This window comes from Pteronotus mesoamericanus, unplaced genomic scaffold (genome assembly GCF_021234165.1).
Source record: "Pteronotus mesoamericanus isolate MK-2021 breed Mesoamerican mustached bat unplaced genomic scaffold, CSHL_Meso_final contig_2, whole genome shotgun sequence".
Taxonomy (NCBI): domain Eukaryota; kingdom Metazoa; phylum Chordata; class Mammalia; order Chiroptera; family Mormoopidae; genus Pteronotus; species Pteronotus mesoamericanus.
Window position 1 is genome coordinate 23,296,191 of NW_026555084.1, and position 115,625 is coordinate 23,411,815.

The 115,625-nt window shown below is 45.6% G+C and overlaps 9 protein-coding genes across 15 annotated transcripts; 7 read left to right on the forward strand and 2 right to left on the reverse strand.

The window, feature by feature from the left end:
- The first annotated feature begins 201 nt into the window (after window positions 1-201).
- STING1 (stimulator of interferon response cGAMP interactor 1) lies at window positions 202-5,463 on the forward strand. Of its 2 annotated transcripts, none has more exons than XM_054567964.1 (7): window positions 202-362; window positions 834-1,060; window positions 1,186-1,369; window positions 1,624-1,732; window positions 2,603-2,841; window positions 3,584-3,770; window positions 4,339-5,463. In XM_054567964.1, the coding sequence occupies exons 2-7, from the start codon at window positions 834-836 to the stop codon at window positions 4,530-4,532; spliced, it is 1,140 nt and encodes a 379-aa protein (XP_054423939.1). In that variant the 5' UTR covers window positions 202-362; the 3' UTR covers window positions 4,533-5,463. The 2 variants fall into 2 exon arrangements, with proteins under 2 accessions (XP_054423939.1, XP_054423940.1); XM_054567965.1 differs by having other exon boundaries at window positions 202-355.
- Window positions 5,464-6,450: 987 nt separating this feature from the next.
- On the reverse strand, window positions 6,451-9,487 carry SMIM33 (small integral membrane protein 33). The gene is made up of 2 exons (XM_054567852.1): window positions 9,443-9,487; window positions 6,451-7,289 (listed from the first exon to the last, which is right to left on the reverse strand). The coding sequence occupies exons 1-2, from the start codon at window positions 9,485-9,487 to the stop codon at window positions 6,810-6,812; spliced, it is 525 nt and encodes a 174-aa protein (XP_054423827.1). The 3' UTR covers window positions 6,451-6,809.
- A 6,301-nt stretch (window positions 9,488-15,788) lies between these two features.
- On the forward strand, window positions 15,789-24,708 carry ECSCR (endothelial cell surface expressed chemotaxis and apoptosis regulator). 3 transcript variants are annotated; one of them, XM_054567966.1, is made up of 9 exons: window positions 15,789-15,905; window positions 19,443-19,487; window positions 19,814-19,858; window positions 20,566-20,703; window positions 21,790-21,903; window positions 22,312-22,410; window positions 22,630-22,666; window positions 23,377-23,473; window positions 23,627-24,708. In XM_054567966.1, exons 1-9 carry the CDS (start codon window positions 15,845-15,847, stop codon window positions 23,633-23,635), a joined length of 645 nt encoding a protein of 214 aa, XP_054423941.1. In that variant the 5' UTR covers window positions 15,789-15,844; the 3' UTR covers window positions 23,636-24,708. The 3 variants fall into 3 exon arrangements, with proteins under 3 accessions (XP_054423941.1, XP_054423942.1, XP_054423943.1); XM_054567967.1 differs by lacking the exon at window positions 19,443-19,487 and having other exon boundaries at window positions 15,791-15,905; XM_054567968.1 differs by lacking the exons at window positions 19,443-19,487; window positions 19,814-19,858 and having other exon boundaries at window positions 15,791-15,905.
- A 4,266-nt stretch (window positions 24,709-28,974) lies between these two features.
- Window positions 28,975-52,759, forward strand: DNAJC18 (DnaJ heat shock protein family (Hsp40) member C18). Its single transcript, XM_054568365.1, has 8 exons — window positions 28,975-29,078; window positions 30,753-30,939; window positions 36,543-36,688; window positions 39,611-39,796; window positions 40,730-40,839; window positions 42,293-42,402; window positions 44,304-44,476; window positions 49,320-52,759. The coding sequence occupies exons 1-8, from the start codon at window positions 29,039-29,041 to the stop codon at window positions 49,442-49,444; spliced, it is 1,077 nt and encodes a 358-aa protein (XP_054424340.1). The 5' UTR covers window positions 28,975-29,038; the 3' UTR covers window positions 49,445-52,759.
- A 4,676-nt stretch (window positions 52,760-57,435) lies between these two features.
- Window positions 57,436-62,500, forward strand: SPATA24 (spermatogenesis associated 24). The gene is made up of 6 exons (XM_054567969.1): window positions 57,436-57,587; window positions 58,736-58,801; window positions 59,037-59,167; window positions 59,250-59,320; window positions 62,146-62,248; window positions 62,354-62,500. Exons 1-6 carry the CDS (start codon window positions 57,471-57,473, stop codon window positions 62,481-62,483), a joined length of 618 nt encoding a protein of 205 aa, XP_054423944.1. The 5' UTR covers window positions 57,436-57,470; the 3' UTR covers window positions 62,484-62,500.
- Window positions 62,501-64,180: 1,680 nt separating this feature from the next.
- Window positions 64,181-67,340, forward strand: PROB1 (proline rich basic protein 1). Its single transcript, XM_054568366.1, has one exon. The coding sequence runs from the start codon at window positions 64,230-64,232 to the stop codon at window positions 67,323-67,325; it is 3,096 nt and encodes a 1,031-aa protein (XP_054424341.1). The 5' UTR covers window positions 64,181-64,229; the 3' UTR covers window positions 67,326-67,340.
- A 1,337-nt stretch (window positions 67,341-68,677) lies between these two features.
- MZB1 (marginal zone B and B1 cell specific protein) lies at window positions 68,678-71,343 on the forward strand. Its single transcript, XM_054568367.1, has 5 exons — window positions 68,678-68,752; window positions 69,464-69,670; window positions 70,521-70,639; window positions 70,980-71,090; window positions 71,187-71,343. Exons 1-5 carry the CDS (start codon window positions 68,705-68,707, stop codon window positions 71,341-71,343), a joined length of 642 nt encoding a protein of 213 aa, XP_054424342.1. The 5' UTR covers window positions 68,678-68,704.
- Window positions 71,344-73,869: 2,526 nt separating this feature from the next.
- Window positions 73,870-89,323, forward strand: SLC23A1 (solute carrier family 23 member 1). Of its 4 annotated transcripts, none has more exons than XM_054568368.1 (15): window positions 73,870-74,000; window positions 74,622-74,756; window positions 75,163-75,320; window positions 76,078-76,166; window positions 76,332-76,399; window positions 76,593-76,774; window positions 76,907-77,027; window positions 77,303-77,459; window positions 77,770-77,917; window positions 78,449-78,554; window positions 78,809-78,938; window positions 79,051-79,194; window positions 79,700-79,795; window positions 82,554-82,812; window positions 89,294-89,323. In XM_054568368.1, exons 1-14 carry the CDS (start codon window positions 73,965-73,967, stop codon window positions 82,796-82,798), a joined length of 1,815 nt encoding a protein of 604 aa, XP_054424343.1. In that variant the 5' UTR covers window positions 73,870-73,964; the 3' UTR covers window positions 82,799-82,812; window positions 89,294-89,323. The 4 variants fall into 4 exon arrangements, with proteins under 4 accessions (XP_054424343.1, XP_054424345.1, XP_054424346.1 ...); XM_054568370.1 differs by lacking the exon at window positions 89,294-89,323 and adding an exon at window positions 86,741-86,802; XM_054568372.1 differs by lacking the exon at window positions 89,294-89,323 and adding an exon at window positions 83,006-83,916 and having other exon boundaries at window positions 73,898-74,000.
- Window positions 85,165-110,942, reverse strand: PAIP2 (poly(A) binding protein interacting protein 2). The gene is made up of 4 exons (XM_054568373.1): window positions 110,796-110,942; window positions 90,155-90,318; window positions 88,511-88,690; window positions 85,165-86,251 (listed from the first exon to the last, which is right to left on the reverse strand). The coding sequence occupies exons 2-4, from the start codon at window positions 90,290-90,292 to the stop codon at window positions 86,195-86,197; spliced, it is 375 nt and encodes a 124-aa protein (XP_054424348.1). The 5' UTR covers window positions 90,293-90,318; window positions 110,796-110,942; the 3' UTR covers window positions 85,165-86,194.
- Between the last annotated feature and the right edge of the window lie 4,683 nt (window positions 110,943-115,625).

The following is a 115,625-nucleotide window of genomic DNA, read 5'->3' on the forward strand; positions in this document are numbered from 1 at the left end:
GTTTGGGAGAGTGTGAGAAACTTCTGAACACTTTTGGCTTTGAGATAGCAAACTGCAATGGAATGGGGGCCTTCACAATCTTTGCCAACCACGCACTCCAGGACTGGGGTGTGACTCATCAGAGCCTTCTGGGAAGGCTCTTCCTTCCTCCCTGGAGACCAGGAAATACCCTCCTCCCTAGTGCACTGAGCTGTGGTCTGAGATGCCAGGGCTTGAGCGTTGCAGAGAAAGCTTCAAATTGTTTTTAACTTTCTGTTTTCAGGCTACGCCCAGACTGGCTGCCCTCAGTCGCTGAAAGCCATTGCACCGAGACTTCTCTCCCTGTTGACTGCCAGAAACAACCTTCTGTCTGGAGGTAGAAGGTAGGATCAGGAGCAGCCCAGCCAAACCTCCAAGGCTGGTGCCCCTGGGTATCCCTTCTGGCTGCCCTGCCCCCATTCCCTGAACTGTGGTTTTCAACTTTGCTAATAGCCTTCCTGGGGTAGATTCTGGGGAGAGGGAAGCCCAGGGCCCCAAGGGTCCCTAGGTGGGTGGCACCTCATAGATCTGGGTCTGGGAGGGTTGCTGCTTTCTTTCTTTGCTACCCTGTGGTCTTCCTGGGGTTGGGTAGGACATATATGTGTGGGCCCACTTCTTTACATGTTCTGTTTTCAATAAGTCTTTCCTGGACTGGAGCTCTGTCCCCAGCCTGTCCCATAGAGGGGTCTCCAAGGGCAACCCCTGGGTATGGTTGGGCATCAGGAGAGTTGGGGAGAGGTGTCGAGCCAGGTGCTCAGTCCTGGAATGAAAGGAAAGGGACAGGAGACTAGCCATGGATTTCTTGGTGCCCACAGATGTTGCACTCCAGCTTGCACCCATCCATTCCTCAGCCCAGGGGCCGCAGGGCCAAGAAGGCAGCCTTTGTTTTGCTGAGTGTCTGCCTGGTAGTCCTTTGGGACTTAGGGGAGCGGCCAGAACACATTCTCCAGTGGCTGATGCTCCACCTGGCCTCCCTGCAGCTGGGACTCTTATTCAAGGGAGTCTGCAGTCTGGTCGAAGAGCTACGTCACGTCCACTCCAGGTGACTCCCCACAGCGTCCATGGTAACTGGACACTCAGCATGTCTGACTCTCTTGACCCCCAGCCCCACCCCTCCTAGAGTGTCTCTAGCTGAGCTGGAGTCTGGGGTTTGGCTGTCACCTGCAGGTACCAGGGCAGCTACTGGAAGGCTGTGCGGGCCTGCCTGGGCTGCCCCATCCGCTGTGGGACCGTGCTGCTGCTATCCTGCTATTTCTACACCTCCTTCCCAAACACAACTCACCTGCCCTTCACTTGGACACTTGCGCTCCTGGGCCTCTCACAGGCACTGAGCATCCTCCTGGACCTCCAGGTATGACAAAGAGGGAAGCGGGGGGCATGACCAAGTGGAGGCTGTGGCAGGTGCGGCCTGTTCTGAGCTCAGTGCAGCCCGTGGGACTAGTTTAGAGGTTGGCCCTTGGAGTGAACCTATAATGTCCTGGAACCGTGGGGTCAGCAATGGCAGAGAAGGGAGAAAGTCAGCAGCATGAGGGGAAATCTTGGAGGAGGACGAGAGCTCTATGTGTCCTTCATGGAGATCCCCTGACCCCACCCTGCTGTCCACAGGACCTGGCCCCAGCTGAGGTCTCTGCAGTCTGTGAACGCAGGAACTTGAACGTGGCCCAGGGGATGGCATGGTCGTTTTACATTGGGTACCTGCGACTGATTCTGCCAGGTGGGCCATCCTCTGTGTCCTCATTTCTAGATTTACAAGACACACAGACAATAAAACACATAGTTTCTAGAACCTGGCATATTTATCAAAGTATTTTCATATCTAACAAATCATTTGGTTCCCAAAGCAATCCCGCAGGCATGAAGAATGTTGTTATTATGTCTGACTTATAGGAAGAAATAGTAAGTGATTTGTCCAAAGTCACCCATGAATTCTTTCAATAACTATTTGCTGCATGCTGTGTGCCCTTTATGTGCATTTTCTCTATTAATTCACACCTTATGACAAAGGGGATAATCATTATTCTTGCTTTAGAGATAAGAAAATTGTGGTTCCAAGAAATAAAATGACTTGTCCAAAGTCATACAGCTTAGTCAGAGGAGACAGGATTTGAAAGCAGGTCTGTCCAGAGCATGGACCCTTGGCCACTCTGCTGTGAGTCTGTGTTGTGTCTCATTCCTCTGACTGGCCGGCCAAGGCCGGGGTTCTCCCACCCCTTATTGCTGCCTTCCCTGAACACCAGGGCCTCTGCTGGGAAATGGCTCGTGCTGGAAGTCTGACTCAGTGCACCTGGGAGTGCTGGAAATGTCACCTTCCAGGGCTCTGCTTGCCTCTCAGAGCCCTGAAAGCTGTGATGGGAAGGAGTGGGACTGACAAAAACCTGGACAAAGGACAAGTAAGGGGGGAAGGCAGCGGTGGGAGTAGATGGAGGGGTGGGGAGGGTGCTTGGATGCATTGCCCCTCCTGGCCTCCTAGGCAGTATGAGGGGGCTGAACCCTCATCTCTCTTGAACCTACACTTTGAGGGGACCAATGACCCGGGTGGGAGACAGGGTTTGTGAGAATATCTTCTTGGGCCTTTCCCCCTCAGGGCTTCCGGCCCGGATCCACAGTTACAATCAGCACCACAACAATTTGCTACGGGGCGCAGGAAGCCATCGGCTGTACATCCTCTTCCCGTTGGACTGTGGGGTGCCTGACGACCTGAGTATGGTCGACCCCAATATTCGCTTCCTGCATGAGCTGCCCCTGCAGAAAGCTGACCGTGCTGGCATCAAGAGCCGGGTTTACACCAACAGCATCTATGAGCTCCTGGAGAACGGGAGACAGGTGAGTGTGCAGGAGGGCGGGTCCTGCTGGAAAGGCTCAGGCCCAGACCCCCAGAACTCTGGGCTCTGGCCGACCACTGATAAAAATTTACAGCCCTTCTCTGAGCCTCAGTTTACCCAATGAGTCCCAGGGCTGATCAAGATTCAGCACTGAATGAGGATAATAAATAATGTCTACGGAGCATTTATGCATGCCATATGTTATTCTACATGCTTCATCTAACCCCACCTCAATGAATCCTCACCATCACCCTGTTGGGGAGGGACTATTATGTCCTCTACTCTACAGATGATGAAACTGATACTCAGAGAACCAGGGAGAAAGTGGACAATTTCAACCTGAGTATACCGTGTATTTGACCATAAAGCTGCCCTAGATGAAGGCTGTGAGAACATCGGATGGGTTTCACATGGGTGGGTGGGGCGACCCAGAGCAGAGTTGAAGCCCAGAGCCTAGGCCCCAGACTGGATTTCAAGCTGGAGCAGCTGACAGCCTAGCTCAGAGGGCCTTGCCCTGGAATCTTAGGAAGAGGACCTGTGAAGGATAAGTTTAGCTCAGCCCTGTCCTGATTTTTGGAGTGGGTTAGCAGAGGCAAATCCAGCCGGACAGCAGAGCCCCCTCAGGGCAGCACCTCCCAGGATTCCATCTCTACAAGACTGAGGGAATGGGGTCCCTGCACTGGTACTGGGGCCCAGAGTCTGTCTGCCCTGGTTTAGTCTGGTCTTCCTCTTACCTCCTCCAGGTGGGCGCTTGTGTTCTGGAGTATGCCACCCCCTTGCAGACCCTGTTTGCCATGTCCCAGGATAGCCGAGCTGGCTTTAGCCGGGAGGATCGGCTTGAGCAGGCCAAACTCTTCTGCAAGACGCTTGAGGACATCCTGGCAGATGCCCCTGAATGTCAGAACAACTGTCGCCTCATTGTCTACCAGGGTAAGGGATTGATAGTCTGGAGGGCAGGAGTCAGGGGGCCCGCAGGGGTCAGAAGGAGACAATGACAGCATCGTGCCCTGGGACTTCCTAGGTAGTGAGGCAGCAAGCCCTGTCCCTTCCTGCCCTGGAGAGGTCCACTTCCCCAGGTTGGGGCACTCGGTTGCTCTAAGGCCTTTGACTATGTGTCTTGAATGGAGCACGCAAAGGGGAACCTGAGGGGCTCCTCTCTTCATCTAGGGAAGCAGAGGAAGCCAAAGAACCCAGGCCGGGAACTAAGAGACTGACAGGCACTGCAGCCTCAGCTCTGAAACTCCACTGCATGATCTTGGGCAGGTCTCTGCCCTTCTCTAAGCATTACCTCTAAAAGCAAGAGGGTAGCATTCCACTGTCTCTAAAACCACTACTAGCTCTAGGAATCAATGAAACTCTAACCTCAATGAGTTGGATGGGGAGGGAGAGTAGAAAGGAGGAGAGGAGGGAGGGTTGAAGGATCTGCCCAGCAAGCCCTCTGGGTGTGCTGGAGTGGGGATGCATGAGGTCCTCACTCCACTCCCCACACCCATTCCAGAGCCTGCAGAGGGAGGCAACTTCTCCCTGTCACAGGAGATCCTCAGGCACCTGAAGCAGGAGGAAAAGGAGGAAGTTACTGTGGATAGTGCAAGAACCTCAGTGATGCCTGACCCTTCCATGCTTCCCCAAGGGCCTGAGCTCCTCATCAGTAGCATGGACCAGCCTCTGCCGCTCCGCACGGATGTCTTCTGAGGCCCATGGTCAGCTTGTCTGAGTACCCAGCAGTCCCCAAGACTCTCTGGGTTGGGGGCTTTCTTTAGGGGCTAGGTGCTCAGGAAAGCCATTTCCTCCCACAGGGGGCCTCTCAAAGAAGGTACAGGGGCTTGACCTCTCAAGATGAGTCCTAGGACCTGGGGCAAGTTGTTTTGCCTGAGCCTCAGTGTCTTCGTCTATGAAATGGGGTCATACTCATTGCCCTACCTCACAGTTGCTGTGAGCACTATGACTGTATGGAGATTTCTCGTAAACTCTAATCTTCAGGTACACTTAAAGAATGTGCCAAGTGTCTTCCATTGGACCTTCCGGATCTTGTCTCTCCACCCCTGTCTACCCCCTCCCCCCTGGATGGAATCTCCCTTGCCCCCTGGCTTCTGGTTATGTTTGGCAGTGGGGAACCCCAGCGGGAGAATGGTGGAAAGGAAGAGAATGAAGTTAAAGCAAAATTGCCCACATCTGGGAAAGGAGGTGGCCCATTTCTACCAGTTCCATTCGTTCCATCCAGAACTTGTTCCTTCCTTCCCTCTCACCTTTGTTTTTGTCACAAATGTTCAATATGCATATCTGAGCACAGCATGCCATAGAGAAAGGCTCCACACACACATATTTTCCAGAAGGAACCAACTGCCCCTAAGGATGACAGAGCCAAGAGGGTGAAGGGGAACAGTCCCTTCCTCTCCCCAGCTGTCCCAGCCATTCTGTCCCCAAGGCCTGAGGATCCTCCAACATCACACCAGTCAGTCCTAGAGCTAGAAACCAGACCAGAATCAAGAGCCTCCCCAGCATGACTTTCCCCACCCATCTAGCCCTCAACATGGTTGTGGAGTCTGACAGCCTCAGGTTCAAATCCTTCTCTACTACTTAGTACATGTATGCACCTGGGTGTCTTAATATCCCCAAATGAAAAATGGGGATAACAGTGACTACTCTTCCCGAGGCTGTTATGAGGAGTGAACGGTATAATACATGCAGGCCCTTGGAGGAAGCCAGTGCCTGGCACGTAGCTGGCCTTCAAGAAGGGGCAGCTATTAACATTATTGCTGCCTTTCATCAGTTCCAAGGTGGCAAGCCAGTCCTCTGCACACATTACAATCCTCACCTCTGGTCCTCTTTACCTTTTGTTATTTCCCCACCTCCATGACTCTGCAGGGGTCTCCTTGAGGACAATCCCCAGGGTTGACTTGTTGCCCTCAGTTGTTCCCCAGGGTAAAGTGCCCAGAGGTCCCTCCATAAATGTCTGTCTGCATGTTCTTAACTGCACATAAATGATGCTCAGAGGTGTCAGGGAAAGAGGTACCTTTCCAGGAAGCCACTGGGAGGCTCAGCTCTGCCTTTCTGGCCTCCTGCCTCTTCCCAGCCTTCATGTTCCTCCTCCTGTAGGTCTTCTCCCCACCCCTTTCTTCCCCCAGACAAGTTCCATGAAGTTCTCTTTTTTTGTTATGTTTTCTCACCAGGTGGAAGGTTCTGGATTTGGGAGGTACCCTGGGGTAAATTCCAGGCTAGTTCCAACAGTTCCCAGCACACAGAAAGTGGAAGCTAATGAGAGCTCCCAAATTTCCCCCATTACATCATGGGGAGGCAAGGCAGAGTCTTGCCCCAAGAGAGTAGGAGCCATTCAAACATAATTTGGGGAGATATAATTTGGGGTTTTACAAGGGCCTTAGAAATTATTAACAAATCTGGGCCCTGACAGCCAAAGGGATGTCCCCCAGTCAGTGAAGGGCAACAGATTTTCCCTCCTCTCCTGAGTCCCAGAGAAGGCAGAGCCCTGTATCCCTTGCCGCGGCACTCCCTGGCTGACCCCCACGGGTGCCTGGGGGCTGGGGCACCGGGCCTCTGCAGGGAGCCTCTGACATCCCTGCACACAGGTAGGCTGGGTGGCGGAATCTTCCAAGATGGACTTACCTGAACACCCAAAGGAGAGGAGATTAGGGGCTGGAGGAGGGGTAGGGACTCAGAGAAGGAGGCTCAGGGGTCTGGTGGTCCCTGGAGAAGAGAGTAGCTTTGTAAGGGCAGCCTTGGACACTGGGAACAGTCATAGCAGCCTGTGCCTGGGCAGGGCCCTCAAGCTTCTTTTATTTCCTCCTATCCACAACAAGACTTCTCTGGGCTCTGCAGGGAGGGCAGCTCCAGCTTAGTCTATGTGTGCACTTCCAAAGCTCTCACGCCCAGGCCCCAGTTTGCCTTTGCCCTAGGTCTCTGTCCAGTTTCTTGCTCTCAGTCAAGTCACACCAACTTTCCAAAGTCTCCCTTTTACAGATACGTGACTTCATCAATGCTGAGCCTAGGTCCATCTTGCACAAGGCAGGAGCTAAAGACAGGAGGGCCCTGCCGGGTGTCTTCACGTCTATCCTCAGGGCCCAGCACTCGCCAGTGGGTGAGGGAGATGCCACCCTCTGGCTTTGGGGCCGGGAGTTCTGTGGAAAGGTCGGCACGGCCCTGGTGTAGACTTGGCCCACAGTGGACTGCCACCACGATACAGACTGCCAGCAGGACAAACAGAGCAATGATGACGGCAAGCAAAGGCAGTCCATCCTCTCGAGGTGGTTCCCAGGTCCCGCTCAGCACCTCTGGGAGCTGCCTCTGGGGCTCCTGCCCCACTGAGCCGTTCACAGCTGGAGAAAGCCAGGAATAGTGGTCAGCCTGGGAGGGGAGTGGCAGAGAGAAAAGGTGACGTGGGCAAGTCCACATAGAAGAAGACCAAAATACAGAGAGACATACCCCCAAAGGGAACTGAGAGGAAGAGACAGAGAGCCTTAGGGGGAGAATGAGAAGAACAGAGGCAAAGAGAAAGACAGAGTAAAGACAGGGAGAGAGAGACAGACTAGAGAGACAGAAACACAGAGGTCAATACATGCATAGCAACAAAAGAAAAAAAGAAAAAAAGACAGACTGGGGGATATGGGGAGGAAGATACAAAGAGAAAAAGAGAAAGAAAAATAGATACACAGAAACAATGAAGGTAGATACAGAGAGACAGAGAAAAAAGAAACAGAGGAAGGGAAATGAAGTTGTTCAGAAAGCGACAAAGGGAGGGGCTTCATTACAGAGTTTGGTCCTGCAGGTCCCCTCCCACTGCCCTCTCTTCCCAGGTCTCCATTAAAATTCCTAAATAGACCCTCTGTCCTGGGTCAGGAATCTCAGCACACTATGTGCTGCCATCCCATGTCCTGGGCAGGGGTAGTGAGCCATGCTTCTTAAAGTCCTGGGAAAAGGGAGTCATTGTGTCCCACTCTGCACATAGAAGGGGGGACAGGGAAGGAGTGACCTGGGGGAAAGGAAAGAGGAGGGGGAAACAGGAACTTTGGAGACTTGGCAAGGGGGATATCTCATTCCTCATATCCCCTCAGGTCTCAGGACCATATTCTAGGCTTAGCGGTCAAGGGGTGCCCAGGACAGATTGAAGAGATGCCATGCCAGCCTCTCTCTACCTCTTTCAGGGTCCCAGAGTTCTTCTGCCTAAAGCTGGAAGTTCTAATCCTTACCTCTGTCTGTCTCCACCTGCTAAGTGTGGGGTTATGGGGGCTGCCATGAAGATAGCAAACCTCCAAACTGTAAACCCCAGAGCCAGCAGGTCATCACAGTCTCAAGAAACTACCTAGCCTCATTGTCCCCGGCCGGGCCATCAGAAGTAGACACTGTGAGGTGGAGCCCCTCCCTTAACTCTGAGCCCTCAGCCTGGCTCTTCTGATGGGTGGGCATTTGGGGTCCAGAAAAGGCTGCCCAAAACAAACCCACTCCTTTTAGTCTCTCAGTCACACTGTCCACCCATCCCATCCCCTCCCCAACAGGTGTCTCTTTGGATGTAGAAAGCCCAATAACCCTCCACCCCCATTGAAAGTCTGAGGTTCTCTGGGGCCTAGGCCACAGCTCCCAGGCAGGGGGTGGGGAAGCAGCTCCCCCAGATGTGCAGGGGAAAAAGGAAGCACAGGCTGCTGAAAGGAAAGGGGCCCCTTCAGAGAGTCAGGCCAGCCTGGCAGGAGGAGGTGAGGGGAGAGTCTACCTGGTACATTGTTCCCCCGCGCCAGAGTCCCGCAAGACCAGTGGCCAGCTGGGCAAAGGAGAGCCTGCCGGCCCAGCTCGGCCCCTACCCGGAGCTGCCACGTCCTATAGGGCTCACGAGGCACACACCCTCTGCACACACACCCTCAATGCTCTCTCCCGTGCTTTCACTTCCTTGAACGTAGAGACAAAACAGGCGCCAGCCCTTAACTCTGACAGTATCTTGATCTTACTCCTTGGCACCTCCTTTCACGCCCCCTGCCAGCCTCAGGAGCCTGGGTCTCCTTGCTCATCCCTCTTCCACCCGACCTCAGACACTTGGCCATTCATTGTTCCTCCCCAGCCCCGCCACCCACCAGGACATACAGATTCCCCACCCCAACCGATTTCCTGAAGCACTATCCTTTGATTTTTTTTTTTTATAGCAATAACTCAAACACTGGTGAATCATAGACTATAATATACTAAGTCTCTCTGGCCAACTACCAGCTCTATCCATCTCAATAGTTTGCCACACTTATTTCAAAGCTTTTAGGGAGTAGAGGACTAGGTAGAGATGGAAGAGGGTATAAGGGGGACAAATGGTAATGGAAGAAATACAATAAAAAATAAAGAAAAAATTTAAATATTTTATTTATGTATTTTTAGAGAGAGGGGAAAAGAGGAAGAGAGGGAGAGAAACATCAGTTTGTTGCTTCTCATACGCCCCCAACTGGGGACCTAGGCATGTGGCCGACCATTTCCAAACCAGTGACCTTTTGGTCTGCAAGCGGGCACTCAATCTACTGAGCCACACCAGCGAGGGTGAGAAAAATTTTTTTCTTAAGAACCACAATGTTACAAATAAAAGAGAATCCCACTCCTTGATTCCACTTCCATCTCACCCCAGCGATAACCGTCTTGTTGAATTCGATGTTTATCATTCCCATGCGGGGCATTCTTTTCTCTTTGGGTTGTTTTCTTCTTTGGTTTTTACAAATATGAATTCTGTATGTCTCTGCATTTATCTGAATGCAGCAACTTCATTTGAGAATGTGTCTGCTTTAACGTGCCTAAGTCACAAAAGTGCTTACCGGGCTCTCCTCTCTCTGGAAGCAGTTTAGAAAGGATAATTTTTTGTCCCCGTTAACTCCATGGGGTCAGCCATCCCTCATTCTGTCCCTCCTTGTGCATTCATCACCCTCCATTCCAGTGTGGAGTCCAAGAGACCGCCAGCAGCTCCCCTTACCCAGTGCCTTGATCCTGATTCCCTGGCTCTCAGCCAATCTGCTCCACACCCTGATATTCAGGACCCCCACTCAGACCTCCAAGCTCACTTAAGCCTAGGTCACTGGGCACTGACTTCGCCTGCAAAGTGAGTGAGACCAGTAGTTGGCTGCTGGTCTTGAAACCAATTAGGAGGCTCCCCTCCCCTACTCCCAACGCCATCAAAAGCTGCAGCCATTCTCTACCTCCCACCTCGGATCCCTTAGACATCCTCAGCCAGAGAGAATCTGGGTCCCACCACAGTCCAGAGCTTCAGCCACTGCCCTTTGCCCCCTGCCCCCTCAACATACATGTCCCATGGCTCTCACAGGCACCAGCATGGACGCCCCAGCCCTCGAGTCCAAAAACCCAATTCCTAATCCTTCTGATGGCTGATTTTTCCTTCCTCTCCCTCATCAATACTGGATTTATCTCCTAAAGAGCTACAGAAATGATAGGGGGGTGGCACTTTGGGGACCAGATTCTTGTCCCAGCCTTCTCTCTTTCCCATCTCCATGCTCACCTTCCCCCATTCCCACCATCCAAACACTAACTACCTTCTATGTGTGGCGCAGTTCAAGGGTCACCTCCTCCAGATATGTATACTGAAGTAGATCTCTCTTTTCTTAAACCCTGTAGTGGTGTGTTTCTTAACTTGCTCCTGACATTTGTCTTATGGTACAGGTGTGTGGGGGCTCATTTTGCTTCCTAGCCTGTGAACCCCACCAGGGCACCCCTCTCTGTGTCCCAGACTCTATCACAGTAGCTGGTACTGAACACAGGTTCTGGACACTAGTTTGCTGAATAGGACCAGAACCTGGACTCCCTCCCACCTCCATCCTGTCCTTTGTACTAGAGGCCGGCAAGGAGCACCCTTCACCTGTGGGAGGGTACTCTTGAGCCACGACAAGTGTTCCCTGACTTGTTCCCTCTATTGCTCTGTTTTGGCTTTTTGCTCTCAAGGAGCCTCTTAGATGGTTTCAGAGGACTAAAATGATTAGGAATCTGCCCTTATTTTGCAGAAGAAGAGTCCTGACTTTCGAGGTGTGAGCCCTGGGACCAAAGATGAAATGACTCTGGGGTCCTCCCTGCTGTCACCCCTCCCGGTTGGAGTTCCCTGACTCAGTTCTATACGTTGCGGTCACGTCCATTTTCCAACTTCCCATGGGCGGTGAAAGTGGCCCTGTTGGCCTAAGTAAGGCAAAGAGCAGTCCGTCCCTCATGCTGTCTCCACTGAAGGCAGCCAGGGTTAGGGTCCCTGGGAACCTTCTGAGCAGGCCACTGGGAGGTTGCCATGATAGGGAAGTCAGCTGGCTGACTTCCAGGCGCCTCTTAAGCTCTGGGTCACTGGAGCAAGCCAAGGGCCGGGCTGTCCATTTCAGCCACACCTTACTTCAGCCTTCTTATTACAAGCTATGGATCTGCAAAGGGAGTGGGATTTCTTTCAAGGGTAATAAAAATGTTCTAAAATTGTTTGTGGGAATGGTTTTGCGAGTCTCTTAATATACTAAAAGCCACTGAATACAATTTTAATAGATAAATTGCATAGTATGTGTCTTAGTCTGTTCAGGCTGCTATACCAAAATACCATGCACTGGGTGGTTTATAAACAAGAGAAACTTTTCCTCATACTTCTGAAGGCTGGGAAATCCAAGAACACGCTGCCAACAGATCTGGTCTCTGATGAGAGCCTACTTCCTGGTTCACAGATTGTGGTTTCTTGCTGCGTCCTCACATGGCAGAACAGGCAGGTGAGCTCTCGGGGGCCTCTTTTATAAGGGCGCTCATCTCAACCATGAGGACTCTATCCTCATGACCTAATCACCTCTCAAAGGCCCCACGGCCTAATACCATCAGCATTGGGAGTTAGGATTTCAATATATGAATTTTAAGGAGACACAAACTTTCAGTCTATAGCAAGCAGTATGTGAATGATATCTCAATAAGGCTGTTAAAAACACACACGCACACACCATGACCCCTGACCAGTGTGGCTCAGTTATTTGGGTGTCATCCTGTAAAGCAAAAGGTTGCCTGTTCAGTTCCCTACCAGGGTTCATGCGTGGGTTGTGAGTTCAGTCCTGGTTGGGGCGTGTACGGGAGGTGACAAGTGGATGCTTCTCTTTCACATCGATGTTTCTCTCCCTCTCTTTCTTCCTCCCTTCCCCTCTCTCTAAAAATAAATAAATAAAATCTTAAAAGAAAAAACCACAATGAAAAATCATGCCTTCTAAGAATGGCTGAGACAATAATGTGATAGTACTATAGCTGTTCATGCCAGAATCAGTCATAAAAGAAAAAAATGGAAGCAGCGTAAATGTTCAAAAACAGAAAGATGATTAAGTTGATCACAGAATATTACATAAATTGCCATTAAAAATAATCACCATGAAGACTGTGAGCCAGCAGAAAATGCTTATGATTTGAAAATAAGGATAAGGTTTCTTCTTCCTCTTTCTTTCCCTTCTGGAATAATTCAGTCCTAAAGGTCAGGCAGAACAAGGTAAGCAATACGCCTGTGGGGGTGGGGTCGGGGAAGTCACAGTGGCCCCGAGCAGGGCGTCCGAGCCCACGGGGGGGGGGGGGTGCGAGAGGCAGCGGAATGGCCCAGGGTGGAGGGTCAGAGCCTGAGCGGAGTGTGGAAGGCATCCGTGAGGCAAGGACAGTGGCAGAGACGGGAGCTTGGTTACAAAGAAAGTGCTCAAATGAGGGATAATAGGAGCCAAATTTCAGAGAAGGGCCTCGGAGGAGCTACCCCCTCATAGCGACAGGCACACCTACCCCGTAGATCTCAGGTGTTTTATTTTTTTCCAATTACAGTTGACATTCAATATTATTTTATATTAGTTTCAGGTGTATAGCACAGTGGTTGACACTGATATAATTTACAAAGTGACCCCCTCCCAATAAGTCTAGTGCCGACTGGGAGCTATACATAGTTATTACAATATTAGTGACTATATTTTCTATGCTGTACTTGACATCCTCATAACTATTCTGTAACTGCCCATTTGTACTTCTTAATCTCTTCACCTTTTTAACCCAGCTCTCCCACCTCGCTCTTCCCATCTGTCAACCATCAGTTTGTTCTCTGTATCTATGGTGTCTCGGTTTCTTTTCTTTTTTTATAGAGTTTATTTATTTATTTTTGGAGAGAGGGGAAGGGAGGGAGAAAGAGAAGGAGAGAAACATCAATGTGTGGTTGCTTCTCATGCGTCGCCTACCGGGGACCAGGCCAGCAACCCAAGTACGTGCCCTGACTGGGAATGTCTTTGGTTTGCAAGCCAACATGATGTCTCAGTTTCTAAATATCATTTCCATTAAAAGGAAGTAGGGTTCCTTCGAGAAATAGCTGATTGCAGGGCTGGGGCTGGTAAAGCATGAGATGAACCTGGAACATCTTATTATGCCAGAAAGTAAGGAAGTGTTCAAAGAATGATGGAGACATATTGAAAGGACACAGAAGTCAGTAAGGGGGTTCCCAGTGACCAAAATGGGGGCAATTTGAGCATCAAAATAATAAATTATTGTAATATGTAATGTTCCCATATTTTCAAAATATCTCCCCACAAAATACTTATTAATTACAAAGGGAAAAGAGTAACTTTAAAGTGGAGAAAACTGACTATAGCGGCTGGATGGTGGTTTCCAAAAAGATGTCCATATCTTAATCCTGAGAACCTGTGAATGTTACCTTACTTGAAAAAAAAGCCTTTGCAAATGTAACAAAGTTAAGGATTTTGGGATGAGCAGGTCACCCTGGATTCTCTAGCGGGGCATTAGATTCAATTACAAGTGTCCTTGGAGAGAAAAACAGAGGAGAAGGCAATGTGAAGACAGACAGAAACAGAGACTGAAGTTATGTAGCTACAAACCAAAGAATGCCAAGGAATGACCAAACAGTCACCAGAAACTGGAAGAGGCAAGGAATGGATTCTTCCCTAGCATCTTCAAGAGAGTGTGGCTCTGCCAGTACCTTGATTTTGATTTCTGGCCTCCAGAACCATGAGAGAGTACATTTCTATTGTTTTAAGTCACCAGTTTATGGTAATTGGTATGCAGCCACAGGAAACTAAGATACTGGCAGACACCACCTTTAGCAATGATCAAGTTAACATTCACAGAGCAAATCAAAAACTGTGCACCAATTGATAGGATGCAAAGAGAGGAATACAGCATTGCTTCTGTGATGTTCCTGTCAGATGCATGACCTGACAAACCCAAATGAGGGAAACTACAAAATAGCTGGACTGTAACATTTAAAAATGTCAAGATCATGAAAATCATGGAAGGACTGAAGAATTGTTCCAGGTTGAAGGAGACAAGAGATATGTAATGAGTGATTCTGGATGGGACCTTTTAAAAAAAAATCATTCATTCATTCATTCATAGGGAAAGGGAGGGAGAAAAAGAGGTAGAGAAACATTGATGTGAGATAGAAGCATCGATCGCGCTCCAACTAGGGACCAAACCTACAACCTAGGCAAGTGCCTTGAATGGGAATCCAACCGCAACCTTTTGCTTTGTGGGAAGACACCCAACCAACTGGGCCATACCAATCAGGGCTAGACAAGACCGTTTTTGCTGTAAAGAACATACTTGGGACAACTCCCAAAATTTGAACGAGAACTGAGGATTAGTTGTATTAATATAATATTAATTTTCTAATTTTGATGGCTGCATAGATTGTATATGAGAGTGTCCTTGTTTGTAGGAAATACATACTACAACACTTTGGGGGTGATGGGACATTCTTACTGGCAATTTGCTCCCAAATGGTTCAAGGAACAAAAGTTCTGTGTAGTGTACTTTCTATACCTTTGTGATTGCTTCAAAACAAAATATTTATTAGCCCTGGCTAGTGTGGCTCAATGGATTGAGCGCCAGACTGAGAACCAAAGAGAGGCTGGTTCAATTCCCAGTCAGGGCACACGCCTTGCCCCCAGTAGGGGGAGCACAAGAGGCAACCCAGTAGGGGAAGCACAAGAGGCAACCACACATTGAATGTTTCTCTCCCTTTCTTTCTCCCTCCCTTCCCCTCTCTCTAAAAATAAATAAATATAATCTTTTTAAAAATAAATAAAATATTTATTAAAAAACAAAAGATAAGGGACAAAAGGACACCAATCATAAAATGATTACATATATGCATATTATATCACAGGCTGGAAGAAAATTCACAATGGTAATTATATTAAAGAGTATTGTGTGCTACATTGCTGTAAACCTTTTGAGTTTAGTTTAACAAATATGTGCTGAGGACCCACTATATGTCATGCATTGTGCCAGGTCCTAAGGACACTGAAAAAAGTGACAGTGTGTCCACAGGAGAGAGTACTGGGGAATGTATAGTGGCTGGATGCTAAGGGTAAAGATGCTGCTGGAGCAGAGGGAAGGCCTGACCCCAAGCGGGGTGGGGGGCTGAAGGGAGGGATGCTTGGAACGTGGTTCTCTTGTTTTTCTCTTAAGAACAACAATAATAGGAGAGATTGGGAGCCCCATCTGCATTGGTAGCCCTGAGGAGGGAGAGGAATGTGAAGAATTCAGAGTCTATGGAGCATGGGCGGCTGGTGGGCTGAGCTTTACGGCTCAATCACAGTCTGAAACAGCATGGGGAGGGATTGGAGTTACACTCCAGGAAAACTTCTAGGTGGTATGTGGAGGTACCTGATGGATCCCTGGGGGGAAAAGGGAGGGGGCAAGGGTGGGGTGGTGTGGGGTGGGGTGGAAGGGATAGGTTGCCATCACTGGTCTTTGAGCACAGGTCCTGGAGGAGAACACACTGGCACTAGCCCAAGGCCACGGGGAGTCCCAGAGCCCAGGGTGCAGTGGTTGATGTTTCAGCCTTACATCCTCGTCTGGGCTGTCAGGCTGAGCAGGGCCCCTGGAGTTAGTCCCAATCTGTTTCCTTCTATTCTTTGACAGGAAGCTCCTGGAGAGCCAGCCCCCAGCCCCTCCCCATCCCAGCACTCCCTCTCTCTTCTCCACTATGGACAGAGCCTCCACAGAGCAGCTGCCTGCCTACCACAGGCCCAGCTGACATGGGGACTGTCAGAGCAACGCAGCTGTGCTGGGTGATCCTTGGCTTCCTCCTACTCCAAGGTAAGAGGCACTTGCCACTCTCCTTCAGCGGTTCCCTCCCGGGGCTGGCGCTCCTGAGCGCCTGTCCCTCCTTCAGGACACACACCACACATCCAGCTCTTCATCCAGGGCTGTGTCCGAGGGAAATTCCAGAGCCTTTGGTGCAAGGGATCGTTTGGATTGGGAGATATTCATTACCAGGCAAGGATAAAATAGCATATGGTTAAGCCTCTTTGTGGGAAAATTTCCAGGATGAACCGGGGCCCCCATAAAAGTCTGGTCCTTCTGGAATGTGGGAAATGACTGCCTCGGTGTGAGATTGAGGCCTGAAAGCTCTTTCCAGCGTGTTCTACTAGCACAACAATGTCTGCACCTTGGGCTTTCCCAGTGATCTTTTCTCTTCTCTCGCATGGGGAGTAACAACCTGGGAATTCCAAATACTGACTTTAAGCTCACAGCAAGAAGGATTCAAGTTAGAAACAAAGAACTATTTCCCCAAGAGGATGTATTCAACATCCTCACGCAGGGGCCTACTTGAGATGATCTGCAGAAGAGATGACTTGAGAACACCTCTCAGACAGGGCCCTGCCAGGTGATGAATGGAGAAGCAGTTCCATAAGGGGTCCTCTAATTAGGGAGCAGTTGCTGGGAACCATGAGAAATCCAGGAGATTCTGACTCACAGGGCAGCGACTTCCCTTAGGTCACTTCTTCCCCACCCCCACCTCACCCTCCATGAGTTCTCTATGGAAGATTCATGAACCTGTGCCCAAAGCAGCAGAAGAGAGTGCAAGAAAGCTTGGATGGGAGGGAGGACGCCCTTTCTTGGTGGTGAGTGAGAAGGCCCGAGTACCAGAAGACTCTGCCTCCTGGAGAGGCCAGACATTTCTTTAAAAGTCCACCGGCTGGAAGTAAAACTCTGATCACCCACCCCCTTCCTCCCCGACCCCTCCCAGAGGATAGAGTCACACATTTGATCTGGGGCTGGGAGGCTAAGCTGTTGAGAAGATGGTGGAAATGACAGAGAAGGTTTGAAGATGAGACCCATGAGGTGGGATTTTCATAGGCTTGGGCTTCTCCCAGCTTCCCCACACACTGCCTCGTCCCAGATAAATGCCAGGGCTAGGAATGCCCTGTGTAAACTCTATGTAAGCCGTGCTCACTGCTTGCCTTTCCTAACCGCTTACCCAGTATCTCGGAGCGCTTATTGTCTCCTTCATTTTGGTGGAATGAGGAATCCTTTTAAGGATATTCAGGCCCACAGGGGGACTTGACTGTGGAAACACAAGTCACGGCAGAGTAGACTTGAGACTTGGAGGATTTGAGAGAACGGGGCAAAATTTTAAATGTCTAGCATTTATTGAGCATGGACTATCTGTTGGACACTGCATTAAATACTTTATATGTATTTTCTTATCCTCGCAATCACTTATAAGATACTAAAATCACTTGCATTTTATTATTATTATTATTTTTATATTCATCCGAGATCATGCTTATTGAGAGAAAAGGGAAGAGAGGGAAAGAAACATCAATCATTTGCCTCTTGTATGCATGTCAACCCCTCTTAATATGCACCCCAATTGACCATATGCACCCTGACCAAGGACCAAACCCAACTAGGGAACAAACCCACAACCTATGCATATGCCGTGACCAGAGAGAGAACCTGTGACCTTTTGGTTTATAAGACAACACTCCAACCAATTGAGCCACACTGGCCAGAGCTAAAATCACTTTTATTTTAATAAAGAGAAAACTAAAGCCCAGGTCTGTATGGACTTGAGTCAGGACTGGAACTCAAGCCTGTCAGACTCCACAATCCAGATTTTAAGTACTAGAGCATGCTGCTGAGGAAAACTGGACGGTGGATGTGGAAGGGGAGGAGAGAGGGGCTATGCGGAAATGAAGCAGGTAGCGATTAGGGAGAAGAGACAGGAAAATAAGAAATCCCAGTGGCCAGGGTGTTTCGGTTGTCTGAGTACCCAGTGACCAGAGGCAGCCTAGCCTGTAAAAAGATGTTCCCTATATCCCTCCTGTACTCACAGAGGAATCTCCTGGTGACAAAAAGTTCCAGTAAGGGGAAGGGGGCAGGAAAAAAAGAGCAGACTACTGGGACTTAGAACCTGTGATTTTGGAATTCTTTCCAAGACACTAGTTTTGTTTTTAGATAAATGTGGGAAGGCAGGCACTGCCTCCGCCCACTAAAAACTAAAGTTATAACCCTATACAGCTTAGACAGTACCTTAGATACCCTTCGTCAGCTGATAGGTGTCTTCAGGACATGCCTTGGATTAAAAGTGTCATTTTCCAGCTGGGAAAAGTTCTCTCTAGCCTGGCACACCTATGCATTTTAACTCCCCTCTTGACCTCTCACCCAGTGAGGGCATGAGGTATCAGAGATGCTGGCCTGGAAAAACGCTGCATGGCCTAGGCTTTGGGAAAGCGTGGGCTTGGAAACAATTAATTCCGCACTATCCAAGTGATAGCCCCACAGAGGAAAGCAGTGGCCAAGGAAAATAAACAGCCCAGCAGGCTGCGCCAGGCTGGGCGGGCCCTGGCCCCCAGCCGCGTCTGTTCACCCAGCCCCAGCTTAGTGTTTCCCTGATGATGAGGGGCCGAGGGAGCTGGAGGCCCAGGCCAGTCGCTGTAGGCCCAGCCTGAGTGGAAGGACGGGAACCCAGCTGGGCGGCTCCACTTCCCTACGTTTTCCTTTCACATTGTTCACAGGTTTCAAGAATGATTTCATTGTGGAAAATGAGCAAACACAACCTGACCTTTGAGGTCCCACAGACACAGGGGACACGTAGACGACATACAAGCACACACACACATCTGCATAGAGGCTGGCTGGCATACATATGTACTTACAAAACAATCTAACGAAGGCTTCTTACTGAGGCCTCCTAGCAACCTCCTCTCTGGTTTTGCCCAACAACAACCGTTTCTGAGAAGCCTTTGCCTGTGAGAGTAAATTGATCACTCATTCTAGAGCTTTCCGGCCTCCTGTATATCTCCCAGAACTTGCTTTCTGTGTAGGCCCCTACCTCCCATTGGAGGAGAGCAGAGAGATAACCCAGATGCCAACCCCAGGCCCTAACTCCAACTTATTCATCACATTTTCCCATCCCCCTCCTTTGCGGCAGGACTAGTATGACAAGATTCACAGGGGATAGTGGATGGCTCAGTGGTAGTGTAATGACAACATTAGCCTAGAGTCCTGGAATCTCTGTCTAAACTGGCAGGTCACTGGCCCTCTGTCCTTAGACATATCACTAATTTCAAACGACTTTCCCCTGACATTGTGTCAGGTTGGTATAAAACCCCTGTGGGACTGAAGAGACAGGAAAGGACCCGGGGACACTGAATCATAAGGTGGTGGTGATGGTGCTATTCAGTCATGGTCTCAGAGGAAGCCAGCCCCCTAAACTGGAACCACAGCCGTTAGCCCTCTGTCAGCGTGGGAGGCTTGGAAAGCAGAAAGGCCTAGGTTTTTCTGGGGGCTGTGCGTTGGGCAGGAGCCTCACATAGCTAGTCCATGTTTTGCTTTCTCTTGCAGGCCACAACTCTCAGCCCACAACAATGCAGCCCTCTAGCCCTCAGGGTAAGACCAAACATACATACAGGGCCTCCTCCAGCATTTAGGTCTGGGAGCGCGGTAAGGGTGAGAGGATCTCTAGGCCCCGTTTTACACAGCTCTCAGGTGATTAGGGGTGGGGCCAGTGCTCAAGACATTCAAGATTGAGCTCATCTAGGGACTTTTTCCAGCGTGGCCCAGTCTAACCTGCCTTGAAAGCGGAGAGAGACGAATGGTTGTAGGTAGGGAGTGGGGTAGGAAGAAAGACCAGAAAACACCAGCTATAGGGAAAAAGAGAGGGAGACGGAGCAACAGGAGGCAACAAATCCTCAGCCTCAGATGATCTGTTTCAGGAGCCTTCAATCTAAGTCTGTCCACAGAGTCAACTCCCAACACAGGTGAGTAAGTGTGGTTGTTGAGGGGCCAATCCCTGCTACCAACCCAGTCCCCTGCCCATCCCTTCAGACTTGCTTGCAGCCCAAGCGTTCTCATATGGGTTAGAGGTGTGCGGTCATCAAACCTGCCCCACCTCCAGTTCCCCCTCTGCCTCTGTCCTTGCAGAAGACAGCCCTTCCTCAGAGCCCAGCAGCCCGAGCCCTCCGTCCAATGCCAGTGCCCCAGATACTCTGCCACTCAGACTACAAATTCCATCCGGGGAGGGCCCGGTGAGGAAGCAGACACAGTTTCTGCTCTAAAGCAGAATATAGGCGAGCGGGGGAGCAGACAAGTAAACGAGACCCCATGTTGACAGTTACAGAGCAGGGTGAGAAGGGCTCTGACGGACATAGCAGAAAGTGCTGTTGGAGCCCAGACAAGGGTCAGCCACTTCTGCCTTGAGGGCCAGGGAAGATATTGCAGAGTGAGTGAGCTCTGAAACTGAGGCCAAAGAAGGAGTTAGCCAAATGAAGACCGTGGGGATGAAGGGTGAGAGGGTGTATTCCAGGCAGAGGGAACTGTACAGGTAAAGACCCAGAGGTGAAAGAGAGGATGGCTCCTTCTGGAATGAAAGCAGTAATGAAAAGAACGATCTTGGACTGAAGAGCCTTCCTTCTGTACTTGCTGGTTGAAGGCCTAAGCAGGCTCACACATGCTTCCTAATCCACAGCTGCTCCAGAGAAGGCCTCACAGGTCCCCACAGTAGCCAGTAAAACCGGGACGCCAAAGTTAAGCAACATGGATGGTCACTCCCAGATCTCGTCACACCTGACTCCTCCCCAGCCACAACAGCACATATCAGAATTTGGTAAGTATCTGGGGCTGGTGGTGAAATACAACGGGTCATGTCTGGCTGGGTTTCTTCCTCTCCTCTTCAGGGGACCCAGGTCCTACCCTACAATGAGGGGTCCAAGGCCAGGATCCACATCAGCGGCACCCTGGTCCAGAAAGCATGAGAGAGGTCTGGTGGGAAGTAGACACAGGGACTTGGGCCTGGTCACAATGAAGGTAGAAGGAGTCTGGACTTAGGATTGATAAAGGCATAGAGAGAGAAAGGAAGGGTTAGGGAAACCCAAAACAGTGGAAAGGAAGGCAGAAAATGTTAGGAAAGGGTTACATGCTTCTCAGGGCAGGTTGGTCTTCACCCAGCAACACAGGAAAAGAGCTGGGCAGGGGTGGATACCCTTGGCCTTGGCCCGCTGTTCATGCACAGGCACGGGTGTCCCACGCAGCAGCAGTGGCAGCAGAAGCAGAAGGATGCCCTGTCTGTGCTCACAACAAAGAGCACTCTGACACGTTCTCTCATTCTACGCCTTGGCTCTGGGATTTTTTTTACACCCCCAGACTTATTTAGGACAGGGATGAGGACCAGAAAATGGAACAGCAATCAGGCCTTGAATGAATGCAGGAAGGGATGCGATGGGTGACCATACCACTTTTTAAGAGAGCCAGAAACTCGGGCCTCTTAACTGGCAGGCTGGCGTGTTAGATCAGTGCCTGGGGACAAACACCCGGTGCCCTTCTTGCCTCCCTCTTCAACTCTTGGCAAAACATGATGGCTCTACTTTGCCCAGTCTCTCTCCCTGTATCTGCAGTATAAATTCCTACCCTCAAGACTCCAAGGGGGTGGTAGGAAGAGCATAATGAGGGAAGCATCCTGAACTTTCTGGAGTCCTTTGGAACACAAACAACCAGCTATCTAGTCTGTGATCCCACATCACGCAGTTCTGACCTCCATCCTCATGGGACCTGGTCAGAGGGGCAGGGAGGAAGTCTCTTCTGTAGGGCTTGAGTTCTCTCTGCAGCCCTTTACCTGGAGGAAGCAGGAGGGGAGCTAGCCCTCTCTGGTAGGCCGAGCTCCTTCACTGATGCACCCATCACCTCTCCATTTTAGCCACCTCTCAAAGTGTTACCACCAAATCAGCCACCATGAGCCTGAGGACAAGAGAAGACCCTGCCATCCTGCCCAGCCCTACGTCAGAGACGGTGCTCACTGTAGCTGCATTTGGTGAGAGGGAGGAGAAGGTGGGGTGTGGCAGGGCACCCACCCCTGAATCGACTTGGACTCTGAATCTAGAAACATAAGTTCAGATCTCACCCATTTGTGCAAGGAGGGTTTGGCTGACAAAGAAGGCTCTGGTGGGAAGGAGCCTCCACTGACTCTCTAGTCAGTTCTGCTGGGCTCTGCTGGGTTCCATGTTCTTGTGGGAGGACGGGGAAGGGCTGTGGAGCCCACTTTGGCCAGGGCAGCAGGCTGAGGCAGGCTTCACTTCCTGGTTGCCAGCAGAGAAGGGGAATTCCCTTTGCTCTGGAGCCTGTCTACACAGCACTTTGCAGGGAAAAGAATCTGAACTCCTGTTATCCCTTTTTGTCTCCTCCTCTGCTTCCCCTTCACCCCAACTTTTTCTCTGTTCAGGTGTTATCAGCTTCATTGTCATCCTGGTGGTCGTTGTGATCATCTTGGTCAGTGTGGTCAGTCTAAGGTTTAAGTGTCGGAAAAATAAGGAACCTGAAGGTATGTGCCTGACCCTCAGGGTCCCCTCTTGCCTCTCTCTGCTAAGGGACTCAGAGCTAGATTCTGGGACTGACATCCAGCCTGGCGTTGAGGGACAGACCGGCACATCAGCACCAGTAGATGAAATGGGAGGGTCCCCTTCAGTGATCTGTGAGGGGCAGGTTGGGTCTCCGAGTAACAGCGTGTGACCCCGCCATGTGTGCCTTTGGATTTTTACAGACCCGCAGAAACCTGGGAGTTCCGGGCTGTCTGAAAGGTAGGACTGTCAGAGGTATAAGCAGGAATCATCTATCTGACCAGAGTCTCCCCTCCAAGAGGGGAATGCATTCCCAACCAATGCTTCCTGTCTCTCTTTCTGTCTCTGTCTGTCTGTCTGTCTCTCTCTCTCTCTCTCTCTCTCTCACACACACACACACACACACAGGACCCTGATAGCCTGCACTGAAGCCGGAGCTGGGGTTAAGCAGGACGGGGGGGCCTGGACCTGAAAGGCAGCACCCAGGTGACGGGGATGGACTGGAACTCCTCAGCCCCGGGGTTAAGCCCTTATTACCCCTTCATGAAAAGAGTAGGAATTCAGATTCTAATATACCCCTTAAATAAGTAGATACTTATTTAAGGAACCACTTACTGAATACCTCGTATGTCCTAAGCCCTGTGGTAGATATTTGGTAATATTATCTCAAATTCTGAGAGTAATTCTTCAAGGCAGATATTACTGCATTTTATACATTAAAATATTGAGACTGGAGAGAGGTCTCATAACTTGGTCAACATCACACAAGCAGTGGGTAGTAATACAAAGATTTAAATACAAGTCTTTTGGGCTTCAAAACACTTTCATTTCATTGTGATCCACTGCTGAAACAAAGGTCTAAGTTTCAACAACCTCCGCACAGTTCCTTGACCCCCACATTGCCCTCCCACTCCTCCAATCCCTAACCCATGTTCCCTTCCTACTTCTAGCTCCTCCACAGCCATTGGAGAGAAAGATAGCATCACCCTCATCTCCATGAAGAATATCAACATGAATAACAGCAAAGGTTGCCGCTCAGCAGAGAAGGTGCATTTTTCCTGGTTCCCCCTCCTCCTTCTTCAGGCTCTTGTTCCTTAACCAGAAAGGAGATGGTTCCAAAGACCCAGGCTGTTCTCTCCTCTTGCCTATTTTACCACTCCCAAGAAGTTCACCCTTCCTCATTAAGTATTTATTTTGCAGGTTCTTTAAAAGCAACCTGGGGTCCCTACAAGTCCGAGAATGATGCAGCTTCCCCGTGACTGTAAGGAAGAAGGCGATGGGATCAGAAGAGGCAATAAACCACATAAATTATTTTTTTGTTTCACTTCTACTCCATACTACAATCCTCCAGATCTACAGGATATTTACATCCCTCTGGATCTAGGAGCAAATAACCACTACAAGAGCCTCTTTCCTACATGGACAGCCACTCTAGAAACATGACCAGCTCCTCCTACCTTCTCAACGTCATAGGAAGGAGAAGTCTGTAGAGCAAAAGTAAGGAAAAGGACAAAGTGGATTGCTCCGTTCTACTTGGCATTAAAATTATTTTCTGGCCTGCGGTCTCATTTCTTTTAAGGTCTGTGGTCCCATGCACATTTCTTAACAGGACGTTCTAGCAGCTCTGGGGCCACCTTTTCTAGGTGAGGCATGCATGCAAGTTTCTGCCCCTATGGGGAGCAACCTGCGAGACTGGGAGGTGGAGAGAACTTTTTGTCAGGTCTGCCTCCGTCCATCTAGTTTGTTAAGTAGGGATGAAATGACTGGCTAACTTAGCCACTCTAACAGAGGGGAGAGAAAAGGAGCTGTAACCAGTGACCAGTCGTCAACAATAAAGAAATATTAAATCTGGAGAGCGAGAACATGGGAGACACAACGCATTCTGACTAGGAAACCCCAGTGGTAAGAGCTGAATATTAGAAGGGCAAATGTCCCCTGCCTGCCCCAGAGTAGACAAGCCTCACTGTGGTTCTAGCTGTGGGCATAACACTGGGGAGGTCTGGAGCGAAGATGGGTCTGATTTTATAAAGCAAAACCCACCCATTTAACCCCATACAGCTTTACCTTTGTGTCCTAAAAATAAAGGATAGCAAATAATGTAAAATCATTTAAAGAGAAGGAGGAAAAGAAAGGAATTACCTGTCTTCTTAGCAATTTGTGTTTGAAAATAAATCTTGGGGAGAGTCTATGAAGAGTCATCTGTGTATGTTTGCAAGCAGTGTTTCTATAAGCATCTAAACCGCTAGTTGGCTGTTCAGAGCAGAGAACACAGATAACCCATTCTGAAGCCAAAATAGGATATTTTCTTCTGGATTTAGACTCTGCAAAATGAAATGAGAGAGAAAGCCTAGAACAAAAAGTTTCATTTTCTCTGTGTCACTGAAACAATTCAAATGCACTAAAGAATCTTAGTGGATTCTAAAATCCTCTTGGGCAGTGCCTGGAGCCTGCTCCTGTCTGTAGCTCTTACGTGGTACGTTGTGCCCAGCATATCAGAGGTCAGGAACACTGGCTCTTGAGTGCAGGAAAACTAGTCACAAGGTTGAGCTTTGCCACAGACTCACAGCTCAACATTGGCAAAATCAGCCCCCACCTCAAAGCCTGTTTTCTTTTCAAGTGAGGTGGTTGGACTACTTGCATTTGCTGACTTTTCTGATCCTTATGTTCTAAAGTCCTATCAACTCTAAAATTAGGGAAAAAATTAATCTTTTGAGTAGATATTGCTCTGAGTGGGAGCCAAAGACAAGTCCTACATGACTCTGGCAAGTCTTTTACATCCTCTGTACCTAGATTTCCCTGTGTATTCATGTGTATAAAGGAAAGAATGATCCTACTTGGCCCTGACTACCTCATAGGCAACTTAGTAGGTAAATGGAATGGTAAATAGGGAGCTACTTGGGAAGTACTAGGTGACAATTGCAGCAGGAAACATGGAGTATCACTTGTGCCTAGATCCCACACTTCAGGAGCATGGCACTTGTTGCCCCGCCGCTGGAAGTGTTGGCTGCTAAGGGCTCATAGCTGGCTGATGACTGGTTGATGGGGGTGGGTGAGGGGATGAAGACCTGGACCTCTTGCCTCAATTTCTGCCCTAATCTTGTTTCCCACACCTCAAAGATGCTCCCAGAAGCACTTACCAATAAACTGTCAGCATGCAAATCTTAGTGTCTCAGTCTATTTCCTGGCGTACACAACCTATGACAGCAATATTACAGCATTTCTAAAAAATAGTTCAGATATATTTTATTTGAGTCACACTGCAAAAGCACATGGCTTCCTAGCCAGTTCCAGTACAAAAATCCATCATTGGAATAGAACCCTCCAGGTGACATAACAATGTCTAAAAGTGCTGGGTTCTGTTTCAGTTGTTATTCTGACTACCATGGGCACTTAGTTCATCTGCTTATCATATTGGACTAATCAGGTCAAGGACATGGGTTTCACTCCAGGTAACTCAGTTGATGTCTCCATTGTAAGGCCACAAGCTTTCCCGTCTCTGGACAATGTCCTGCAAATATGAGCTGTTAGTCATAAGGTATTTATATGCGGGGGAGAGGGAGTGAACTGGTATTGATATGAGATTGAAAGCCTTTTACCCTAAAACTAGCAGTACGACATTAGCCATGTTCATTTTCCAGGTGTTAAATAACTATCCTTTTGGAAGGAGTAGTCACTTAATGCTGAATTCTACTCTCTAGCAAACCATATGAGAGGGGGTTCAGCTGGAGTATTCTACTATGTATGCAAAAACAAGACCCCACCTTTGACAGGAAATCCGAGTGCAGCCTTCTGCAGCTCCTGAAGCTTCCCGGAGACAATATCTCTTCCTTGATGTCTAGACAACAGGATGGCGGGCATTTACAAAACAGCTTCCTCCCTATTCTAACACAGAACTACATAATCCCAAAGCAGAACAGGTGGTGGGTGTAGGGTGGTTGCTGCAGAGTGTCCTTCTTTCACTTCTTCCCCCATCCTATGGGAGAGCAACAAGCAAACCAGCTCTGGTGCACAGTCCCCGTCAGACAGAGGGATCATCACTCAGTATCTCTCTTCAAGGCCTGGATGAGGCAGCACCTCAATCATATAGGACACATGGCCAACCTCAGTATCACCAGCAAAAATTCACTACAGTTCAATAAGCCTTTCTAAAAGTTAGAGAAAATTGATAGAAATCTGAGGCTGGCTCTAGGTAAAATAGTTTAGTGAACAAAAAATCATGGCAGGCCCCCTTGGCCTGGTTCCTGAACACAATTTCCCAAAGTCAGGCTAGTACTACTTAATTCTATCTGAATCTGCGGAAAACATTGTGTGTCTCTGCTCAGCAGTAGCCCCCTGGGTTTGTGCATGTCCTTTCTCACTGCTCTGAACTTCTTTCAACACCATCTTCTTATCTTTGTTAACTGCCTTCGATATCCCAATTTCCCTTCCCTTATTTCCTTCCCAGTTGTTCTCTCACTCTTCCTGCTGTTATCGCCACCATCCTGAACCCTTTAACCCACAGTTTCTTCTTTTACCAAACACAGAGATTGAATTTAACAGTGGGAATTATTTCGTTGAGCGTTTGGTGTGCTTAAACAAAAACTGGCACAGAAGTGTTCTAAATGTTGGGGTTTCGAGTTCTAAGTTAGTACTGGTAATAGAGTCACAGACAAATTCATCCAGAAGTGTTAGTTGAGGTGTAAATGAGCTGAAGGGTGTAGTTGCATGGCAATTATCTGAGAAGGCTGCAATGTGGAACCTCTTTTTTTTTCCTTTTTTTTTCTGATTTGGAGGAAATGAGTCATCTAGAAAAGAAGGGGGAAGTAAGGTTTCAGAGGATGATGAGAAAGGTTTTTGAGGTACCAAACATGTGTATGGTCCGCTTCCAAGAGGCCCTACTTTCCCAAGTCTTGCCCAGCATTCTTGAACCTGGACTCTACTCCTAAGTAGCCCTGTAATTCATAGCAAGGCTTTTCAAAACAATCACCCCCTGCGGTTGTCTAGCACTCCCGCTCTCAACCAGAAACCTCTGACTTCATGCTACTATGACTTCTCTGTGTGTCTCCAGGCCTTAGTACCCATGGACTCCAAGACACATCCCACCTTTCCATGTCCATCTTCTGGAGCAATCTGTCTAGTATCCCAAAACTACCTAATGGATGCCTCTGATCAGGTCCTTTGTCTACAGAGCACAGTGGCTTCTTCAGAACCCAGCCTTCTGTGAATACACTGATACAGACATATCCTATGGCCATGACTACAGGGAAGGGATGGAACTGTATACTATTGTAGGCTTGTTCCTTACAGTTTATGTCTAGGGTTGTACACCTCCCCACTGCAATTGCCTAAGTAGCTATTGATTGATACCACAATTGACATAACTGATTTGGTCTTCCTGGATAAGATGTCAACAAATTCCAGGTTAATTTTTGGTTTGGGGATGATCATGATCATTTTTCACTTTTGCAGACCTGATCTTTGGCCATCCCAACTCACAAGTCAGGCACAAGTCAGTAAGGACTCTGGACCCATCCACCTATGAAGAACTGGTTTTATTCTTTGCTAAAAGGCTCCATGCAAACCTGAGTGAGGGAGAGCAGGAATATTTCTTTTCTTTTTACTGATCTTCTAAGGTGGTGTCCTTCAGATTAAAGGGAATGGGCCAAGGAAACTACTAGGGTGAAAGTGAGGAGAAAAGTCCCAGAAGGGTCCTGGAGTAGGATGGGATGAAGGATAAGAAAAACAAAGATAAGGCCTTTAATGACGGCTCTAGTATGTACCTGCCCTATTCTTCTTTCTCTACCCCTGACCTCCAGTGGTCCCTCTGATGACGCTGTGCCTGAAGAGCTGGGGGAGGAGGGATATGCCCAGTCTGCCCTCTAACCACATACATTTACCTCACTTTTCTACTCTTCATGGCTCTTAACTTCCCAGGGTGGGTTCACCGTCCCCAAAACCTGTCTCTGAATCTTCAACAGGCGTTAGTGTATACTTGGTTTTTTAAATTTTCATTTATTTAAATCAGAGAAACGCGGAGGGGGAAAGAGAGAGAGAAGGCAGGAGAGACAGATCGTCTCCCATTTATGCGTTCATTGGTTGATTCTTGTACATGCCCCGACGGGGGATGGAACCCGAAACCTTAGCGTGTGGGGACCACCTCTAACCTTACTCTGCCAGAGTATTCTTGTATATTTTGAAACCACATCCCTGAGGAGAAAAATAGTCATATTGTCACATTCTAGCCCATAGTTTGCAACGCTTTTCCCAGGAAGGATCTCATCGGCCTCCTTGAATGTCCCCAGTGTTAGGCGGGGACGAAGCCACTATCCCTATTCTACGGAAGACGAACAGCGCTGCCCACAGTGGCCAGTTTCCTGCTGCGAGCCACTAGCCGCGCAGCAGTCAGCTAGCAACAACGCACCTCCACAGGCCTCGCTTCCAAGAGAACCCCTTGTTGCACTGCGTCTCCGACTGACCCCCTCACGGAGCCTGCCGGAAGTTGTAGTCCAGTGTCCCGCCGCTTCAATGGGTTGGACTACAATGACCAGCATGCCCCGCGCTTTTTTCGCCCCTCTTCGTTTTCAGCCTCAGGAGCCGGGGAGGCTCGGCTGACCTGCTGACTGGGAACCAGAAATGGCAGCTACGCTGGGCAGCGGGGAGCGCTGGACGGAAGGTACCAGGTCCCGGCTATAGGATGAGGCAGGGCGGGGTTCTTGAGCCATCAGGGATGGAGCCCCTAAAGGTGCCCGAGGGCTGAGATTCTGGGCTTAAGGTGAAGGATATAGGCCTACGAGAAGATGTTGAGCCTGAGTAGGGTTCCGGGTGAGGTGGTGGACTGTCCAGGGCAGGGGCCGGAATCCAGAAACCAAGAGTGCTGGCTCTAGAGAAAAAAGGCCAGGAGCCCAGAGTGGTCCGCGATGCCTTGTTGCCTCCGGCCCCCAGCCCCGCCCCGGCTCGGGCCCCGCCCAGGGCCCAGCGGCAATCAGACCCCGCCCGGGCCAGGGTGGCCAAAGGGTCAGCGGGGCAGGGCGATCTCCCGCAGTTTGCTTTCCCGGCCCCTTACGCCCGCTACCAAACTGGGCCACCAGATCCTTGGTCTCGGTTTGGTCTTGTCCCTGCAGTCCGCATCAGGACCGCCAGGCCGGCCTTTTCCATCCTACAGTCAGGCAAAGAGTATTGATCCAATACCTATTATGTATCCTGCATTACGCTGATCCTGCAGCAGGGATTAACAGACGTGGGCCCCTGAGATGACAGAACTCTTAGTTCACTGAGGGAGTTTGACAGGTAAATAGACAATTACAAAACAGGATCAGTAAGTCCTGGGCTATACCCAGTGAGATCTAGTTTTGGGAAGCACACCAGCAAGGCACCCAACCGACAGCCTGGGTGCCAGAGGAGGCCTTATGCAGACAGTGTTACATATGATGACATAAAGAATGCGTTGAGGTTAGGCTGATTTGCAGGAAGAATGTGGCAGGCAAAAGGAACAGAGAAAAGGGAAAGCACTGCTGATCATGAAGGAGTTTGGTGTAGCTAGAGAATAGACTGTAAAGGAGCATGTGGTGAGAGATGAGGCAAGAGATGCAGCCGGGCCCATGGTAAGAAATTTGGACAAGGAGCAATGTGTAGTCACTAAGGGATGTTAAGCAGAAGAATGTTTTAAAAATCTTTTCGATATCCTCCAGATGGTACACGAATACTCTGCCTTCTTTGACTGGATTGCTATGGCCCTGTTTACATTCTGCAGGTGTTAAGGTTAATTGAGTTCTCTCCCTTTAAACTGTAATGCCTTCGTGGTCAGGAATAGATCTTACCTGTACATCTCCTTGATCTATCTAACCAGTGTCTTGTACATATTAGTTCTAGTACTGTTAGTTTAAAAGAACTGAACTCGTCTCTACTTTAAATCTTAGCGATGGGAGGCATTGCAACCAAAAATATATTTTAGGAGCATTGTCACTTCTGACCATGGACCACAGAGAACTAGGCCTTCCCCCTGCATTGCCCTCAAGGTAGGGTATTAAGCAGACACCTCTTGAGCACCTTTTCTGTCTCTGAGTCAAAATTATTTGATGACTGACCACTGTAGGCATGGTGGGCATTATTATGCTTCATGTTTCTGGAATTATAAGTTTTTCATGGTTGCCTCCATATTTTCTATATTGTTTTCTCAAGGAAGATGTTTGTTCATTTTTTTAATAGATGCTCAAAAGTCAGCATATCAGTAGCCTGGCCCTCACACTCAGCTCTCATGCCTACAGGCAGCCTCCCAGATAGCTAAGCAGGTAGCAAAGTTGATTTGCAGGTCATACTGAAGACTAATGGAGAGACTATTGCTTTGCAGCTTACATTGATGCAGTTAGAAGAAACAAATACTCAGAAGACAGACCCCATGAAAGTCATGACCTCTGTGGCTGCTGTAACTGCATGAATGCGAAACAGGAAAAGAAGTCTGAGAATGAGTGGAATCAGACCTGGCAGGGTGAGGGGAGTGCCACTTATACTGAGGAGCAGCTGCTTGGGGTGCAAAGGTGAGCCTGTGCTGGGATTAGTCGAGTGATTCTATATAGAGTGCCTGGCACAAACAATTTGCTATATAAGTATTGACTGCTATTATTATTATTGTTATTATTATTGAAGCAAAATAGGTTCTTGGCCTCAGGGACAGGACTAGGTAGAAGTGGAGTAGTAGGGAGTAATCTGAGGTATCTGTCCTGCTTCTGCTATAAGAGAGGCAGGGAAAATCAACTAGATATAACAGACACCTATACAACATTCTATCCTAAAACAGCAGAATACACATTCTTCTTAAATATCCATGGAATATTATCCAGGAGAGACCATATGTTAGGTCATAAAACAAGCCTCAATAAATTTAAAAGAATTAAATCATACAGTGTATGTTCTCTGAAATCAACAACAGAAAGTTGTGGAATTCACAAATGTGAATATTAATGTATTCATAAATAACAAATAGGTCACAGGTCACAGAAGAAGTCACAAGGAAAGTTAGAAAATAGTTTTTGAGATGAATGAAAGTGAAAGTACAACATACTGAAATATATGGAATGCAGCTACAGCAACATTTAGAAGGAAATTTATAGCTATAAGTGTTTATATATGATATATATATATACACACACACTCTTATATACACTCAATAACTTAATCTACCTTAACAAACTAAAAAAAGACAAGCAAACTAAAGTCAAGCAAACAGAATGGGGAAATAATATTCAGTGGGAATAAATGAAATAAAAGATAGAAAAGCAATAAAGGCAACAAAACCAAAATTTGGTGTTTTTTTTAAGTACCAACAAAATTGCCCTGGTTGGCATAACTCATTGGATTGAGTGCCAGTCTGTGAACCAACAGGTCGCCAGTTCAATTCCCAGTCGGGGCACATGCCTGGGTTGTGGGCCAGGTCCCCAGTTGGGGGCATGTGAGAGGCAACCACATAATGATATTTCTCTCTCTCTCTTTCTCCCCCCTTCCCCTCTCTCTAAAAATAAAATAATAAAATATTTAAAACAAAATGTCAACAAAATTGACAAACCTTTATCTAGACCAGCGATTTTCAAACTTTTTCATCTCATGGCACACATAAACTAATTACTAAAATTCTGCAACACACCAAAAATATATTTTTTGCCAATCTGATTTAAAAAATAGGTATAATTTTGATTTGTTCACACTGGACAGCTATTATTGTGTTGTCTGTTGTCATTTTTTTTATTTGACAATCTAAGGGAAAAGGTCAGTGCCCCTGATAAATAATCAGGTATTGCTTGTTTTAAAAAGTCTTGCAGCACACCAGTGTGCCTCTTGCGGCATACTGATCAAAAATCACTGATCTACACTAACTAAGAAAAAAAAGAGAGATAAGTCAGATAACTGAAATCAAGAATGAAAGAGGGTATATCATCACTAATTCTATAAAAATAACTATTAGAAGAGAGTACAATGACTAAATATATGCCAATAAATTAGAAAACCTAGATGAAATGGACAAATTTCTAGACAGGTACAACTTACTGAAACCGATTCAGAAGAAATAGAAAATCATATAGACCTACAACAGAGAGGTTGAATTAATAATCACAAAACTTACCACAAATAACATACCAGGCCAGGATGGCTTCACTGGTGAATTCTACTAAATAGTTGAAGAATTAACTAATACTTCATAAACTATTATTTTAAAAAATCCATGAGAAGTGAACATTTTCCAACCCATTATATGAGGTCAGTATTACCCTGTATCTAAAACCACACAGAAATCACTAGAAAACTAATTGATCAATCAATGTCCCTAAGAATATAGATTCTGGCAACATATAAATACATATAAAAAGGGTTATATACCTTGGCCAAGAGGGATTTATCCCATGAATGCAAGGTTGTTTAACACATGAAAATCAATGTAATACAACATATTAATAAAATAGCAGACAAAAACCACATGACCATTTCAATAGGTGCAGAAAAAACATTTGACAAAACTCTAACACTCTGCCCTGGCTGGTATGGCTCAGTGGATTGAGTGCCAGCCTGAAAACCAAAAGCTCTGCCCTGGGTCGTGGGCCAGGTCCCCAGTTGGGAGCGTGCAAGAGGCAACTGATTGATGTTTCTCTTACAGATCCATGTTTCTCTCCCACTCTTTCTCCCTCCCATCCCCTCTCTTAGAAAAAAATCTAACACTTTCATTACAACAACACTCAACATAGTAAAAAATAGAAGAGCACTTCCTCAACCTGATAAAGATATCTACAAATAATCCACAGCTAAAATCATACTTAACCGTGAACAATTTGATGCTTTCCAAGATCAGAAACAGGGCAGGAACAAGACAAACATGTTCACTCTAGCCATTTCTATTGAACATTGTATTAGAGGTCTAAACCAGGGCAGTTAAGGAACAAAAAGAAATAGAATTCATCCAAATTGGAAAGAAGAAATAAAACTGTATTTACAGGTGGTATGATCTAGTATAGAAAATCCTAAGGAATGCACACACAAACACAAGCTATTAGAACTAATAAATGAGTTCCTCAAAACTGCAAAATGTAAGATCAATATACAAAAACCATTGCCTTTGTATACAATGGCAATGAATAATCCAAAAATGGAAAAGAAAACAATTTCAAAAAAACCAGTTTCATGTATAACGTCATCAAAAAAGAATAAAATGCTTAGCAACAAATTTAACAAGAGTAAAACTGTACATTGAAAACTATAAAACTTTATTAAAAGAAATTAAAGATCTAAATAAATGTGAAGATAGCCTGTGTTTATAGATTAGAAGGCTTATTATTGGTAATATGTAATATTCCCCAAATTGATCAACAGATTCAACACATCCCTATCAAATTCCCAGTTGCCCTTTTTGCAGAAATTGACAAGATGTGTCTAAAATTTATATGGAAATGAAAGGGACCCAGAATAGCCAAAACGGTCTTGAAAAAGAAGAACAAAGTTGGAGGACTCACATTTTCCAATTTTAAAGCTTACTACAAAGCTACATTAATGAAGACAGTGTGAACTACAATAGGATAGCCATGGAGATCCATGGACTAGAATTTTGAGAGTCCAGAAATAAACCTTTATATTTATGGGCAATTGATTTTTCACAAAAGTGCCAAGACAATTTAATGGGGTAAAGAATTGTCTTTTAACAACTGTTGGAACAACTGGATAGCCACATACAAAGGAATGAATTTGGACCCTTTCCTCATACAAGTACAAAAACTAACTCAAAGACCTAATGTAAATCCTAAATGTAAGAGCTAAAACTATAAAACTGTTAGAAGAAAATATAAGTGTCTTTGTGACACTGGATTGGGCAATGATTTCTTGATATGACACCCAAAACACAAGCAACAAAAGAAAACATAGATAAATTGGATATTATAAAAGTTTAAAACTTTTGTACTTCAAAAGATACCATCAAGAAAGTGAAAAATCAACCCATAGTATAGGAGAAAATATTTCCAAATTACGTATCTGATAAGGGACTTGTATCTAGGACATTTAAAGTACTCTTACAACTCAATAATAAAAAGACAATCTACTTGAAAAATGGGCAAATGATCTGAATAGGCATTCCTCCAAAGAAAACAGATGAAAACAGACAAATGGTCAATAAGCACATGAAAAGCTGCTCAGTATCATTAGTCATTAGGGAAATGCAAGTCAAAGTCACAATGAGATACCATACTATCTCATAGCCATTAGGATGGCTATAATTAAGAAGATGGACAATAACAAGTATTGATGAGAATGTGAAGGAATTGGGACCCTTGTACATTACTTGCAGGAATATAAAATGGTGTAGCCAGTTTGGAAAATATCATGGCATTTCCTTAGAAGAGTAACCATAGCATATGACCTAGCAACCCACTCCTAGGTATATACCAAGAGAAATAAAAATATATCTCTATATGAAAACTTATACATGAATGTTCATACAGCATTATTCATAATAGCCCCCAAATGGAAACAACCTGGATGTCCATTAATTGATGAGTGGATAAACAAAGTGGGGAATATCCATACAATGAACACTTTTTGGTGCTAAAAAGGAATAAAGTACAGACACATGATACAGTATGAATGAACCTTGAACATTATGCTAATAAAGGAAGCCAGACACAAATGGTCACATATTATATAATTCCTTTTATGTGAAATGAACAGAATAGGCAAACTTAGAGAGGTAAGAAGCAGATTAGTGGTTGCCAGGGGCTGGGGAGTGGGAGAATGAGGGACGACTGCTAATGAGTATGGAGTTTCTTTGTGGGGTGATGGAAATGCTCTGGCATTAGGGAGTGGGGAGGGGTGCACAGATCCGAATATACTTAAAAACCACGGAATTGTGCATTTTAAGAGTGAACTTTGTGATATGTGAATTGTAGCTTAAGAAAGCTGTTATTAAACAAATAAATTTATAGAAGAGGGAGAGACAGGAGTATCAAGCACTTTGATGAGTACGTCATTTAATCATAAGAACTCTGTAAAAATGGTTATCATCATTAGCCCATTTCAGAAGACAGCACCAAGGCACAGAGATTAACTACACAGCAAGATCAGATCCCAGTCAAGGCATTTTGACTCCACAGAGCAGTTCTCAAAGTGTGTTTTGGGAAACCCAACACCCTTTTGGGGGATCTCTAAATTTAAAACTGTTTTCCTAATAATACAAGCATATTATTTCCCTTTTTCATTCTTATTCTTTCCGGATTGTACAGCGAAGTTTTTGAAAGGTTACCTGATATGTAATTATATCATCATGCTGTGTTTTAACATTTTTTGTTTTCATTGCTAGTATGGTAAATATCAATAAGTAAAACTCACATGAACATAAGCTCTTAAGAGTATAAAAAATTTCTGAGATCAGAAAGCTCAGAACTGCCACTCTAAACTATTATCCTATTCTTCTCATCTGTTATTTGTTATGGATCAATCTCTATGATAAGTTGTTAATTTAAAAAAAAAGCAAGATGCAGAAAGGTGATTATAACTACCTAAAACCTGCCATTTAGGTAAGAAAAAATGGAGATGTACCTATACATATACTCACTCCGTGCATAGGATTCAAAGAAAACCTCTAATAGTGGTTGTCCTTAGAGTGGGAGGCTAGGGAACAAGGAATGGAGAAGTAGAAGATGTTTTCACTGTATATAGTTTAATACTGTTGGATATGTTTCTTCTACCATGTGTATATACTCGCATTAACTTTTAAAGACAAAATTTAAAACATAGCATAAGAATAAAGAGAAAGAAAGAAATAAACAAATAGGGTGGTTAGGTGTTTCTCTCTAGCTTTGCTGTCCTATGGTTCAACTTTCAGGACCTCAGTAGGGGCCTGGACCTTGACAGTAAGGATTAGCACACTTGTTCTACTCACTTGCAGGGACATAGAAAAAGTAAAATATCAGATGTAAAACTACTTTGAAAGACATTACGCTCTCAGTGGGAGGACACTGTTAATAACTTTAAATGTTTTATTAGTGTGTTCAACAATTTTAGGTTTGTTTTGGGGCTCCTGTTGGAAGGAGGATCAACATACTATTTTGCAGTTAGTTATATAAAAGGGGACTTTGTAGACATATATGTTTCTGATGTATGTTTTTAGGATCAAGAAATGCAGAAATTACTATGAGATTCTGGGTGTTTCTCGAGATGCCAGTGATGAAGAGCTTAAGAAAGCTTACCGAAAACTCGCCCTGAAATTTCACCCTGACAAGAACTGTGCTCCTGGAGCAACAGATGCTTTCAAAGGTCTGATCCTGAAGTATTGCTTAATTCTGCCCTTCTTGTGATGTTCAGTCATAACACATTGTTTTCAGCCTCCCCTGTAATTGTTTTATAAAGCCATAAGCAGGGATTCTTTTTCCTTTGACACACCTCTTAAATGTAATTATCAGTATAGCTCCCGCCTGTCTTCATTTGCTTCACCTTAATTTCTTTTGGAAAAAATATTCGGTGTCTCTATAATACCTTTTGGGACCATTTATCTATTGTTTCAGCAAATATTTATTGAAGACCTATGTGCCAGGTGCCATGGTGAATAAAACAGACATGATTCCTCTTGTGGAACTTACAAGCTATTGGCCGCTTGCAAGTGGGCAATAGACAGCATTCCTAAACTTCTCTGACTATGGAACACTTTGTTCATTAAACGTCTGTCAGCCCCTAACATGTTCTTATGAAAAATCTGTATAATCCTTTTTCCATTGATTTCCATGGAACTTTGAGAAATATATTCTTAAAAAATATTTTGAGCCCTGGCCAGGTGCCTTGGTTGGGTGGAGCATTGTCTGGTATACCAAAACGTTGCAGATTTGATTACCAGTCAAGGCATACCTAGGATGCAGGTTCAATCCTTGGTTGGGGTGCGTACAGGAGGCAGCCAATCAGTGTTTCTCTCACATCGATGTCTCTCTCACTCTCTCCCCCACCCCCTTCTTTTCTCTCTCAAATCACTACACATGTCTTTGGGTAAGGATTAAATTTTTAAAAATATTTTGGACCCAACACATGAATAAAAAGCTTACTGAAGGGCTTCACCCTCAGAGAAGTCAGTGAGGTCATTGATTCAGGCAAGAATTATCAATGCTAAAACCACTGGGTGACAGTTGGTTGTTGGATAGGATATTCCCATGATGTCAAAGTATCACCCCACAGAATACGTACTGATTACAAAAGGGGAGATTCCTTTATAATGGAGATGCCTAGCTGTCACCACTTTAACCAAATGATCCAACATCACCAATATTGGAACAACCTAACATAATTTCATATAGTACTTATGTGGTATTCTTGCCAAAACTTTTGACCTGAATATAGTTTTGAGGAAACAATAAAAATATGGGATATTCTGTGAACAACACTGAACTACTCTTCAAAAAATTTAATAAAAAGCAAAAATTTGGAGAGACTGTTGTAGATTAAAAGAAACTAAAGAGCCCTGGCTGGTGTGGCTCAGTGGACTGAGTGCTGCCTGCAACCCAAAAAGTCACTGGTTCTATTCCCAGTCAGGGCACATGCTGAGATTGCTGAGCAGATCCCCAGTTGGGAGCATGCGAAAGCCAACTGATTGATGTTTCTCTCTTACATTGATGTTTCTCACCCTCCCTTCCCCTCTCTCCAAAGATAAATAAATAAGATCTTTAAAAAAAATAAAAATAAAAGAAACTAAAGAGATAAGAAACTAAATGCAAAATATACAGTAAACCTTGACCGGGTGATAATTAATGTTCATTTTCTTAGCTGTCATAATGGTATTGTGATTGTGTAGGAAAATATCTTTTTTTTTTAGAGAGGGAAGGGAGGGAGACAGAGAGGGAAAAATCATTGTATGAGAGAAACATTGATCAGTTGCCTCTTGCACGCCCCCAACTTGGGACCTGGCCTGCAGCCCAGGCATGTGTCCTGACTGGGTATTGAACTGGTGACCTTTCGGCTCACAGGCTGACGCTCAATCCACTGCACCACACCAGCCAGGGTAAAGAATGTCTTTCTTTTTAGGAGACATATGTTGAAATATTAGGGGTAAAGTGTTATAATATTTGCAGCCTACTTTCAAATGGCTCAGCAAAAGAAATATATGTGTATTATATGTATTTATGTATGTGTAGAGAATTGAGGGAAGTGATGTGGCAAAACACTAACGATGAATCAAGGAAAAGGGAATACATGTGTTTATTGTACTATTTTTTTCAACTTGTCTATACATTTGAAATTTTTCAAAAGAAAAAGTAAAAAATGATAGATCTGAAAAATTTTTAAAAGTCACCATTTACCTCAGATGATGTGCCATTGTAAGTCTAGCTCTCCCCACAGTTTCTACAAGGAAACAAATAGGTAACCCACATTCTTCATGTAAGGTATCTCATAAACTAATGCCATTTCTTTGATATATCTGCCAGATTTCAAGGGATGTGAAAGTTTAAGCAGCTGTATTTGGGTTTTTGTTTTTGTTTTTGTTTTTCTGCTTAGCTGTTTTACTGCTGTAAACATTCAACAATTTTCTAGGTAAAGAAATCATAAAGAAATGCTCTTTCTGACTGTGCTTCTGATAGTGCTGGCTGAATCAGAGATGGGGGTGCCTTTAAAAGATTTGGGGGAGGGGTATTTAATTGGAGGGATGGGTTTTATGTTTGATATAAATTGGAGAAATAGGGAGGAGAGGTGATGGTAGCATTTGTAATCTATTCAGTCTTTGATATCTCATTGAGACATTAGGGATACATTTCTTGATTTCTAAAGACCATTTTCTAAAGGAAGCTGAATAAGATTGTGATGAGTAAGGACTTTGCTTCTAGCCAAACAATAATTTTACTGATTATTTTATTCAGGAAATTGTTTCTGGGCTTCAAATTAGAACACTACTACTTATGTATGAACTATTCCCAACCATAAACTATTGCTCTCAAGTGAAATAAGAACACGTTTTTGGTGAATGAAAGCAGTCATTCTTAGTTCATCTTGAGTCCATTGTTGTTTCTGGCTTTTCTAACTAGATCGTGGAAAATTTCAAGGGCAAGCACTTTTGTGAATTTTCTAAGCCCAAACACCTCCCCAGGTCCCTGTGAAGCTATCCAGCACCAATCAACTCTGGGCTCTTCATTGCTGCTACTGTGATCACCTTCGGCTAGAGCTAAGACTATGTATTCAGGTGCTTTTTTGTTTTGGTTGCAGCAATAGGAAATGCCTTTGCAGTGCTTAGCAATCCTGACAAGAGACTCCGCTATGATGAATATGGAGATGAACAGGTGACTTTCACTGCTCCTCGAGCCAGACCTTATAATTATTACAGGGACTTTGAAGCTGACATCACTCCAGAAGAGCTATTCAATGTCTTCTTTGGAGGACAATTTCCTACAGGTTAGTATCCCAAAATTGTCATTAAAAAAGAATACAGAGAGTATGGTGAAAACAACAAGAATTTGGAATCAAGTGAACTGGGATTTGAGGCAAGTCTCCAGCCTCCAACTCTGCATGATTCTAACCAAGTCGTTTAGTCTCTCTTACCCTGTTTCTTCACCTGAAAAATGGGGTTAATAATAATACCTACCTCACAGGGCTGCTGTGAGGAATAAATATATATATTTTTTAAGATTTTTTTTATTTTTAGTGAGAGGGGAAGGGAGGGAGAAAGTCAGGGATAGAAACATCAATGTTTGGTTGCCTCTTGCACACCCCCTACTGGGGACCTGCCTGCAACCCATGTGCCCTTACTGGGAATCGAACCAGAAACCCTTTGGTTCACCGGCCAACACTCAATCCACAGAGCCACACCAGCCAGGGCAGAAGTAGATATTTTTAAGTGCTTTATAAATTAGTAGCAAAATGCCTATAATAATAATAATAATATATTTAATATTATTATTATTGCAAAATAGCAGCTATATAAAGATAAAAGTTAGAAAAGTACCCTCAGAGAGTTGGAAATTGGGATAATTAAATGCCCAGGAAGTAAATTGAATTTTATGAGTTGCTATTAAAGATTCGGATATTGGGCAAGGAAGCAAACATAAGAATGTCAGACAGGACTCAGGGCCCAAATGTTCTTTCTTTATTTGCCTTTTAGGGTTCCCTCACTCACTGGTTACAAAGAACTATTTACATAAAGGCAGGGAGCTAAGCACATCCCCTCTCCAGCTAGTTCACCTGGCTTACCTATTGTCTTTTTTTCCTACTGGGTGAAATGGGACAATATTCTGCTTGCAGAGAACCTAACTGGGAAGAAGATCCTTGGGAAAGGCAAGGAAGGAGTGTTTGCCATATCCCATACTAAGGATTTTCTTTCTTTTCCAGGAAATATTCATATGTTTTCAAACGTGACAGATGATGCCCACTATTACCGCCGGCGGCACCGACATGAGAGGATGCAAACGCGGAAGGAGGAGGAAGAAGATAAACCTCAGGTACATAGGAAGAACAGGAGAACTGCTGCTCATAAACGCTTATGTTGAGCTGGGCTTTACGGTATATTATTGGGTGTTAGAAGTTCAAACTAAAATTTGGTACTGAAATGTGCTTTAGGAAAGCAGAGGCTATGGTAAGAAGACCTGGATAATTGGATAAATAGACCAGAAGGGTAACCCCCTTCCCACCCATTCTTTAGTGACTATTCCAGGAAGTCATTTCCCCCATGGGGGTACCTTGATCAAGGTATTCTTGGCTCCTGAAAATAAGAACCCCTTTCACCCTGGCTGGTGTGGCTCAGTTGGCTGGGTGTCACCCCACAAAGCAAAAGGTCACAGGTTTGATTCCTGGTCAGGGCACATGCCTGGGTTTTGGGCCCAGTCCTCAGTTGGAGCAAGTGCAAGAGACAACTGATCGATGTTTCTCTCCCTCTCTTTCTCCCTCCCTTCCCCTCTCTCTAAAAGTAAATAAATAAATATTTAAAAAATGGAAAAAGAGCCCTGGCTGGTGTGGCTCAGTGGATTGAGTGCGGGCCTGCGAAGCAAAGGGTCGCTGGTTTGATTCTCAGTCAGGGCACATGCCTGGGTTGTGGGCCAGGTCCCCAGTAGGGAGTGCATGAGAGGCAGCCACCCATTGATGTTTCTCTCCCTCTCTTTCTCCCTCCCTTCCCCTCTAAAAAAATAAACAAAAAATAATAATCTTTTTTAAAAATAAAAAGAAAATGAGAACCCCCTTCAAAATATTCAGAACTAAAGGGGGTTTAGGGTAAGGGATCAAAGGGGCCTTATGAAGCTCAAGGGAAGGAAGCACAGCCAAACCTCACGACAGATGGGACCAGGAATGTGTGCTGTCAGGCACCCACACAACTGTGCTTTCTGACTAGTTGAAGCCAGATTGTCTCCAGTTTTCCCACCTCTTTTCATCTGCTCTGTTCTCTCTAATCAGCCCAGCTTGTTCTACTTACCCTTGCAAATGGCCAGACCCCAGTGCCTAAGAGTATGTGTCCTTTATTCAAGTGATTGCCTAGCAGTGAATGATGATGAATTTCAATCTCAAACTCCTAGGAGAGGGGAGAATGTAATTATCCCTGCTAGGGTTAGATGTCCCCCAGTCTGTTCAGGCAACAAAGTTATATAATACTAACATGGCCCCATGAAAGCCACAATTTGGGCACACTCACCCAGAGGTGTCTGTCTCACTGGTCTTAGATAAGGGGGATGCAGGAGAATTACCAGGTGCAAAACACATTGTGGGTGGGCCTCCTTTAGCTTTCTCGGCAGAAAGAACAGAGAGTTGTTTGGAACTTCTTAGCAAAGGATAGTCTTCCCCAAAAAGCTCTGGGCTTTGTGCAAGTGCATTGGTAATTTGTATTTTCTTTGAGAAAACAATCCTGTTTTCTATAAGCTTTATATTGATGAAGTACACTTACATTAGATATTTTTTCTCTTTCAGACTACGTATTCTGCATTTATTCAGTTACTTCCAGTTCTTGTGATTGTGATTATATCTGTCATTACTCAGCTGCTAGCTACTAATCCCCCATACAGTCTATTCTACAAATCGTAAGTCAAATATTTATAAATCTTAATAACAATCTCAATGGTGAAAGACTTGAAGATTTTTCCTGTACATTACTAATATTTAATTTTACCTTTCATTGTAGAAAACATTGTATTGTGTTTAAAACAACAGCTGGATAATAACAGTGCCTAGACTCAAAAATACTGTAGGCAGTTTCCTGTGTACTCAGGACATAGGTTGGTTTGTTCTACAGCGACATCATCTGGTCAGTCTCAGAACAGCAACAAATGATTACTGAAAGATTGATAGAATAACTCCATGTTCAGATTAAATCCTTATGACACCATGTTCAAGTTAGAAAGGATATGTTGAGCTTGTGATAGGATTGCTGGACTCCTGTGTCTGGAAACATAGTAATTGAGACCCAGTGATTTTAAATTTAAGAAATTACAATAGGACATTTATTCATTATAAGGCTACACAATCAAACCATATTTATCACATTTCTTTGCTTTTGCTGAAAATATAGAAATTCATTGTAATGTTTGTATTGCATGCATATTACAAGCTTTTATAGGAATATTTTATTTCTTCAATTAATTATTTCAATTAATTCAATTCTCAACGTTGGTCCCCAGACCATCATCTGAATCAACTGGCAACATGTTGGAAATGCAGACTCTTATGCCTCACTCTCTATTTGTTGAACCAGAAACTCTGAGGATGAGAACCAGTAATCTGAGTTTGAACAAGCACTCCAGATTATTGTTGGTCCATAGTAAAGTTCAAAAACCATCATTTTTAAAAATTAATAATGAGAAAATGAGTCATTATTATTATAGCTCAGGGGACAAAAACCTTAAAAAATGCAGTCCCTAGGGCAATACCTAATAGGAAGAGTCTTTGTTGGTGATCACTGTCGACTAAAAATTATCATTCTAAGTCAATGTCTTCATTTTACGGAGAGGAAATCTGAGACTCGCAGATAGGTTATTGCTATTAGGTCACACTGGCCTGAAACCCTCTATGTCCCGACTTACCATGTTTCTCCATATGCTACTATCTCCTTTCTTGTCAGGCCAGTGGGGCAGTCAGGAAACTGCTAACAATTTCCCTGAGGGAGGTGGGAGTGGTCATGGCCTGAGCTTGTAGACGTTCAGCAAGATTCATAAGTAGAGAGATCAAAGGAAAAGGCTGGGAAAAGGTCAAGTGTAACTCATTTGAGATAGAATTTGTCCAGTCTGAGTAAAATCAGCTTCCATTTTGCATATTGCTGTTACATTATTTTACCTTGAATTCGAGTTTTCTTCTGCAGTTTTTTTTATGGTTAGAATTTAGTTAACCCAGACCTGTCAATGTTTCTAAGCACCAGATACCAATGGAGATCTTGGATCCACTGAGTTAGCCCAGAAGCATCATTGAAACCTTGTGTCTGAGCTCTTTGCAGTTCTCACTTAGCAGTGAAGTGAGTTCTCACTCACTTCACTTATGTGTGAAGTACTTTTTATTGTGTCCTAAAAATTGACGCAAGGCGGATGTAAGCTAACTGCTTATTTATAAATAATTTACTGTAACAATCAGTTACTCAACCAGCATCTACCAATAGCCTACTCTGTTGCACCAGGTGCTACACAATATCCAAATTGTTTTTTAAGCATTAGCGTTCTACTTTTAGCATAGAGAGCAGTATAAGAAAGGTGAATCCTTTAAGAGAATTCAGCTGAAGCTGAATCCACAGTATAAAGATGCTCATGGACTAGCAATAATGACATCATTACACTTATTACTTTGCTAGGGAAATTATAAATGTTAGGTGCATTAGACTGTGGTGTCTACATCTGCCCTCTGAAGAGGTAACTGTATCATGATACCTATGGGGCCAGTGCTGAGTGATATTGCCAAACATAACAAGCTTACCTGAGCCTCTCTCTCCCTGTTTTAGGACCTTGGGCTATACCATTTCTAGAGAAACCCAGAACCTGCAGGTGCCTTACTTTGTGGATAAAAACTTTGACAAGGTCTACAGGGGAGCATCTCTGCGTGAGCTGGAGAAGACAGTAGAGAAGGATTACATTGATTACATCCAGACGAGTTGTTGGAAGGAGAAACAACAAAGTAAGGTGCCCTAAAGGAGGCTTTAGCTGGGGGCCATGCTGCCAGCCTGAGGCATCCCCAGCTTCCTGATCCCTCCTCTCTCCTTGTTTGAGTCGCGCAGGTTTACGTGGACAGAGGCCCATTCCGGATCCTATAAAAAGGGAAGTTTATTGACGAGACACATGTAGTCAGACTTGGAATTCTTAGGAACTTGGGCAGCCCGCATTAGTTGCCTCTATCTTTCTGCTTCTGAGTCTCTGCCTCGCTCTCCTCTCGGCCTCTGCCTGCCTTTGCTCCTTCAGGCTCTCCCCCTTCATAACCTTGTCTGGCTACAGTCGCTCTTCCAGCTTCTCTGGTCCCACCAGGCATTGGCCCCTTTTTATCACAAGCTTCCTTTACCACAAGTAAGTTCTCGTCGCCCGCTGGTTTGGTCCAGTTTCCTAATTCCGACCACATTCCCAAGAGGGAAATCTGTTTGATCCAGCCTAACTTTTTGAGCTAGACCAAAGGTTTATAAGTTGTTGTTGTTGAGGCACAGGCCCCCTCCTGTCCCCTCCTGTCAGCTATGGACACACAGAACAGAAGCGACCCTCCGTGGGCCTGCTGTGTCAGTGTGGGTGGGTGTGAGCAGGCCTTCCACTCTGTTTCCCTCTCTGGAGGCAGCCTAGGCAACAGTGTCTGCCACTTGGCTTACGGCTCCAGTGAGGACTGACGGGGAGTGCTGGTAGCAAGGGCAGCCCTGTTTCTCAGCCAACAGGTTCACTTTTTTTCCCACTTGAATTACACACACACACACACACACACACACCCATTAGTAACTTTCTTATAAAACTTGGCTTTGGTTAATTTTTTAAAAGCAAATTCTAACTCATTTTTTAAAAAACCTTAGTACTGGGTATTATTAAACATCTAAAAGTGTCTGATAAAATTAGCTCTTCAGTCACAGCGCTGCTAAGCCCTTGCTGACCCATCATGCATCTCAGCCCCACCCCCAAGTTAATCTCTCCTTCCTGTGTGTTCTTAAAGCACTTTGCTCATCCTGTTAACACAGTACTGCTCTCACAGTGTTAGTGTTCCGTCGGTACATGTCAGTCTCCATGCTGGACTGTGGTCATGTCTTACTAATTAGTAGCCATGTCTTATTAATGTTGTGCTGCTGGTACCTGGCACAGTCCTTGTTTCAGAACAGTTGCTCAACAAATGTCTTCTGAAGAGAAGAGTCTCAGGACTGGAAAACAGTGAAAATGCTGGGGATTAGAAATCACAGAACAGGGTTAGTGTCCTAACCCTCGCCCTAAGGAACCGTGTCTCTGCCCTCTACATCTGCAGGGCAAAGCCCAGCTGAACTCTCAGGTGCACTAGGAGCATGGTAGGCAATGACTCTGAGGTGTGAGGGGACATTAAGCAAGAGGAGGAAGTTGCGTTTTTATTGAAAAATCTGAGGGTTCAGGAAGTATCCTACAAGTTTTCAAAAATTAGAAAAGAATTTGGATCAAGATAAAGGCCTTAGACTAAAAGACCGTATATTTGTAGATCCAAAGCAGGTAAAGGCCACAGTGTGTGTCCTGAAAGTCCCCCATTGTTTTGGCCCCTGGGAGGGTTTTGAATTTGTGGCTTTCTACAAGAAGTGGATGAGAATCTGCATTTCACATTCTTTAGACACACACCCATCCGCACAGATACCCCAGCTGGAACTATCCAAAGAGCTCATAATAAGGATTGTACCTAAGGTGGTTTCTAGACTTTTGCCCTCATCCCCATGAGGCCTAGATTGGGGCTGTTGCACTCTGCAGGTATAAATAAAAGTCCAGTGAGTAAGCATGATGCATGTACCCACAAGTTCTAAATGGGGTTATCAGCACAAACCCCTTAAAAATCTATTTCTGGCATTTAAGGATGGAGGTGGCTGTCTGTAGCCCCCACACAACCCAAATGCCATTTGAGAACGAGCAGCATCTGCCCTCCGGATCCAGCAGCAAGTGCAGCCAACAAGGTTAAATTTAGCACTTGGGGGTGGTAAAAATAAACCCACTTGAGAACAAAGTTCACTCTTGGCAAAATACCGAATGGAAACTGTTTTCAGCAAAGTTACCCATTGTCTTTTTAAATCTTTTGTTCATTTCTTTTCTCTGCTTTCCCTTAGAAAGCTTAATCTGAGTGAACTTCTATGAGTAATTCTTTACTATGAACACTCATTGCCCTGTTTTCTCCTTCACAGCTGCATCTAGAAAATGAACCTGATGCCAAGGGAAGTGGCCGTGCCACTGGGCTGGGATGGGCAAAAGTAACAGGCAGAAGCTGCCGCCCGGCCGAGCCGCGCTGAGCGCCTCGCCCTGTCTGGCAGAGAGGCCCTTCTTTCCGTGCCCTGGAGCTGGGGGGCACAATGGGCTCCAGCCAGTTTCCTAATTCCGACCTAAGGCTCTGAAATGGAGATAAATGAACTTCTCCCTAGAGAGGTTCTATGGATTATAGAAGATGGTATGGGTGCTTAGCACGGAGTCTGGCACATAATAAGAGCCTGGTTCCTGGTGGAGTCCAGGCTGTGGTTGGCCTTGCTAGACTGGATGCAACACTGTCTTATAAGGCTGGATCATAAGGGTGGCGGGGATCTGTTGTGGTCTCCCTCTGTCAGGATTCTGAGCTGGGTCTTTGTGTAGAATGTTCTTGGGAGAAGCTCTGGGACTTGCTTCTCTTCACACTTTGAGTCAGTTTACCTTTGAAGGTTCAAAGCTCTGTTCATCTATTATACTGGCATTCAGGGCAAGGTAAACATTTTACAAAGTAAAGATGTTCTCTTTATCCTGCCCCTCCCAAAGATTTTTTCCTCTTAGAAGTTATTGAATATTAACAGAATTTGTCAAATGTAACATATTCATTGAGTTGATCTTTTGCTTCACTGAAGGGCAAAAGGACTCTCACTGGCAGTTTGGAGAGAAGTTTCTCTAAGCATGGTGGTGGGGGTATGAGACATGGCTTTTCGAACCTCGTGCAAGGTCATTGCTCTGGAGCAGGGATCTCAAGCTCTGGCGCATTGAAACCCAGTGCCAATGAACTTTATGAAAAGCAATGAGATGTTTTGCAAAAAGCATTCACACATGTGCAGTTATCTTTCACCAGCTTGTTACCATGGTCTTCAACGTAGAAAATAGTACGAATCAATAGCCTTAGTGTTTTCTGGAATGAGATTTCAGGCAATGAGGCAATTAGATAAGCTTGGTAAGCAAAAAAACAAAGGAAATCAAAAAATAAAAAGATGAGAAGGAAGAAGGAAAATAACACCCTACAGAAATCATTTCAAGGAAAAGCAAAGCCACAAATTCTGTTCCATACACTGGTGTAACTGTGATTCCAGAGGACCAAAAGGATAGACTGATTTTATAGAGGCCTCCTGAAGAGTTTTCCCACATGCCAAAGGAGCCAGAGAAATATGAGTTAGTGCCACACTCTGGATAGGACGTAGGGGCCGAGGGCTTTCATTTGGGTGCAGCACATGTTCCTCCATGAAGCCCCATCACCTGCAAGGAGACCATGCCAAGGCAAGCTCTGGCTAGCAGGCACTGCAGGCACCCGCACCAAGGGAAGAGAGCACATTGTTCCGAAGCCTAGGAGACTCGCCGCTTGCCAAGCAACTGCTGGGCCAGGGCCCAGGCTCTGATCCCTCATTGTGAAGGGACGGTTTTCATGCATACCCACCCCTCACCCTGGAGTCCCGCACTTAATCTGCACTTCGGGCCTTACTTGGTGTAAATAGAATCATTGTGAGCAGAAATGCCAGACGGTGTTTTGTGTTGATAGAAGCTTATTCAGAAACCAATGCCCATTGTTCCCCCTGTCTAAGTATTAATTCCTGTTTCCAGGCAGTTCACTGATTAATCAGACAGGTGCCTCTGGTTCCACCAAGAAAAACAAAATCTGTCAGCAAGATGATTAAGAATGGATAGCATATTTCCAAATGATTAAAATAGCATTTTCACAAGTATGGTCCTTTAAACATTGAGGAGCTGCCTGCTGTTGGAGGCTTTCAGAAGCCAACAGCCCATCCGAGCGCACCATCCTGTTAACACACAACACGTCTCTAGAGGTGCACCTCAGGCCTTTCCTCCCAAGTCTGTCTCTGAAACTTTACAAAAGACTAAAAAATAGAGGCTGCCAACTACTGTTGAGGTGGGGAAGACTGCAGAGATTATATTCTGGTTAAAAATAGAATGACCTTCTCCACCATTAAGAGAAAATGAAATTCATTTAGTCCAGGAGACAAAGGTCACCGGATCCAGATGATTTCACTTTTAAAAGAGCCCAGCTGCCTCTGGCCTTTGAGTTAGGGACCTCACATGTGGTGAGGGAACGAAGGAAGCCGCCACCAACCTGGCCTTCTATAGAAGGCCTACCCACCAGAAGCGGGCTCTGTGTCAGTTAGTGTGTATTAGTTATGATCCAGCAACACAAGGGAAAGAATGAAGCAGCTGTCTTTGTTTCGGATGACAGGAGCAGGCGATTGGACTCCATTCTCTCCCAACTGCCATCTGAATACCATTCGTAGGAAGACCGTGAAACAGTCTCCTCTTACTGCACACGTGCAGGCTTCCTAAATCTGGTGCCAAATGTTCTATTGATAAGAACTAAGTCTGGTGCTTTTATAATAGAGCACAGATACTGCAGGACTCTAGGACCACAGGTGTCCTTTAATCCTTTGCGCCTGGTAGTATAGCTGCCTGATACGTATTTCTTGAATAAATGTTTCTTAAATTTAATTGAAAGAGAAAGTATTCAATAAAGTAAAAGAAGCTTTGATTTCAGAAATAATGAAATGACGCAAAGGAGCTCAAGTGTTTTTGATGAATTGGTTACCTCTCTTATCTTTCAGAGTCGGAGTTGACAAATTTGGCGGGATTGTACAGAGATGAACGATTGAAAGAGAAAGCAGAGTCGCTGAAACTTGAAAACTGTGAAAAACTTTCCAAACTTATTGGCCTACACAGAAGTGGCTGATAGGATGATAGTTCTACACAGGGTCGGGGTTTTACTACTTGTTACTATTTATGTTCCTAACTCCATTTGATAATACAAAACTAGGAGATCATGAACATTTTACAATTTGCTAACTTTGGTGGGCTGAGTTGAAGGCACTTGAGCATGGAACCAGACTTACCACAGAATCCTTCCTGGGGATTGGCTCTAGGGGCCAGAAACAGTTCATCTGAGTTGAATTAATGGCAACGTGTTGGATTCAGCCTCCCTGCCCCACACCTGCCCTGCCTCTAGGAATGTAGAGGCATCCCACAGCAGGTTCATGCACCCTTCCTTCTTCCCTTCTTCACCAACCAGTCATTCCTAGGCATAGCCAAAGCAGCTTTATATTAGTTGTTTACAAAGTGCACCAAGAATTATACCTCTCCCTTCATGAGAGTCATCATCTTCCCCAGAATTCAGCCTTTGGAACATGTTCCTACTCATAGTTCCATTTTCTAAGGGGAATGTAGAGCAATGTAAACTATTATAGTCAATACTTTTCTATTTGCCTAATCTCTATCCAGAATTATTAGCAAAATTGCTGATTTGAGTTTCTTCTAGTTCTTTAACACTCCCTCTCTTGCAGAGGGTTCCAGAAATTAAAAGCAATTGAGTGAAACAGTTCAATGGAAGTAGGGGCCAGGGGCGAAGGTAAAAGGCAACACTTTGTCTCAGCTTCTCAGTCCATCATAGTACCCAGAGAATGTCCTTTTTGTCATTTCCCTTTGCAGCATCACAGGAACTGGGTCCCTGCACCCCACAGAGGTACAGTGGTCAGACCTAAGAGGAGTCGGCACTGCCAGCTGCCTGGACCACTTGCTCGTGCCTGGGCGTGGAGGGGAAAGACCTTCTTTCCATGGCAGTGGGGGTCCGGTGATGGCCCCAGCAGTCTCTGTGTAACCCAGCGCCCTGTAGTTTGTGATAGGACATGTTTTTTCACATAGTCAACACTCATTGAGTGCCTAGCATGAAGCAGGGGCTCTCACATGCATCTTCTTACTTCAGCCTCCTCACAGCTCTGTGAAGTAGACAGGTTATCCCCATTTTTATGAAGGAGAATACTGGCCCAGAGAGGATGAATGGTTGACCTGGGCCACCCATGACCTGGGTCACACAAGTGATAGTGGCAGAGCTGGGTGGTAGTCTGATTATCAAGTAGAAATGGAGATCATCCCAATTTCTCAGGTGATTCTAGCCAGATTGTAAAACAGGATCTTTCCCAAGGATGCCCCTGTCCTCCCGGCCCTGTGACCCTGTATCCTTCCTACGGCAGTCCTTCATCCACGCAGGACACCTTTCCCCTGGTCTTTAGAAACCAGGACTCTGTACCAACTTAGTATACAAAACAAAAGGTCCCTCAAAGGCAGGCAGCCCTTCCCCCTGGTGACGAGGAAGGAGTAAGTTGCTGCCTGGGCCATGTGGTTCTGGGCCTTCCTGCGACATAAGCCACCAGACTGGGGCTGCCTAGATTAACAGAAATCTGAACCTGGAAGGATCAGTAGCTGACTCTAGTCAACACTCATATTTCCTTCAGTATGGAAGAAAAGTTCCTGTCGGACGGAGATTCAACATGAAAGCTGATTTCCAGAGTGGAGTTTCTCCTTTCAGATGCCCAGCCATGATTCACACAGACGTGTCCAGTTCGGTTCCGCATGTGGGCATTCCACAGGGTCAGGAGATGCCTCCCGAGGTAAAGAGTGGGCGTTACTGACCGGTAGGGGACAGCTGCTCGGCTGTGGGGAGGGGGAGCAGCTCCAGGCACAGCCAGATTTTGCTGCCCAACTGTGTCTCTCCTCCTGGGTGGTGGGGGCTTCCTTGATGCCCTCTGAGTGACTGAGGGGGTTTACATGGTAAAATGTGCCTGTGAGCCCAGCAAGCTTATGGAAAGTTTTCCTGTGCAAAAATGAGCGTTCTCTTCGACCCTAACCCCTGCTAGAAAGTGGGCCATAACTAAACTGACGACAGTTAAAAAAGACCCTGCTCTAGATGCCCATGAAGACTGTAGCCACACATTTTCTGGGTTTCATGGCAGACATTCGTTACCTATGATGATACGACATAGAGGCAATACTAACTCCAATAAATGTCAGGCCTGTTGTCTGTTTTTATAACACTGATGGTACTGTTTTATTTATTACCTAGTAGACCACAACACTCACATCTGCTTTTCCTCAAGGGAATGGTATTTGCATTTGGTTGAAGGATAGATTAATCTATTTGATATGGTCCAGAATATTGTTAAACTGTACTTTCCTGGGTTATAGTTTAGATAGGTTATCTGCATGGTGGTAAAAAATAAGCATTTTCCTCTTGCCTACATCCCTTGGAAGGTTTTCTAGTCATATATAAGCTCTTTAGGCAAGGCTTATTCTTGCTGGCTGAACTTGGCATGCAGCTCTAGTCTGCATCTATGAGCAGCGGGGCAGATTGAAGATGTGTGGTGAGAAAGCGGCTATGAAATAGGGCTTTGAGGCTCAAGCAAAAACGGAGGCTCTCGTCATTAGAATGATAGTGCTCTTTGCACTGCATGATCCGCAGTGAGGAAGGGAGCGTGAAAATCCTCACCACAGGGGACACTGCAGCTTGAAGGGATCCGTGTCCCCAGATTAGCAACCCTGGGATTCATCTGCCCAAACCAGAAAGCATCTGAACTTCCTTGATCAGCTCCAGGCCTCACATCTTGGAAGAAGTGACCAGTATGAAAATAAATTGGTATGCTTTCTGTTGGAAACTATTAGAAACTACACTGAACTCCAAACCCCATCGGAACATGGGATCCAGCAGCCTGGCCAAGCTATATGTTGTTCTCATTTTTCACCCTCACACTCAGGACTGGCTTTGTGAGAAGGCACTGCTGGGATTCCAGAAGCTTTCTGTTACAACTGACCATACATGCAAGTTGTTTCTGCATGCTCTGTTCCTCACAGGAGCTAGCACTTAATTAGTATTTATTTTAGATTCATTCAAGGTGTAAGCTTAGTATCCTAATAACATTTGTTTTTGGAAAGGGCCAAGTTACTGTACTTCTTTTTTGAGCCTGCATTGTTGATACCTCGTGCAATGACCATCAAGTAACTATATACCCATGTGTTAGATATGATTACATCATTTGCATCCCATTCAGTATTTGGAATTAAAGATGTGAATGTTCTGTGACCAGAGCCAGGTTTGACACAGAAGGAATCAGCTCCTGGTGGAGTCCGAGTCCTAAAAAATCTGGTCACCTGATCTACTTCATCTGGATTGAGTGTATTTTAACACACAAAAAAATTAAATGATTTTATATTAAAAAAATGGCTTTATGTTTTTCCTTTGTTCTTTTCCCTTTGCCCATGGCCCCCTTGGGCACTGCATGTTGCCTGACTCCTTCGGAGCTACCAAAGATGAGAGAAGCTTTTGACCTCTTCCCCAGTCTTCCCTCATCCTTCAGTGGAATTATTGCAGTTTAAAACAATAGATAGCCTTGGTGCCGTCACCAGCTCTGCGTTTTCTATCAGGTAACAGCTGCTGCAGCATCTTATAGCCAATGGACAGATCAAAACTACTTAGCATCTGAAAATCGGCTGTTATTTCAGTTCCTTGCTGGCTTTGTCCCCAGTGGCCTATATTTAGGAAAGTTCTGGTTTAAAAATGCAGTACCTATTTCAGTTTGGCTCTCCAGAGCTCAGCTAGTCATAATACCTATTATTTGGAGAAAGACTGAGATGAGATTCAGTTCAGCAAAGATGGAGAATTTATGTATGTCAGATGAGCCAAGCTTTTGGGATGGGAGTCAGGGAACAAGTGAGAGCCAGCCCCAAGGCTCCTGGAGCTCACATCTAAGGGGGAACCTAACTTTAGACAATGCTCCCCAGTGGGATGAATGTCAAAGGGGATACCAAGGGAACCTTGGGAATATGTAACAAAGAGGCTTAATCCAGTATGAATAATCAGTGAAAGCAACTCTGAGGAAGAGAAACTTGAAATACAATTACCCTTCTCACAGAGTACAGTGATTTATTTTTTAATGGAGGTAATGGGAGGCAACACTCGTGGACTGCTCCCATTTCCATAAATAGCATCATTCTCCATCCAAGCACAAAAGTCAGAAACCCAGGAAACTGTGTGGTGGACGGAATTGATGTCCCCCAATGGACCACACCGAATATTCATGCCCTTGTGTAGTCCCCTTTCTGATCTAGACTGGCCTTTAATCCATAGAATTAATCCATAGAATCCATAGAGCTTTAATCCATAGAATGTGGCAAAACCAGCAGCTTCCATTTTTGCACTTAGAGGAAGCCAGCTGCCATGTAACTCCAGCCTCCCTGAGACCACCGAGCTAACCGCGTGAAGAAGGTATGCAGAGCAGAAGCAAGCAACTGAGCTGGCAGCAAGGACTAAGAGCATAGACATATGAGCTATTTATGCCAGCTGATTGGGCTGAGTAAAAATTAGCTGCTGGAACAAGCCCTATTCAAACTGCAGACTCATGAGCAAATAAAATGGTGGTGGTTTTAAGTTATTAATTACATTTTGTAGTAGTTTGCAGCAATAAACAACCAAAATACCCTTTTTTCCCATATCCCCTCCATCCTTGCTAAGTCCTGACAGTTTTACCTCCAGAATATCCTAAATCCACCTACTCTTTTCATCTCCTCTGACACCATCTGACTCCCAAACTATCATCTACTTCCTCTGATAAAAACTTGCAGTAGCCGCACGAGCATAAGTAGTCTCTGTGCACCAACTTGGGGCCCCTCCAACATGTACACCTTGCTGCAGCTAGAGATTTCATTTCGAAACATAAAGTATGTCACCCTCTTGCTTAGAATGTTTCAGTAGCTTTCTTTGGCCCCCCCAAAAAATAATTGCCAAAGTCCTTAGCATGGCCTGATACTTAGTAACGCTCTGCCAAGTTCAGGCCTCTACCCGCACTTGCCCTGAACATCTTTTTCTTTTCTGCCATATTAGCCTTGTCGTCACGACACTCTCTAACCCAGGACTTTATGTATACTGTTCCCTCTTCCCGGAACTCTTTCCCACTCACCTGGCCCCCTCCTCTTTGCTAAGTGCCTCCTAGTTATCTTCCTAAGGCCCAGCTCAAAAACCACTTTGTCACAGAAGCCTTCCCTGTACACCAGACTGGGTTAAATCTCCTTTTAAAAATACTCTCATTCCTGTCTTTCTTAGCACCTGTCATAACTATAATGCTATTTATTTGAATAATGACTTTGTTTGAGATTTGAGTGTTTTTTGATTTTCTGTCTCCCCTACTAGTCTAAGTTCCATCTAATTTTATCTGAGCTGAATCCTGAAGAGAATGAAACGTCATCTGTCAGGACTTCAGGACCACGGAAGTGCAGCCCACATTGAAACTCCTCCCATCCAAAGGTGGCATGTGTCTGCTCTCCTGGAAACTGGACTCTGTGGCTCCTTGATCAATAGAACACAGCAGAAATGACACTATGCTGTTTCTTAGGCCCAGGCCGCAAGAAACTGGCATCTTCCATTTCTTGTCACTTCGGATACTTTCTCTTGAACCCCATCACCAGGTCCATAGAGAAGAACTTAGTCCTCAGTCTCAGATGAGCTCCCAGCTGACGAGCACGAATTTGCTAGTTATGTGAGTGAGCTGTCTTGGCAGGGAACTTCTAGCCTCCCTCCCTCCCTCCCCCAACAACCATACCAGCTGATACTACATGGAGCAGAGATGAGCTTTCACTATTGAACTCTGCCCAAATTGAAAATTCCCAAGCAAAATTATTTGTTAAGGTATAAATTTTGAGTGGTGTTATACAGCAAGTGAAAACCTGAACATCAATCAGGATAACACTGTGTAGAAAGCCACGCTTTCTGGGGCAGAATCATAGAGCTGTTTGTGATGTTATGTGATCCTGAGCCCCACTGAGCCCTGACTGGCCAGGAACTCATAACGCTTGTTGACCTAGGGAGTGAGAGTCTGTGGTAGTCCCCAGCCAGGTCGACCATCCCTCATGACTATGCTGGTATCCAGTGTTCTCTCTCGCTCATAACCGTCCACCCCCAGGGAACTGGCTGCTGGAGCCTACTGTGCTCCTGGGTTTTGCCCTAAGCGTACAAGATTTTATTTTATTTATTTTTAGAGAAGGGAAGGGAAGGAGAAAGAGGGAGAGAAACATCGATGTGCCAGAGAAATATTGATCGGTTGCCTCTCGTACACCCAGGGACCTGACCTGAAACCCAGTCATGTGCCCTAAATCGAACCCACAACCTTTCAGTTTGCGGGACATCCAACCCTTTGAGCTACACCAGTCAGGGCCACAATAAGGCTGTTTTAATGTAAATTTTAAATAATTAAAATTTAAAAAATGTTTAAAAGTAATTCCTCAGTCACATGAGCCATGTTTCAAGGGCTCAATAGCCCACATTGGCTAGTGGCTGCAGTACTGGACAGTGCAGATGAACATTTCCATCACAGAAGTCCCAGTCAGCTGTACAACCCTGGGCCCTTTCAGACTGGCTGAGAGAAATAGCCTTACTCTCAAGGACATGAGAACAGACACAAGCAACAAGGAAAGATAAAACAAGAGCTATCCCTGGGAGACCCACAGGAATGACCACGTTTGTCAGGCCACAACATCCAGCTGAAAAAGAGGCCCCCGGGAGTCCTGCAGAGCAGCCTGGGTGGCTTACCTAAACTTCCATCTTTCCTTCCTGGACACTGATAACATTTTTTGCAAACTCCTTAATATAGTCATTTCCCGCTTCCATAACTTCTGCATCCATTATGTCCAACAAAAATGTGGCACCACATCATGGTTAAGAACATGGATTCTAGTCCTGACCCGTGTGGCTCAGTTGGTTGGGCATCATCCTGCAAAGCGAAAGGTTGCAGGTTCAGTTCCCAGTTGGGGCACGTCTAGGTTACAGGTTTGTCCTTGGTCAGGATGCGTACAAGATGCAGCCAATCAAGTTTCTCTCTCACACTGATGTTTCTCCCCCTCTTTTCCCCTCTCTCTAAAAATAAATAAATCAAAAACTATAAAAAAAGAACATGGACTCTAGAATCAAACTGCCCACCTGAAAACTGTTCCGAGGTTTAGTAGCTTGGGTGACTTTGGGCAAGTTATTCGCTCTAGAGAACCTGCATTTCCTCATCTGTAAAATGTGGATAATAGAACCTACTTTCCAAGGTTATTATAAAGAGCAAGTGAAAAATACTGATATGGCAAAACTGTGCCACGACATACTCGATAAATAATAGCTCTGGTATTCCCCAAGCTTAATCTTAACTGTGTTCCAGAAAAAGGGGCGGGGGGGTGGGCTGTGATGATGTGTGATTATCTTACCCTTCCCTATCCGTTTTAGAAGGCCCCTTCGTGCTCCACGTTAGTTCTAATCTCTTCAGACTCTTCTTCAGTGCCCCCGCAGCATCCTGATGCAGTCGCACTTGGCCAGTGCGGTTGCCCAGAGCCTGATACCAGACTATTGAGGACTTAGGTTGGGTGAGACCACTCGCCTTTTCTATTCTTGAGCCCCACGTTCATTGCTTAGGCTCAGGCCTCCTAAGTACTGCGTATGTCGTAAGAGGAATAGAGAACACGGGAGGCTGGCGGCTCATACTCTGGGGTATATTTAGAGATGATGATGGCAGAGAGGCGTTTGAAGCTAAAGATGCAGGTGTTGCCTTAACTGGCTCTTGCTTCACTGACTTGCAGTTTCGGGGAGAAGGCTGAGGGCGGGTGTTTTGCCTATTCACTGGCTCATAAAGGAAATATCCATATTAGCCAGTCCCGGCCTGCTCCTCAGGACTACGTGAGAAACAAAAGATAAAACAGATAGACAAAGTCTCTATAAACTTAAATTCCTAAGGGTTGTTAAATTCCCCGGGCGACTCCTTTAAGAGGCGGGTCCCATCCCGGCTAACAAATAATGTCCCCGCCCCCGGTTGCCAGGGTGCTCTGTGGCGTCGCATCCTCATTGGTGGGCGGCATGGTGAGCCACCCAGCGGCAGCCATTTCCAACGAGCTGGCGGGGGCAAAAGATGGCGACGCCCGCCGGGTGGTCGCAGGGCGGGTCAGGGTCGGTGTGTCTCGCCTTCGATCAACTGCGAGACGTAATTGAATCTCAGGAGGAACTGATCCATCAGCTGAGGAACGTGGTACGCACCCAGGAGAGCTGAGGGAGATGTCGCCTAAATGGTGGGACCGGGGCCAGACCCTGTCTCGAAGCAAGGGGCGTGCCGAGAACCCATTGCCAGTAGCGTCATCAGGAGGCGGGGCCCAGATGTGTTAAGGCTTGTGGGGGTGGAACCAAAAGGAGAAGAATTTCATGAATATTTTACAAGGGAATCTTAATCTAAATCAAGTTGCTCTCTACTCTCTTTGTTTGGGTGTGCAGGGCCGGGTAGATATGACCCTATCTATTCACCGAGCCTCGTTTTCTCCATTTCTAGTTGGAGACGACTTCACTGACTTTCCAAGGCCCTCAGGTTCAGGCATCCTTCCTATTAGGGACACCCCCTCCCCAGTGTCTGGTGAAGTGCCTTGCTGAGTGCAGTCAGCACAGGTTTGGACCTTGCACTTGATCATTCAAGGGCTTGGGCTTCTGACCCCTTTATGTCCCTTTGCTTTTGCTCTCGGTCAAGTTCTAGTTCATGGGAGCAAAGCTTTGGAGCCACAGATTGTCTGGACAGGCCTGATAAAATCCTGCCCAGGTGGGGTTTGTGGTTTTTCTGTTTTTGTCTTCTATCTTGATAAGAAGGCGGGAGATAACTCCATCTCAGAAATAAGATGACGCACATCTCTTTCTCATTCTAATGGCTGTGTGTGCAGCCAACAGCATTGAATTACCAGCTCTTCCTCTTGGCCTCTTTAAGCGGCAGGCTCCATCCCTGGCCTTTTCCTCACAGCCTAGAACACTTTTCTCTTCCACCTCTCTTCTTCTGGGCCACCCCTACATAGCAGTCAGATCTCAGGTCTGATTTGGTGTCCCCTTCTCCTGAGGCAGTTCTGACCCTTCCCCAGGCCGGGTCAGGGATCTCCTCTGAACACCACTTTGTGCTTCTCCATCATAGCACATGCCATGTTACAAGTTCTGGCCATGAGGTATCTCCTCTATAAGAATGGTTGCTCCTTGAGGGCAAGACCAAGAGCTGAGCCTCAGTGAATCTTGTGGAATTGAATTCTCCCTTCCAAGGGCCCCAGTCTCTTCCTAGGTGCCCTGGGCATCAACCCATTATCCATCCTTGCTCCTGGTCCCTGAGGACACCCTAGTCCCAGGCCCTTCCTGAGCCAGGCTCTATTGCAGATGGTTCTCCAGGATGAAAATTTTGTCAGTAAAGAAGAATTCCAGGCAGTGGAGAAGAAGCTGGTGGTGAGTAGTAGCCTCTGCAGGCTCCTAATCTTCCCGTGTCCCAGGGTCCTTGTGGTTGAGAAGAGTGATTGAGTATCGGCCTCTGAGAGCCTCCAGCCCCAGTAATGAGGACAGAATCTTCCTCATTCCTGTGCCCTGGCTTATGTGTTGCCCTCTGAGTAAGGGGGCTGGCTGAGGGAGCCTAGGAGATCAAAGGTGGCTTGGGGTAATAAGGTTACTGGTGTTGCCCCTGTAGGAAGAGAAAGCTGCTCATGCCAAGACCAAGGTCCTCCTGGCTAAGGAAGAGGAGAAGTTGCAGTTTGCCCTTGGAGAGGTAGAGGTGCTATCTAAACAGCTGGAGAAAGAGAAGCTGGCCTTTGAAAAGGCGTGAGTAGGCCTTGGTAGGGGGAGAAGGTTTAGGGGTCCCATCTCCCTGTCAGCCTTCCCACCCCTTATGTTCTCCACCCAGGCTCTCCACCGTCAAAAGCAGAGCCCTGCAGGAGTCCAGCAAGAAGGACCAGCTCATCACCAAGTGCAATGGTAGGCGGGAGGCCCGTGCTCCCTCCCACGCTTACATACGTGGGCTCATCCCTAACTGCTCCGTGCCCATGTCCAGGGCAGGGCTTCATCCCAACTTCTGTTCCCGGCTGAGGATACAGGCAGGCCCAGGCGGGCCACACCTCCACAAAGGCCTTCAGGGACCAGGCAGGCCACGGAAATGAGGGAAGCAGTTGGCATACAATATTCTTCATGACCATAAAGGAACGGGCTCGCTCCCATTTTTTCTCGAAACGTGCAACCTTTCTTATTCCACCTTTTGTTTTTCCACTTTTGATGGATATTAGAACTAGTGTACTTTATCTGTAACCCTTTTAAAAGAGGAACAACAAGGCAAGCACAGTCCCACGTGGGAGCTGACCGCTGGGCTCCAGGTTGGGCGGAGCGAGGACCGTGGTGTTGCGGACAGCCCCGCCCTGTCAAGGGCTTAGCAGCTCTGCTGTGGAAATGGGGGTCCAGCACTGTCAGAGCTTTAAGAAAGAAACCAGTTTTAGTGGAAGCTTTTCTGACTTTTTAGTGGTGGCAGTGATTTAGAAATTTTAAAAATATCGTATAGGCCAAGTAAAGTATGTCTGTGGGCCGTTAGTTGTCAACTCTGCTCCATGCAGATGCATGTAGCCACTTGGCTCCGTTGGTGCTGTGAGTTGTGGCGCACTTTCAATCAGCTACCCACTTTCATTTTCCCAGAATGCTAAACTCCTCTATTTTTTACTTTATACCTATTTTAAGAAGTAGATGTGAATTCCATATATAACGTCTGCTTCATTCACTGGAGCAGATTTTGAATAGGCCAGAGCCCAAAATAGGCCTCAAGCCTAAGAGAGGTTCAGGGTCTCTCTTGATGGGCCCCACCTGAAGCCTTGGGCACCCTCTACCTTCCAATCCAGCCTTCTCTCTCCCTTGGTGAGTATTCTCATTGGTAAGTTGCCAGCAGGCTGCCATCTTGATCCGGCCAGGAGGCCTGACAGGCCTCATGGTTGTTTGATCAAGGGCTCCCATTAGGGCCTCCTGGGGCCCAACAGGCATTCACTGCCTTCCTACGCAAGGACACTGGTCTCTAGTCCTTTCCCTTTTTCTGGACATCCCCCACCGCCATTTCCCCAAAAGGAACAGAAGGGCCTTTCCTGGCAGTGCTAGGAAAAGGCATCCTGCCTTGAGGGCGTTTCCTAAAGCTCAGCCAAGGCCATAGGGCCCTGTGTCTGCTTGAGCAAGGTGTGCGAGAGTCACAGGGATGGAGCCTGGCTGCCTCCTCCGAGAAGGTCCTGAATCCCTCCAGTGGGGCACAAGCCCTTAGCTGAGCGAATCTGGTGACCCGAACCTCCCCCTGGCCTCCTCCTGGCCTGGGCCTCCCTGCTGCCTCTTCCCTTTGTGTGGTTTCAGTTTAGTTTTACTTACACAGTTCCTAAATCTTTTCAAAGGGCTTTTCTAACCATTTTCTCAATGGGTGCCATTTATTTTACATTTACCTCATTTATTTTAAAAGATTCACACAAATTTCTGATGTTTTTTCTGAAGAGAACTTCACAAGCAATGAGTCTGGATTAGCTGGGTCACCTGGGGAAGGAGTTTTGATAATCCTGGGCCTATGACCCCATGAGCTCATGTTTTCCTTCCCTTCCTTCATCTATGTCTCCTCTTTTCTATGCTGTGCCTTAACTTTTTACCAGACTGTCTCTTCTGAAACCTTAAATGCTTCAGCATTTCTGCATTTTCAGAGCTTCTGTTTTAGTTACTCTTTGTCTGACCTTTAAAGGCAGTGGGGTTTTCTTCCTGTGAGGATCAGAATTTTCCAGGGCTTCCTAAGAGACAGTTATATAGATAAAATACCCCCCATGTCCCTAAAACCTCATTGGATTCTGACCCAAGTTACAAAAATCATCCTGGCATCTAATGGGCATCTTCTGATGAGCAGGTAAGCTCTACCACCATTAATCTTCCTGGGTCCTCCCCACCCTGGAAGGGCTGTCTCTGTCCACATCTATATAAATGAATGAGGACATTGGTCTGAAAAGGAGGCAACTTGCCCAGAGTGGTCATACTGTCTCACCAATACCCATTGAAACATCACCTTGTTCTGTCCTCTGATCAGTTCCTGAGTCTTAACACTCCTTTCAGGAGCTGCTGCCTAGAGGGTGGGGACCCTGCACAGGGCTGGACACATCTGGTTGGCCCTCAGTTGGTCTGGTTGGATTGAGGTGACTGAACTAGGTGATGTTTCTAAGTCCTAAACCCCCAGCGGACATCCTCTTTGTTCATTCCACAAGTTTATTGTGCACCTACTATGTGCCAGATACTATTTTAGGCCTTAGGGTTAAAACCATGAATAAAACAAAAACCCTTGTCCTTACATCCTAGTAGGGGAGAAGGTAAATGAGTGAAATATATGATAAAGCAGGGAAAAGGGGTAGGAAGTATCGGGGAGAGTTATAATTGTAGACTAGGGAGAGTCTCACTAATGAGGCGGTATCTGCAAAGATCTGCAGGAGTTCGGGCAGGAGCCGCTCATCCTTCTGCCTTTGGGCACGGCTGCCACCTGTCTCCAAGGGCCTTTGTCTGCCCTCATGTGAGTCACCTACCTGGTCCAGAATAGAGGTGTGAAGTCACTGACACATTCATCAGACTCTGTGTCCCCACCACGCCATCCAGACTCCATAATAAACTCATTCTTACTGAAGTATTCACAGCTACCCATGAAGAACCTCTGGGTGGGAGGAACCAAGTTCTGAAAAGACCCATGGTGGAATGCCTTGTCTCAGGAAGGAGCCCGTGGGATGGAACCACCTCCTCCCTGCCTCTCTCCCCCACAGAAATTGAGTCTCACATTATAAAGCAAGAAGATATACTTAATGGCAAAGAGAATGAGATTAAGGAATTGCAGCAAGTTATCAGCCAACAGAAACAGACTTTCAGGTGAGGGGTCATGGACAGGCTGGGGGTTGTTGATGCCTATGGGAGTCAGACCGCTGGCCCCTGCTGCGGGCTGTCCCCGGCCGACGCCCAGCCGGCTCCTTGCAGGAATCACATGTCTGACTTCCGGATCCAGAAGCAACAGGAGAGCTACATGGCCCAGGTGCTAGACCAGAAGCATAAGAGAGCCGCAGGGACTCGTCAGGCCCGGAGCCACCAGCATCCCAGGGAAAAATAAAATGGTCGTCAACCTTCTGTTCTCTGTGACCTGAACTCTGCCTTCTCTACTGTGGGGATCCCCAGCCTGACCCTTCCTATCCCTGTGGGTACCCCCTCAAGCCTCATCGGTGGCCTGGCTCCAGGGAAGGGGCAAGATAAGAGGCAGAAGGCACTCCTTCCTTCCTCCCTGCCTGCCTCCGGGGCCTTCATGACCCAAGTGAGAATCAAGTTATCAGGCCCTCTGTGGGGAGCAGGCCTCGGAGCACCACCTGCCAGGAGGTCCATGGGGTTATGGGGTTGCACCCCAGGGGACGATACTTTGTTGTCTAGTGGGCAGTGTCCTTTCTAACTCGGCATTTAATCCCTGCCTATATAAACAGCCGTGTGTGTGTGTGTGTGTGTGTGTGTGTGTGTGTGTGTGTGTGTGAGAGAGAGAGAGAGAGCGCGCGCGCCCTGAAAGGAAAGAAGCCCTGACCAGAGACCTCAAAGACACTACTGAAGGTTCCAGGACCACAATAAATTTGGGAAACCAATTTCCATGACAAAAGTGTTGTATTGTGAAATACATGTGCACCTTCTTGCACTTCTCCCAAACAGAAGCTCATCAGTCTTCACAAACGCGAGGAGGGAAAAGGATAATAATGCCATGTCTCCTTTTAAGGTGGGGAAATGGGCTGTGACAGGCTTCATCCTCTTAGAAGCCATTCCTTGATGGCAAGGTGATCACAGGGATTCATGCTGGCAGGGGACCCACTAGGGAGGCGGAGTCAGATTTGTCCCACCCAGTCTTTCCCAGGCAGGTGTGAAAGCAAGTGCAGAGGAGGGGCCGTGCCCTTGCTCCGAGGCCAGGTGGGGCCTGAGCCTTGCAGGACCTGGAGGTCAAAAGTTTAAGGGCAAATGGTGCCCATTGTCATTGCCCCAGAACACTTAGAGATGGTGGCTGCTTCCCAACCAGTGCCTGTCCCCAGGGCTAGTGCTGAGGTGGTAGGGGCTGAATGAGGCCTTGGGAGGGCCTGGGGGAGCAGAGAGCTATTCCTGCCTCTGGGGCTTTAGAGAGGGGACTGCGGCAAGCCAAAATGTTCCTGAGAGAGCCCACATCAGCATCCAGGACTTGTTCTGGTTCAAGGCAGCCTGTAAAAGAGCTGTCCACACCAGCTCCTTCCAGTAAGTTCCCTCAAAAGGCGATGGGCCTGGCCAGGGACAGCAACTCCCTGAGGCCCCGAGACAGCTTTTGGAGTGGGGGGCCTCCTCCAAGCAATGCTCCTCTATCAAAGGTTGCAGAGTGACCAGTCAAGGAAAGCGGGTTCCCACTGAGGAGCTCCACCTGGGATGGGATAACAGAACCAGGGAGCAGGGGTGCCCTGCTGCAATGGGAAGGCACTGAGGGCCGAGGGGGAGAGGAAATGGCTGGAAGGATCTGAGTTGCCTGGCCTGAAGGTTTGGTCCCCTGGCTCTCACACTGATCCATTTGCCACAGTGCTTGACCTCGGACAGGTTTCCCATCAGCCTCGGTTTCCGCCCCTCACCTTCCTGTCAGCCAAAGCCTGGAGTGCCACCCCAGCGCTCCAAGCCGCGCCCGAGAAGGGCTTGGGAGAGTAAGGCCCAGGCTCCCGGTCTCTCCTGCTGGCGATACCGCTGGGTCGAGAGCGGGTGCGGCCGCTTTAAGGCGCGGTGACCCCCTGGCATCCGCGGGCGGGGCGGGGACAGTGCGGGCGTCCAGCGGAGGCGAATGCGAGGGAGGTAGTGAGCGGTGTCCGGCCCCACCATGCTGATCGCGCTCGCCCCGCCAGCCCTGCCCGGGCTCACAGGTCAACTACCCTCGGCCCCCGCGCGCCGCCAGGACTCCTCCAGTTCGTCAGGCTCCTACCACACGGCTCCAGGTTCTCCAGAGCCCCGGGACATTGGGCCGGACGCAGAGGGCCGGGCAAATTGGCCCCGGCTGGCCCCTGTGCTGGGGGCGGGTGCGCAGCCTCGCCTGTCCGTCAGCGCCCAGAATAGCCTCCAGCAGCTCCGGCCCGGCTCGGATTTCCCGCGAGGCCCGGGCTCAGGCCCGCGGCCACCCCAGCCCCAGCTGCGCATGCTGCCGTCGGGGGAAATGGAAGTCATCTTCGGCCCCGGGGCCCTGTTCAGCCCCTCTGACTCGGCGGATAGCGAGGTGCAACAGATCACGGCGCGGACTGTCCACAGCCTCTCTCCACCAGGGCCCCCGTCGCCGGCCCCCGCCGCACCGCAGCCCCAGCCCCCCGACGGTGGTTCCCGCTGGGCCACCTACCTGGAGCTGCGGCCCCGTGGGCTGAGTCCTTCCACCCCAGCGCAGTTCGAATGTGTGGAGGTGGCGCTGGAGGAGCATGCGGCGCCCTCCCGGCCCCGGACGGTGCCCAAGCGTCAGATCGAGTTGCGTCCCCGGCCTCGGAGTCCCCCGCGGGAGGCCGGCGCACCGCGCCCCCGACTGCTCCTGCGCACCGGCTCCCTGGATGAGTCCCTGGGCCGTCTGCAGGCCGCCGCGGGCATCGTGCAGGCGGCGCTAGCCAGAAAACTGAACCCCGCGGCTCTTGCCCCAAGCAGCGCCACCTTCGGGCCCACAGATCGAGCAGAGCCCGAGGCTCAGAAAACGGCCAGCAGTACCCGAATGGTCCAGGAGGATGGCAGGTCTCGGCCACCCCGTGTGCAATATAATTCAGCCCCTGCCAGGGCCCCACGGCCGTGGCCCAGCCTCCGCGAACGCGCGATTCGGCGCGACAAGCCCGCGCCCGGGACCGAGCCACTGGGGCCGGTTAGTTCCAGCATCTTCCTGCAGTCAATGGAGAAGACCCAAGAGACGCAGAACCAAGAACCCAAGACTAGGTTCCCTGGAGAGACTCCGGATCGAACCGTTCTGAAGCCACAGAGCCCTTCTTTCGAATCCAGCGACACCTGGGAAGTTCCGAGTAAGGCTGTGAGGCCCAGGAGCCCGTCCTCGCTGCGGCAGCCTCTAAATGGAGCCGTGCGGAGTTCTCACTGCCTGGCCCCACAGAACCTGTCCCCGTGGGATCGGGCTATTCGGAGGGTGAGTAGTCCGTCCTTCCCTGAGGCATACGCCGCACGGGAAAATCAGGATCCCACCGTCGAGGAAACTGTCAGCAGAAGAAGCTCTTCCCCTCCGACCCTTCCCCAGTGGAATCCGGGTGTCAACAGGGCAAGAAGCCCATCCCCTGAGCCTCCTTCACTGTGGGAGGTTCCACATCCCGTAATCGGAGCTACGGTAAAAGGGAGTAGGAGCCCATCCCCGCCGGCCTTGTCCTCAAGGGAGGCTCCAGATCGCCCTGTACAGACCTGGAGCCCATCGCCCCAAGAGACATGGGATCCCACAGTCCAGGGTTCATCCGTAGCCTCTACGCGGGAAGCCGTGAATGGCGTAGTCCAGGGGGAGCTGGCGCCGCCTACGCCATCCTCACCTAGGACTCCAGAGCTAACAGAGGCTGAGAGTCCCTCCACGCGGGAGATGCCGGATCTCGCCTCCCGAGGCAGTCAGCCGTCGCCAGAGGTGGCTGCACCTGGCCTGCCCGTCAGTCGCCTCGTGGGCACCGTGGATTCGGATGTGCGCCCGGAAGCCGTGGGCCCTGGAGAAGCGGCCCTGGAACGTCCGCGAGTGGCTATTCCGCGACCCCGCGACGTGCGCAAGATGGTGAAGACCACATACGCGCCGAGTTTTCCGGCGGGAATCCCAGGCTCAGGGCTGCCTGCCCCTCCTGCGGATTCCCGTCCGGAGGAGGACGGTGCATCCAAGAAGCAAGAGCTCCAGATGCCGGGGACCCCCGCCCCGGCTCACTACACTTCCGTTTATCTCAAGGACTTTCTGCCAGTCGTCTCGCACCCCTACGAGTCCCCAGAGCTCTCCTCCAACACAGCTCCCAGGGACGCTTCGCAGCCCAACGGGGCCCTGCGGCGGAGGGCAGAGAACAGCACAGCGAAACCCTTTGCGCGCACTGAGATCCGCCTGCCTGGTGCCCTGGCATTGGGCCGACGACCAGAGGAAACCCGGGGAGTCCTAGTGCGCGGTCCTGCAGGGGAGAACCCGGTTACGGAGGCCCAGCGCCTTGTCCCCGATGGTGAGGGTACGACCAGCCCTCTAGGTGGAGCTCGCACCTTACCCCAGCAGTCGCCCACAGGGCCAGCAGGGGTCCAACCGTCTGGGCCACCCCGCCCCAATTCCCCTCAGATGCAACCTAGCTCGAGCCCTGGGAGAGCACTCAAATTGGAGACGCCCCCTTCGGCCCCAGAGCCTGCGACTGCGACCCAGGCACCTCTCCTGCTGGAGCCCCAGGCACCTCTCCTGCTGGAGCCCCAGGCATCGGCGGGCACGACGGCCCGGCCCCAGACCCGCGCAGCCTCTGCGCCTCCGATGGACCGGTCCCCAGAAGGCCCCTCCCAAGGGTCACGCAGGCCACCTGGGGCTGCGCGCACAGGGAAGGTCCTGGTGGATCCGGAGAGTGGCCGCTACTACTTTGTGGAGGCGCCACGGCAGCCTCGGCTACGGCTGCTCTTTGACCCAGAGAGCGGGCAATACGTGGAGGTGCTTCTGCCGCCCTCGCCCCCGGGGCCACCCAGGCGCATCTACACCCCTCTGGCCCTAAACCCCAGCCTCTACCCGCCCGCCTATGGGCCTCTCCCTGGCCTCTCACTGCCGCCGTCTCCGGGCCCACCACCCTTCAGCGGCACCCAGTTACCCTGGGCCTCGGACGCGGGGTCCCTGGACGGGATGTACTATCTGCCCGTGAGTGGGACCCCCAGCCCCGCACCCCCTCTGTTTCTCTGTGCTCCTCCTACCAGCTTGGGTCCGGTTCCTGCCCAGCCTGGCAAGGGCTCCTTGTTCCCTGTGTGAGGCCCCAGGGCCTGATCCCCATGGTGTTGAGGCCTGTTGATGGCCTTGAAAGGTTAAGGCATCCAGTCCCCTGCCCTTCTTCTGTCACCTTTTTCACCAATCTTATCTAGTCCTCAGACCAGAAGTTACCTTCAGAGAATGTAACTGAGCCCCCGGGGCTGACGGCGCTGGAGCTCAGGAAGTGACTGCCTTCCTTCCACAACAGCATTGTATACCCCTTTCCCAAGCGTTCCCAGAGTGTGGTGTGGTGTGTGTGTGTGTGTGCGTGTGTGCGCGTAAAACAGAGGAGGAGTCTCAGGAATTGTCCCCAGGAGCCAACCTGAGGGGTGCTGGGGTTCTCTAGGAGCAGCAGGAATCGGGAGCAGCAGGGGACAGTAGTTGTGTGGCCCTCCGGGAAGGAGGGCCCCGCTGAAGTGGAGCAGGCTAGTGAGCACCAGTGGGTGGAGGGAGAAGGACTCTGGCACTCAGTCTGTTATTCTTTGAAAAAGAATCCAAGCCTTCACCTGGGAGGCTGTGGGGGAGTGCGGCTGGTGCAGCCGGCCAGGCTGTGTCTGAGGAAGGGAGCTGCGGGCACGGCAGGTGGAGGCGGAGCAGGGAAGTAATATGGGAGGTGCTATGGGGTACTTGGAGGCATGTGGAACAGTAGCTGCAGTCCTAGCTGGGAGCCCCACCCTTAATTCTCCCCTCAACCCCAGCCTCTGACTTGGCTTCTCTAAGCCCTCAGAGCTGAGCTGGTTCATCCTGGGGCCAGGAATGGGGGCTTCAGCCATTCCCACCCTGGGTAGGGAGCAGATGAAGTGAGCCATCAGGAAGGACTTACAAGCAGGAAAATGGCTGAGCTAACGTTCCAGAGGAGCCCCTTTACCCTGCTGGGTGGAGCAGAGGGTGGGATAGGGCTGGCAGTAAAAGGGAGCCTTGCGTGGGGCTGGCCAGAGAGACTTAGAGCCCTCAGCTGGTTTTACTCCCCCTGTAACAGATGTGACAACCATGCTGAGGGGCGCTGGTTCTGCAGGCTGGTCACAGCAGAGTAAGGAACAGGACCCAGAGCATGTGTTCCAAATGCCCTGAGATTCCAGGAGCCTCTGAGGAGGGTTCGGGGAAGGTGCGTGGAGTAAGTGGAAGGTGCTCTGTGTGGGGGTCTGTGTGTAGTTCTGAGCTTGAAGCACCTGGGCCTTGCTGGACAGGTACGTGAGGTGATGAGGTTGGGGAAGAAGAGTGCCCCTTAGAAGCAGTGTTGGGCTGGAGACGGATGCCTTCATTCAGTTTCATGCGCCCGGGGGACCAGCGGCCCTTGGAGCCCCTGCCCCCCTGCCCTGAACTGGAAGCTGACTGGGAGGACTGTGAGCCAGAAAAAGCTGGACATCTTTTCACGGCCGGAGATGCTGGTTCCATTACATGGAGGACCTTGGGCCTGTCACCTCATCCTGGTGAGCAATAAATCTCTGACCCAATGAGCTATAACGGCTGGAACAACTGGTGTAAGGTGTCTGATTTCCTGTCGTGGCCCTTTAACCCCCCCTCACAATGTCCTTTCATGCCTGGGTATAGCCTGGGTGGAGGGGACCCTAGGGCTCCGGGAAGGAGAGCATGTGTGGCTTTCATACACTATGGTGTCCCCACCTCAGTGAATTTGCCTCCCAGGGAGGGACCCTGAGGCTGGCAACCATGCCTGTGGCATCATTCCTCCTGGTGGCTGAGTGGCCAGGGGGCTTTGGGGTCAGTCATGTCCGGGTTCCAGTTTCAGCATGGGCCCTTTAGATGTGTGGCCTTGGATTTGTCACTTCTCTCTGAGCCTTCATGTCCTTGTGGTAGAATAAAGATGACGGTAACTAACCACCTCATCCCCCAAGGTGCTCAGCACAGTGTCTGCCACATGGCCAGATCCCAGGACTTGGGAAGTACCAGTCCCCATGTGTCCTTGCCCAGGCCCAGCCACTCTCGGTGACTCATGTTCCCTACCCATGAAATGGAGCTAAGTTGGCTGGAGCTGGGGTCCCACCAGAGGAGGTGCGCATGTGCGTCTCCTGGGGGAAGGAAGAAAATGGGAGGGGCGAGGTGTCAGTTCCCCATTGGTCTGGGTCAGGCGCTCCGGGGAGGCCCCCATGGCACACATGCGTACATCTGCATCCTGACCACAGCCCATGCTCACTGAGCCAGCGCCACGAACCATGAGGCTGTCACTGCCACTGCTCCTGCTGCTACTGGGGGCCTGGGCTATCCCAGGGGGCCTTGGGGACAGAGCTTCAGTCGCAGCCACTGCCCCACGGCTGGATGATGAGGAGAAGTACTCCGCTCACATGCCTGCTCACCTTCGCTGTGATGCCTGCAGGGCGGTGGCCTACCAGGTGAGTCCCTGCCCCTAGCAGTTCCCCTGCCCAGGCCTCCTCAAGCCAGACCCCGCCATCTACCTCAGATTCCACCACTGGCCTTTGATGCCCAAGCCCCACGCCCAGCCATCCAACTAGACTCAGCCTTCCATGAGATTGCCATCTGCACCTCACCTGAACCTCCATGCCTCAGTTTACTCATCTGTCTGCCCAGAGGAAACCACACAATCTGGGACACCTCACAGTATCTCGAGACCCCAGGGAGTCACCACCTTGTGGTCTCAGACTCCTCCACTTCCAGACCCATTCTCAGGTCTGGACTCCTTCCTGAAATATGACTGAGGAGCATGGGTTTACGTGTGCATGTGCCCTGAGTGCATGAATATAAGACTGTGTGTGTGTGTGTGTGTGTCTGTCTGTCTGTCTGTCTGTCTGAGTTCACACATAAACCTGTCAAGTCTACTTGAGTACATCTGGGGGAGGGAGGAAGGGACCTATGAGTACACGTGTCACTAAAGACTGGGCTGTGTTGTTTTTTTTTTTACTTTCTTTTTCTTGTGGTTTAAAATAGCATGTGCTGATGGGCAGGTGTGCCCTTGGGGAGAGACCCCAGTGCCCTGGCCTAACCTTCCACCTCAGCGTTTCCCACCCACCCATTCACCCCGTCCTAGGAAAGTGGATCCTGCCTCAGCTGGTCCAGTCCCAGCTTTCGGGACCCGGGGAGGGGGGACCCTGAGGCCTGCCTCACAGGTGCTTCCTGCTCTAGTCTCCCCTGCCACCTCATTCTCCCTCAGAGACCCAGGCTTCTGTCCTCTCCCCAGCACTGGGCAGTCCCTAAGCCCTGACTCTCAGCTCCTCCTTGTTCCAGATGTGGCAATATCTGGCAAAGGCAGAGGCCAAGCTCCACAGCTCCGGGGGGCATTGGGAGCTGAGCGAGTCGGTTTATACAGATGTCCTGGACAAGAGCTGCTCCCAGAGCTGGCAGGAGTGAGTTGAAAATTTGGTCCCTTCCTTCCTCTAGGGGCAGAGCTTGGTGGGTGGAGGTCCCCGTTCTTCCACTCACACCACACACACCCCACTAGGGCTCTGGTCAAGAAAGGGGGTCTGAGTTCTGGAGCTGGGGGGAAGTAGAAGGGTAGGTGGCCCAGGCATAAGATCATGGGCCCAGGAGCTTCCCCTTCTGGTCCTCAGTTTTCCATCAGGGAGGATCAGAATCTGGGCACTGAACTCAGCAAAGGCGCAGTGTGCCCAGCTTCACGTGGGGACAGGTCCCCTACCAGCCAGGCCCTCACTAATGCCTTGTCGCTCTCCTCCCCACTGCCTCCAGCTACGGGGTTCGAGAAGTGAACCAGGTGAAACGTCTCACGGGCCCAGGACTTAGCCATGGGCCAGAACCACACATCAGCGTGATGATCACGGGGGGCCCCTGGCCCACCAGGTAGGATGGGAGGGGAGAGGTGGGACGGCCCCCTTGGAACCTCAGTCTGCCCCCTGTGGGCTGGCAGAGTCTGACGTTCCTGTTGGGCTCCCCTAGGCTCTCCAAGACATGTCTGCACTACCTGGGGGAGTTTGGAGAAGACCAGATCTATGAAGCCCACCAACAAGGCCAAGAGGCTCTGAAGGCATTGCTGTGTGGAAGCCCCCAGGGCGCCTGCTCAGAAGAGGCGCCAATCACACGGGCAGAGCTCTAGTCCAGCTCCTTCCCCTTCGGGGTCAGCCCCTGAAGACAGCAGAGGCTTCTCCTGGATCTGCCCTCTCCTTTCTGCGGGCTGCTGAGGGCAGGGAGGCCTTGCCCTTCTGGGCTGCCACTCTCCCTCTTCCTCCAGCTTTGGGGCACTGGCGCCTGGGTGGTGGGCCAAGGCCTTCCCCTGTGGACTCAAATAAAACCCAGTGACCTTGATTCTTTCTCTCTGCAAAATGTGCTTGAGGGGCTAGGAGGACGGATGTTGGTGTTTCTGCTGATGTCCCTCCCAGAGAGGGCTAAATAGAGGTCCCCACAATTTTCCAGAGGTAAGTGGGGTCTGTCACGGTTGGAAATGTCAGTGAGCAGTCAAAGGCATATGGATCCAGTTTTGTGAGTGGTGAAACCCCAGATCCAGCATGAGAAAGAAAAAAACCATGGAAAACTCCCTAAGCAGGTCACCTTGTGGACACACCTACTGCAACCACTGCGTGCTATCAGCGCCCCTCCCAGAGCAGTATTCTCACTGGGTCTACACCCAGCTGCTCCTCACTCTCTGACCCCAGCTGGCATGGCTGGGCCCTAGGTGCCTGCCTAGGAGAGGGTGGGGCAGGGTTCCTGGAAGGGGCTGGATTCAGCATCTTGGCTCTAAGTCCTGCTCTTCCCAGTAGTTCTGTCCTGGGGCTCTTCCCTTAGCGCACAGAGTAAAGGGCCCTGCCTGGGGCCTACCTGGGTCTGGGGACCTGGGGTCAGTTGATGTTACAACTTGCAGTTGCCTTAGCTTGTATCTCTCTGTGGTCCTCCAAAGCCCTGGGAGGTGGGCAGGATAGACACTCTAATCCCCAGCTGACAGGTGCAGAAACCAAGGCTTAGACAACAAAAGAGGCTCAGGACAAGTCCCAGGCAGAGTAGTGGTAGGGCTGGGAGGGAATTCAGATTTGGGGGGGTGGGGAGAGGTCATTGCTGGAGAATTGGGGTACACCAAGCATGCCCTGACTCTCCCGCTTCCCTGAGCTACACTGCAGCCCAGCCGCCTACAATCTATCACCTGTTCCTGGCCTGCCTGAACCACGACATCTCTGAACCTCCCCCAGAAAAGAACCCCTAGGCACCAGGATAGGAGCCAGAGCCCAAAGAACCGCTGAGTCATATTAGGTGTAGAGTTGCGAGCCTGTGATGTGGCCCTGTGTTTATGTGGGGTCTGCATCTGAGTCTAGGTGTTGTGAGTTCTTTGTGTGACTACGTCTGAGATCCTGTACAATTTCAAGGCTTCGTCTCTGTGTGGCTGAGTGTGTAGGAGGTAGGGAGAGGTAGTACTCCGCAACCCCCTGGGGAGTACTGGGGAGGAGAGGGTGGAAAGGAAAGTGCTGAGCAGAAGCTCTGAAGTTTCAAACTGGTCAGACGACTTTGGGAACCTGGGAGCAGAAGCCGAGAAGGGAGAGGAGAGGCCAGGTGGACAGAAGAACAGCCTGGAAGTTGCACAGGTGGAGGACTGATTCAGGGCTGCGACATGAAACTGCTGCCCAGCTGGAGAGCGGTGCTGCCTGTGAGCCCTCGGGGCCGGGCTTGGCCATGGGCACAGCAACCCAGAAGTAGGTGGATCCGAGGGGGCTGGGGCAGGGGCAGCACTGTGGGGAGCAGAACCTCGGGCCTAGACCCCACCAGCTGAGGGGCCTCCGACCCTCCGACCCTCCCAGCCCCTCTCAGCTAGCTCCAGGCCCCATCACCAGGCTGGGCTGGACCTGCCAGGAAGGAAAGAGAGGCTGGGCCTAGGGGTGGCTTTGGCAGCTGTGCGACACGCATTCACAGAGCCTAGCGCTTAGAAAGGCCCCAGACTGTGCTCTGCTGTTGCTGTCTTAAAATTCATAATACTTTTGGAATTGCATTTTCATTTTTCACTGGATCCTGACGTGGGGGACAGGCAAGGCAGGGCCAGGCTTGGCAGCTCCGCCTGGTGCATGCCGCCGGGACCCTGAGGGGTGAGCAGCAGTGTGGGGGGGCAGCACCTTATCACATTCAATGCAGCATAAATGCAGGAGCTCAGGCCAACCTGAATTTTAGGGATGGTTTTCTGAAATCTTGCTACCTGTACGGTCTCAGATCACATCTCCTAATCTGTTTCCTCAGCTATAAAAGAGGTTAGCATTACCCAACACCTGGGATTAAACACAATACATAGATGTTGCCTGGCACACAGTCATTCCTCAATAATGAGAGTGGTTATGATGATGATAATGATTAACTTGCTATTAATATTCAGATGGTAATATAATAATGCCCATTTCTACTCCGTTTCCTGTCACTTCAGCCAGAGCTTGGTAAACTTCCAAGACTGTCCACGCCTTACCCCCCACTCTGGCCCCCTCTTGGAAAACAAGAGCAGGTCTCATGTCCAGGCTTGAGTGTGGGTGGTGAATGTAGCAGAGGCCTGGGCAGCCTTAGTCACTCCCTATGACCAGAGTTAATACATTACCTCCACGTGGGTCCTGCTTTCGCAATCTTGATCAGAGCTGGGGATCTGGTTACAGATTTACTCTGAACAATGTCTGATGTGTGGAGTAAAGTCCTCCTTGGCCTTTCTACAGCCATCCCCTTTTCTCCTCAGGAACTGCTCACACTTGTGTCCCAAAGATGAGGGTCCCGGAGGAACCCGAGGGCCAGACACAGGTGCTGGGAGCTGGGCGGGAGCTGGGTAGGGGCAGGGTGGGGTGGGAGTTGGAGGGACTCCATAGGCCTTCACCCTGGGAGGGCAGAGACAAAGGCCCTGATAAATTTTATCGAATGACTGCCCCCGCCTCGGCCTGGCGACTGGGGGATGGGGTGAGGCTGGCAGCGGGAGTGAGGGAGACTTCAGCTTGAGGGCCAGTAGGGGCACAGCCTACCCCCTCAGCAGTGGCATCCCAAGGACCTCCAAAGGGCAGAGGTGGGACCAGACTGGGCCCAAAAGGGCCTGCCGACAGTCTCCAGCCCTCTCGGCCGCCTTTCCCGATGCCCCCCAGGACTTCTGGCTCAGGGGCCCGTCCCTGTGCTGGAATGCCTGGGTCCTGCGGGCTCCAGGAGCCAGCACAGTGGACTCGCCCTGCGCAAAGCCATGGGAGGTGGGTGCCAGGTATAGTCAGGCCCAGGGACAACTGGGTGCGTGAACCAGGATGGAGGTGAGGACCCCAGGCTCAGACCCCATTCTGAGGAGCTGACAGGCCACTCAGGCACCTGGCTGATTCTGGGGCAGAATCGACTTCACCAGTGTCCACCTCTCCACCCTGAGTGACTGCTCTCTGCTGTCCACAGCATGAGGACCTGGGCCTAGCAGGGACTTCCACGAGGGACTCCCCAGTGACCCTGCCCACAGAACCCAAGTTCGACATGTTGTACAAGATTGAGGATGTGCCGCCCTGGTACCTGTGCATCCTGCTGGGCTTCCAGGTGGGCTTCCCCCAGCGGGTCTTCTCACTGCACGCTCCCCAGAAGCCCAGGCCCTTCCCTGGCCACCAGAGTTATCTTGGGTAACAGGAAGAGAAACCTAAGGTCAGCAACAGAGACTATCACCAAGCTGGGGTGGGGAAGAGGCTTATGGTGCCCAAGAGAGGATTAACCTGCCAGGCGGGGTGCCAGCTCCACAGAACATGCAGGAATAACTTGAGGGCAGATCAGGAATTTCCAGAGAGGGAAGCAGTAGCCCCCTGGGAACCCCCTGCGGGAGTGTCCATGGGCGGGCACGTTGCCTAGGACAGCGTGGCTTCAGGCCCGCTGAGGCAGGCTTGGGGACTGTTCGGGGGCCCTGTTTCCCTCTGAGCTCTGTGGGCCTCATGCACGCCCCCTCACTCCCTAGCATTACCTGACGTGCTTCAGCGGCACCATCGCTGTGCCCTTCCTCCTGGCTGAGGCGCTGTGTGTGGGCCGTGACCAGCATGTGGTCAGCCAGCTCATTGGTACCATCTTCACCTGCGTGGGCATCACCACCCTCATCCAGACCATACTGGGCATTCGGTGAGCTGCCCACCCCCCACTTCCACACACACACACACACACACACACACACACACACACCACGAGTAGGTGGTCTCTCTCAGGGGACTCATGGGACAAAAAAAGTTGGATCTGCCCCCATCAGCTGCTTCTTCTCCCAGGCACAGCCTTGGAGCCAGGCAGCTGGGATCCTACCCTGGCACCTGGCACTCTTCAAAGACTAGCAATCTGTCTTTTTGAGGGAATGTGCCTTAGCTGGGCAAGGATCAGTCCTGGTGCCTGCTCACCAAGCTGATTAAGCCCTGCTCATTAAGTGCCTGTGCAGACCTCTTCAATAGTTTGCCTTCCGGGGGGGCCCCGCCTCCCCCCTACCCCGCCGTGCGCAACCTGAAGCCCAGGTGGCCAAAGCATGGCTGTTTGCATGGTGAGAGGAGGGGGGAAGCTTGTGAGTGGAGCTTGGATGCAAGAACGAAGCTGTCGCTTCTCTGCATGCGCCCCTCACAGTGCAGGAACCGGTGCTGAGAAGGAAAGGGGACAGTTGTGGACCAGGGGCTCCATTTGTTTTCTTCCTCGGTTTCCCAAAATGTTATAGAGTCCTGCCTGGGGCCTTGATCACTTCCCTCTGCTATGCCCCTGCCCTGTCCCTCTGTCTCTGTCCCTTTGTGTGATTCTTTCTGTCCCCCCCTCTCTATTGTGTCCTTCTCTCTCCGCATCCCCTGTCTGTATGTCCCTGCCCCCAACCTGCCCCACCTTTGCTGTTCTGTGCTTCTCCTTCCAGGCTGCCTCTGTTCCAAGCCAGTGCCTTTGCATTTCTGATCCCAGCCAAAGCCATCCTGAACCTGGAGAGATGGAAATGCCCCCCAGAAGGTGAGCACATTTCTGGGGTCTGTGCTGGAGAGTGGGGGGACTAGAAGCCTGGAGGCCCAGGTGACTGTCCCAAGTCCAGACATCAGGATGCATTCATGGCAGCATCTTCTCTCCCTGTGTCTCTCTTCCCTGTTCACATGTGTGTGTCCCTATCTCTGCCCCCAGAGGAGATCTATGGTAACTGGAGCCTGCCCCTGAACACCTCTCATATCTGGCACCCACGGATACGAGAGGTGGGTTCCCATTGTGGAGTAGAAGGGACCTGGACCTGAGGAGGGGGCTAGATGGGAATGAGGGCTACTGCTGAATTAGGAGATGAAAGGAGGTAGCCCACAGGTTTTTCTTCTTCTTCTTCTTCTTCTTTTTTTTTAATTTAGAGGTCATGGTTTTTACATAGTAACTTCTAGCTGATCTTTGCTCTTACAGGTTCAGGGTGCAATCATGGTGTCCAGCATGGTGGAAGTGGTGATCGGGCTGACAGGGCTGCCTGGAGCCCTGCTCAGCTACATTGGGCCTCTCACGGTCACCCCCACCGTCTCCCTTATTGGTCTCTCTGTCTTCCAAGCCGCTGGTGACCGAGCTGGTTCCCACTGGGGCATCTCAGCTTGGTGAGCGGACACCAGGACCGATCCTTGCCCAGCCCCAGCCCCGTCACCCCCTCCATTTTCTTCCCCCTTAGTCCTGTCTCCTGTCCCCAGCCTGGCCGATAAGCCATCTCTTCCTTGTGCCTCTGCCCCCAGCTCCATTCTCCTGATCGTCCTCTTCTCCCAGTACCTGCGCAACCTCACCTTCCTGCTGCCTGTCTACCGCTGGGGCAAGGGCCTCACTCTCTTCCGCATCCAGATCTTCAAGATGTTTCCTGTGAGGAATTGACAGGCAGCTGGGGCTGGGACTAGGGCAGGGGCTGGACTTGTGTCCAAGGCCAAATTAGGGAACAAGGGCCAGAATAGCAGGGGAACTAGAGCTAGAACAGAGCTTAGGTCCTGGACAGGGACTGGAGCAGGCATTGGGGGCTGGGATCTAGGGCTGGGGCAAAGGCTGGGGTTGGAGCTAGGGTAGGACTAAGGTGGAGGCTGGTTAGCTTCGAACAAGACCTCTAGGGGCCTCAGTGTACGCCTCACCCTTCCCCACTTCAGATTGTGCTGGCCATTATGACCGTGTGGCTGCTCTGCTACATCCTGACGTTGACAGATGTGCTGCCGGCAGACCCTACAGCCTATGGCTTCCAGGCACGGACAGACGCCCGGGGGAACATCATGGCTATTGCGCCCTGGATCCGAATCCCCTACCCCTGTGAGCAACCCCACCTAGGCCCCTCTGCCTCCAAGTCAGACTATCTATAAGGCCCCTGCTGATCCCAATCCAGTTGATGATAAAACTAGCACTCGTTTTATCATCAACCAGACAGAGTGCTGTTTAACTCAGACAAAGCCTCACTGTGCAGAGCTTTGTGACTCTGAGTGATCCCACATAAGCTCCCACAACTGTACAGCTTCCACCTCAGCTTGTGATCCCTTTACCCTCACCACCCCCCAAACTACCTAGTCTACCTCTTAACCCACCCAGGGATACTGCATCCATCCCCTGTCTCCCCTCAACTCAGGTCAGTGGGGCCTGCCTACAGTGACTGCGGCCGCTGTCCTGGGAATGTTCAGTGCCACGCTGGCGGGTATCATCGAGTCCATTGGAGATTACTATGCTTGTGCCCGCCTGGCTGGCGCACCACCCCCTCCAGTACATGCTATCAATAGGTATGCCCATCCGCTCTCCCCAGTATCTGATCCCCTCTGAGGTCACTCAGAAAGCAAATGTAGGAACAGGGTCGAGTCCCAAAGGTGTAGACTTGGGTAAGTCACTGATACTCTCCAGACCTCGTCCTCCTTACTTATGGGGATGGATGTTCTCATCTCTTACCTGGAGTATTGTGAGTAGGCGAGGAGATAATGAAGTCCAAGGGACACTGCAGTCATTGACAACTATCCATGTGCCTGCCCTCTATGCAAGTTCTTTTATGCAATCTACCAAATGACTCTGTGAGACAGATACCCTTATTATCCCCATTTTACAGGTGGGGGAATTGAAACCTAGAATCACCTAAGGGAGAAGGCCCCAGAGTACTGGGACTAGTGCTCAGACCTGGGCTCCTGGCTCCCACACCTACCTTTGGCCTGTAGTGGAAAGTCTACTACAGATACTTGCAGCTTTCCCAGCAGGCGAGCATCCCAGCCAGGGTAATGGGGCAGAGCCTGGACCAAATCCCCCTACACTCTGTTTCCTTACAGGGGCATCTTCACTGAAGGTATCTGCTGCATTATCGCAGGGCTGTTCGGCACAGGCAACGGATCCACCTCGTCCAGCCCCAACATTGGCGTCCTGGGGATTACCAAGGTGCCTCCCTGGACAAGAGCAGCCCAGGGCCCCACCCCGACTCCATTTGCCACAGGCCTCTCCCCAAGCCAGTCCCCACCTTGGCCTAGCCCCACGCAGTCTTTGAAAGGTCCTGAACTACATCAAGCCCTGGCCCATGAGTGCCAACCTCTTCTCACAGGCCCCGCCCACCCTGCTCAGCCCCAGAACTCACTCCCTGGGTCCTATAGCCCTGCCTCTTGGGTATACAGCCCTGCCCTCTGACTCCCTGGCAGGTGGGCAGCCGGCGCGTGGTGCAGTATGGTGCAGGCATCATGCTGGTCCTGGGCACCATTGGCAAATTCACGGCCCTCTTCGCTTCGCTCCCTGACCCCATCCTGGGTGGTATGTTCTGCACCCTCTTCGGTGAGTGCTGCGCATGCGTAGATCCCGGGTGGCAGCGCGCTGGAGGAGTGGTGGAGTGGTGGAGTGCACCCAGGTTCATACAGCGCCTCCAGAGATTCTCCTGCACCCTCAGGCATGATTACCGCTGTGGGGCTGTCAAACCTGCAGTTTGTGGACATGAACTCCTCCCGCAACCTCTTTGTGCTTGGATTTTCCATGTTCTTCGGTCTTACACTGCCAAATTACCTGGAGTCCAACCCTGGCGCCATCAACACAGGTGCCTCTGCCTGGATGTCACTGGGGGAAGGGGAGGTGTGGAGGGCCCGACTCTGAGCACAGCCCTCTCCCTCAAAGGCTCCACGCAGCTAGAGCAACAAATCCTACTGGACTCTGGATGTTAATCAGCAGCTGAGGAGCTAATTAACAGGTGTCCTTTACTAAAACACTTTCTGTGGACAGGTATTGAGCTTTACATGTGCTCATTTAATTTTCACCACAGCTCCATGAGATAGATACTGTTATTATTTCCTCATGTCACAGATGAGGAAAATGAGGCTTAAATGATTTGTCCCAAGACAACTAGTAGCAACTAGCAAAACCGTGATTTGAATCCAAGGGTGGGAGAGGCAGAGGTGCAGACAGGTTTGAAGGTCGGGGTTCGTATGGTTCCAACCCCAGCCTACTCAAGGAAGTCAGCAGGCTGCACAAGTAGACAGAAAGTCCCCGAGGTCTGTTCTCCAGATGGGGCCACGACACACATTAGCCCTTGGCCTATTCCACAGGCATTGTTGAAGTGGACCAGATTCTGACTGTGCTACTGACCACGGAGATGTTTGTTGGTGGGTGCCTTGCTTTCATACTGGACAACACAGTACCAGGTATGGATCAGCCCTGGGAGGAAAACAGAACTAGGCTGGGTTCATTTGCACACCAACAGATGGCCCCCAAGCTGGAGCTGTGACCAGGTGCAATGCGATATAAGTTGTGCAGGCAGGGAGACGCAGGAACAGATGGGCTGAAGTGCCCACTGGCTGGACGGAGAGATCACTGGCCAGAGGCACAGACATGCCTCACAGGTCTTAAAGAGGGCAGGGCTAGGAGAGTAATTCCAGGGCTCTTATCTCTTCATTTCTTGATAGCCACCAGGGTGAGGGTTATCCTTTGGGAGCTTTTGCTTTATTAGGACAGATAGAAATGCAGCACCAGTTTATTCACAAAACCCACTCCAAATATTCCAGCAGCCTGCAATGGTGGCTTGTAGGAAGATCCCTAACTTTTCTCTTTGCTGTTAGGGCTTTTTGCAGGGATTGTGGATACTTAGTGGGGGTTCCAGAAGAACCCTCCTAGACCACATTTATGTGCCCAGCAAATATATAAAAACTAAGTGTCACCAGGTGCCTGAACTAGGAGCAAGCACTGCTAACATTTATCAAACATCATCTCTGGGTCAGGCATGGAGCTAGATGTCTCATCCTCAAAAACTATCCTGTGAAGCAGAAACTATCAAGTGACTTACCAAAGCTCACAACTTTTGCAGATTTCTGATTTTGCAAAGCCCAGACATTTAACCATATGACCTCTGCTGAAGGGTTTCAGGGGGACCCATTAGCCTTTGGTCTATTCCACAGGCATTGCTGAAGTAGAAAAGCTCCGTGGAGACGGGAGTAAGACAGCATCACTCCAGGGAGATTAGAAATGCAAGTAGCAGGATGGCCCTCTCTCTCCTACCACTTGCCAGCTTGAACACGGCTGCAGACCCCACTTGCTTTTTCCTCTCTCTGAAGATAGGGAGTCAGTCTGACTATGTACAGCTGGTGGGTTGGAGTGTGGGCAAGGAAGAGCCAGAGCTCCCTGGCACTTCTAGAGATTTCAGACAGTGTCAAATAAGGAGGGAGCTCTTGGTAGCACCTACCCCCTTAGATCAATGGGTGGTACCTGATCATGGTACCCACTTTCCCCATTTAGAGGAAGCTGAGCTGGGGAGAAAACTGGCAGCCTCAATGCTAGGGAATCTGGGGAGATGGAAGGCATCAGGTGCACAGCTATAAACTGAGGGGCTTCTCTGTGATTTGGGTAACTGGATTAAACTCACCAGATGTTAAGTCTCAGACTGCTTCATGGAGTTCCTCACATTCCCATCTTTCAATTCAACTGCCCATCAACAACCATCCTTGCCAGGGGATCATATATTATGCCACATACTCTTCAGGAGTCCTTCAATATACACTGGTGAGGAAGCTGAAGCTCGGAGTGGTGAAATCACTTGCCTAAGGCCATACAACCTGGATTCCAACCCAGGTCTCGCTAGCTCAGAACTGAAGTCTTTACTAGCTTTCTTTTGTGGGATGGGAACATTTTGCATTTGCTCTTTCTCTTTACCCATCCATAACCCAACCCTAGAGGGACAGACAATTTATTTCACCAAACACTTGAAGACTTTATCAGCTTGGCCTTTGGTTAAACACTAAAGGGGATGTGCCAAAAAAAAAAAAAAAAAAAAAAAAAAAAAAGAGTGTTTAAGTCTCTTTTGAGGACTCCTAGCACAAGACAGGAAGTAAAATCGAGTTTAAAGCAATTTAGAGCAGTAAGGTCAATAGGACTAGCCTGGAGTCATCTGGAAGGTTTCCTGGGAGACTGGATGGGGCATAGAATGGAAGGGACTTGAAGAAGCAGAGAAAGGACGTGGAGGTAAGGAGGGATAAGCAGGCAGGTGAGGGGAACTCGTGTGTGTCTTGGCCCGGTGGTGGTGGTGATCAGGCAACAGTCATGTCACTCCTACAGCTCTTCCCCTTCTACTTTGCTCACCTGTGCAGCCAGGTCCAGTTCAAAGAGCACCCCTCCTCCAAGTAGTCTTCCCTGAAGACCCAGTCCTCCCTCAGTGTCCTCTCCTGATTCTGGGGCACATTCCATTTGCACTACTCATGGGGTTATCAGGCTGGGCTGCCAGTATATGGAAATCTCACTCTTACCAGCAGATTTATACTGTGCCATAGTCTTCATCAATCACCTTGCCCCTGTGGAAACCTCTGCTCATGCACCCCTCTCCCACTTTGTAGGGCAAATTTCTCTAGTTGTTAAAAAAAAAAACAAACCCTACCACCACTGCCAAAGATTTTACTTAGCTTGACTTTGAGGTTGCATTATAGAAACAAGAGTTTATTTTCCAAATACAAAATCGTATCAATACCAATTATAGTGTTTCAATACACACCAACCTGCCCCCACAGCAGAGTCTGGGTACTTTTTGGTCCCAACAGCCCAGCACACATTAGCCCCATATTCAAGATGCAGGATGACAATTACTTAAACTTTCTGCCAGTTTCTTCATAAAATTTTGTACAATAGTGCTTTTACATATCCTTCAGGCATCTTTTGAAGATAATAAAATTAAAGCAGTTAGCACAAAACCTGGCACACTGCAGATACACAATTAACACCAATTATAACCTGTATCCTTTAGGGTTCCCTAGAGCTCTGGCCAAGTGAGGAGCTGCAAAATCATGGATTCAACCCTTTTTAGAACCAGAGATGCTTGAGAATCAAGACACCCAGTTCCAGAAGTTTCAGGACTAGATGGGAAAGGGAGGTGGCTGACAGCGGCTGGCCCTGGTCAGTGACCCCACTGTCCTTTTTCAGGGAGCCCAGAAGAACGAGGTCTGATACAGTGGAAAGCTGGGGCCCATGCCAACAGTGAGATGTCTACCAGTCTCAAGAGCTATGACTTCCCCATTGGAATGAACATGGTAAAAAGGATTGCCTTTCTGAAATACATTCCTATCTGCCCAGTCTTCAAAGGATTTTCAAGGTCAAAAGACCAGCTCCCAGTTCCAGAAAATATTCCAGAAAATAGAGAAACTGAGCCTGTCTGCACCAAAGTTTGAAGAATTACTCTCAGGTAAGGTAGGATGTATTAGTCTATGGCTTTTGTCAGAGGGTTGAAAAAAAAATCATTCTTCTGCTTTAACCAAAGAAAAACCAAACTACTCAGTCTTCATTTTGTGACCTATTTGGGTATCTTCAAGGGGAAGGTAAACTGGGTAAAAAGTCAATATATGGATTTAAAGTGGAATTACTTAACCATTTTATAGTGAGAGCGGAACTTCCCAACTGGTTTCTAAGATGTTACAAGTATGCTGAAATACTGATCCCTTCAGTCTTCTGGGTATCGGGGCAGAAGCTGGGTCAACTGGAGGCCAAGTGACATGAACTCCAGCCACCAGAAGCCAGCCTCATCTCTGAACTCTAGTATGCTAAACAAATACTTTATGACATGGAAAAGGTGAAGATATAATGATATATGGCACAAGAACTGGAAAAATCCTCTCATACACCTTGTTTCAATAATGGTCATAAAATAAAAACAGGATGACTTAGTTACCCTGGGGTGATCATTTGTCCCAAGGACTTCAAAATGAAGTAGTGATGCTCTAAAACTTTCCATCTCTACCTGTAATGCAGATGCCTGGCTCTCTAATTAAACATCAAAGTAGTTTTAATGTGCATGTTCCCTAAGAAAAGTTCCAACACAATGAGAGCTTAGCCTAGATGATTACTTAACAGTATTAACAATAATTTAAATAGAACTTCCACGTGATAGAGACGGTCTTAAGTGCTTCATGTATATTAACTAATCGTAACAATCCTGAGATAAATACTGCTTTTACTACCATTTTAAAGACCCAGAAACTATCACAGAAAGGTTGAGTGAGTTGCCCCTTATCACTGGATTCACCTGAAGTCTGGCTAGTGTTTGCTCCCCACCACCTTTTAAAGATTTAATTTATTTATGTTTAGAGAAAGGGGGAGAGAAAGAGAGGGAAGGGAAAGAGTATCTATTTTAGACAGATACTCTGTGCAAGAGAAAAACATTGATTGGTTTGATCAACTGCCTCTTGCATGCCCCGTGAATGGGGACCCAGCCCGCAACCCAGGCAAATGCCCTGACTGAGAATCAAACTGGTGACATTTCAATTCACAGGCTGGCATTCAATCCACTGAGCCACACCAGCCAGGACTAGTCTTTGCTCTTAATCATTAGGTTACCATGTCTAAGTTTATAATCTCCAAGTATACTGCACTGTGATAATTTGGCAGGATGTAGAAATATGCGTGAGCTAAGAAAGAAAGGATTGGTATGCCTCAGGTATTTGGCAGCCTGCAGTGACCCCTCCAGTACTGAGCTCTTAGAGAACAGAAAGGATTGGTTATATTATTTCTCCAAAAAGAATGAGAACCAACCAGGATCATCTCTGCTTCAGAGTTTCTTTAAAAACCTACCTGATTATTAGTTTGTAACAGTAGCTATTACAAACCACTGGGCACAGATGCTCACATCCAAGGACCCTCAAGGAGAATGTGAGCCAGAGCTGATTGCATGTCGTCTTTTTTTTTTAATTTAAAAAAGTAGTTTTGTTTTTTAGAGAGAAGGGAAGGGGAGAGGGAAACATCAATGTGTGGTTGCCTCTTGTGCGTTCCCTACTGGGGACCAAGCTCGCAACCCAGGCATGCGCCTTGACTGGGAATCGAACTGGCAGCCCTTTGGTTGGCAGGTTGTCACTCAATCCACTGGGTCATACCAGCCAGGAAGATTGCATGGCTTTCTTAATCTTGAGCCCAACAAGCTCAGGAAAAGCACAGATGATATTATTAACAACTGAGTAGGGCCATGAGGAAGAATTGTATGTAAAACCAGGAAATTGCTAGTTGATTGACAGACTATCCTAAATTAAGGTTTGCCATAAGCAGCCCTGGCTGGTGGCTCATGGTTTGACTGCCAGCCTGAGAACCAGGGGGTCGCCAGTTCAATTTCTAGTCAGGGGACATGCCTGGATTGCAGGCAGGGTCCCCAGGGGTGGGGCCATGCCAGAGGCAACCACACATTGACATTTCTCTCCATCTCTTTCTCCCTCCCTTCTCTTCTAAAAATAAATAAATTTTAAAAAACTGCCATAAACATAAATAAGTTTGTGAGGGGAAAAAAGGGAAGGTCTATGTGAATCAAAATAGCAAATCTGTCCAATTAGTCCAGTAATGGTTTGTGAAGGGAAACAGCCAATGAAGGTTATAGCTGAGTCAGCTGAAGTTTCTTAACATGGGTACCCTACAAATGCCCCGACATTGTAGCCTGAGGAGATCAGCATGGACTGCAGAAGCACGGGCTATGGGCTTTATTTTACTCTTTTATTTCAGACAGATACTTACATAGCAAGATACCTTGGCATAATAGGATCTAACAATCTGTTCTCTCAGAAAATCTTGCCAGCAGGGTTGTCCTGAGGGACTGAGTCCACAATTAAATAAGTGTCACCACTGGAAAGTCTGCATTCAATACCAAGAAACACAACCACCAACTTAGTTCTACTATTATTTATTTTTTTAAATATTTTTGAAAAAATATAATTTTTTTACAATATTTTCAACTTAAACACTATTCACACTGAACACGTATGGCAGCTTAACCTACCCAAATATGAAGTTTAAGAAGCCAAAACTGTTCTAGCTTAGTTAAAAGAAAAGTTGTGCTGCAGACTACTGTAGTGATGGTTAACAAAGCAAGGAAAAGCACCACTCAAATCATACGTTACAATTTCTTTGTTCACTTGGATTAAGGGTTGGTTAAATGTCAGACTTCACAAAGGCATAGCTACAATGAGAACTGCAGGAGATGCAGCTCTCAAATCACATACTTCCTCAGATATATTTCTTACATGATAACATACCATAAGTGCCAATACTAGTTCTAATCTGATCATTACCTCAGTAACCAAAGACAGATGTGTCTACAATGGATTATTTTAAATTAACAAGCCTTCCTCAGAAGATTCTTTTTGATGGGGACAAATACAAATTTAAGTCCAAACTGAGAAATTTGCTTAGCAACTAGAACTTAATTTAAATTTACTCACTTAAAAAACATATAGACAGTAACAAGTGTTAGTTAACCCTAAGGGACCAGTTTAGCCTCAAAAAAGGACAATTCACTAAGTTAAAGGTCATTTAATCTGGTGCTTTGTCACAACTTGACTGGTGCTTCTTTCCTCGCTGTCTTCACATCAAGCCATGGGGCCAATTCTATTTTTCAGTAAATGTTTGACAGCTTTTTACTTAATAACAGTCTCAGCACTTTTATTAAGCATGCAAGACTAACAAAACTTTGGCAATGCATAAGTGTAACACAGTGACAAGAGAGCTTTTACAATTAAGTCTTCTAATACTGCCTTCACAGTGTGGAAATTGTGCTACATCCACCAAAAGAGGGCCCCGTCTACTCAAATATTTTAGTACTTCACCCCAGGAACAAACTCCTTTGCATTTGGATTCAGATTGCTCTTGACCTGGAAAATAAGTACATAAAAAAGCAAGTTCATTAACAGATGCCTTCATATACTCAGAAGCATTCAACACAGATCTACATGCACAGTATCTTCCAAAAAATACCAGACAAAATCAAGAACTGAGATCAATAAACTTAACCCCAAAAAATCTATGGCTGGGAAGGCCAGAACCAGATGTAAGGTATATGCATTGTATTAAGTTTTAACAACTTTCTAAGGGAAAGTAGGAATTGAAATTAAATTTGCGTAAGTGTAACTAGAAACCTACTAACGTCACATAAACTAAAAAAGTGTTACAGAACAAGGAATTCTGTTCCTTTAATATTTGACTTTCTTTAAATAGTTTCATACTTTGTAAAAATATTAAATCAAGTGTTGAAATGATGATTAAAGTGATCGGGGAATTGTTTATAGATTAATTTTACTTTATGATCTTCACTGAAAATGTGGAGTTGTCTTTCTACAATTGCTGTATTCTAATTCCCACAGGAAGCATGGTATGTAATAGGAAAACTACCTGGGGAGTCAGAAGACCTAAACTGGAACCCCTGCTATGCCCCTAACTAACTTCCTATGTAGGCTTGGCAAAGTCACTCTCTCTGGGACTCCATTTTTTAATCAGTTAGGGGAAAAATGGGCCAACGCCTCAGAGAGCCTTAGAGACTTGTACCACATTATTCTGTATCTCTGAATCTCTACTTTCTTAGGCAGATGTTTCAGCATATAGGGAATAACTAGAAATTTTCCTCTACCACATCTTGGAATGCAAGTTGAAAAAGACGAAAAGAAACCAGGATGGATTCCAGGGCCTAACATGTAGGCATACTGGAAGGCTTTTAGACGGATTCTGAGCCCCCTGTGTCACTTGCTTCAAGATCAAAGCACATTAAACAACATGCTGGAGCAATAATTTAATCTTAGTTTCGTAATTTATATACAACCATTTTCTTGCACAGACATATTCTTCCTTCTCTCAGGGGAAATACATATAAAAGTGTGAGGTTCAAATAAAAAAGCAGTATTCATGAATGTGCAATCTTTTGGCAAAAGTAACCTCAAATAGGTCAAGTTGAACAAACCAGTTTCTAGACAATGGATTTCCACTGGTTCCAATTAAAGTTACACATTATACCCAGCAAAAGGCTTACTCATCAGAGCAACCAGGATTATCTGTCAAGTGACTAAGGTAGCCATAAGCAAGCATATCCCAGCAAACTATTCAGATCACACATTTCCTCAATTGGGTTATCTGCTGCAACAAAGGCTCTATCACAATTTAAGTTTCGGTGTCCTCTATATAGCCCTTTAGAAGAATGGTTTCCAAGTGCCTAACAGGGTAGGCTGGCAGTATCTTCTAGGAGTGCTTTTTAAAAAGAAACACGCCTAGATGATTGATTCTGCGGTTCTGGGATGTAGTTGAGGAACTTTTTTTTTTAATTTATTTTTTAAAAATGCTTCATAGGTAATTATGATGCACAGGCAGGTTAGGAAGTCACTGCACAGTGAACTGAAGACAGTTGCAAGAAATACTTCGGAGTATAGGGGTATATTTCAGAGACTTTGTAGAAGCAAAGAGATTATCAATATAGACAGAAAGGTTAACATTCTGACTTTAAGGTTCTACTCTAGTACTGATGCCTAGATATGACAATTCCTTAAAATACTTTTTACTACAAATATAGCATCAGCAATGAGACACTGAGAACTAAAGATGCAAACAGGCTTCTTTTCTGCCAAGAGCTTAATAGATATTCTTATTAAATCACAGTTCCAAAAGGAGATAGGGTGAACTCAAGTGAAAATCCTGGAGTTCCTGAATTCAGGGGAAAAAAAAATCTCCAAAATTTTAACTTTCAGATAAAAATTTGTGAATTTCACCAAACATTTAAGACAAAATTAAAGAGCAAAACCTTTCCATCAAGGTACTTTTATATAGGCAGGTCACATGGACACACTGTATACTTCTTTTGGATTAATATATTTAAGATATATTGATATTTATATATCCTAAAGCAACAGTTAACAAAACTAAAAGCAGTGGCAAGAAGTCTGTTAGTAGTCTCAGACTAACTCCAGAGTGTTGCCAGAAGTCACTCCATGTCATAAGTGAGACTGAGCGGCCTCTGCTTCCATAGTAAAGAGCAGTACAACTTCAGAAGGGGAAGAGATGTAGAACTCTTCTTAAACAGATGGTTGCTGACTTTTCCACTTATGGAAAAGATGAGCTAGGCTTTAAAAAGATGAAAAATAACTTTTTACCACAAGGTCTTCCAGAGAAGTGCCATCACTGATAACAAGATCATTAAATTGGTCTTGGATTTGGTCCATAGTTTGTGGAAGATCTCGAGCTGGAATAAACCACTCATGTTCTTCTTCCTCTTCCAGCATTTCTTGGAAACAGCGTTCGATAAATTCTTCTTCCCATAACTCCTCTTCTATCTGGATTTATAATAAATAAAGGATGATTTATAATAAAGGATAATTTATAGCATACTTGGCAAGACATCACTAGGAGCAGCTTGAAATATCTTGAACTATTAAAAGCACAATATCCTATTTCCTCTTCTGCATTAAGGGAGAAAAATGTTTATCATAATAACTGGGAAGATCTGTTTAGGGTTTTGCTTATGTCTTTACTTATCTCAGCAGAACATACTTTTTCCCACTGAAGGTGGAGGGAAGAAGTAATAAATAAAGGAGTGTTCCCATTGAGGAATGCATGTCAGAATTACCTAATATACTTTACAACTATATAAACCCTAAACCTACCCAAAATGACTGAAAAAAATCTTTAGACGGCAGTGTCACAGCATGGGTAGTTAAGAACAAACAATCAAAATGCCAACTAATTCTCACTGAAATAAGACTACATTATTTTGTTTTGTTGTTTTCAATTTTATTTATTTATTTTTAGAGAGGGAGAAAAAGAGGGAGAGAAACATTGATCAGTTTAATCAGTTGCCTCTTGCACACCCCCAACCAGACCACAACCCAGGCATGTGCCCTGACAGGGAATCTAACCAGCAATCTTTCGGTTTGCAGGACAGCACTCAACCCACTGAACCACACCAGTCAGTGCAAGACTGTAATGTTTTTTTGTTTTTTTAATTAAAAAAAAAAAAAAAAAAAAAGTATGTGTATGTGTGTGTATTAATTTATTTATTGATTCCAGAGAGAAAAGTAGGGAGGAGGGAAACATCGATGTGAAAGAAACATTGATCAACTGCCTCCCACACGCACCCCAACTGGGGACCAAACCTGCAACCTAGGTATGTGCCCTGACCAGGAATCAAACCCAGCAACCTTTTGGTCTATGGGAGAATGCTCCAACTGAGCCACACCAACAGGACAAGACTATGTTGTTTTACTCTTCAATATCCATCATCAGATATGGCAAAATCAAACTGGCTAATTATTACCAAAGTCAGAATCAGGGAGGAAGTGACAAAAGATGGGAACAGATGCCAGAAATATAGGAACAAAAGATGATATTTATCAATGCAGGAGAGTTCTCTAACCCTAGTTCCTATGAGTGTCTGCTCCTGAATCCTATTCTCTTGACTTTCACTGCAATAGAGCAATACGGTTGTTGCAAGGCAGTGGTTTCCAAACCTAATTGCTCACTGGAACCATGTGGGAGCTTTTAAAAAACAAGTTTCCCAGGCTATGCCTTAGTCTACCTGAATTAGAATCTCTGGGGTGGAACCCTGAAAAAAGCTCACTAACCTAATAGTAATCAGCACCCAGATAAAACAGGAGTGGTGGCACATAAATCTACATATTTCATATATAAGGGACCAGATAAAAAACATTTATGGAACAAGTACAGTTACATTATTTGAAGGCTGTCATGGGGTACAACCCCTCCCCCCGCAAACCAACATGTTTGTACTCAAAACTAACTTGTCTGTTAAATTCCTCTTCATTTTCCATCCACATGTACTCTGCAAATGGATTGTCATCTTCATGAGAATGACCATTAATAATCACATCTTCATTGATGATGCTTGGGCTAGTACTGCTGCGACTTGGATCTTTCATGGTTGGAGTTAGTTGTCGTTTTTAACCTTAAAAGAAAAACAACACAGTTAATTTAGTCAGTCATTTTTTCTTAGCATTTATTATCACCAGGCACCAGAGATAGGCATTAGATGCCCATGATACATTAATGCACATGACAAATCAAGCAATTGGAAAGCTTCATTTTTCCTCTAATGATTTTAATGTTTATGAAATAGCCCAGAACTTAGATTCATCAAATAGTCAGTGAAGGTAATCAATTGCTTAAATGGAGTCTTCACACCATCCAATTTTAAAAAATATTAACTGTCCCTTGCTTTATAAAACAAGCACAGTCTGGAAGACTTAAGTTATCAAGTGACTTTATGAAAAACAAATACATAAAAAAATGTATTAGAAAACTCAGAGATTGAAAGTAAAAACTAACAAATTTTTAATAACCTTTTAGTTCCTCAGTTCCAAGATACAGTGGCTAGATCTCTCGGACTTCATAGTCTACTCTACAGTTGATAGTTTTCCCTTGAATAACACAGATTTGAACAGTACAAGTTAAAACTTACACACTGATTTTTTTCAATTTACTGCAGTTCAACTGGCCAGTGCGGTTCAAAGTTGTTGTTCAAGAGTCAATTCCACCGCTGGAAATCTGTGTATGTGGAGGGCCAACTATACTTATACATAGATTTTGCCTCAACCCGTGTGGTTCAAAGGTTGTTTTATTTGCCTTATTTGTGGGTTCATGTTTGGATACCTCCATTGTACAATGAATTTCAGGCATCCAACCTCGTTGTACAACAGCCATCTCTTTATCACCTCCATCTTTTTTTTATGTGAGTAAAAGCAGTATCTAAAATGGTAGGTCTAGTTGGTTCCTTACACTCAATACATGCATGCCTCATTCTATTAAGCTTCATGGATGTTGCTATTTTTACAAATTGAAGGCAAGCCCCCAACCAGCAAAAGGATTACCAATGGCTCTATTTCAAGACTTGCTTTTATTGTGGTCTGGAGCCAAACATTCACTATTTCTGAGGCATGCCTGTAGGTGATAACTTGATCTAATCTGACATAATTGCAAATTAAAAGTTCAAATGTTAAATTTGGAATTCTACATTTTAAAAATGGGTTTATATAAAAAAAGAGTCACTTGTACATAAATCCAATCAGTGTTGTGACTTGTGCCAAAGGAGGAAAACCTATCTGAATATAGAGAGAAAAAACAAAAAAGAAAAAACAAAAAAGAAAAAAGAAGCCCATTCTCATCAGGCCTTCTTATTCCAAAGTTATCAAAATCAGGTAAAACACTAATAAAATCTTCTACTAGAAACAGTTTTTTTTTTTCCCCTTAGGTTAAGGTTCAGGGAGAGACTTGACCAGATGAGTGTTGCCTAACCTTTTAATTCATTTTTATACATTTATCTTTAGGAAACCTAAGTAAAAATTCATTTTTTGTAATATTTTTTTTAAATTTTATTTTAATTTATTTTTTCAAATACATTTGTCTCTGCCTCCCTGCCACTGATTTTTATTATGTAATATGAATTTAGTCTCTAAGCTGGGGGTAGGAGGGCCTATCCTGACACATCTGTATTTTCTCAAATATTGAATACTAACAATAGCATTGATGTTTTTAGACAAGAGATTCTCAAACTATAAATTACTGAGAACATCTGCCCTAGTTAGAGAGAGAGAGAGAGAGAGAGAGTGTGTGTGTACATACTCTAAGGTTTATTTATGTGCTAAGGTTGTGGATAGAAAGAAAACATGATTTGGGTTAGAAACTTGAGCCACTGTGAAAGCAGACAAGACAGAAAACAGACAATGGATGACTTTGATATTTTTATTTATCATTAACCTTGAATTAAATAAACCCTTTATTTTGATAACAAGTTTTGACTTAAAAGCAATCAGTTCCTTTAAAGAAAATTACTCATTCTTACATCAGGCTACCAAATATTTTTGCATGCTCATCTTTACATGAATTACATTTTAGATCCACCTCAAGTATTATGAAAAGCAAGAGGCCAATGCTGCTTTGTAACAGGATGGAACTTTGTTTATTCTTTGTATGAATCAATCTTTAAACCATGTTCAAAGACACCCCAATTTATAACAGACTTTCATCATTATTTTCCCAACATGTATCTTATCCCAACTTGTACCCATTAAATCCTAGCTTTCAGAAAACCAAAATATTAACAAGTGACTTATATCTCAATGAAAAACAGCAAAAATCATGCTTAATAGAGTATAAGATAATATTCAAATAGAATTGAATAGTTAAGCAGCAACTCTGTGAGACATGTCCATTTAGAAATACTTTTGTTTTAAAATATGCTTTCAGGTGATTAAAGTAGATCTATATATAAATGCAAAAAAAAAAAAAAAGTTTGCTTGCTTGCTTGCTTATTTATTTATTTATTTATTGAGAGGGGAAGGGAGGGAGAAAGAGGGAGAGAAACATCAATGTGTGGTTGCATCTCAGATGCCCCTACTGGGGACCTGGCTTGCAACCCAGGCATGTGCCCTACACTGGGAATCGAACCAGGGACTCTTTGGTTTGCAGGCCAGCACTCAATCCACTGAGCCATACCACCAGCTAGGGTGCAAAAAAGTTTTTTTAAGAAAAGTGTTTTCCATGCATGGTATGAGCAGAAGTTTGCATAAAACAATGGAATATCTGCTTCAGCAACTTCTATAGTCTGGGAATCCCAAGGGACTCCCTCCTCCTCATTTGATGTCAACCAGTAACAAAATACAAACAGTGCTTAGTAAAAAGGGCCCAATCCATGTACATGACCAAGCCCCGGGTCAGCTTTAAAACCTGTTAGCATGTCACTAACCAACCTGTGGATCTGCTTAAGATCCCAGCAAAAGAGTCTATGAAGTCTAAGTAAATGAAATTACTTTGCCATGCAATATTTGGGAAACAAATCATAACTGAAGCAAAAAAGAATGAACGGGAACCTGGACACTACTAATTTTACACATTAGACAGCTAAGGGAAGGAACAACTGTTGGCCACTCAAGTGAAAGTCAGAGGGGAAAGGACCATTTACTTTCAGAATGTTGACAGACACAATTACTGAACCTAAGGTATTCTAAAATAAGGTAATGTACTGGGTTTTTAATTTTCTTCTATGACCTGTTCTTGATCGTTCTTGGACCACACTCTTTATAGTGTTTCCCCTTTTTTGTATATGCTATTTTAAAAAAGTTGAGTATGTAGTTCAAACACTGTAAGCTTTACAATTTTAAAGGGTAAAATCGTAAAGTGATTGGCATATATTCAAAACAGAAAGCCAGACTTCCGGCCAAGATGGAGGTGTAGGTAGATATATTTTGCCTCCTTACACAACCAAAAAAAGGACAACAAATTTAAAAACAAAAAATAACCAGAAATGCCAGAAAATCGAACTGTATGAAAGTCTGACAACCAAGAGCTAAAGAAGAAACATTCATCCAGACCGGTAGGAGGGGTGGAGAGGACGCACGGCGAGGCAACGGCTAGAGGACCAGGTGGGCAAGGTGGTGACTGGTGGACCAGGCGGTCCCACATTCGTATGTGGATAAACCGTGAGGGACAGCTGGGGAGCAAGACAGACCATGCTATTCAGGGTTCCAGTACAGGAAAAGAAAGCCTCAAAGCCTCTAAAGGTAAAATCCTGTGGGGGTTGTGGCAGCAGAAGCAACTCCCAGCCTCACAGGAGAGTTCGCTGGAGAGATCCACGGGGGTCCTAGAACATACACAAACCCACACACCTTGGAATCAGCACCAGAATGGCCCAATTTGCTTGTGAGTAGCCGGGGAAGTGATTGAAAGCCTGCCGAGAGCTGAGCAAGTAGCATTGTTTCCTCTGGGACCCCTCCCCCACACACAGCATCACAACTCAGTGACCTGGGTTGCCCCGCCCTGGCAAATACCTAAGACTCTGCCCGTCCCAACATAACAAGTGTGGCAAGACAAAGAAATACGGCCCAAATGAAAGAACAGATCAAAGCTCCAAAAATAGAACTAAGTGATGAACAGAGAGCCAACCTATCAGATGCACAATTCAAAATACTGGTCATCAGGATGTTCACTGAATTGGTTGAGCATGGTTGCAAAATGGAGGAAAAAGTTAAGGTTACATAAAATGAAATAAAGAAAAATACCAGGGAACCAACAGTAACGGGAAGGAAACCAGGACTCAAATCAACAATTGGGAGCAGAAGGAAGAGATAAACATTTAACCAGAACAGAATGAAAAAACAAGAATTCAGAAATATGAGAGGCTTAGGAGCCTTTGGGACAACTTTAAACATCCCAACACCTGAATCATAGGGGTGCCAGAAGAAGAGGAAAAGCAAGATATTGAAAACTTATCTGAAAAAAAAAAAAAAAAAAGAGGGAGAACTTCCTCAATCTGGCGAAGGAACTAGACTTCTAGGAGATCCAGGAAGCTCAGAGTCCCAAAGAAGTTCGACCCAAGGAAGCACACACCAAGGCACATTATAATTACATTAGCCAGCATTAAAGATAAAGAGAGAATCTTAAAAGCAGCAAGAGAAAAGGAGACAGTAGCCTACAAAGGAGTTCCCATAAGACTATCAGCTGATTTCTCAAAAGAAACCTTGCAGGCAAGGGAGGGCTGGAAAAAAGTATTCAAAGTCATGAAAGACAAGGACCTACATCCATCTAAGATTATACTATCCAGCAACACTATCATTTAGAATGGAAGGGAAGATAAAGTGCTTCCCAGGTAAGGTAAAGTTAAAGGAGTTCATCATCACCAAGCCCTTATTACATGAAATGTTAAAGGGACTAATCTAAGAAAAAGAAGACCAAAAACTAGGAACAAACTCACAACTATCAACAACTGAACCTAAAAACAAAAACAAACTAAGCAAACAACTAGAACAGGAACAGAATCACAGAAATGGGAGATCAGAGGGGATGGGGAGGGGGAAGAAAGGGGAGGGGGTGGTACACGGAATAAGCAGAATAAAAAGTAGGTACAAAATAGACAGGGGGAGGTTAAGAATAGTATAGGAAATGGAAATGCCAAAGAACTTACATGTACAACCCATGGACATGAACTAAAGCGGGGGTGGGGGAGTGCTGGGTGGAGGGGCATGCAGAGTGGAAGGGAATAAAGGGGAGAAAAAAAATGAGACTGTAATAGTATAATCAATTAATAAAAAAACAAAAAAAACCCATAAAGCCAAATGAAGTAATAGCCAAGGCTGCCCAGGGCAAGAAATAACAGTTCGGACAAACAACAAATAAAGTGAAAAGCCTGGAAGGAAAACAAATGCTTTGGGAAAAGACCTGGGAAGACCCTACAATCTCATCTCTGGCTGACCTTCATGTTCTGCACATAAAGTAAAAGCTAAGAAAGAGCTGTAACCTACCTGAGTGTTGAAGGTATGCCTCAACACACACAAAGGTCCATCTGCAAAGACTGGAAGAGTTTTGTTTTCGGTTTACAGGTATTTAAGGAAATCTCTTAAATAACCAGGGGATCACAAGGCAGATCAAAATGAACAGAGACTTCATTGTCCAAACACAAAAAAGATTGTGAAGTTTTACAAAATTAGTTTAGAAAAGTCACCAAACAACTACAACAAGGAGAACAACCCTGGGGAGAGGGAAGAATCTGGTTTCCAGAGCTGCCACAACATAATATACAAAATGTTTAGTTTTCAATAAAAATTTTGAGGCATGCAAAAAAAAAAAAAAAAAATGAGAAGGTATGGCTTATACACAGGAAAGAAAGACAAAGATTTTAAATCAGGTATTTTAAATATGCTCAAAGAGCTAAAGGAAACCATATGAATGATGTTTCATCAAAAAAGAGTATCAATAGAGAAAAATTATAAAAAATAAACCAAATAGAACTTCTGGAGTTGAAAACTACAATAACTGAAATAAAGTTACTAGAGTATGTTTTAATATACAGTAGAACAACTCCCTTCCCCACCTTTACTTGCATATTTATTATTCATATGAACTTTAGAATCATTTTGTCCATAATAGTCTGATAAGGATTTTACTAAATTCTGCAACTTGATTAGTATTGATATTTTTATAATAAGTTTTTTTGGCCAGAAGACAGTGTATCTATTCTCTTGAAATTGTTTTAATTTCTTAAAACTTAAATAAATCAGGACATTTTACCAACAATAATGGTTGGCTAGCTTATTTGAACCAGTCTTTGTATTGAAAACTGAAATATTTTACAAGAAATCCTTAAAAGCAATAAAGTGTTGATAGTAAAGTAAAGAGGGAATTCAGAGAGCAAAATGCAACTTCTAAACAATGAAGCAGTCTTTGTGCTGAGGGCTTTTGCCTGTTAGGCTTCTTTGAGTTGACTCCTTAGAGGCTTTATGGAGCAAGAGGCACAGAAGTAGATGTGGAAAAATGAATAGAAAATCCTACCCACTCTAAACCAAGACCCTTAAGGGCTAGACTATATGCTCAGGGTAAGGGTAAACCAAAAGTAACCCTCACTTCCCACCATGCAAATCAAGAGGAGATGGAAGAGAACAAAGACACTGTGTCTAGGGCTGACTCTTCTGTGGATAGGAGGAAGAAAGTCTCATCAACCTGGGAGGTCCAGAACATCCAAGGTGGTGAACTAAGTATGAAGTTGTCCTGAAATGGTAGTGTCCCCAGTGCCAGTTACTGTTACAAGCGAAGGTTAAAACTCCCTGGGAGGAGGCATATTCATTTTAGGTCTTAGGACCTTCACAAATATTTAAAAAAAAATTATTTTTAGCCCTGGCTGGCGTGGCTCAGTGGATTGAGCACTGGCCTGCGAACCAAAGGGTGGCCAATTTGATTCCCAGTCAGGGCACATGAGAGGCAACCACACAGTGATGTTTCTCTCCCTCTCTTCCTGTCTAAAATAAATTAAAAAAATTATTTTTAAAGATTTTATTTGTTTTTAGAGAGAAGAAAGGAGGGAGAAACAGAGGGAGAGAAACATTGATGTGCAAGAGAAACACCAATCAGTTGCCTCTCACATGCCCCCAACTGGGGATCTGGCCCAAGGCCCAGACATGTGCCCTGATAAGCAATTTAACAGGCGATCTTTCAGTTTGCAGGCTGGCACTCAATCCACTGAGCCATACCAGCCAGGGCTCCACAAATATTTTAAGGACAACAAACAATATATAATTAAACATAATCAAACCCAGAAGGAAAAAACAAGACACAATGAGCAGGTAAGCAGCACAATTTATAGGAAGCATCGTCAGACCCATACCCAACCGCAAATATTGGGATTAAATAATACAGATGACAAAACAAATGATTATTGCATATCAGGCTTGAAAATATCCTCCGAAGACAGCAAAGTATATAAAAAGTACACAGAAGATTGGGAAAGGAGGCAATACAACATCTAGATATACAGAAATCACAACATAAAAATGCAACAGGTTTAGCAGCAGATTAGATACAATAGAAGAACTGGAAGATAAAAGATTATTCAGAAAACATAAAAGACAAAGACAGAAAATACAAAAAGGTTTCAAGCAATGTAGTGGGCAGAGTGCGAACTACCAAGTTCCAGAAGAGCACAAATGGGACAGAGGCAGGATCTGATTATTCCAGATCTGATGAAAAATATCAACCAACATGTTTAAGAAGCCCCAAAATCTCAAAGATAGTTACAAATCATGATACACGACAGTCAAACAGTAGAATATGAGAGAATTCTTAAAAGCAAAAAACCAACAGAAAACATAATTGCTTTATTTAAAAAAAAAATTTAACCATTTAAAGTTTATTTATTGATTTTTTTAAGAGAAAGGGGAAGGGTTGAGGGGAGAGAAGGAGCGAGCGAGCAAGCGAGCGAGAGAGGGAAACACTGATTTGTTGTTCTACTTATTTATGCATTCACTGGTTGACTGTTGTATGTGCCCTGATCAGGGACCAAACCCACAACCCTGGCATATTGGGACAACGCTCTAACCAACTGAGCTAGCCAGCCAGAGCAAAAACACTCTTCTTAAAAAGCAACAAGAAAAATCAGCTGCATTTCAATGATAATAAAAAGTAAAACTACAGTGAAAGAAAATAACTGCAACCCCAGAATGCTGGACCCCTTGCAGAAAATAGCTTTCAAACATAAATAAACTAGGAAATTTCCATCCTTATATTCAGGAATAGTTTGAACAAGAACTATGTGATTCCTGAAGATAAATAAATCTAAAATTATATGGGCTTAGTATGATTTAAACTAATACATTTCTTTTAAAGAGAATTTTTATAATAGTTTCTTTAAGCCAAAACTGACAAGAAATGCTGTGGAAAATATGGTAAAATAAATTTGTAAAATCTCAAATGCTTCAAACCAGTACATCTTTAACAAGATTTATTTTTTTTCTTGTTATGATAGGCCTATTCAGGTTTCTACCTCTTTGGTTAAGTATGATGATTTATATTTCATTTACATTTTATTTTCTCCAGAATTTCAATTTTGTTATAAAATGACAAAGACTGTAATTTGCACAGAATGACACTAATTTCTTTTGTTTCACAGCTAATTTGATTTTATGTTCCTCTTTTCCTTGATTAGGACCTAGGGATTTAGCAAAAAAATTTCCACCTTTGCAATATGCAGAACAGTGAGCATACTAAATTCATGTATGTAAAAGAGGGGGATCTGTGTGTGTGTTTTCATGGTTTACAAATGCAGAAAATCTCTGAAAAGATATAAAAGAAACTGAGAAGCAAATCATATCTGATTAGAGACTTGTATCTAGAATATATAAAGAACTACTGCAACTCGATAATAAAAAAGACAACCCAATTTAAAAACAGGCAAACGACTGAATAGACTAAAGGACATATAAGTGGCCAATAAATACACGAAGAGATGATTAACATGATTAACCAGCACGAAAATTCAATGAAAACCACAATAAGCTCTAGGTGGTTTGGCTCAGTGGATTGAGCGCTGGCTTGTGAACCAAAGAGTTGCCTGATTGATTCTCAGTCAGAGCACATGCCTGGGTTGCAGGCCACATCCCCAGTAGGGGTGCTCAAGAGGCAACCACACACTGACGTTTCTCTCCCTTTTTCCCTCCCTTCCCTCCTGTCTAAAAATAAAACAAAATCTTAAAAAAAACCAACACAACAACCCACAATGAGACACCACTTTACACTAGAATGGCTAGAAAATATGTATCTACACAAAACCTTGTTCATAGCAGTATTATTTTTAATAGCTAAAAAGTAAATATAACCAAAAGGGACCCAACAGATAAATGGAAAGATACAATGTGGTATCTCCATACAATGGAGTATTATTCAACAATAAAATGACATGAAAGACTTGATACATCATTACCATGAACAATGAAAACATGTTAAGTGAAAGAAATCAGTCACAAAGGACCACATGTTGCATGACTGCTAAGGGGTATGGCTGCATGGTTTCTGAGGATAATGAAAATGTTCTAAAATTGATTGTGGTGATGAATGCATAACAATGAATATACTAAAAAACACTCTACTGTACACTTTAAATGAGTAAATTGCATGGTATATCAATCATAGTTCATTGAGTTGTAAAAAACTATGAATACTGATTACCTAAAGGGAGAATGAGGTCGCTGGAGGTATTTTTGTTGTATCTTTTGAGTTTTGAATGGGTTAATTACCCATTAAATAATTCAACTTCAATAAACAAAACCCATGCTCTTGGTTTTATTAATCTTTTATTTTTATTTAATTAATTTCAGTTTTCACACTTTACTTTCCCTTCCTACTTATTTTTTTCCTTCCTTCCTAATTTCAGCCAATTTGCTGCTCTTGGTATTTAAAGTTGATAAATATGTTTATTTTCAACCTTTCACACAATAACAGTTTTGTACCTATAAATATTCCCAGAAGTTTTTATATAGAATATATTTATCAATTTTAGGTAATTACAAATTATTTAATTTATAATGAGCCATAGATTCAGAATATTTTTCTTTTTAAGATTTTATTTATTTTTACACAGGGGGAGGGGAGAAACATCAATGTGTGGTTGCCTCTAGAGCGCCCCCCTACTGGGGACCTGGCTTGGGATCCGGGCATGTGCCCTGACTAGAAATTGAATCAGCAACCCTTTGATTCGCAGGCCAGCACTGAGTCCACTGAACCACGCCATCCAGGGCTCTTTTGGTTACCTTTGATGCCCTAATTTCTAGTTTTATTATGTTATAAAATGTAGCCACAAAAGCCTTTTTTTTTGGGGGGGGGGAGTTATTAATTTTGTTTACAGGTAACTATGGTGGATTTTTGTAAAATGTTCCTTAGGCCTTAAAGGGAAAAATGATTTCTATTTCAAAGATACAGAAGTGGTGCGCGTGTGTATATTGGCTAATCTTTTTACTTCATTCAATAAATTCTGAAAGTGACTGAAATCAAATCCTCTACTCTAAGTTAGATTATTTCACTCAAATAATCTGTCTCATAGGGAATTAACATTTTTGATAACTGATGTTTGGTTGGCTTTATGTCTTCCATCATAATTTTTTATTTGGTTTCTTTTTATATTCTATTCCTGCAATGATCACTGTTCTATTTTAAATGGTTAAAAAGAAATGCGTTATTTTCTGTTACTTACAAACTACTGAAGAATCAGTGTTGTTCTTTTTTTTTTTCTAGTTTGAGATATAATCAACATCAGCACCATGTAAGTTTAAGGTGTACAGCATAATGATATAACTTACATCTACTGTGAAATTAAATATTTGAATACTTTCCTGTTAATTAAAAATATATTCTATACACCCATATATAATTCAAGACATTCAGAATACTTTTCCTTCTTCAGTATACCTAACCAAGTCCCTGTTCCCCGAAAAAGGCAAGACTTTTTGAATTATTTTACTTACTAACTTCCTCCCCCACACCTATCTGAGTTTTGTGGAAATAACTTGGCACTGATGGATCCACATTATTAGATTTTTCCCTTATAGTATGTATCTTTTCAAAGAATTTTTAAATTAACACAATTCACATGATTACCTATTTATGTTTACTGTGCCATCACTGTTTCTCTTATTCATCCTCTACAGATAACCTGATGATATCTATTTCCAAGCTACTTTAAATCTTTTACCTTTATATTTAAATAATAAATGGGAGAGATTTATTTGTTTTTTAAAGATTTTATTTATTTTATTTTTAGACAGAGGGGAAGGAAGGGAGAAAAAGAGGGGAGAGAAACATCAATGTGTGGTTGCCTCTCACGCACCCCCTACTGGGGACTTGGCCCATAACCCAGGCATGTGCTCTGACTGGGAATTGAACCGGAAACCCTTTGGTTTGCAGGTCAGTGCTCAATCCACTGAGCCACACCAGCCAGGGCAGTGAGACAGATTTAGACTTCTCTCAATAACCTACAAACATTCCAGCTTTCACTGCTATAAAAAACTAATTTTTGTTCTTTTATAAGCATCCTGTTTAGCTGAGAGCCTAACACTTAAGTTCAGAAATTACACCAGATTTTGGTTATCAGAGAGCAGTTGTTTTTAATGTTGTCTGGCACTTTTAAATTTACAAACTCGTATCTTCAGCTGCTTTTTCCCCTCCTGAAATGCCTCTTACACATAATGCTTTCCAGAAATGGCCATTCTTTTATATTCTCTAGAAAAATTTAAAATATGGAATCTTTTAGGTTTTAGAAATTTCCCTCCCACTTTTACCTTGTAAAAATTCTTACTAAAATTCAAATAAAATTCTCTTCTATCATCCTGGCTTGGTGGCTCAGTTGGAGCGTTTTCCTGTACACCAAAAATGTCGCAGGTTTGATCTCCCTCTGGTCAGGGCACATACCTAAGTTGTGGTTCAATACCCCATCGGTGTGTACTGGTGGCAATTCATCAATGTTTCTCTCTCACACAGCCGTCTGTCTGTCTGTCTCTCTCTCTCTCTCTGTAAAACTGATAAATATACCCTCAGGTGAGGATTTTAAGAAAAGGCTCTCTTCTGTCTTTCTTTAATGTGACTCCACAGAAACCACCTTTACTTCTGTTGGACTCTACTGTAATTCCTTAACCTTATTTGTATACATATTTAGGTGTATTTTAGCATACATATTTAGCATAAATATGTCTCTTCAGCTGTTAGTAAGAAAGGATAAAGAAATTTTGCATCAACTTGTCTTCCACTCAGAAGTTTGTGAGGAGCATTGAAATTTTTCTTTAATGTTGGACAGTATAAAGTAATGATTAAAAGTACAATGTCTAGACCCCTTGGTCAAGTAAGTTAACATCTCTGTGCCTCAGGTTCCCCATCTATAAAATGCATAACAATAAAAGTACCTAAGCACAGTGCCTGGCAAAGAACAGTATTATCTTAGTGCTTATTAAACATTTATAACAATTAAAGATTTTCAGAGAAGGTATTAGGTAAAAATCACATGTCCAAAAACCTGTAGGAGTGAAATAATGTCACAGAAAAATCCCAAAGACTATATAACCCTAGTCTAAACTGCAATGTAATAAGGGTGATGAGGGAAAGGTAAGAATAAGGATTGTTTAGCACTACCTATCGTCACTGCTGATAAAAACTCATAATAATGAAAAGAGCAATCCAACAAGATACAGTTCTGGTGAATAAACATTTATGTACCCTACATATGAGCACCTAATTTGTAAAGCAAATCTTGATGGACATAAAGGAAGAGAATGACAGTATACAGTTACTGTAGGGGATTTTAACACCCCATTGACATCAATGGATAGATCTTCCAGACAGAAGGTCAACAAGGGCAGTGGACTTAAATGAGACACTAAATCAGATGGGTTTAATTGATATCTTCAGAGCATTTCACCCCGAAGAAGCAGACTACACATTATTTTCAAGCACACATGGAACATTTTCTAGGATATAGTTAGGTAGGACACAAAATAAATCTCAACAAATTTAAGAAGATTGAAATTATATCAAGCACCTTTTCTGACCATAATGGTATGAAACTAGAAATAAACCATAAGAAAAAAACCTGAAAAACAGAGTCACTGAGGCTAAAAATATGTTACTAGAATAGGTTAACAATGAGATCAAGGAAGAAATGAAAAATACTACTAACCCAGTATCCATTTATGATAAAAACTCTTATCAAAGTGGGAATGGAGGGAACATACCTCAATGTAATAAAGGCCATATATGAAACAAATGAAAATGAGAACACAACAAACCAAAATCTATGGGACACAGCAAAAGCAGTCCTAAGAAGGAAATTCATAGCATTACAGGCCTAACTCAGGAAACAAGAAACAACTAAAATAAATAAACTAACATCACTTAACTGGAAAAAACAACGACGACAACAATAAACAAAGTCTGAAATGAGTAGAAGGAAGGAAATAAAAATCAGAGCAGAAGTAAATGAAATAGAGTCTAAAAAAACAATACAAAAGATCAATGAAACCAAGAGCTGGTTCTTTGAAAAGATAATAAGATCAACAAGCCTTTAACCAGACTCATCAAGAAAAAAAAAAGAGAGAGGATCCAAATAAATAAAATAAAAAATGAAAGAGAGGTAACAGCTGACACCAAGAGATACAAAGGATTTTAAGAAAATACTACTAACAACTATATGCCAACAAATGGGACAATCTAGAAGAAATGGATCAATTCCTAGAAACATACAATGTTCCAAACTGAATCAGGAAGAGTCAGAGAACCTAAGTAGACAGATTATAGCTAGTGAAATTGAAGCAGGGAAAAAAATTAAAAAAAAAAACAAACAAAAAAACCCAAAAAACTAACCTCCCAAATAAGAGCCCTGGACTGGGTGGGTTCACAGGTGCATGTTACCAAACATTCAAAGAAGAGCTAACACTTACCCTTCCTTCTTAAACTATTTAACAAAAACAACAAAAACAACAACAACAAAAAAAACAACAAAAAAAGGAATTTCAAGAGGAGAGAAAATTCCCAAGCTCATGCTGCAAGGCCAGCATTATCCTAATTGCAAAACCAGATAGACATTACAAAGAAAGAAAATATAGGCTAATATCCCTGATGAACACAGATGCTAAAATCCTCAATAAAATGTTAGCAAACTGGATCCAGCAATACAGTAAAAAATCATACACCATGATCAGGTGAGATTTATTGAAGTGATGGAAGCTTGGTATGATACCCACAAATCAATACATGTGATACCCCACATAAACAAAATGAAGAATAAAAACCATATGATAATATGAGATGCAGGAAAAACATTTTATAAAATCCAGTACCCACCCCAGCTAGGTAGCTCAGTTGGTTAGAGCATCATCTGGATATGCCAAGGTTGCAAGTTCAATCCCCAGTCAGGGTATATACAGGAATCAAGCAATAAATGCATAAATGAGTGAGACAATGAATTCATATCTGTCTCTCTCTTTCTAGCCTCCCCCACCAAATCCATAAATAAAAATTTTTAAAAAGTAAAAAAACCCAGTATCCATTTATGATAAAAACTCTTATCAAAGTGGGAATGGAGGGAACATACCTCAATGTAATAAAGACCATATATGACAAATCCATCGTACACAATGGGCAAAAACTAAAAGCATTTCTCCTAAGATCAGGAATAAGATAGGGATGTACACTTTCACCACTCTTGTTCAACAGAGTAATGCAAGTCCGATTCACAGCAATCAGAAAAGAAATAAAAAGCAGCCAAACTGGACAGGCAGAAATAGAACAGTCATTATTTGCAGATGACACGATATTGTACATAGAAAACCCTCAGGACTCCACCAAAAAGCTAGTAGAGCTAATAAATGAATTTGGCAAAGTATCAGGGTACAAAATTAACATTCAGAAATCAGTGGCATTTCTATACACCAATAATTAACTATGGGAAAGAGAAACTAAGAAAACAATCCCATTTACCACTGCAACAAAAAAATGAGGTACTTAAAAATAAATTTAATCAATGAGGTAAAAGACCTGTAATTGGGAAACTATAGGACACTGAAGCAATTGAAGAATCAAAAAAGTAGATGCATATGCAATGTTCATGGATTGAGAGAATGAACATCATAAAAAATGTACATACTACCTAGAGCAATCTATAGATTCAACACAATTCCTATTTAAATACTACTGGCATGTTTCACCGATCTACAACAAATATTCCAAAAATTTATATGGAATCAAAAAAGATCCCAAATAGACTCAGTAATCTTGACAAAGAAGAACAACGTTGGAGGGATCACTACTGTAATCAGAAGAGCCTGGAATTGGCATAAGAAGAGGCATATAAATCAATGGAACAGAATAAAAAGCACAGAAATAAGCCCAAGCCTATTTGGTCAATTAGTATTTGACAAAGGAGGCAAGAGCATACAATGGAATAAAGACAGTCTCTTCAATAATTGGTGCTGGGAAAACGGGACAGGTACACACAAATAAATGAAATTAGACCACCAAACTTACAGCATATATAAGAATAAACTCAAAATGGATAAAAGACTTAAATGTAAGCTGTTAAAACAAAGATCTTAGAGGAAAACTCTCATAGCAATATTTTTGCCAATACGTCTCCTAGGGTAAGGGAAATAAAGAAAAAAATAAACAAATGAGACTACATTAAACTAAAAAGTTTCTGCACAGCTAAAGAAACCATCAACGAAATTAAAAGGGAACCCACATATGGTGCCACAAAGCAGTGAAGCGGGTTGCCCTACCCTGGTGAATACCTGACTCCACCTCTTACAACGTAATAGGAGCACCAAGACAGAGAGTTAAAGCAGCTCTACCTAATGTACAGAAACAAACACTGGGAGGCTGCTAAATTGAAGAGACAAAGAAATACGGCCCAAATGAAAGAACAGATTAAAACTCCAGAAAAAGAACTAAGCAAAATGGAGATAGCCAACCTATCAGATGCGGAGTTCAAAACATTGGTGATAAGGATGCTCAGAGAACTCTTTGAGTACAGCAAATGTGTAAAGGAAGAAATGAAGGCTACACTAACGGAAATACAGAAAAATCCACAGGGAACCAACAGTAAAGGGAAGGAAGCTAGGGTTCAAATCAACAATGTGGAACATAAGGAAGCAATACACAGTGAACCAGTACAGAACAAAGAAACAAGAATTCAAAAAAAATGAGGAGAGAAGACAACGAATCTGGGATACCTCCAAAAGTGCCAACATCTAAACTATAGGGAGACCATAAGGAAAAGAGTAAGAGCAAGAAACTGAAAACTTATTTGAAAAAATAATGAATGAAAACTTCCCTAATTTGGCTAATGAAACAGACATACAAGTCCAGGAAGCAGAGAGAGTCCCAAACAAGTTGGGCCCACAGAGAACGACACCAAGACACATCACTAATATGCCAAAGGTTAAAGACAGAGAATCTAAAAAGCAGCCAGCAAAAAGCAGAAGGTTACCTACAAAGACATTCTCATAAGACTATCAGCTGATTTCTCAAAAGAAACCTTGTAGGCAAGAAGGATTCAGTCATGAAAGGCAAGGACCTACATCTAAGATTACTCTATCCAGCAAAGCTATCATTTAGAATGGAGGGCAGATAAACTGCTTCCCAGACAAGGTAAAGTTAAAGGAGTTCATCATCCCCAAGCCCTTATTATATGAAATGTTAAAGGGACTTATCTAAGAAAAAGAAGATCAAACTATGAATAGTAAAGTGACAACAAATCACAACTATCAACAACTGAATCTAACAACCAAAAACAAAAACAAACTAAGCAAACAACTAGAACAGGAGCACAATCATAGATATGGAGGTCATACAGAAGATTATCAGTGGGGAGGGAAAAGGAGGAGAATGGGAGAAAAGGTACAGGGATTAAGAAGCACAATTGGCAGATACAAAATAGACAGGGATATGTTAAGAACAGTATAGGAAATGGAAAAGCCAAAAAACTTATATGCGTGACTCATGAACATGAACTAAGGTGGGGGACTGCAGAAGGGAAGGGTGTTACCAGGTAGAAGGGGGCAAACTGGAACAAATGTCATGGCATAATCAATAAAATATACTTTAAAAAGAAAAAGAAAAGGGAGCCCACTGTATGGAAAAACATATTCACCAATGATACATAGAATAAAGGATTAATTTCCAAAATATATAAAACTTATACTAAAACACCAAAAGACAATCCAATTAAAAAATGGGCAAAGGACCTAAATAGATACTTCTCCAAAGAGGAAATATGGATGGCCAACAGACATATGAACAAATGCCCAACATCACTAATCATCAGAGAGATGCAAATTAAAACTACAATGAGATATCACCTCACATCTGCCAGAATGACTACCATCAATAACAAACAACAAGTGCTGCTGAAGAGGTGGATGAAAAGGAAACCTAGTGCACTGTTGGTGGGAATGCAGTCTGGTGCTGCTACTGTGGAAAACAGTGTGGAGTTTCCTCAAAAAATTAAAAATGGAACCAACTTTTTACCCCATAATCCCACCTCTAGGAATATATTCTAAGATTCCTGAAATACCAACTTAAATCAATATATGCACCCTTATGTGCAAAGCCAAGATCTGGAAACAGCTCAAGTGTCCATTAGTAGATGAGTGGCTAAAAAAGCTGTGGTATATTTACATAATGGAATACTACGAAGCCACAAAAAAGAAGGAAATCTTACCTTTTGTGACAGCATGAATGGACCTGGAGAATATTATACTAAGTGAAATAAGCCAGTCAGAGAAAAGACAAATACCATATCATCTTATGTATATGTGGAATCTAATGAACAAAATAAACTGACAAACTAGAAACAGAGTCATGGACACATGGGACAGGTTAATACCTGTCAGAAGGGAGGGTAAAGGAGGAACTGGATGAAAGAAGGTAAAAAGATTAGCCAAAAAACATGTATGTGTAACTCATAGATACAGAAAACAGTGTGGTAATGGCAAGAGGGAAGGGGGCAGCAAGGAATGGGTAGAGCAGGTAAAGGGGGAAGGGGGAAATGGGGACATCTGTATTAGTGTCAACAATAAAAATAAAAGGAAAAAAACCCAATGCATATCAGAAACACCATCCTTATTTATAATAACTGATACAAAAAATAAGCACAGGCAATTCAAACTTCTGAACCACACCATCCAATGTGGGAAACAATGGCTGTGTGACTAAATTTAAATGAATTACAATCCAATTAAAAATTTACTTCTTCAGGTGTACCTGACACATCTGAAGCACTCAATAGGCACAGTTGCTCAGTAGCTATCTCATTGGTCACAACTGCTCTAAACAATGAGAAAATTAAGAGAAAAAAGGTTGAATTACTGGAATTAAACCCGAGGCTGTATCAGATGCAAACTATTAAGGCACCTGTGCAATATCACAGAGCACAAAGGCAATAATCTGGACAACTTTAATCTTGGACTGGGTTCAAATCCCAGATATGCCACTATGTATACACAGGATCCTGGATATGTCACTTAAAATCACAGGCAGCACAGTATAATGGTTAAGAGCACATAATCTCCTGACTACTCTGATTTGAATTCCACCTCTTACTAGCTGCGGAACATTGGGCAAGTTACTTCACTTCTCTCATTTGTTATCTTTAGTAGGTAGTACTTAACACTTACAGACATCAACGACTAAATATTTGTAAAAGCACTTATTGAATAGAATAATACCCAGCATTTCTAAGTGCTATAGAAATATGTGCCTAACAAAATAATTTCTCAAGCTTCTATCCTCAGTTTCAAAATGGGCAAGACAAAACTTGCTCTGCTTATTTCAAGGGTGTTATGATTACAAATTTGAAAAGTTTATAAATTACAAGAATATGTAAAAGCACAAAAGGAAAGAGGCAGAGACCTTATTTTCCATCTTTCATTTCCCACCATACCCATAAAATTGCTGTGCTAACAGCAGACTTTTTAATAAAAGTTTGTATTTTTTATTAAAACTGGAGCATCACTCTCTAGAATCATAAAGAAGTAAATCTGAATAAGATGCAGAGTACTTACTGGGGGAAAAAAACAACAAAAAAACCCTACTATAAATTTACTCTGTTCCAAATACGGTAGAGATTAGTACGTACCACAATTTGAGCTCTGAAGGAACAATATATTACATACTATAATAAAAACAGCCGACTTTCCAAGACTTTTATCCATTACAGTGAGTCTCCATCACCTAATTCTCACCCTTTAAAGAAACAAATAAGTACACTATAACTTCTGTAAAGTTATCTATTTTCATTTGTCATAGGCACGTATTTGTGGGGAAAAACAAGTTTTGTTCAAGTTCAAAATTAGCAGGTAGGATAAATAGGCTGCTAATTTGCCTAATATCCTCATTCATAAACTGGAAACAAGAATAAACAGTAAACACTAGGAATCTCATTTAAAATCCTCATGGAGACCCTTTTCTTATTTGTGAACATAACCTGCAGGGGGTGAAAATCTAAAGGCCATTTAATGAAAATGTAAACCAACACCTGATCAACTGCTCAAATGCAATTTGTGATGCCACCAAGGTACAAAACAAGAGTAGCCAGCACAAGCAAAATGGGAATTGTCTTTTGTTAAAATAAATGCCAAAAGTGCCAAAGCTGTTACCGTCTCCCATGGCAAATTGGATGCCAAATTCTTTCTAGAAGTTGTGGTTTCTGTGAGATAATGGGGCGGCAAAAACAGGGAAAACAAGACAACAAAAGGAAGCAGAAAAGGCCCCATTTTGGAGTCACTAGAAAATACTGCTGGCTTGCTTCAACAATGTTTTCAAAAACTTCATTATAAGCCATACGTTTTTGGTGGTGGTGGGGAGTAAGCACAAAGTAGCCGAGAGAAATTAAAAGATGACCAGACTCAAAGAATGAATTGCACGGGCCCTTAAAATTCATGTGGCTCAAAACCGCAGTAACAAAAAGCTCTCCCATCTGGAGCATGGGACACAACAGAACTATAAATAAGGGGTATCGGAAAACAAAAAAGTGGGAGAAAAGTAATCAGAAAGGTACAGGCCGGTGGTCCGTTCCAGAGGGTTCACGGGGACGTTCGCCAGCCCGCCAGTCCCTCCATCCCTTTTTCTTTTCCCATCCCAGCTCCGGAAAAATCGCGCACGCGCAGCAACTAGGGGCTGCGCGTGGCGACGCGCAGGCGTAAAGTGGGGGAGAAACAATGAGCTTTGTTGCCAGGCGGCCCGGGGGGCAGAGGAAAAGGGTACCGGAGGGATGTGTTCGAAGGGACTGGAGGGGGCGGGGGGTGCAGAACGCAAGAAAGTGCCATCCCGGCAACCCCCGCGCGCCACAGAGGACCCGGATAAAGTGCAGAGAGCTCCAAATCATAAATAATAATGACAATGAGAAAAAAAACGACGGCCATTTCTTAGAGTAAAAAGAGAGTAAGTCAGTTCAAGCTATCCCTCACACGCGGCTGAAATAAGCAAATAATAATAAAGATGATACAGGGCTAGGTAACCAACAACCCAGGGGATCCTCTAGGCCCCTCAGCCGTCGCCGAGGTAGGGTCCCTCGATCGCCAGTGCCGTCACACCCTTCTCGCCGCTCCGCCCGAGGGAATCCCTCACCCAGTGCACGGCAGCGGGGACGGCAGCCAACGAATCCGGTCGGCCTCCGCGGATCTCCACAGGCAGCGCCGCTCCCCCGCTCGACGCGCGCTTCGCCCGTCGCCTCCCTGCTCCAGTCCAAACAAACACCCCAGCCCGGAAGTGACTTAACTTCCGCCGCCGAGGGCCCCGCCCTCCCGTTCTGTCAACGCTGCCCACCGAAGCCACTAGAGAGCGCGTGAGAGAACGCGCGGCCTCGAAATTTTCTCTCCCAGGCTGCACAAGTGTGCATGCGCAACAGCCCTTCCAGCGTACCCTGACGGCCGTGGGGTAAATTGGGAGACCTGAGAGACCCTGCCCCCGCCCGTCTTTCAGTAAAGAAAGGATGCAGTGAGGGGAAGGTGGGGACTGAAGTCCTTGAAAAGATACACGGACTTGGACTCATCTTCCTGCAGACTAAATGTAAAATGCAGGGAGGGGCAAAAGTAGGTATACAGTTGTAAATACGCGAAAGTTTTTTCTTGTATCATTTATAATTAACCTACTTTTGTTCACCCCTGAATGTAGATCTTCTGACTGAAATACTCTACAGGCCTGTCCAAAGACACTGGACACATATATAAAGACGTAAGGATATTCGTAGCTATGTTACAATAAAAAGCAGGTAAAAACCTATCAACAATTGGTTAAATGAATTTTTAAGTTATTAAAGATGTATATTGATGTGAAATGGTATCCATACATTTTTAAAAAGTAGGCTGCAAAACAGCATTTACAATGTAAAATTATATATAGGCATGTGTGGGTATAAATGCAAATATATGATAGAATAGCAATATCTATAGGTGGTCAGGTCTTGAAGGATTTACTGTCCCCTGTATATATTTTCTGAATCTCTATGAAAGCTTGAATTGAATTTATAAGAAAAAAATCACACCTGAAATGGTCTAACACATTTCTGTAGTAATTTGGTTATAGCCTTGTCCCTGTGCTCACTTGTATCATGTACAGAATATGTACACCTCAGCATTACAGTCTTGCGTAACGGCCTAGCACTTGTGCGGTGAAGCAATGGTCCCTGTTCTGGATGTTTATAATTCAACAAACTTTGAATGCATTCTATGTGCCAGCAGTTACAGACACTGAGGATACACAAGAGTAAGTGGCATAATCTTTTCCTAGAAAAGCTATAATAAACCTTAAATAAGATACCACCTCATGTCTACTATCAAATAAACAAATACCGGTGAGGATGTGAAATTGGAACTCTTGTGCATTGCTGGTAGGAATGTAAAATGGTACAGCTGCTATGGAAAACAGTATGGGGTGCCTCAAAAAATTAAAAAGTACATTACCCAGCAGTTCTACTACTGTGTAGAATTCACAAAAACTGGGAAGGAGGGTCTTGAGGAGGCATTTTTGTACATACACGTTGATAGTAGCGTTACTGGCAGTAATTCAATCATGGCAGCAAACCGAGTCCATCAATGGATGAATAAGCAAATGTGGTATATGAGGTCTGTCTGGAAAAACCCCGCCATTGTAACGAGAACAGTTTGCATGACATAGATGTAACCTGGCAGTCAAGGAGAGCTGACTGGAATGTGCATGCATGGACGACTTCAGACTTCATTGTACTAGTCAGTGGGGGTGGCAGACGCCTCGACTGAGCATGTGTACTGTGTGGTTGTGGCATTCACAATGACTAACGGCAACGAATCTTTAACAACTTTGGGTAAGCTTGAACGTTTCTCTACGCAAACTATTGATTCAGAGAACTGCAGGTATGGACAAATGGTGATTGGCAGCTTCATGACGACACTCTCACTCATGCATCACATCGGGGTTTTTTTGTGAAACATCCAATCGCCTAGGTGACTCAGCCCCACTACATTCCAGATTTGGTGCCCTGTGCCTTCTGCCTTTTCCCAAAACTAAAATCACCTTTGAAAGGAAAAGTTTTCAGACCATTGGTAAGATTGTGGAAAATACAGCGGGGCAGCTGATGGTGATTGGGAGAACTGTGTGAGGCACCAACATGTCTACTTTCAAGGGGACTGAGGCTTCATTGACCTATGAACAATGTTTCTTGTAACTTCTTCAGTCTTTCATATTACCTGGCTGGATACCTTATGGACAGACCTTATATACATACAATGGAGTGTTATTATTCAGCTTTTAAGGAATTCTACAATATGTGACTTACATCACATTAAGTGAAGTCACAGAAGACAAAAGCTTTGATTCCACTTATATGAGGTAGTAACAATCATAAAGAAATGATGGTTGTGAAAGGCTAGAGTTGTTGAATGGATATAGTTTGTATTACAAGATGAAGTTATGGGGATGGTGATGATCACACAGTATTATTCTATTACCAGTTAAAAAAGATAAAACCCAAAACAAAAAACTTGTCTAATAGGTTAAGGTTTTAGCAGAAGGGTGATGTGTGCCTACATGTGTGCAGTACTAGAGGGTATAGGCAATTCCTTTTCTCACAGCTGCCTAAAATGAGTTGTATACACTTAGTGCTTCTGAGCTGAAGTAGCCAGGATCAGGAAAATGAATTAAGAGGTATCATTGAGTTTCAGCATCTCTTACACTAAAAATCCCAGCTCTTCTCCCCCAGGAACTCATCACACCACAAGACACTTTCCAGTTTTTGTAAGAAATCAGATTCTGGGACACTGCCCCTGAAATCATAAAATATTAGGATGTCCTACCCAAGTAGGCATGCTATTTTTTGGTCTACTACACCCAACGGATTGCCCCTTTTCCTTTTCATACATTTGGCTTTTACAGGGCTCAAATTCTGCGGAAATTATAAAAATTTCTAAGAACTCTAGTTCAAGGAAAGGCCAGGGCTAAAAATTTTAAGACAAATCCTTTTAAGTCTTTAAAAATTACCTTGAGTCTTCTCATTCAAAAATTTTCTAAGTAATTGGTTATTTCTTCAAAGATTTGCCTAAGTAATATTTTTTTTTAAAAGAAAGGAAATCTGCATATTTAACCAGGAGGGAGGGGAAAGAGCCATGCATTTTTCAGGAACTTTCTATTGAGATGGTATGTGAGGGAATTTTGGGGACAGCAACCACTGGAAAGCAGAAATGTAGCGTTTCTAAAATTTACACACAGCACCAGAACATTCTTCCTGCCTTTGATGGTCCTCAAGGGAGCATCTGAACTACCCTTAATTACCTAACTCAACTCCCCAGAGACTGGGACACATGGGACCCAATAACCACGTCATATGAAGCACTTTGAGTTCAGTGTCTGAGAAACACCAATTTTTCTTTCGGCTATTAATTACCCCAAGTGTTTGATGATCAACCTCAAAACCTGGATCCCAAGTCTTTCCCACATAGAAACCCAACTCTGCCTGTGACTTGCTTGGGCTTCATTCCATGTACTGAGGTGTTGGATACCCTCTGAAGGCAGCGGCTCCTGGCCAGACCACAGCACTGGCAAATGGCACATTAGAGCCTTGAGCAGCTGGGGGACAGTTCCCAAATGCTGATGGATAGAGCCCAACTGTCGGGAAACCAAGCACAGCCTCAAGACACATTAATTTATCCCAGGAGGCAAAAGTGACAATACTTTAATCAAACCCTGGCCAGTATTCAATCAGCAAATTAACTGTACCTGAGTGATGAGAGGTAGTTATTTACATCTTACTGTTCACTTGAAACTTTAAGAAACTATCAACCCTTTTCCTTAGCTCCTATGTTGTGATTACGAGTGGTATGACAGTAGAAAGGGAAAAACCTAAAGGAAAAACCTCTGGCCAGGCAAAATAGTGAATTACTAAGACTTCATTGTTTCTACTCCTTCCTTGAATGTCTAACTGCACCAGGTCCCCAGAAAATTACTTTTTAAATAGCCTGAGCAAAAACAAAAAAAAAAAACTTAAAAAAGCAACATTTAGTGTTATAAAATGGGGTGATTTTTAATAAAATGCTTTGCCCAGGCCCCCAAATGGTGATTATTTTTGTTTCCTTTAGTTTCATATTTGGAATAGTAAAACCAGCTACGTTAACAGTTATCTGAACCAGACATCTGATCCCAAGAGCCTAGCAAGAACACTTCTTCAACTATAGGTAAACCGATTTCCTCAAGTGTGGTCTCTGTCCTTAATGTCACTATCCACTAATTTGTTAAAAATGCAAATTAAGACCTACCTGACACCTAACACATCGGAAATTCTAGGCACAGGGCCCAGCAATGTTTCTAAAAAGGTTCCACATAATATCGACAAATGCTAGTATTTGAGAACCACTAGTATAAAGGAAAAATATTTCAGCCCTACCCTTGATATTCATAGGACAGGAATCTCAGTGAAGGGACACTTTAACCCCAGCTCAACAACAGCTGAGGTTCTTTGCCAGGCACTACAATTTTAAACTCATTACAATCCAATACTTGAGCTTTCAGCTATACTAAGCCATATTTTATGGAGCAGAGCTGCCCTGAGCACTACTGCAAGTCACCTTGAACAGCCTATAGACTTTTTTTTAAAACTAATCTGATTCTTAAAAAATGTTTTGCTGTGTTCCTGCAGATTTCTATTACACACCTATAAGCCTATTTATTTTACTGTTTCAGACACTGAAAATCCATTATGAACAAAGCCAGGTAAAAAAATGTATACTCTCCTGCTTTCACCACCTTAACACCTCCCATTATACTTAGTGTTTCTAAGTTTCCCTCAACTGGGTTAAGATTAAACTGAAGGCTAAAACAGAGGTGGAAAAAACTTTCTTAAACTCTACAGCAGCCCTGGCTGGTGTGGCTTAGTGGACTGGGTGCCAGAATGTGAACAGAAAGTTATTGGTGTGATTCCCAGCTGCAGGC

Excerpts from the sequence above, each read along its gene's own strand:
- STING1 (XM_054567964.1), top strand. The coding sequence starts at position 834 with ATGTTGCACTCCAGCTTGCACCCATCCATTCCTCAGCCCAGGGGCCGC. Across the intron at positions 2,842-3,583 it reads TCCTGGAGAACGGGAGACAG|GTGGGCGCTTGTGTTCTGGA; the intron begins GTGAGTGTGCAG and ends TACCTCCTCCAG. Across the intron at positions 3,771-4,338 it reads TCGCCTCATTGTCTACCAGG|AGCCTGCAGAGGGAGGCAAC; the intron begins GTAAGGGATTGA and ends CACCCATTCCAG.
- SMIM33 (XM_054567852.1), bottom strand. The coding sequence starts at position 9,487 with ATGGGAATGATAAACATCGAATTCAACAAGACGGTTATCGCTGGG. Across the intron at positions 7,290-9,442 it reads ACAAGACGGTTATCGCTGGG|TTCCCTTTGGGGGTATGTCT; the intron begins GTGAGATGGAAG and ends TCTTCCTCTCAG.
- ECSCR (XM_054567966.1), top strand. The coding sequence starts at position 15,845 with ATGGGGACTGTCAGAGCAACGCAGCTGTGCTGGGTGATCCTTGGCTTC. Across the intron at positions 21,904-22,311 it reads GCTCACTGTAGCTGCATTTG|GTGTTATCAGCTTCATTGTC; the intron begins GTGAGAGGGAGG and ends TTCTCTGTTCAG. Across the intron at positions 22,411-22,629 it reads GAAAAATAAGGAACCTGAAG|ACCCGCAGAAACCTGGGAGT; the intron begins GTATGTGCCTGA and ends GGATTTTTACAG.
- DNAJC18 (XM_054568365.1), top strand. The coding sequence starts at position 29,039 with ATGGCAGCTACGCTGGGCAGCGGGGAGCGCTGGACGGAAG. Across the intron at positions 39,797-40,729 it reads TGGAGGACAATTTCCTACAG|GAAATATTCATATGTTTTCA; the intron begins GTTAGTATCCCA and ends TTTCTTTTCCAG. Across the intron at positions 42,403-44,303 it reads TACAGTCTATTCTACAAATC|GACCTTGGGCTATACCATTT; the intron begins GTAAGTCAAATA and ends TCCCTGTTTTAG.
- SPATA24 (XM_054567969.1), top strand. The coding sequence starts at position 57,471 with ATGGCGACGCCCGCCGGGTGGTCGCAGGGCGGGTCAGGGTCGGTGTGT. Across the intron at positions 59,168-59,249 it reads AAGCTGGCCTTTGAAAAGGC|GCTCTCCACCGTCAAAAGCA; the intron begins GTGAGTAGGCCT and ends TTCTCCACCCAG. Across the intron at positions 62,249-62,353 it reads CAACAGAAACAGACTTTCAG|GAATCACATGTCTGACTTCC; the intron begins GTGAGGGGTCAT and ends GGCTCCTTGCAG.
- PROB1 (XM_054568366.1), top strand. The coding sequence starts at position 64,230 with ATGCTGATCGCGCTCGCCCCGCCAGCCCTGCCCGGGCTCACAGGTCAA.
- MZB1 (XM_054568367.1), top strand. The coding sequence starts at position 68,705 with ATGCTGGTTCCATTACATGGAGGACCTTGGGCCTGTCACCTCATCCTG. Across the intron at positions 69,671-70,520 it reads GCAGGGCGGTGGCCTACCAG|ATGTGGCAATATCTGGCAAA; the intron begins GTGAGTCCCTGC and ends TCCTTGTTCCAG. Across the intron at positions 71,091-71,186 it reads GGGGGCCCCTGGCCCACCAG|GCTCTCCAAGACATGTCTGC; the intron begins GTAGGATGGGAG and ends GGGCTCCCCTAG.
- SLC23A1 (XM_054568368.1), top strand. The coding sequence starts at position 73,965 with ATGAGGGTCCCGGAGGAACCCGAGGGCCAGACACAG. Across the intron at positions 75,321-76,077 it reads CAGACCATACTGGGCATTCG|GCTGCCTCTGTTCCAAGCCA; the intron begins GTGAGCTGCCCA and ends TTCTCCTTCCAG. Across the intron at positions 76,167-76,331 it reads ATGGAAATGCCCCCCAGAAG|AGGAGATCTATGGTAACTGG; the intron begins GTGAGCACATTT and ends CTCTGCCCCCAG.
- PAIP2 (XM_054568373.1), bottom strand. The coding sequence starts at position 90,292 with ATGAAAGATCCAAGTCGCAGCAGTACTAGCCCAAGCATCATCAATGAA. Across the intron at positions 88,691-90,154 it reads AAGAGGAATTTAACAGACAA|ATAGAAGAGGAGTTATGGGA; the intron begins GTTAGTTTTGAG and ends TTATAAATCCAG. Across the intron at positions 86,252-88,510 it reads CTTCTCTGGAAGACCTTGTG|GTCAAGAGCAATCTGAATCC; the intron begins GTAAAAAGTTAT and ends CTTATTTTCCAG.